At 42.4% G+C, this 139943-nt stretch overlaps 8 protein-coding genes and 1 long non-coding RNA gene across 17 annotated transcripts; 2 read left to right on the top strand and 7 right to left on the bottom strand.

Moving 5' to 3' along the window:
• Positions 1-9696: 9696 nt before the first annotated feature.
• TMEM14A (transmembrane protein 14A) lies at positions 9697-18486 on the top strand. 3 transcript variants are annotated; one of them, XM_068678414.1, is made up of 5 exons: positions 9697-9909; positions 11789-11874; positions 13354-13455; positions 16795-16882; positions 17869-18486. In XM_068678414.1, exons 2-5 carry the CDS (start codon positions 11799-11801, stop codon positions 17906-17908), a joined length of 306 nt encoding a protein of 101 aa, XP_068534515.1. In that variant the 5' UTR covers positions 9697-9909; positions 11789-11798; the 3' UTR covers positions 17909-18486. The 3 variants fall into 3 exon arrangements, with proteins under 3 accessions (XP_068534515.1, XP_068534513.1, XP_068534514.1); XM_068678412.1 differs by lacking the exon at positions 9697-9909 and adding an exon at positions 10500-10533; XM_068678413.1 differs by lacking the exon at positions 9697-9909 and adding an exon at positions 11089-11158.
• A 1001-nt stretch (positions 18487-19487) lies between these two features.
• Positions 19488-30325, bottom strand: LOC137854669 (glutathione S-transferase). Its single transcript, XM_068678409.1, has 7 exons — positions 30185-30325; positions 27920-28025; positions 26990-27041; positions 26591-26723; positions 25048-25189; positions 22193-22324; positions 19488-21347 (listed from the first exon to the last, which is right to left on the bottom strand). The coding sequence occupies exons 2-7, from the start codon at positions 28004-28006 to the stop codon at positions 21225-21227; spliced, it is 669 nt and encodes a 222-aa protein (XP_068534510.1). The 5' UTR covers positions 28007-28025; positions 30185-30325; the 3' UTR covers positions 19488-21224.
• An 868-nt stretch (positions 30326-31193) lies between these two features.
• LOC137854670 (glutathione S-transferase-like) lies at positions 31194-38519 on the bottom strand. The gene is made up of 7 exons (XM_068678411.1): positions 38470-38519; positions 37279-37392; positions 36263-36314; positions 34639-34771; positions 33922-34063; positions 32934-33065; positions 31194-31563 (listed from the first exon to the last, which is right to left on the bottom strand). The coding sequence occupies exons 2-7, from the start codon at positions 37363-37365 to the stop codon at positions 31444-31446; spliced, it is 666 nt and encodes a 221-aa protein (XP_068534512.1). The 5' UTR covers positions 37366-37392; positions 38470-38519; the 3' UTR covers positions 31194-31443.
• Positions 38520-44580: 6061 nt separating this feature from the next.
• Positions 44581-56036, bottom strand: LOC137854668 (glutathione S-transferase-like). Of its 2 annotated transcripts, none has more exons than XM_068678407.1 (7): positions 55889-56036; positions 52748-52869; positions 52057-52108; positions 48596-48728; positions 48132-48273; positions 46956-47087; positions 44581-44863 (listed from the first exon to the last, which is right to left on the bottom strand). In XM_068678407.1, exons 2-7 carry the CDS (start codon positions 52832-52834, stop codon positions 44738-44740), a joined length of 672 nt encoding a protein of 223 aa, XP_068534508.1. In that variant the 5' UTR covers positions 52835-52869; positions 55889-56036; the 3' UTR covers positions 44581-44737. The 2 variants fall into 2 exon arrangements, with proteins under 2 accessions (XP_068534508.1, XP_068534509.1); XM_068678408.1 differs by having other exon boundaries at positions 52748-52854; positions 55889-55925.
• Positions 56037-59295: 3259 nt separating this feature from the next.
• On the bottom strand, positions 59296-66009 carry LOC137854667 (uncharacterized). The gene is made up of 3 exons (XR_011095327.1): positions 61421-66009; positions 61208-61334; positions 59296-60016 (listed from the first exon to the last, which is right to left on the bottom strand). It is a non-coding gene; the product is annotated as an uncharacterized lncRNA (long non-coding RNA).
• A 1963-nt stretch (positions 66010-67972) lies between these two features.
• Positions 67973-76362, bottom strand: LOC137854666 (glutathione S-transferase 3). 3 transcript variants are annotated; one of them, XM_068678405.1, is made up of 8 exons: positions 76151-76267; positions 75370-75423; positions 73990-74096; positions 72579-72630; positions 72106-72238; positions 70608-70749; positions 69498-69629; positions 67973-68763 (listed from the first exon to the last, which is right to left on the bottom strand). In XM_068678405.1, exons 3-8 carry the CDS (start codon positions 74074-74076, stop codon positions 68620-68622), a joined length of 690 nt encoding a protein of 229 aa, XP_068534506.1. In that variant the 5' UTR covers positions 74077-74096; positions 75370-75423; positions 76151-76267; the 3' UTR covers positions 67973-68619. The 3 variants fall into 3 exon arrangements, with proteins under 3 accessions (XP_068534506.1, XP_068534507.1, XP_068534505.1); XM_068678406.1 differs by lacking the exon at positions 75370-75423 and having other exon boundaries at positions 76235-76362; XM_068678404.1 differs by lacking the exon at positions 75370-75423 and having other exon boundaries at positions 76151-76303.
• A 4864-nt stretch (positions 76363-81226) lies between these two features.
• Positions 81227-104143, bottom strand: CILK1 (ciliogenesis associated kinase 1). Of its 4 annotated transcripts, XM_068678400.1 has the most exons (16): positions 103996-104143; positions 103726-103815; positions 102714-102813; positions 99356-99541; positions 97686-97740; positions 96800-96921; positions 94788-94867; positions 93379-93511; positions 92756-92927; positions 92103-92270; positions 89420-89716; positions 88205-88395; positions 87443-87594; positions 86835-86963; positions 85259-85372; positions 81227-84789 (listed from the first exon to the last, which is right to left on the bottom strand). In XM_068678400.1, the coding sequence occupies exons 4-16, from the start codon at positions 99454-99456 to the stop codon at positions 84635-84637; spliced, it is 1869 nt and encodes a 622-aa protein (XP_068534501.1). In that variant the 5' UTR covers positions 99457-99541; positions 102714-102813; positions 103726-103815; positions 103996-104143; the 3' UTR covers positions 81227-84634. The 4 variants fall into 4 exon arrangements, with proteins under 4 accessions (XP_068534501.1, XP_068534502.1, XP_068534499.1 ...); XM_068678401.1 differs by lacking the exon at positions 102714-102813 and having other exon boundaries at positions 103696-103815; XM_068678398.1 differs by lacking the exon at positions 102714-102813 and having other exon boundaries at positions 99356-99620.
• Positions 104144-104296: 153 nt separating this feature from the next.
• On the top strand, positions 104297-119953 carry FBXO9 (F-box protein 9). The gene is made up of 13 exons (XM_068678403.1): positions 104297-104552; positions 108140-108217; positions 109186-109344; positions 109970-110027; positions 111963-112062; positions 112581-112711; positions 114125-114239; positions 114929-115047; positions 115486-115576; positions 116516-116611; positions 117192-117285; positions 117783-117937; positions 118561-119953. The coding sequence occupies exons 1-13, from the start codon at positions 104550-104552 to the stop codon at positions 118667-118669; spliced, it is 1308 nt and encodes a 435-aa protein (XP_068534504.1). The 5' UTR covers positions 104297-104549; the 3' UTR covers positions 118670-119953.
• Positions 119954-130931: 10978 nt separating this feature from the next.
• On the bottom strand, positions 130932-139474 carry GCM1 (glial cells missing transcription factor 1). Its single transcript, XM_068675118.1, has 5 exons — positions 139310-139474; positions 137387-137639; positions 136265-136377; positions 135125-135253; positions 130932-132398 (listed from the first exon to the last, which is right to left on the bottom strand). The coding sequence occupies exons 1-5, from the start codon at positions 139409-139411 to the stop codon at positions 131838-131840; spliced, it is 1158 nt and encodes a 385-aa protein (XP_068531219.1). The 5' UTR covers positions 139412-139474; the 3' UTR covers positions 130932-131837.
• Positions 139475-139943: the final 469 nt, after the last annotated feature.

Below are 139943 nucleotides of genomic sequence, written 5' to 3'. Positions count from 1 at the left end.
GAATTAATTTTAATTAATATATACATATATAGATATATATATATTCTCTGTATCTTTCTGGAAGAAGCCAAACTTCCCCTGTTTGTGTGCGCACACACGTGTATGTAAGAGCTGGTTTCCTTCACGCTGACACACCCAGTAAATGTTTAAATGGGAACATGTGTGTGTAAAATTCAACTGTTCAATGTATAAGTAACAATTAAAAATCTCTTTTAATTTCTTAATGCAATTAAGAGTTTAACCCTAGAAATGGTGCACAGTATTATTTACTATTAACCATCTCCAGATTTACACATTCCTGAAATCTGAGGGCACAGTACCTTTACACATCTGTGCATCTCTTCTCTGGAACAGAGCTGGCCTTCACATTCACCAAATGATTTATACCATGATGATAAGAGAGCAAGGGAATACAACATTCATTGCCTTTTGCAAGGTAGAAACTAGATCTGAAGTCCATTATAGACCACACAAAATCCTAAGACTTTAGGGAAAGCTTCTCCTTGCATTTTAGCTCCAGCTGTAATAGTGGCCTGTAATTTACATAGCACGTCTTTTGAAAAATCTCCAATTTATAAAGATTTATGAGGGGTCATTTCAGCCAACAGTGAACTGCAAAGATGGGGGGAAGTAAGTCTGTGACATTCAGCTTGGAAACTGGGAGACATTTCTTCTCAGAAAGAGCAGTCAGGCATTGGAATGGGTAGTGTCACCGTCCCTGGGGGTGTTCAAGGAAAGGTTGGACGTGGTGCTTGGGGACATGGTTTAGTGGGTGACATTGGTGGTAGGGGGATGGTTGGACCAGGTGATCTTGGAGAGCTTTTCCAACCTTAATGACTCTGTGATTTTATAAAGGGATAGGACACAAAAATGAAAGACAAAAGACCAAGAACACTGTATTCCCTTGACAAAAATAGAGGAAAATAAACACAGAGGACTATACATTATGCCACTGGATTATCCTTCAGCTTGAAAAAAAAAAAGTCAAGAGATCCAAAACACCTACAGATGGTCAGTGCCTCCATTGTCAGCCACCTCTGACAGACGGCCCTTCCCTGGTGCTGATGTGCCAAGAGCAGTGATGAGAGACTGACTAAGAGGCACGAGAGGTGCCGTGTTTCACAGCTGTATTTATGGTGTCACCCAGAATTTTCCTTGCATGTCTATCTGCAATTCAAATATGTACCCTGAAAACATGCTGAAACAATAGCAGCCACATAGCTCAATCCCACACTGTTCAGACCACCACAAATTGCACTGGGCTGTGAGAAAAGGCGATTCGTCAGCTAAATTAAGACCCCAGAACTTATCCTTTCTAGAGCTAATAGCTTTGTGTACGCTTAATACGTTACATTATCAATGCATCTCACTTCCATTCCCAAAAGCTGAGGACTCTGTTATAGATCAAATCATTAGTTACGCTGTTGGCCAGTCACCACAAAACCCAGGCCAATTGCTGACAAACCAAATCCATAACTGGCATCAATACTAAATTAATCATGTAACACGTGGCATTTGTTAGCGCTTCACTATGTTGTACACAGTCTGGTTATTTCCTGACTCCAGGTCCAGTTTCAATCTCAGCTCTTCATTTTATGTAAAACGTCCAAAAAATAAAGTGATCCAAATGTCTGTATTACCTCGGAAAATGTAAACTGTGGGAGCGTGAAATGTAAATTCTTCACCATCCAGTAAAGCACCGGGCCCAGATGGCTGCTCTACTGAGTTTTTCCAATGATCCAATTTGCTGCTTCTGTCTCATTGATGATCCCTTTATTGAGAATCGTATTAGGTGTTCAAATGACATTTAGTAAAGCAAACGTTAATTTTATTTTGGGATGCTGGAGCCTGAATGGGGTCTGGAAATAGATTTGCTTGTCCACTTATTACCTCCAGCCATGCGGGATGAATATCAAAGCCCTTTCTGGTTTGAGCAGCATCACTTGTGTGGCTGGAGCCAGCTGCTTGGCCTTGTCCCTTGCTGTACCTCCCGAGGATGGCTATGGACTTCGCTATGGACCCAGTAGGGATGCACAGTCCCCCTTTGCCAATAGCCAATGCAATGACAACTGTGACGATAAAGATGTGTCCAAAGTGTGTGGACTGCACACACCAAACTGCCTGGTCAGCATCTGCCCAAACTGATCATGTTACAGAAGATAACCATCAGCCAGATGAAACAGTCATCAGGGATTTACAGAGAGACTTGACACAAAGCTGGAGTCAGTCTGAAAGGAAGTATAAAAGTGTGAAAACTCTTAACAGGAGGGAAGGGGGGGCTTATGTTTTCTTCCAGAGCACTGATACCAAATAAATTCAGATAAAGAACAAATTCATGTTCAGTGATTCACCTCTAAGCACAGATGAGATCTCGTAAGATGAGATCTGCATGCAATATTTGCCTCAAAATAATTATTTTGAAGTCAGGCATTACACATCTGGTTATTTCTCACCTATTTCCCGTGTGTTTACACACTGATGCTACATGGTGAGCTTTCGTAATTCTTAAACATGTCATTACACTTCAGTCAGCACTCAGTGTTGCCACCTTGTTTTCCCTTTGAGCTATCTGTGAAAAGAATAAACCGGGCTGGACTTGGGGCTCAGTTACCACAATCTGACAGGGATGAGAGTCAGCTTTACTTAAGTCGTGCTGAAAAATTGAAAAATCAGAACCTAGCAGTGTGAGTGGTTTTTCCATGTTGCAGAGTTTCTGTAATCATATAACGTTTTTTCTTTTTTTTTTTTTCTTTTTTTTTTCTTTTTTTTCTTTTTTACATAATTCAGAACTTCCTTTTTTTCTGTAGGACGACAAATCTTTTCAGTTGTACCCATTTAATTGGCCTGGCCAATTCTCCTTCCTTCCATAGCTGTAATAACATACCCCAGTATTCCCCAAAGCCTGTTTTGCTGTGCATGCCTGGATATGCTAGTCAGTACTAATTTGCTATAACCCTGCTGTCCTGATTTTCCCAGACTGCGCCAATGCAAGCACAGACAGTTTGGTCCACAGTGTGGATGGCCCCGAATATAGCACAGCATGGAAGCACCAGCAGCGACAGCAAAACCTCTGTGCATCCTTGCAGTATGGATGTTGCCTAACCAGGAAGGCTCCAACTCTTATTGAACAACAAATTTTGAACAACTCGGTAAAGGAAACAACAACCCCCCAAAAAATCAATTTCTTGGCTGAGATTATAGCTGGGTATCCCAGCCAAAGATAATTGCATTTCACGAAATTACAAACCTCACATGAGGGTTTATAGTGGAAAAATACTGACAAGCCATTGTCTGCAACGTTATATTCACAATGCTGTAATTACAGCTTTGCCATAACGAGTGTAACTCTGTGGTCAGAAAGATGGCAGGAATACAATATTTGTCCATGGAATATTTCTTCCTTCATAGATGTCTGGCTTGAAATCTGGAGTTTAAGCCACAGTATTGTTGGCATAATTTTTCCCATATATCCATATTTTGGGGCTGATTTATACAAATGTCTTAACTTGGCTTCTCCTTTTAGGTGTACAAATGAAAATTACTTCATTTTTTCCATACTTGAACAATTGCTCATAAAAGCAGACATGTAAACCCCTTCTACTGTCTGATGTTTATAATCCTCCCTTTGCACCCACAATGGTGCTCCCTCGGGTATTAGCCCCACAAAGATGAAGACAGCTTTTTTCTCTTTTTCTCAAATTAGATTACCGCTTTTATAAGGCAAGATCCCCGAGGTCACCCTAAGCTGTGCTTCTCCAGGCCTGGCTTGGCAGGAGACGTATCCCAGCCCACGCTGCCTGATGAGAAGCACCATGAGATACCAGCCTTACGCCCACCAGGGACTCCTTCACCACATGGCTGAGGAAGGCTTCTGGCTCATCCGCACTGGAGGAGCAGCTAAAAAATCCTCAGCAGAGACCAAAGATCTGGCTCCGCACCCAATCAAGCATGAAATATAGGGCTGCCTAATAGACCCTGGTGTAGCTAAGTGTGGGACGAGCTTTGGGAGGAGGAGGAAAATGCTTGAACTGTTAAAAATATTACTCCTGATAGGTCTAGCAAACGGATTGGAAATTGTTCCTGGAGGCTGCTGAGCAGTGGGTGGTCCTCCTTCCTGGATGTCCCAGCTCTAATGATCTCTGAAGAGGAAACAGGGTCAGAATCTCACTGGGAAAGCAGAGGAACAAGAACATTGCTTTGAGGGCCCACGGCTGCTCACCACTTTTTCTCAGTAGTACTTGTGTAAGCAATACTCCCCATGCTAACGTGATTAGCTAAAGGCAGAAGAAATACTCATAAAAATAAAGGTTGGGATTCATGCCTAGAAATGTGTCTAATCTGGCACTCTCTCTCCTTCAGCTGCACTAGATCTTTTCCAGTAGAGGACTCCCAAATAATATATCCAAAACGCACGGGTATCCTAGGGGAAAATTCTTTGACAGCTTAAGACATCTTTCCTGGGGCAACTTCATCAAGTTCAGTGCAGACAGAGCAGGAGGATCCCAGGAGAGTAAGGCAACATCAGGAGGGCTACAGTTTAGTTCAAGGGGCCCTTTCTAAGTGCTAATAGCATGTGTGTTGTCCTACAACTACTTGTTCCTCAACAGGGTACAAGGCAGTGGTGGTGGTCTAAACATCAGGTTTCACCGAGGTAAGAGAACCCTGAGATATTACCTTTGAAAACAAAATGAAGTACTAAGTCTCCTACCAACATCACATTTTTTGCTCATATGCCTCTGAACACAATGTCAGGGCTCTGTACAGGACATGAGGGTTGCCCTGGTGGGTTAGACCAACGTCCAGCTATCACCAGTGTCATTCCTCCAGTTACAGGAGATGCTACTAAAAAAGACCATGCAAGCCTGCCCACTTTATGCATGTCCCTTGTTCTCCTCCAGCATCCACAACCACTGCATTAGTGATGCTAGAGAGCACATCCCTACTTGTACCTTGAGTATCTCTTTATGAACCTGTAGTCCATTTAATTCAGCTTCTTTTTCAGTCTGCTGACCTACCTGCTCCCAAAAACCTCTGCTAGCAGTAAATTCCTCAAGTTAACAACCTGCCACATAAAAAGTATTTCCTTCTGTCTTTTCTAAAGCAATCTGCTATTGGTTTCAATAAGTGCCCCCAATTCTAGTGCTGCAGAACTTGGAGAATAACAATGTGCATTCAACCTACCCACTGCCTTCATTTTGTAAATCCTGACCATAGCCACCCTCTCCAAATCAAAACCCCTGCTGCAGAGTGCCCCCCTCCTGTGTACCCCCTGAGAGCATGGCACGTGGGTTTGGGCAGGACAGTCCGTCAGCCTTTCACTCCCCTCTTCCATGCATGAGCAAGGATCCCAGGGACCATCGGCTCTCCACGACTGCAATGACAGAGCAGAAATGTCAGCAGTAAGCGATGCCCTTTTCCACTTTCCTGATGATTTATCATAATTACTTGGCACAGAGTTCACTGAGTGCCAAAGCTGGTTCATGGGAGGGACCGAGAATGTGGAAGCCAGCAACTGAAATAACCTCAGTTATTGTGAAATCACAGCTCAAGCCACTGTCTGTGCACCCCGTAAAGGCCAGGATCTCATAGAGCTCTTCCCCTTGGGAGAGATGTATTTTCCTTTCCTTTCTGTTTTGGTGTGAGAATGATCTGAAGGATGTCTATGATTTGGGTATACCTGTTCAAAAGACCACTAAATTGTCTATAGTGGACTTGAGCAAAGATAGAGCTCAAACAGTGTCCATCAACTGATGTCTAGGAAAGAGTAAGGACAGGGAATGCAGATATGAATTTTCATCCTAAAACTTTCCTACCTTCAGGCTATTTTGCAGCTCAAAGAAGCTGCCTTGAGGCATATACAGTTTTAAATATGCCTTGGTGCTCCTGCTAGAATTGGGAAGGGCGAGCGATCCTGTGCCTGTGGGCTCAGGCAAGCTGTTGTCTGGCAAATTTGTCTCTCAGTGTGTGAAGCTGCAAACAGCCCCTCCTGTACCAAGCACACAGTGCTGAGAGGCATCAGAGACCTGATTTCTACCACAGGACCACAAATACTGCCAGAGGGGTCTGAGAGCACACGCACGCACACATTTCCCTCCTCCCTCCCAAGAAACTTTCATCTTCACGAGTTGCTTTCAGCCAGCTACAAACAACACACAATGACAAACAAGCCGCTTCAAATGAGTCTGAAATCCCGTGGGGTTTCACTCCGACTTCCTGAACGACCCTTAAATCCACATATCTATTAAGAAAGATGGGAAATGTGGGACAGAAGCCCAGCACAGCTAGTGGTCCTAATCTGGGTTTATTTAAATCCAGGATTCCTGAGGCACTGAAGGGAAAAATCCCCATTTCTTCAGGAGACACATTCTATCAGCTTTTGAGAACTCAGTCGGGAAAAGCAAACCTCTGTGCCGATGAGAACCCAAGGCAGCTGGATCACTCACTCTTAACCCCTGCTACAGCCCTTTGACCATGCTTGGTGGGCAGAAACCATTTTTTTTACACATGCTCTGTCAAATCCCTGCATATCACAATCACATTCTTCCATTTTGTCCTCCTTAATCCCTCCGGTACTAAAGGCAGCAAGAACCCAATAATTCTGGAGCTGTCACCATAAAATCCTGCTGGATATTGTCAGCCTGCAGGGTCCACGTGGACATGTACCTTTATTGAACAAAATAAGGGACTGGAAAGGAGAATCAGAAACGAAGAGGCCCTTTTGGCAGTGAGCCTCTAAATTAGAGCACCAACTCCACTTGATCTCACTGTGTATGTCATTGATGAAGATATTAAACAGTACTGATCCCAGGACAGGCCCCTGACGGACACCACTCGCCACCAGCCTCCACCTGGACATGGAGCCATTGACCACCACTCTCTGGGCATGGCCTTCAAGCCAATTCCTTATCCACTGAATGGTCCACCCACCAAATCCATCCCTCTCCAATCTGGAGATCAGGATGTCATGTGGGTCTATGTTAAAGGCCTTATGGAAGTGCAGGTAGATGACATCGATCAGTCCTCCCTTGTCAACTGATTCAGTCACCCCATCACAGAAGGCCACCATATTTTTCAGGCATGATTTGCCCTTGGTGAAGCCATGCTGGCTGTCTAGGATCACCTCCTTGTCTCACTTGTGCCTTGACATTGCTTCCAGGAGGATCTTTTCCATGATCTTTCTGGGCACAGACGTGAGGCTTACCAGTCATTAGTTCCCCTGATCCTCTTTTCTACCCTTTCTAAAAATAGGAGTGATATTCCCCTTTTTTTCCAGTCACCAGGGACTTCACCTGACTGCCAGGACTTTTCAAATATGATGGAAAGAGGCTTGGTGACTACATCAGCCAGTTAGCATTAAACCTTACTTACAAACAGTCTTCAGTGTTAATATAGGAAGACCAGCAAAACCTATAAGCAGCTTATAGCAGGAGATGGGTCTTGTGTGTGATCCTTTCTGCCAGTACCCTAACAACAGGTAGCCGAGCAAAAACGTTCAAGGAGAAGGAGATGAGCTGTTACATTTCAGCCCAAGCCCTTCTACTCTTCTTGTTTTATGCAAAATACTTGTAAATCAAGACAGAAGTGCAGCCTTTCTCTGGAGAGAGTATATACATTTGGACGTGAATGCAGATGGGCCTAAAAAAGGCATCATATTATCAATACAGATGGAAACTTCTGGGCACTGCCTGTAAAATATTGAGAAGCTTCCTGTCAATATATTTATCCCTTTCTCTCTTCAGGTCTCATTTTCATGAAGATGAAAAGCATATCCCTGAAATTAAAGCAAAAAATAAAAGCTGCTTTTCCAAACCAGAGAGATGCTAGAAACTGTTCAATGAAACAGTTCTGTTTATAATGGACAAAAACGTGTATTCTCCCCTAAATTCATCCTTGTAGTTGGCTCAGCTCTTGTAAATGGAACTCTCCAAAAACAAAGCAAACAAATCATAACATAAAACAAAATAACCAAAACAAGCTAAAATAAAACAGCTGGAAGTAGACACCCAACAGGGGAAATTTCAGCTCAAACTGGCAGTTAGGAACAACTGAAAATGAGAATAGAAAGTGCTGAGCAACATTAACACTAGCTTTGCTGCAAGCTCTGTTATACCTCGCTGTTAGGACCGCGGGGTATGATTTGCCATGTTACCAACAAACTAATTGAATGAATTCTCCTCCCACTAAAAACCTCCCCCAGGAGAGGGAATGGTTTCACAACAGACAGTAGTTTAAGTAACAGCTTAGGGAAAACAATACCAAATACGTTTCATAATTGAAAGTGTAGGAGAACATAACAAGCAGAGTGTAATTATGAGAATTCAAATTTAGCCCAGACTTCTGGGCTATCCAGTCATCAGTGTGGAGTGTCATTGAATCAGTAACCACAACTGGTCATTATCCTGTAGGTGCCAAGAGACACTGCATTTGTTCCTCTTTGGAGCCACCTCAGACAGAACTATATGATTTTACTCAGTTTAATCCACTGTTTATTTTGCTGTGCTTTTCAAGAGCCGCAAGTCTCAGAATACATCATAAAGAAATCCAAGCTATCTGGACCTCAGCTTCACAAATCCTCTTTTGGTTTGCATTTTGGAGCCGTCCTGCCCTCAAGTGTCCTGTGCTTGTTTTCCAAAGTCGCTGTACCTTTCCTCTTCCTTCCCACAGACACTTGTGAGATAAGGAGAACGGTTCTGTTTTCCACTGAGCAGACAGACTTGGACAGCTCGCATGGAGTGGGTTTGTGTCCCAACAATTAAACGCTAACAGAAAAAACAAATGGAACGTTAGTAGTGGAAATTAAGTACGTTAACCCTAATGAGAGTACTGATTCACTTTCCAGCGAACTCTTTGGAGCGGAAAACTCCCACACCTTTAAGCAAAGACATCTAAAGGAAAAACAAGGTTTTGGCAGGGATTCTGAAATGACCCCTGAAGAAGGCAGGTATCCAAGTCCAATTACATGGCATTGTGCGTCTCTCCCTGTGGCCATGCTTACGTTCGGCCTGCTCGCAGGAACAATGGGAAGCGTGGGGAATGTCAGAGACAGGCACCCCTGAGCTGAAGGACACGTCCCGCACCGGTCGAGAACAGCTTGTTTGAGAGAAAGCTAAAGGAATATTGAGGGGGATGAGAAAAAAACGTACAAAAATAGCCCGTAGTGGAACAGCTCCAACAAACAAGGCCAGCAGATGAGGAGGGAATCCGCTAGAATAACCACGTCAAACGGCTTCATAAATGAGCTACATGTGTAGCATCAGAGTCTCGGGGTTTAGGTCTGCTGCTTTCCCTGGACAAACAAACAACATCAGCATCCTGCCTGCGTGTCTGCATGCAGACAGCCCTCCGCTTGTAAGGATGCGGGCCAGGGACCAGGGCTGGCTTGGGCAATTACCACAGGGAGGAACAGCCCTGTGTGAAGGGCTGCGGGAACAGCAGGGACCAGCCTCCGTGCTGGGTCGCAGGGTGGCTCTGAGGGGGGTTTCAGACTTAAAACCCCAAATTAAAGCCCAGATCCTTCTAGCTGCAGGTCGAGGACTTCCACCAAGCAGCAGACGACCCTCGCAGAGCCGTGGGCTGCCGCTGAGGGGCGCAGAGCCCCGCTGCCCTCCGTGCCACCCCAGTCTTGTCCCCACATTTCGTTTTTCCTCCCCGTTTCGGCCAAACTCCCCCAAACACCGCTCCCCCTTCATGGCCGCGCCATAGCGCAGCTGGGTCCCGCCGCCATGATGGCGGCAGGCGCCCTCCAGCCCCTTCGCTCCTCCTCGCTCCTCCTCGGCCCCGCCGAGGGGCACAAACCGGGGAAGGGGCAGCGAGGAGGGAGCCGGGGGCACCCCGCAGCGCCTCACGCCGCCCGCCGGCAGCGGGGAAGGCGGAGCGGAGCGGAGGGAGGGCGGAGGGCGGCGGGACGAGGTACGGGGAGAGCGGCCGGGGGGCGAGCGGGCGGCGAGGGGAGGCTCCGCTGCCTCCCTTCTGCGGCCGGGGGCTGCCCCGCAGGCGGCTCCTCGCTGCCCGCAGCGGCACCGGGGCTGCCGAGGGGGAGCCGCCGCCGCCAGCGGGAGCTCGGAGGTTGGGGCTGGGAAGGCCGAGGCCCGGCGCCGGGCAGGGCTGCAGCGGGGAGCCGGGCAGGGCCGGGGGCTGGGGGAACGGGGAGCGAGGGGGCAGCAAGGGGGTGGGCGGAAGCCAGGCTCTGGTCGGGTCCTGGTGCAGCCCTGCGTCTTCCTTCCCCGGGGGGTTATGGACAATATAGGGCTCGCTCTGAGTTGCTTGTTTTGATATTAAAAGCTTGGCATGAAGTGACGAGTGTGTGCGTTTTCCTGCTGCCGTCTTAACGCCAGACACGGTGCCGCGGGTGGAAGGAAGGGTGCACTGAGATTGCTGTGGGAGAAGGAAGGGAGCGGTGGGGCCTTCCCGTGGGTGCTGTGCGTGACACATCACGTTTGTCAGGCGTTCGAAGGTCGGTTTAAGTGCCACCTGTGAAAAAGGGTTATTTCTTAGAGCTACTGCAGGTCCTGTGAGGTGCTCCACACGACCAAGGTGGGATGGCTCCCTTCCACCAGGGCTCCTGCAGGGACCTGTCCCCGGGCTGGGGAGCAGGGCAGGGGCCGGGCAGCAGCACAGTGAGGGCTGTGGGGCTGCTTCAGCACCTGCCAGCCACTGCCCCTCGGGGCTTTAGTGCTGTGAGGAGCAGCTGAGGGAGCTGGGGTTGTTTAGTCTGGGGAAGAGGAGGCTGAGGGGAGACCTCATTGCTCTCTACAACTACCTGAGAGGAAGGTGTGGGGAGCTGGGGGTCTCCTCACAGGTAACCAGTGATAGGACTAGAGGGAATGGCCTCAAGTTGCAACAGGGGAGGTTTAGGTGGGAAATGAGGAGACATTTCTGCTCAGGAAGAGCAGGCAGGCACTGGGACGGGATGCCCAGGGAGGTGGTGGAGTAACTGTCACTGGGGGTGTTCAAGGAAAGGTTGGATGTGGTGCTTAGGGACATGGCTTAGTGGGTGACACTGGTCATAGGGGGATGGTTGGACCAGATGATCTTGGAGGTCTTTTCCAACCTTAATAATTCTTTGATTTAGGAACCAAAGGAGTCAGTGGTACAGGGACTTAAACGTGCTTCTGGAGAACAGAAGCCCAGCTTCAGACCAGGTGTCATAATCTAAAAGGTATAAAAAAAGACATAGATAGGATAATGCTTTCGTATATGTGTATGTATATATATTTATACATACATACGCATACATGCATGCACGCACACACACATATATATATATATAAAACATGCCCTAAACAGCCTGTGTGAACTGTCTGGAAACTTTGGGAAGGCTCCGAAAACTTCCCACTTCATGCTGGTGTTGTAGGGCCTGTGAGTACGCTTGGAGTACGCTACATACATCCTGGTTGAGAGAGCACTAAGCTGTATACTCAGCACATCTATGTCCAGATGCAGCACATGTGTAACAAATCTGACACTTGGGGTAGTGTCAAACTTATTGCTTTAATATGTTTTTTGTTTTGTTTTGTTTTGTTTTTGTCTGGGAACAGCCTGACAGAAATATGTTATACATAACTATATATGTTATACTGAGCGGTAAGGAAGAGCATCAGTTTGTGCAAAGATGATACAACAGCTAACAGACACACCTTCATCCTTTAAATGTTTTGACACAGTAGTAACACAATAATCAAACACAACGTACAAAAGTGTAGTGTTACTTAGAACATTTTAAATAATGATTATTTTACTAGGAGGAATGAACTTGTTTGTCTACAGTTTCAATATGTTTTTCCTCCAGGGTTGGGACCATGGCTATTGACTGGATTGGATTTGCATATGCTGCACTGCTGGCTGTTGGAGGTGTTGTAGGATATACTCGCAAAGGTAAATTCATATACTCGTAAAGGTAAATACTGGTACATTGAGATTTGTCTGTCTGAGTTTCTTCTCTGATACACTTTATGAAAAAGAAATGGTGAAAGGCATGAAACGTTTCCTGTAGTGAACACATCTGTATCTTAAATCCAGCCTGCACTGCTATAAATTAACTGAATCTCATGGAATTTACTTGGGTCAGCTTAAATGGTCACTTTTTTCTGTTTATCTAACTAATGAGTTTGTTTGCAGGGCAAAAAGCTGCTGTCATGTTATTTTTGACACTCGGTATATTTTGGGACTTTTCATTTCCTTTAATCATTTCTGTCTTAAACAGAGTAGATTATCGTTGATTAAAATTTGTTTTCTTCAGAGGAAAATCATCCTGGATTGATTTTGAGATTTCCAGATGCACACCAGGGAGAAAACCTTTTATTTGCTTATTCTGATCTGGTGGTTAATTATGTCTTGAATTTTTAACGATGTTAATTTTCATTCTAAGGTAAACATGTAGGCTTTAGATTATCATGTGCACATTTCCTGTGTTCAAGTCGTTTTTGTAGTGCTTTCTATGAACTGGTCCAGCTAGCGGCGTCCTTCCTGAGCTGAGCACAGCATCCCAGCAGAGGTCGCAGTGGTACTGAGGACAGGCAGCCTGAGCTCCAGGCTCGCTGCCTGTTAGCTGTCCCGCAAAGAGCATGCCCCAGCAGCACATCACTCTTGTTCACCATGGCATTGCACCAGGAGCTGGTACCCAGCTGGTGGTATCCGTCATGATTCTTGGGATTCGGGATCACTGTTTCCCTGCATAGTTTGTGCATGCTTTGGTCCTAGAGACATTGTTTTATATCTTGACTTTTTGAAAACACTTGTGTTTTTGTTTTGTTTTGTTTTGTATTTTCTTTTCCTTGCTCCCATCTGCACTCATTGAGTATCCCATTCACTTGTTCTCTTCTCTTTTTACTAGTTGGTCAGTCCTTGTGGCAAATATGATTTTTCTCTTGGTAATGATTTCTGTTTTCCTGTAGATTCTTAATTAATAACATTCAATATAACAGGACTGGGAGCTATATGACATCTGGGGTTCTAGATTCTTCCTTTATAATCATTTTGGGATCAGATTAACCCAGATATTGCCAGCTCTGCTGATTCTACACTTATCGTGTGGTATCACGTAAAATGCATATTCGGAAACCAAAGTATGTTACTGAAACTCTAAACTTTATGAACCAGTTTTATAATAGCACTGTAGGAAGATGTCAAGTTAATTTAAAAAGCTGTGTTTCTTCTTCATTGCTATGCAAGAGAATGAGTAAGAAGGGTTACATAAATATTGCCTCTCTATTTGCACAGGGTGAGTTGGCTGCACAGTGGCAGAAGCAGCTCTGTTTTTAAAATATTTGGATAATGCTGTGTCGAGAGTTACTGTGTACAGCCTGAGCTTCAAGACATTGTATGGAGAAATAACATTTGAATGTTTTCTTGCAGGTAGTAAAATCTCTTTAGCTGCTGGTCTTACCTTTGGCTCTGTGGCTGGTTATGGAGCTTACTGTGTGACACGTGATCCGAAAAATGTGAAGATATCATTGTGTAAGTGTTTTACTCCAGTAAAAAAAAAAAAAAAAAAAAAAAAAAAAAAAAAAAAAGGAGGTCACTGAAGTGCCTGTAATAGTCTCTTTGAGAGTTGTGACCATGTGTGAGTTTAAACGTTAATTTTTAAATAGAGTTAGACACTTTAGCTTAGCTTGCAGAATTCAAGAGCTCAAATGTGGAACTGTTTGCAAGATAAGGCAGGTCATTCGCACAAAACCAACAGGTCTGCGCTACCACCTGGCAGTGCCTCCTCTTATTAGGTGGTTACGTAACGCTGTACATATTGTGAAATCCAGCTGGGAAACATGGAAGAGATTTCTCATTAGAGATATCTGCGTTATTATCTCAGTATTATTATCTCACTAGAGATAGAGGTTAGAATTTGTTTTGAGAAGCAAAGGTGGTGCAGGATCTGGTCTTGCATAATGCAGCATTTCCTCGACTCTCAAAGAAAGAGTTGACACAGTGGTTTTCTTCCGCCAAGAAAGGCAGGGTACAAGCTATGCAGTAGTTGTCATCCTAGCAAGCTTGCCATGAAACCCACATGGAGGCAAGGAACTAGAGTCTCTAAGGGGTACAGTATTCACCTCACATAACCAATTTGCAATAGGAGTTCTTGGGAGCTCGTGTCACTCATGGGTTTAGTACTGATGGTGAAGCTGTGTTTTCCCATGCAAAAATACAGTTAAGATACATTTAAGCCAGATTGTGTGAGCCCACAATCACTTTTTCTGACTGTAGTCAGAACTTACAGTAGAGTGTTTCTGCTGGCTTTATGCTTTAAACCAACCATAGCTATAACAACTTTCATTTCAAAACAAAGTTGAATAGCATTACTAGCAAAGTGCTTTCACACCAACTGGGTTTTTAGCAAAGGTGGTCATAGCATATTTGATCTTCTCCTCAGTGTCCTAAAATTGGATATTCTAGTTTTGCAGTCGTGATCTTGCACATATTACTTGTCCCACAGTTAAAAAAAAATATGTAAATCTTTTTTGTAGTGAAGACACAACCTACATGAATTTGTAATCATTCATTGTGACATGCTTTTAAGCAGCATCCAGTATTGTACTTACATGGGTCAGTGAAACATGAATTTGGATACAGAATTAGCGGAAGAGAAAACAATTTTTACTAAATGTTGCTTGTTTCCCAGTCCCCTGATTTTAAAAGGACTAATATAAACTTTCTACTGATCTGCTTATGAACATCAGATCAATATTGTTAGTGGTGAGCTGTTCATGTAACCATAGGCATGGGAGGACTTTCTCTCCACTGGAGAAATATGTAGTACTAATTTAATAGGCATTATAGCAATGCAGATTAGATAAAGTTTGCTACATCTGCACTAGAAAGTTCTTAATATGTAGAGTAAAAAGAATAGAGTCTGTTAAAAGAAAAGCAGAGCGTTTTCACTTACACTTAACCTCCTGAAGTGCCCAAAGCAAGTAGAACACAAGTACAAGAGGGAAATTAAATGCATGGCAGAAATCGACCACTCTGAACACAGCAACCAGTAGGGTAAATTGAATTGCAGTGTAGAATGAAACTAGTACCCCAACCTGTAAAAGGTTTGGACATTCTAAAAAAAATCTCCCTTCAAAATTATAGTTATCCATAGTACCTTTCACCTACTCAAGAGTCTCATACAATAATGTAAGTAGTATTTTAGTATTTTAATTTCTTGTAAGTTGTCCTATCTGCAAAGAATATGTGGCATACAGACTGGAAGCAAATTTCTTCAGTTGCTTTATAAATATTTTTTTCAAGCATTTTTCCACTCCTGTGAAATGAAGTCTGTGCTTTCTTGAATACTTTAATGAAAGTTTATGTGATCGCAGTAGGTGTAGAAATTCAGTATGCAACAGTTAGTGCTATTGAGAATGCAACTTGTTGTATCTGACATACTGAATTTCTGGGTCTGATTTACTGAGCTTAATATCTATTGGATTTCTTTGATTTCAGCTGAAATAGTGAATGTCTTGCACTTTTGAAAATCAGGTTTAAAAGACGAACTTCTTAAAAAATCGCCAGCACATTTGCAAAGCCGAATATTAGTAACTGGAAGAAAGAACATTACAGGCTAGACATGCTTTATAGCTTCTAATTAACTGTAAATATACTCAGGGCTCTAGATGAGACACACGCCGTGGAACAGTCTGCTCTTCAGACATTCCTGAGAGGATCAAGACTATGGGACCAGAAAATAAGAGAAAGGGATAATGGAGCAGGGTGCCCTTAATGAGCGCACATGCTTAGCTGGTAGAGTTTTCTAAGATGTGTGTAGCTGGCAGAGCTTGTCGTATAATGTTAGAATGAGTTTAAAACTGATTCTTGGCTACTGTGAGCACAGCTCTGTTCACAGGAGATAGTGGAGCTGGAAGAGAGTTAGCAAGATGGTTTAACTGCTCCATAAAAATGGAGGAGATTTATGCAGCTGTCATTACTTCAGCTGCAAGAGTGATAAATCATAGCTGCCCGTGCTGCCTCTCTGCCCACTTCTAGGAAGCATTTCAGGTGACGGTTCTTTAATTTAGCTGGCTACCTTTGCAGTTTTATCTATTCTTATTAATCTTCTCATTTATTTATGTAGCACTCTGTAGTCATTAATTCAATTTGAAATCCCCATGCCTGGTTGCAGTTCATTGCTACCTCTGTTTTTAGGTAGAAGAGCTCCAGGAAGATAATTCCTTTCATGATGTTTGTTCTCTGCTGTTAACACTGCATCCGATGCCCTCTTGGGCTGTCCACCTCTTGTTACTGGGAAGGACAAGAGGAAGGCTTCCTTGTAGCAAAGGAGATGGCCATATTCTGTAGCAAAAATAAGTAGCAAAGCTTCAAGTCTAGTTTTTCAGGCTTAGCAAATAAGAGTGAGCATTCTAAAAAGAAATTAGATAAAGTTGAATGCTCTAGCTGCTGGAACTGCTAGTAAGAAAAACAGTTGCGTTGGTCTAGGGTGGTGGGATTTATGAGACATTGTACCTGTAACTCAGCATAAATGTTAGTGTTACAATGAGGATTCTTCATATACTTCATTTGTAGCCCCACGAATGTAGATACGGAGGGATACACTTCACTGTCTGACAGACTTGCTTAGTATCTTTAGCGGATTTAGCATTCTGCTGCACCTGGAAACACTATTTGCTGCTGAAGGAGGTCCAGCTAGAGAATTTTGGAAAAGCAGGAATGTTTTTATAGACTTTTTTCTCTGGTCTAATATTTTATTAAACTGCATCTCATATCAAAACATAGCAATGACCTTTGATAACTCTCCGTGTTCCTGAAAAGTCCACTGGGAAAAGTGAGAACATAAATATATTGATTTGCCTTTTACAGTTTCAGCTTTTCTTTTGACCCTTATCATGGGAATGAGGTTCAAGAGGTCCAAGAAATTAATGCCAGCTGGACTGGTAGCATGCCTGAGGTAAGCATCTATTGAGGATCTTAATGTAAAGATTTCACTGATTTTCAAATAGTTGTCACCCAACATCCAGTTCAGGCCAGTGTCAGTAGAGGTTACTGTTAACAGAAACTATGAAAACTAAGTGAAGTGAGTTTAGAGGTCTCGCTCCCATTTCCACTAAGCAGCTCTTTCATCTCACAAGGCAGATACATCAGAAACGGGCTTTCTCAGCAGAGAAATATTAATTAAATATTAATGCCTATCGATAAGGTTTTTCGAAGAACCTGAGGTAAGCCTCAGTGTTTCCAAACAGACATGCATAAAGCCAGACATCAAATGTCATACAACATCTTAACATCTTTTTAAAAAAAAAAAAAAAGGAAAGAAAAAAAAAAAAGAAAGAAAACCACTTTGACGTAGAAGTACTACATTCAAAAGTACTGGAAGCTCAGCACCTGCTAAAACTGAGATGTTTTTGAGCTGTCCTAATCACTTTGGTCAGTATTACTGCAAATTATATTACTAACCATCCTGATTTCTCTAATGCTGCTGTTTATTTTGATATTCTGAAAAACTTAATATTCTGTATTGGAGAAAGTTGAAACCTTTTTTTTTTCTCCCCCTATGAGTGAATAATGTATTTTTTTTTTTCAACTCTAAGTCAGAAACTGTTTTTTGAAGGAAGAATGACTGTCGCTTCTTTGTCACCAGACTTAATGTAACTCCATTAACTGATTTATTTGTAATGCATACAGGGAGGAAAAAATCAGATGCAAAAGTTTTGAATCAGGACTTAAACTGGAAAATATTATTTTCTGTTGTGGATCTCTTTTCAAGCCTAGGCAGACTGTTTCAATGGACACTGAGCTCTAGATTGAGACATTGTGAAAATTTGTTTACTACAGGCTCTAGTGTCAGATATTTGTAAATGTGCTCTTATTTTATGAAGACTTTCATTGTTTGTGCACAGCCATACTTATAGGCTTTGTTGTGCTTTGTTTTTACAGCCTTCTGATGATTTTGAGGCTTGTTTTTATGCTGATGTAGGAGAATTTAGCAACTTAAGAATCGAAGTATGACTGTCACACCCACCTAACAAAGAGGCAGGCTCTCCGTACTTGAAAGACAAGTTTGAACACAAGTCTTAATTTGCATTTATCTTTTCTGTAAAAAATCTGTACCTGTAATTTAATTGTTGGCACTTGCTGGTATTTTGCAAGTTTTTTAAAAAACTGAAACAAATGTTTTGTTGATGATGTGTTTTGATCTTCCATTTAAGCAATCTGTTAACTCAAGGGATCTATACCTGTAAGTTTGATAGCTTTCAGAGGTGCTGAGCACCCCAGGAAATTGCATTCGTCTTGCACTGTATCTCTGAGATAACATACACATAAATATCTCATTATGTTAAAAAGATAAATTGTTCTGAACCATAAATTTGTAACTTCTGTAATTAAGTAATCCATCCTAATCATATTGTCAGTTAGTAATCAATAAAGACGTGTGCCTGTACTGTCCAATACTGGAAAACCCACATTCCTTTCAAACACGTGCATCTTCTTCCACTAATTCTAAGTGTAAAAATTTTTATCAGTGTTCAAATAAAACAAAAAGTTCAAAGCTTCTCTCAGTTGTATGTACTGTACCACGTGCCACTGTGGCATTAAGGGACATGGTTTAGTGTCCCTGTTGTTATATATATATATACATATATATATATAGCATTACAAATATATATATACTTATATAAAAATAAGTATATATACTTTTATATAATTATGCTTATATAAAAATGAGTATATATTATAAACATTACTATAATATTATAAAGGCCACCTATCTCTAAGCACAGACATCACATCTTAATGCTGCACAAATCCATCGGAACACCAAGCTTGTTATTCTTGGCAGGAGCCTACATGTAGGTGGAGACAAGGTATGAGCAGCTCAAATTTCTAAGGAATATCTGACAAAAAATAAAAAATAAACAACAAAAAAACACGCCAATGTCAGCCCCCACCTCTGAATCTTTTGCTAACAAATGCTGGTACCAGTCACCTCTAGGTGTTGGCAGTCTTACAGGTGGTTGAGTTGGTGTATTATGGATTTCAGTTTGGGGCCTTGGTACGTGCAATGGCAGCCGGACAGGTAAGATGTGTTTTTTTTTTTTTTTAATCCTGAATTAGAACTTTAAGACAGGTCAGGGGAATTGGACTGTCATGTACCATAATTACAAGCGTAGGTGACCAATGCTGATTTGGATATTTGTACTGTAGATACAGAAGAGTCCCACCTTAGATTAAGTTCTACTAAAAAAGTTTTGGCAACCTAGTGCTGAAATGTGGACACCATCCTGCAGTTGCCTGCTAGTTCAGATCCTCAGTGTAATAAGATTTTATATTTTTCAGCACCTCCAGAGTTGAGCCATTCATGCATTCTCAGAATTACCTTGTGGGGACTGGGGCTGGACTCCAAGCCCAACTGTAATCCAAAAGCTTTTGCCTAAATTTCTGTGCAGCCCAAGCAAGCAGTGATCTCAGCAAGTGTCTGTATCCCTAGGGGATTTGTGTCCGTAGGGGATTGAACATTGCCGCAGGTAGAAATGATGTGCACTTCACTCAGAAAAGAGAAGTAGCAATATGGTTTATTGATATGATTTAACAGATGTCGAGGTACACCTGATTATAGCTGGATGATACACGTAGTTGCACACTATGTAAAAGACACTAAATGAAAGACATTGTACGCTACATAGAGACTATGTGAGGAACTGGGGTAGGCGACGTTACATCAAGGAGACCATCCCATTGAGTCTGGAGGTTCAGAGTGGACCCCCTTGCTTTCTAAACTCCATGAGCTGAAGAGGAAAGGAGCCTAGAGAGGTGTGGCTGAATCCACTCCCAGTCCCAGACTTGGTCAACAGCTTATGTCTAAAGGTTTATATGCATTACACAAACCCTTTATGCTACTTAGCCAGTGTAAAGTTTGATCATAAAGCACCATTACAGCACGTTAGCATGCTGTTACTTAGCTCTCGGATTGCTCACTGTTTATGAGATGAGATGATTGATTCTTGGTCATATTTGCATTCAGGTGTTAGTTTATTCCAAACTCAGCTTGAGTTGGACTTCCTTCTTAATTTGGCCAGCACTGTAGTTGGGAGGGGGATGTGTTGCTCAAATTAGCCCTTGACTATTTGTCTTCTGTCTCTCCTGAATCCAGAATACAGCCGTCACGACCAGACACCCATCAGGACTGCCACTGATGTTACCTGCTTAGGCCAGATGCTCTGCTTAAGCGGGTGGTTGGGAAGGGAACACCACCACAAGCACTCACAGCATGCAGAGGCAATGCCCTGTGTCAGACCCTGCAGGGGTTCAGTAACTATTGCATTGCTTTGGAACAGAGGTGCTGCAGCTCAAACTGCTGCTGCCAGCTAGCAGGTGATCTAAATATAAAAGTGCTAGGAGCTAATGTGGGTAGTGCCTAGGTGAGGGAGCTGTTCCAGTTTGTACTTGAGGTACAATATGTGGCTCCTAAACAAGTCAGAGAAAGAGGTAACTTTGCTGGGCTAACACTGTCTCTACACTGGCTTCTCTGCCTCATCAGTCTGAGTCCTACTGAGAAAGAAAAAAAAAAAGGAAGGAATTGTTTATGGCACTATTTGTGACAGTGATGGTTCCTGTGAAATTAGGGTAAAGAATCTGAAACAAGTTTTATCCCAACAGTGCTTAAAGCATTCATAAACTCTTACAGAAAAGGTGAGCAGCCTCACAGCTCTCTTGAGAGTTCTTACTTGAGAAGTAACTGGGGAAAATGAAATCTTACCGAAGTCAAGCAGCATTTTCCCTGCTGGGGCAATCCAGCCAAGCAACAAGAGGAGAAGCAAGGGTGTAAGTAGCACGGATGAAAACTACATGGAACTAATTAGACAAATGTACTTTGATCTTTCAGTGAAACAAAATCTCTTCTAAGAGATTCATGTGAGGATTAAAATAGTTTCTTGCTTTCACCCATAAATCACGAGTTCTAATTTATATTTGCTATTTATATAGCTTTTAAACTGTAGCTCTAAAAGTACAGACAGCAAATAAAAAGAGCAGGGGAACATTGAATTTTGGAAATATTGCAATTAAGTAAACATAGCATGTTTTATTTCATGTAACTTGTGGTAGTAAAAACTGGTGGTAATAAAATACTACCTTTTGAAATCAACAGGTCCTACAGCCTTTTATCCCAATCTAAACCGTCTTCTCTTTCAAAGATTAATACTACAGCCACAGAATACATCTACACAGTTTGCACTTATAAGGCACAGCTCAGGTAATATGCTATAGTTGTGTTATCTTCAGCAGCCACATGATTAGATATTGAATATTTTCCTCACGTTAGCAATATACTTGTCATCTGCTGGTGGCTTCCTCTGGCTGCCAGGCTGCAAGAATTTTTTGATTGTTGGAATGTTGCTTATTCTTCCTTTAAAAGCCTGTAACAAGAAGCAAGAAAGCCAGTGAGAGCAAGGATATTATAATCCTTTATAGCTTAAAAATCAGATGACTTGGATTTTTTACCTCTCAGCCATACCTATTTAGCAGAGAAGTTATTGGTACTTATAGCTGGCTCAACACTCTGCATTTTTAACTTTATATACATATATATATAAATTATATTAAACACCACAAAAGACAAGAAAAAAGGAACATAACAGATTCTGTAATTGTATATGATTTCTTCCAAATGTAACTTTGCTAGCCAAAGCAGAAGGATGGGAACTGCAGATGTAACAAGCTGTGGACCTCCCCTCCTGATGCTCACTGCTGTGCTTGAAGACATGGAAGCAGCAGTGACAGGCCTGAATGGGTAGAGTCGGTAGGATATTAGGTTGGATATTAGGAGGAGTTTCTTTACTGAAAGCATTGTGTGGTGCTAGAACAGGCTGTCCAGGGAAGCGATTGAGTCACCATCCCTGGAGGTTTTCAAGAGACATGTAGGTGCAGAACTTGGTAGCATGGTTTAGTGGTGCACTTGAGTACTAGGCTAAATGTTGGACTAGATGAACTTAGAGGTCTTTTCTACCTTAATAATTCTGTGATCTTATGGTAAGTGAATTCCTCCCAGCTGAGAACGACTGCGGGCTGCAGAGCTGGAGAAAGGTGAGCCCCCAGAGCTGCTGTGTTCAACACTGAGTGTGTTCAGCTTGTCAGTGGTAGATCAGAGAGCTACCAGTAACATAGCACAATGCTTCAAAAGATTTAAACATCAATTAGCTTTCAGACCTGGGCCGTGAAATTTGCTTGTTACATTCTGCATTGAGATGAGATGATCACTAACCTGTAGCTGAGGGAATGCAGACAGGATATCTGGCTTACATTCTTCTACCATTAGAATGGCTTCCAGCAGATGGATGTCTGCCCAGCTAAATTTGTTGCCAACGAGATAATCGTGACCGTGGTCTTTTAAGGCCTACAAAACATGAACAAATAATAATAATAATAATAAGGATGCAATCATTTTAGCTAGATGTTTTATTACAGACAGATTTCTACAGAAATACACAGCACAGCAAATCCATACGAGGACTTATGAAGATAGAAAGTAGGTATTCTCATGACAAAAAATATGGAACCAGAACTCATGTTTCAGTGTATGTGGGCTTATCACTCACTCTAACCTGTCACCCCAGGTTGCTGTCTCACAAGAAAGACTCAAATCACAGAAGAGAAGCAGGACTGGAGTAATGGAAGAGGTAGTTAAGACAGCTTAGCTGTAATGTACTTTGATAAAAATAAAATAAAAAAGAAGAAACAGCCCCTAAATTCCCAGATGGTTAAACTGTCCCCAAAGGAAGCAGCAGAATATTATTCAGCAATCAACCAGGGAAATCTCCAGAGTCTCAGATCTGGCAGCACAGCCTGAACTGCTGCTGCTACACCCTAACAATGAGCTATTTTCAAAACTATTGAATGCCCCAGTTCAAAATCTTAGAAAAAAACTATGAATGCCTGTGGAGTGGAGGAGTTGCTTGGTTGTTTTCAGCCAAATGTGAGACTTTGGGTTACAGTCTGAAGTAGGTCAGGAGCCAAGGAACGCAGCCTTTGCACCCTTCGTCCCGTACTGAAGGATTCTCTTGGCAGCCTGCTGATGCCAGAACCACAGCCCTGCAAAGCTACTAGCAGCTGTAACACACAATTTGCAGCGAATGTTGCTACACAGCAGTTCAAAGCAGTTACCAGCTCTCCAGCTTACCCTCCTCTTGAAGATTACCACCCTTGAAGCAGAAGAAAACACATCTGTGCCTACACTGCGCTGATGCTACACTCCACTAGGAAGTATGCGCTGAGACTAGGGCACCAGCCTCTGTCCCCAGAGCCAATTCCTTCATTACTTTTAGCTACAGAGGTTTTACTGTCAGGACAGTGTGATGTATGGACTGCAAAGCCTGCCAAATCAACGAATCAATGTACTACTTAAGCAGCCGGTACAGAAGGAAAGTTATTAATCATTCTGATGAAATTAGCTAGGTTAAAAATCATGCAAAGTTCAGCTGTGTCTAACACCAGTTAATAAGGACCATTTTAAAGACTTTCCCCCACTAGGCACACACACTAGATATACCATAACAATTGCCAGTGGCAAGTAGGCACAGGTTTGGAGAATAATGTTATTTTGCCTTTTTTTTTTTTTTTTTAGTAATTTTTCTTTATGTTATCAGACCTCAAATCTTTGAAAGATTGCTGTGTGCGATCAGTCTTTCCCAGCACAGTATTCCACAGGTATGGAAATGCAGCTGTGTGATTACAGGAGCGCTGGCTTACGTAGTTGATGTGCAGTATCACCACAGGGCAGCCTCTGTGGGTTTTGCGTGCACAACCTAAGGCTCTGATAAAGACGCACACAAAACTGCACCAAGTCCTGTTTTTCTGTTTGTTTGTTTTGAATGGTACATGAAGTAACAGACAATGTGGTTTGTTCCATGTGACACAAATTAGAAATTTCCCAAATAGATGCCAGATGTTTTCATGCAGGAGCAAAGACATTAGAAAAAGTGCATATTTCTGTGTCCCAGGAAGTTGTATAAATATCCCTCCAAAATAATTCTGATTTCCCAGAGCTAGCTCTTAGTAGCAGATCCCATGATGAATTTGCTCTTGAAACCCCCATCTATCCCTGATCTCCTCTATAGCCTCTCCCCATATTCCTCCTAGGAAATAAGGGATTGAGCCAGGCACCCACCCCAGCTCTGAACCAATGCAGCTGTGTACCCTTGGCACAGACTTGGAGGAAACCACTACACAGTGAGAAAGGGCTGTGAGAAAGTCTGCACAGCACTGTCGTGTAGGGTGCAAACAGGAGCAGGACAGTGAGACGGGAATCATCGCTAGCTGAATTCAAAAAGGTAAAATGTTAATAAACACACACACAAAAATAAGAGTTTCTAAAGGGAAAAACAAAACACAAAACAAACAGCAAGTTGGCAGGAAATGGCAACACCAAGGCTATGTTCCGGGGAGCAGCAGAGAATTCTTCCCCTCCTGACCAACTCTTGCATAGCCAAGAGGAGGTCTTCATGTGCTTCACGAGTGCAGTAAGCATACTAATGCTTTACCTCGTGGCTCATCAGAGGCCACCTCCTTAGTGCGTGCCAGCCAGTAGGTAATTGCTTTAATGCTTTTAAGCTAGATGCATCCTGTTTGCAGAACCTATTTGTTGCATGCCTAAGGATGCCCTAAAAGCAATTTAGAAAAGGACAATAATAATCTTTAGGTGAATTCTACGAAAGCAATGGGTTTGAGAAAGATCACAGAATTAGGTCACTAATTATAATGCACAGTTAGATTTAACTTTCAACAACAAGAGTGTGTACACTTTTAGAAAGCAAGTTCTGAAGGCTGGCACAGGTATTTAAATGGGACATTTGTGCAAAATGCTGTAAGCTACCAGTTACTAAGCTAGGTGTAAGTAATTGAAGTCCAGTCTTTCCTCATAACAAGTAGAATATGACCTCTGAGGAGTCTTAAGGACAGCAAAGATGCTCAGTATTGAGATCAGCCCAGTATTATTTCGTGGCCTTCTTTTCCCATTCCTGAATGCAATTTCCATCACACAGCCCCAGGTAATGTGTCACAACCTGCCTTTAGAGTATAGGGGGAGGCTGCTATGTGGACTCATGCTGATTCATCACTTACCTTTTCATAAACAGGAAAGTATCTGGTCTTAGATCGTTCAATGATTAAGGCAAGATTCTTTTCTCTCATCTCGGCTGACTGCAAAGGGAGCTGCATGATCATTCCCATCAGGTCTGTTGTTCCTTCCACATACATATCAATCCTGAAACATTTTAATTTAGCATTGATCATGTGAACATCCCATGTTGGTTATTTTTCTGAAATAACAATGCTGAATGGATCACTGAGTCTTATGCTTATTAGTGAATTCAGCGTAAGACACTGGTTCATTTTCTTGTTCTTCCATTTTGATTCCAGCTCAGGTTTCTTTCTTTCAAAGCACAGATCTTTATAAACAGACCCACAGTGTCTGCAACACAGTAAAAACTACAGTACAGATGATGCAAAGTAGAGTTCACATTGTTTTCCACTGATATTCTATTTATCTATGCTGTGGGAGAAAAGAACACATATGAAAACCACTCTACACGAAAAAATAGTTTTGAGATCTGATCAGAAAAGGATTCAGACATCAAATGGCTGCCAATTGCCAGTTTGAATCACAGAAGGGTTTGGGTTGAAAGGGCCTTAAAGACCACCCAGTTCCAACCCCCCTGCCATGGGCAGGGACACCTCCCACCAGACCAGGTTGCCCAAAGCCCCACCCAGCCTGGCCTTGAGCACCTCCAGGGATGGGGCATCCACAGCTTCTCTGGGCAGCCTGTGCCAGGGCCTCACCACCCTCATGGTGAACAGTTCTTTTCCTTATATCTAATCTAAACCTACCATCTTTTAGTTTAAAGCTATTACCCCTTATCCAGCCCTCTGATCATCCTCGTGGCCCTCCTCCAGACCACCTCGAATAGGTCCATGTCTTTCTTATGCTGGGGGCTCCAGAGCTGAACACAGTACTCCAGATGAGATATTACTGTCCATAATAACCATAATAACACTATCTCTGGAGCTGTCTCTCCATTTTTACCGAATAAACCTTTCACTGTCAGTGGCAGTCAATTAGGTTAAGGACTTCATTCTCCATGATTTATTTATTTAAGAGTGATGACTTTTAGTTTTTCATTAGTTCTTTTGACAATGAAAAGTATCCACAGTTTACACGGTAAAGGAATATTATGAAACAAATGGTTCAACTTTCAGGGACATTAAGTCACTGAGCATTTCTTTATTATTGTTTTTAAAGCACTTCAGTTTCTCCAGGCAGCTGTAGTTTTCCCTACTGTTTTCCATCTAAAAAAAATAAACCCACAGAAAAGCAACCTTAGCCATTACAATTGCCTTACGGTCCTCCAGTTGCCCAGCAACTTAAACCACTTCTGCTCTGTGAGTTCAAATGAGCCTGCAAGCAGGCATAACTTTCTAATTATATTGACGACAAACAATCATTTCTCAATCACAGTCTGCTTACCCAGCCCCTGGATCTGAAGGGACTAAGTGCTAGCAGATTATTTGCATGCCTACATGCAGACATTTCAAAGCAATACTTTTTTCTTGTATGTTAAAAAAAGTGGAAAAGTATGAGTGAAGATGGTGTGTACTGTTACCATACCAGGCTCTCTCCTTCAGGTCCTTCCCATAGAGGTTGTATTTCCCTGCTATGTAGCTGAGGATGGCTCTGGTCTGCACCATCTTCATCCCATCGATCTCCACCATGGGCACTTGCTGGAACAGCAGGTCTCCATCTGGAGAACAAAAGAAGCAAACTTCTCATGCAGCTGTAGTACTATGTTAATTCTGAGAAAGATTATCTGTAGCATACCAAGACATTTCTAATGCTGAGCGATCTAAAGCTTCTGCAATGCAACCAGGTCTCTCCAATCTCTATATAGGTCACATCGCACTGGAGATCTTACCAAAATCTCACCTCAGGCTAACAAAGTCAGAAGAAGTACTCCTTTTGTTATATTGATGTGAGCTTACGTTTAGGGGACTGTTTACAGAGACTCACCTTTGCGTAGTTTTTCTAGGTGTTCATTTTTTTCTATGAATTGTTCCTCAAACTGAAAAGCAAAGACAGAAAACAACATTGTGTAACTCCAAAGACAATGGGAAAGTGGCAGAGTCTGGTAGCTGGACTCTGAAATTTTTAACAAGTTATGCCTCTCATACACAGTATTTACCCCTCTCTTTCCCCCTGCTGTTGTATATATGTTTTTGTTGTTGTTGTTGGTGGTGGTTTGGTTTGGTTTTTACTTTTTAAATGAAGAGGACAATTCATTGAGGGCAAGATCTCTGTTTCCTCAGCACTCATGATCTTCAGCTTCTCTGTCAGCAACACTCACAATGAATAAGCACCATTAAAAAAGACATTCATTTCCAATGGAATATAGAACGTTTCTGAGAAAATAGTTTCAAACCACTACATTCAAACAAAAAAGTGAATGTAGAAATTAAGATGCCTTAGGACAGCTTTCAGCTGATGCAAATCTAAGATAGCCCTCCACTGGCTTCAGGGCAGCTTTGCTGATTTATCCGAGTCAGGTCCTGACCAACAAAAGAAAACCACTTTGTTCGGAGATTGCACTAAGTTCTTCATGTGGTATGCATGATCTTTCAGTGGAGACCAATCATAAGACATGGGGAAATCAGAATTTGAAAACCTTATAAACAGTATAAGCAGTGATTTAAGATCTTGTCGGCATAAAGTATGTTTCAAAAATGAATAAATTATTATTTTCATATATTAAAATCAAAGAATATCTTAAATAATACAAGAGTATGTCACCGAATCTAAGCATTCTGCATCACAATGTGATGTTGTGCATATCTCTAAGCAGAGATGTACATGAAAAATCTTTCCAAAACAGAATCCATATTTTAATCACAGATTAATCGGATCACTTTATTAAAATAATGAATGTTTATAAAAGGTACAAACCTCAACCCCAGCTGCTGCTAACAGCCATCGGATTGACTCCATTTTCCCCCTTCCACAGGTATAGTGCAGCTTAGGTTTCCCCGCCATGATTTCAGAGTTGTTCTTTCTGACAAATTCAAGAAGATGTATGAAATATATACAGGGATGTATATCCTGCTGGCTCTGAAAACTTAAAATTAAGGCTGAAACCAAACATATGAGACCACGATCTCCATTGGATAGATAAAGCCTGATCAATGCTCCCAGCAGCAAGGCCACCAGATAATGGCATGGGGATTAAACATTGTTCTTCCAAAGTCTCACTAACACCAGGTACACTCACATGCTGTAGTTTGAACCTGGCAGCCAAGGGGAGCTTGTCTGGTGAAGAAAACAAAGTTATCGCTGTACTCTTATCACCAGAAGATAAAAACAGATTTGGTAATAGGACAAACTCACAGACTGATTAGAAGAGTGTTTCATCATTAAACCAAGGTTTCATCTCTTTACAGGCATGTTCAATTACTCAAGTACAGACTTTACAGCACTCATCTGAGCCACAAAGTAGAAACCCTGGCCACAATACCAAAGCTGTCAATGAAGATGCACAAATGAACAGTATAACAGTGAGTGGGGAGACTGCATGTCAGGTCTTCTCCACTGAACTCCTTTGTGTTGGGTGGTACCTTCAACAGGCCCTGTAAGGAACAGCCATTGCTTTGCAGAACTGTGGCACCCCAGTCCAAAATATGCTCCTCAAAACCTCTGCTCAGCTTACACCCAGCCCTGGCAATACCTGTATTCACAGACACCTCAGTCTCTTCCAGAAAAGTTCTCCTTTAACATAAAAATGTACTTGATAATGAAGACTTGTTTATGTCTAATGTTTAGTTTTCATCAGTCTACAGCTGCCAGATACCTAACTAATACCTGAACAGGAACAGAGTGCATAGACAAGGCATTTAGAGAAGTGCCTTATTACAACCACCTTCCCTACATGCCCTACACTACATTTCTAGTTCCCATAAGCACATGAGTTACACTACACGGCATGAAAAGCTCTCAAACTTTGGTACTTCAAAAATACTTAATTCCTTCATGCTCAGGGAGTATCAACTCCACTCCATCTGAGAGGAGAGCTGCACTTGGGCCCTTCAAAGCCTGGACAAGCACTGGACAAGGACTCCCACCTCCAGCATTTGGAGTAAATGTGAGAAGTACACTGCAAGGACAGGCTTGCTTAAGCAGAAAGAACAAAGTTCCCTGAACCCAAAGCAGAGGGAGAGCTAGTAAAAAAAATCCATCTTGCTTGCCAGTGTCAGCTCAGTTCCCCACTCCAAAAAAATAAAAGAAAAGCTGAACAGCTGATGATATGTCAGCGAGAAAAAGTCCTAGTATCGACATAAGCTGTACTTGCCCATCACATTTCCTTTCCAGGGCTAGCCAAGGGCTGAGTCTTTTGTGCAGGTGAGGAAAAGCTTAGTGCTTCCAGCAATTGCACGGCTTTGGGGTTTAGGCTGAACACTTCCATGTGGTGGCAAAGTACTGCAGTGATTCTGTTACTGCACTGCAACAAGCATTCCTCTGAGAAGCAAATGAGTCACGAAACAGGAGCAAGGCTGGTAAATTATTTTTTGAATAATAATGGACTTGAAGAGAAATCCTTAACCTTCTAGATGTCCTAGTGCATGAGACCTTCCTCAGGCTTCAGCTAGGCAGGTGTCAGAGTGACAGCTACCGCTGCAGTCTGTTTTTGGTTTTTTTGTTTGTTTGCTTTTAAATAAAGTTATTTTGTCCCAAACAATTCAGGCACTGGCCTTCCAGTGTGAAGCAAATAAGCGAACTTTAGCATATGTTTGTAACCTGCCCGATCTTAAACTTTCTTCCTAGCTTGACGTGGCCCCCAGGCAGCTCCTCACAAGGCCTGGCTCCTTGCACACAGCTCCTGCACAGCTCGACCTCCTAACGCTGTGCCCGACTCGCTCTGCAGGCTGTCAGAAGACCATAATTGCTTACCAGTGTGGGGTTTCTACCGGGCTCCATGCCGAACGCTCGGCATGGAGAAGTATTCCTCCCACCTCCCAAGCTGGAAGAGACACTCGCAAGAGGCGAAAGGCAAATCACCCCTGGAGATTTTTAAACTTATCCATGAAGAGCAGCAGCTCTGTGCTCTCTGCCCACCCTAATGAGCAGCGGACCCCTCAACCCCACCATGGCCTCTGCGTCTGACCCCAAACCGGGCTCACGTCCCCCCACCCTGGCCCCCCAGCCCACTGCCACCCCTACCCTCTGCACCGAGCCTCCGCTGCACCGTCTGATCCCGATCCCTTTCCCGATCACTCTCCCAGTCCTGGGCCCGATCCTGAGCCCAATTCAGACCCCGCTGCTCCGCCCCTGCAGCCGAGGGGATGGGCTCCGGAGGAGGGTGGGACGCTTCTGCTGCAGGGGGGCAGAGGCTCTCCGTTATGCTTGTGCAGAAACCTGTGGTTTCAGGTGTCTGGTGTTTTACTTCGAAAGTCAGTAGGTGAGAGATAGCAGGAGTTTTATTGCCCGGAGGCTACTAATCTCAGGCTGGCAGTGCCAGAGCAATCGTTTTTTAGGGTGTTGGCAGCTGCATACCACAGGTTGATGTAGAGAATACCTGTTTATATATTCAGCTTTCTTGCTAGCCTGGATTTCAGTGATTGCAATGCACAGTTCATAACCGAGTTTAATATGAATTAACATCAGTCAAAACAGAATTCCAAATGCCAAAGTCCTGGTAGCATAGGGACATGGTTTAGTGGGTGATATTGGTGGTAGGGGAATGGTTGGACCAGATGATCTTGGAAGTCTTTTCTAGCCTGTATGATTTTATGATTCTGACACCAGCCAGAGCCCTCCTTCCTCTGTTGATAATAGTTTTTCAACTTCACAGCTGGCTACAAGCAATTATCTTTCCATGAAATGTGTGCAAAGTGCTCTTAGCTGCTACAGCAGGCTGTCTGTTAAAGGAGATGTTGGTGAAGCTACCATACAAGAGTTTGAAGAGCTAGTGACAAAACAGAAGTGCGGTAGGACCGCTGATCCCAACATACTCCAAGCCAAGGAATATTAAGTTCAGAAGAAAGCTGAATCCAAACATTTCATCTCCATCAAGCCTGAACCTGCAGGCTTCACTTGGCTTTTCCCAGGAAGGGCACATTGCCCACTGTGTGGGCTAAGCCACCTTCCTATTCCAGCAACACTAGGGTTGCCAGAAGGAACAAGGGATCCCTTCAGTATATAAGTAGCAGCAAGAAGTCATTGAACAGACTTTTAAAAATGTAAATAGTGAGACTTTATTTCAGGTAATCTCTTAAGTATTTTAGACAATTTATTTCATATGGTGTAGCCCCTAGTTCAGTTAATGATTTTATTTCCTGATGTGTTCTTGTAGATTCACTTTGAATGTGTCTGCAGTAGGCTGAAGAGTAATCGAAAAACTATTTTCGTTAATTTTGCTTTTCTATTATCAGCAAATACAGACAAAATGAAATAGGGTTTCTGTGGGTTTGGTTTGCTGCTCAATGGAAAATTTGCATCAGTCTTGGTATATCTTTTTCTTGGATGGGTTGTTTCCTCTGGCTGCCAGGCTGCAGGAATTTCTTTATGTTGGGGATATTGCTTGTTTTTGCTTTAAAACTCTACAAAACAAAAAGAAAACAGCACTATACTTAAGAATGATGGTAACTGTCAGACATTTAGATGCTACCCATGCCGTAAAAGTAACATCACAGGTTGATCCTGCAGATTATAGTAAAGGATTATAGTAAATGTGGTTACATGGGGCTGGTGGCCAATCACTAGTGGGGTTCCCCTGGGCTTCGTTTTAGGCCCATTTCTCTTCAACATTTTTATAAATCATCAGGACGCAGGACTCAAATGCATACTAACTAAGCAAATTTGCTAATGATAGCAAATTAGGGAGAGCTGTTGACTTCCTCAGTGGTGGACAGGCCTTGCGGAGAGATCTTGACAAATTAGAAAGCTGGGCAATTTCAACTGCATGAAGTTTAACAAGTGCAAGTACCAGATTGTGCACCTGGGAAGGGGCAACCCTGGCTGTATGTACAGATCAGGGGACAAGAGGCTGGAAAGCAGCCCCATGGAAAGGGATCTGAGGGTTCTGGTCAATGGCAAGCTAAGCATGAGCCAGCAGTGTGCCCTGCCAGCCAAAAGGGCCAACCATGTCCTGGGGTGCATCAAGCACAGCACTGCTAGCTGGTTGAGGGAAGGGATTGTCTCTGCTCTGCACTTGTGCAGTCTCACCTTGAGTACTGTGTGCTGTTTGAGGCACCACAGTATAAAAAGGACATAAAGCTATTAGAGAGTGTCCAAAGGAGGGCAACCAAGATGGCGTAGGGTCTAGAGGGGAAGATGTATGAGGGACAGCTGAGGTCCCTTGGTTTGTTCAGCCCAGAGCAGAGCAGGCTGAGGGGAGGCCTCATGGCGGCCTGCAGCTCCCTCACGAGGGGACCAGAGGGGCAGGCGCTGAGCTCTGCTCTCTGGGGACAGCGACAGGACCTGAGGGAATGGCATGGAGCTGGGACGGGGGAGTTTTAAGTTGGGTATCAGGAAAAACATCTTCACTGAGAGGGTGGTCGGGCACTAAGACAGGCTCCCCAGAGCAGTGATCATGGACCAAGCCTGCTGGAGCTCAAGAAGAATTTGGACAATGCTTCAGGCATATGGTCTGATTTTTGGATGTTCCTGTGTGGAGCCAGGAGTTGGATTCAATGGTCCTTGTGAGTCCCTTCCAACTCAGGAAGATATTCTATCATTCTATGACTATAAGAATACATGCTTCATCATATTATCCCTTTAAGTGCCCTGGTGGCTCTAGTGACAGAAGGCTGCAATAACTATCAGTATTTCTGGCTGGCTAAAATTGCTTGTTAAAAATAACATAAAAATCAAATAACCCTTCTTTGCTTACCCTCCCACTCCCCCATAATTCTCAGCCAGTTTAAATCAATGGTTATGCTTTGATTTATCATTAAAACTGTCTAATTACCTGCAAGAGAGGAAATTTGGCAAGTATATCAGGCTTGGACTCTTCTACCAATAAAATAATTTCAAGTAACTGCACATCTGCTCTGCTAAGCTTGTTGCCAACAAGAAAGTCTTGTCCGTGGCCTTTCAAAACCTAAAAACAAGGAACAATGACCAGAAACAGATGTAATTTGTAAGTGTGTGATTAAATATATCTTCATAGTAAGGTCCTACACTGCGTGGAGTTATCCTTGAAGCAAGGAAGCACAAAAAGAACATCCGTAGTACAAACAGATAATTTGACCTCAGTGTCATCCTAGGCATTATACATCAGTCCTTTCTCTTCTTCATTTTTTTTCTGACAGTTCAGGTCTACCCCTCTTGCCTTCACTTCTATAGCTCTTGTAATTAGAACTGCTGCATTGAAGGCTAAGCTTCATGGAAAACAACCATCACTGCACAGTATTTGCAAGTTGCTCGAATTCAGCACAGGGCACAGTAAGAGAATCTTGGACTTTTTCAAATTATGGGTAGCTTCCTTACTTCTCACCTGTTTCTGCTTTGATTTTGTGAATACTGCACTGGGGGTTACTGTGCCTCAGGTTCTCCAACACCCACCCAGCTTAGCCATCCTCCTTTTTTACTGAAGGACCTCTAATGCTTGTTCTGTATGTGTGATGCAGTGCTTCTCATGGTCAGAGGGTCTTGTACTTCAGAAGGAAATTTCATATAAAAGCCAATGCTATCAGGGCTTTTGTCTGCAACAACTGATATAGACAGCTGGGGATTTCACTGTGTCCTGGGCTGTTGCAGCTCTGCGTATCTCCCAGATTTGTAACATCTTCTGTCCCCTCTGTGGAGTCTTGTCCTACTCCCAGCAAAACCATGGAATTTATATTTAAGTGGTAATTTGTCCTTTCTGTTTTCCTGAATAAAAATTGTTTGTGTAGATCAGGGACAGAGTTTCAATAAAATAGTATTAATTATGCTGTTACATCTTTGCCATGTACCTTCTCATAGACCGGGAAGTATCTGTTTGCGGCCTTGTCCATAACAGTCGCGAGATGTTCTTCCTTTTTATCCGCTGGTTGGAAGAAATTGCTCGAGATTAACTCATTCAGATCTGCTAATCCTTCCACATACATATCAATTCTGGAAAGGAATAAATCCAGTTGGTCAATTCAAACACAGGAGAGGTCTGAGTAGCACAAAAGGAACTGACATAACTGCAAAACCATAGGGCTGCGCTTCTTAATTTTTCACCAGGGATGATACTTCACTACATTAACTTTTTTCAAACCACTCAATACAGAATTGGCATATGTGTTATCTAAACTCATGTTAAAAATCAAATCAGACATGTTCTTTTAAACAGCGAGTCTGTACAATTTCTAACAATTATCTTGTAATGTGTTTACCTGGGCTGATCAACTTGAAATATTTACAAATATTTGAGGTAAAAACATAGCTCCCCTATAGTCCTGACAGTTATTTTTCTGATGACTGCACTGACCTCTGTTCTTCACAAACTCCCTTGCACCATTCTGCCTATCTTATCTATATGGTTACTGCTACTGTAGTCATCACCAACAGTCACATTCAACACATGCTACATGAAAACCTGCTGAATCTCCCTGAGTCTAAATGTAACCGGGGATATTCTAGTGTTACACAGAGAGGTAGCATGGGCTGCAGTCTGACAAACAAAGGTAGTACTGGTACATTACAGTGCTCTCTCCTTCAGGTCTTTCCCGTAGAGATTGTATTTCCCTGCAATGTAGTTGAGGATGGCCCTGGTCTGCACCATCTTCATCCCATCGATCTCCACCATGGGCACTTGCTGGAACAGCAGGTCTCCATCTGGGGAAAAGGGGATGAGACAAGGAGATATTTAGTCTCTGAATGAGCACCATCATTCAGGAAAGGAATCAACCCATGTTATTTTTGATTTGTGGTACTCCTTCTCACTCTCATGGTGTGGAAGTAGCTTCCGATGAAGCCAAGAACCATTAGTGAAATGTTAATAACTGACTATTATAGCAGTCAGCTTCCTGAAGTCTATTCATCTCTGATGAAGGACCCAAATGCAGAATTTTCAGTAGCCAGTGAAAAAGGCAAGTCCCACACTGCATGGCCCTAACTCATATTTTTTATTTATTTATTTATTTATTTATTTTTGTGGTTAATACAGATAGGAAGAACTAAAGGATCTGACCCACAATGAGACAGTTTTTGTTATGTGCTATTAAGTATTTTGCAAACCTGGACTATTTAAGGGCTTGTCAAGGTATAACATTAATATACATACTAATGTTTATCTTTGTGACTACTATATTGACTTTATACAGAAACAAACACCTGTACAGGCCTGAAGCAGGGAATAATGAATGGAGTTTCATATGATTCCAACAAAAGCCAAATACTTCTTGGTGTGAGATTGTAGCTGTGTAAGTCCCTTACTAGTCGGCAGAAAGCCCTTTCTAGGAAGGAAGAAGTCAAAATACTGCCAGAAACTGCTCATAGCAGCATGTCAGAGTATTTGTTTCATGGAATCACATTTCCTGACTCAGCTAACTGACCAGCCGTGTCCTTCTTTGTATCCACTGCAAGGCAGGCATGCACAGAAACAGCTTGCTATTAAAGTTATCTTCTTTTATGCTCATGCCTCAAAATACTGCTGTGCTTTTTGAAAGCTAGCAGGTGGCAGAGGGGGGAATAAATTCATTGTTCCTGAAGGACCGTGGGGCTGCAACTGCCAACCCAAGCTCAGATTTCTTTGAAAAGCCAAGTGGACTGGATTGGATGAGCACAGACATGTCTTTTCCTTTGGAGGAAATATGAGAATCAGTCCCACAAAGATGGAAGCTAAAGATAGCAAGTTGAACAGTTGCCTCAGGAAACAGGAACAAGTACATGTTAAACTCAGAAATACGGAACTCTGGTTTCATACAGATTATAAAACAACAGCTTTGTAGGCAACCTAAAATGCTAACGAATTTCAAGATGATCTGATTACAAAAAATGTATTATCATATGGCAAGAGGCAGTGGGTACAAACTGAAACACAGGAGCACCCATCTGAATATCAGGAAGCACATCTTTACTGTGCAGGTGACTGAGCACTGGCACAGGCTGCCCAGAGAGGCTGTGGAGTCTCCTCCTTGGAGATCTTCAAAAGCCTCCTGGACATGGGCCAGGCTCCAGAGGAGATGCTCACTGCAGTGGGCGTCTGTGATACCACCTGTTCAATTCAGTCTACATTATCCTTTGAAGAGACATAAGTTTCCTTAGGTGTCCTAAGGCAAACAATTCTAATTATTATTATCTAATTAAAAAGTGAAGGAAACTTACTTGTCTGCAACTTTTTCAGGTCATCCTTTGTTTCCAGAAAGGCTTCTTCAAACTTCAGGGAATAAAGAAGAAAAGTTATGTTGTTACTGCATGTTTTAAGTTCTGCTTGTCAAGAGACAATGAGGGTTCAAAAAGCTGCGCTGTTGGGAATTTTCTTTAAAAAAAAAAAAAAAAAACTTTTTTTTTCTTAAAAAAAAAAAAGTATTTTTTCTTTAAAAAGTAAATCAGGTTTAAAAATATATGTTTTGCCTTTGCCTTACTCTCCTCATCCTTCTCCTCCACGTTTCATAGTTCTATGCATGCAAGATTTTGGCTAACCCTGGGGTGACCAGAAGTCACTGTCTTCTGAGCAAACCACCACCATGACTCTTCTGTTCTCGGTGCTGGCAAGAGATGTTGCAGGGAGGGGGACAGGTAAATTTGCGCTGCAACAGTAGAGCCATGTTAGAGTTTTTTTACCATAAGCTGACCAAAGGAGGGATGAAGAGACCATGTGCTCTATGCAGCTCATCACAGTGATGAAAAAAACACAGCTCTTAAAACTCACAGATCCCCACACTCCCTCTCCATTTTGATATCAGAAATCATTACAGATACAAATAATTAATGGGTGTTTTATAATACACAGTACTTCAGGGGCAAGCAACGTTGTAATAGTCATAATATATATGCTGTTTTGGACATGGGGATTTAACTAGAGGCCTTCAGAAGTCAAAGTGCTTGACTGATCAGTGCTTAGGAAACCAAGTTCTGCTGCTGTGGTTTTAAATGTTTTGTTTCAGTGGCTACATGGGAGATGCATTTATAGTGTTAAAAGCAGACTTGGCACAAGATGCCTGGAAGTGAAACAGCAACTTGTCCCCTGCTAAGGGTGTGCTAGTGGTCATTGTTTGCTTGGTCACTGCTGTGCACTAAGTGCAGAACTTGAAACTGCTGCTCAGTCCCATTTTTGATCATTAAAAATGCATATTTACCACATGCTTTTAGTATAAAAAGTATAAAAACTATAGACAAACCTCAACTCCGGCAGCTGCCAGTAGCCACCGTATGGGTTCCATTCTGCCACGTGCATTGACATAGTGCAGCCTTGGTTTCCCAGACATGTTTCCACCTGTCTGATTTCCTACTACCTACAATAAAGAAGTAAGAACTAAAATGAAGAAGGTTCAGAATGCTGTCCTTGAGTCTCTAACTGGTTCTCAAGCACTGGTCAAAATTGTTGTTAGAAACCAATGCTTGATGATCCAGGTCTGTCATCAAATCAGCAGAGGAGATAAAAGTTAGAATACACTGAGAGGTTGCACTGCATCATTTTGCCTTGAGATGTTTTTTATATGTTAGTGCATATGCAGGTTAGTGGAAAAGAACTGTGAACCAAGAGTGACCAGACCATGTCAGAGACCATGCAAGTCAAAGACCACATCCAGCCCAAAGTCTTTTGTTCTGACCAAAGAGCAGGGAGTGTGATATGCACTGCTCTATTTGTTTTGGCCTTAGTTCAGGATACAGTTTACTATTTAGTCAGGCAGACAATATCAGGTGAATGATTGCCATAGTTTCTCCAGTAGCCATTAGGCTCCCCTATAAAGTGACAAGAAGGCTTTTTCCCCCACATGTATGCATTCAGTTTCATTCACAACAGTCCCCACTCCTCTCATTTCTTCAGGCAAGTGCCTGAAGGCATGGAATTTAATTTTTAGTTTGGTAACATCAAACTGGCTGTCACTACAGACAGAGACAGAGTAAAATATCTGCTCAATTCAACCTCAGCTCTTGCAGGAGTTTAAAGCAACAACTGTCCCCAGACACACGGCATCTACCCCATTCAGAACCAGTGCACAGCAAATGCAGTGAACCTGCAGGCAGTGCCCAGTTCATACTCACATCGTGTTTATTAACACCATGTCAACAACAAAGCTGGAGCGTTAACAGCAGCAAAAAGCAAATGGGTACAACAAAACATATCCCCCTTGTAAGGAGTGTGCCATCTTCCCTAAAATAGGAAGCACTTCATTCACACATCTGAAATCTAAATTATTCTTTCTTAAGTCTGTATACCTAGAAAGCAGTTGATTAATAATTAAATATCTGATGCACATAACCAAGTTAGTAAAGCACATTCAGGACTTTAATCCACAAGATCAATTCACTGACTTTCGTGTCAAGTGCACTAATTCCCCATGCATGCCAAAATCCCAAAAGCTTACCTTGTACGGAGTATATCCCTCTCTAAGCTCTCAGTAGCTTTGCCGTGTGATTATAAAGGTTTTAGCCCCTCCTACCAAGAGAATTACAGACACTTCTCTGCTGTTGGGAAATTCCTATTTCTCAAGCTAATTAAAACAACTAAGTCTAATCACTTCTCATCTAAAGGAAATAAATTCCTGACTCACGCTGATGGTGCACTAATGTAAGACTCACGAGAGGTCATGATTGTTTGGGAGAATTATGGTGACAGAAATTGTGTGCTTCCTAATTTCATTGTTTGACAGTCTGCTAGCTAAAAATAATCAGAGCTGCCAATAAGCTTCCAAGATTTAAAAAGATGCTGTGATAGCAATCAAAATTTTATTTAAATTCTTTATGATTTTGTACATCTTTATGCATGTTGTATTGGGTAATTCTGCTTAAATCCTTCATAACTTTCCTTCCCTTCCTTTAGTGATGGGGGATATTTCTTCAGGACATTTTTTTTCTGATGAATTTCATGCCTGGACATAGAAGTGTTCTTTTTTCTGTTTCTGTCAAAGATATTTCTCTGGATTTGATCTAGTGAAAAAAGGACATAGCTGGTGACTGATGAGGCAGCAAACAGAGGTTGGCGTCAGAAGAGTAACCTGCTGTTTCTTTTTGAGAACTCTGTTGACTCCAAAGAGTCAACACAGCATGAACTCCTTTGCCCTGTCCTGCTGTCTAATCTATCTGGCTAATACTACTATAGGTATCACATGCAAGCTGTCGTGCTATGTGAAAATCTGCTGAATCACCCTGAGTCTGACTGCGAGCCCGGATATTCTTCTTGTGTTACACAGAGAGGGTTATAACTGTAGTCAAACAAAGAAAACCTGCTCTGGTGAGGCCAGATGCTGGCCCTGCAGGGTGTCCTGCAGCTCTGACCATGCCTCAGAGGGCCCCAGATGACAGCAGTGGAAGCCTACCACAAGTCACCCACATTTTGCTCGTAATTTGTTCCTGTTTTGTAATGAAACAGAACTCTGCATAAGAATATTTTGCTTGAGAAATTACCACTTTCCCTTCTAGGCTTCTGGAAGTGCTGACATTTGCTTTTAGCATTTATTTTTTTTTACATGCTAAGTGGTGTGTCTCCAGCATTGTTGGACAAATATGACTTATCACCCAGAACCTGGGATAATACAGGAGATTGAAGGTTTCTCTGCACAGACCTGTGCACTGAGGTGTGGCTGGTGAAGTCTGCACACATGCCAACTCAGTCTTAGGTAGAGTGCTGCCCATACTTTTGCAAACCTGGCTTTGACAAAGCCCAGAACTGTAGGAAATATCCCAGCAGGTCTAGTGACTACTCCTACATGGCTTTAAACCCACTGCATTAAAAGAATGCAAGGTAAGAAAACATGAATTTGAGCATCAAAGTTAATCACAGTGTAGACACCTGGGGTAAAACTCATCTCACCTAGCCTTGTACACACTTACATCTAGTCCATCTGTCTAGCCTCCTTTAAATTTTTCTGCATCTAGGTAGGAGGTGTCCCTCACCAAGCACTTGAGCCACAGCTGATATCCAAGCCAAAGCCAGCAGTATGCACTCAAAAGGTAGATGGATTTCTATCTTGCATGCCTGAAGGCATCTGATCTTCTGGGTTCAGATTGATGACCCAGGAGTTAAGGCTAGGGGAAACCTCAGATATACCCCGATGATTTAAGAGTCAACATTCACCACAGCTGCTGCTGCTGCTGGCCATCAGCAGCTCCCATTTGGTGTCTTCTTTTAAAATAATGAGGCATAAATAAATATATATAATATATATTTTTTTTAATTTATTTTTTTTTTCAGACATGATACTGATTTCACAGAATCACAGAATCACAGACTCGTCTATGTTGGAAGAGACATCTAAGGTCACCTAGTCCAACCTCTGACCTAACACTAACCAGTCCTCCACTAAACCATGTCGCTGAGCTCTACATCTAAACATCTTTTAACAACCTCCAGGGATGGTGACTCAGCCACTTCCCTGGGCAGCCCATTCCAACGCCTAACAACCCTTTCAGTAAAGAAGTTTTTCCTAATATCCAACCTAAAAATTTCCTGACAAAGCATAGAAATATTTTGTTATCAAGCTTTGTGGATTTTCTTCTCTACATAAAACATGTCAGAATTACATTAGTTTGAGTTGGAGCTATGTTTAAAATTACGAGCCAATATGTAAAATGTAAGGGAGATAGATGCACAAACAAACTGTTGTGTCTTACTGAATTAACAGGGGAAAGAGGGCTTGTAGAGAAGGGAGCCTCAGCCGGGACTAATAAGACCTGCAGAGATATGCCCAGCCCTGCCTTGCTGTGAATATAAAGGGCAGCTCTGGAGTTTCATATGATTTAAAACACTTGATTGTTGTTTTTCCAGACCAGTGCCACATGTGTTTGGCGCACTTCATCGTGTCCCATAAAACATTTCTCCACGCTGAGTTACGCACACTGAACCAGGCTATCTTATAAACCTAGGGACATGTTGTTTACAAAAGATAGCATTGCCATTATCTGCAAGATATCCCCGGGGTATTACCTGCTCACTGTTACTTTTATAGCTCTCTCTGCACGTTAACAGCATGCTAAGCTCCTGGGAAGCACTTCTGCTGCTTTGAGATTTTCTTCAAGTTCTCTCTAGCTTGCTCCCTTTCTCTCTCCTGCTTGGTTTGCAGCCTTTAGATTGTGTCTTCTTGGCAATTTCCAAGCTGTCCTCCTCATCTAGAATTTTTTCTTATTTTCCCCTTCACACTTCCAACCTCTGCACCTTTCTCCTCAGGGGATGTGGTTCTCCCCCCATGAAAAGAGAATTTTAAAAGAGAAAGTAGCATGTCATTAATAGCCAGGCAATTTTTGTATTTCCAGAATATTTAGTACCTGAAAACCCTCTCCTTAGCATCATCTTTTCTCGTATCTTCTCAGCTTTCCTCCAGACATCACAGAAGGGATCCTAATATTTATAGAAACTCAAGGCTTTCTCAGAACAGTGCTGGTAATGATGCTGAAATCAAGGGTGAGGAGATTAATTTCCTTTACAACTATTCCTCCAAGCAGTAACACAATACAAAACATCAGAGCTCTGCTCCCAGATCTCTCATGGCCGAAGGTGAACCATGTCACTGTGTGCCCTACAGGTCCCCACTATCCCAGAGGGAGAGATGTCACCTACCTAGCTGCTAGCTCTTCCCTCAGAAGTCAGGAGTATAACAGTAGAGAACTGATGGGAAATACCAGTTCTGTTTTGAAACCCAAAGTGGGCATGGAGAAAAAGACTTCTGCACCAGGTACAGCAACTCTGCATTTGTCCGCCTGCTCCTGACAGTGTCCCCAGCCCCCTGCTCTGTGGAGCCCATAATGTCCTTACGGCTCCTTGAACTGCTTATGCCCTCTGCCCCACACTACTTTAAACCAACTCATGTCCTGTACCAGCCAGCTCACCTCTGTGGAATATGTGATTTTATTTACAGGTGCACATCTCTTACAGAATTAAGCTGCAAATAAGGTGTATTAAGTTTTTCCTGCACAATTATTTTCAGGAAATTCACTCTCTTGCTTGATTTTAAATCCTTCTTACAATAGTCATAAAATTTTACAGGATGGCCCCACCTTACACACACACGTGAATAACTCACATAAGGGCATATTCTACTTGACTTCTCTTTATGCCTACAGGTGCACTTGAGTGCACAATTTGCTAGCACTGACTGAGATATAACTTTAATTAGGCACAGCCTTGGCCTCAGATGAAGAAGTACTGAAAAAAAAAACACAAGAGTTTTGGTGTTTGCAGGTCATAGCCCCAGGCTATAGAATTGTACTAGACATATCAGTAAAAGATAAGTTGCCTCTGACAAAATGCAGAGCATATTCTGTTAAAAACCCCACTTCATCTTGCTGCACCCTCACAGAAGCGATGGTCCTTCTGTTCTACTGCTAACGCGAAGAGGAGCTGATGGGGAGCAGCAGGTGAGTGGAAACAGATTTTTATTACTCCAGCAGCACAGAGAAGTGCATGCTTAATTCAACAACTGATTTTAGCTCTGATTCTGTTACCGCTGATGCTTGCAGGATACTACAATGCTTGCAGGAGACAAAAATGTTGAGTTGCCTGTCTCTGCTGAGGAAGAGACCACAGCTACACACAGCGGCACCACTCTGAAGGGAGCACGTAGTTTCTGCTAGCTGGGGGAGCATGGAGGGAACATAAACCATCTGCAAACAAAGTCTATTCTTGTTTTCTGTCATATCATTTTCCAAATATTTTGTAATTTTCTTTCTTTTTACACTTTTGTTGTGGTGGTATTAAACATCAGGTTTTGCTACTGAATATTTTATTCTATAATTTTCGTTTTCAATTTTTAATTTTCCATTTTAAGACTCATTTCTGAGAGTTGTTATATTAGTTCTGTGGGGCTGATAAGTTTGCTGGGGCTAAAAGTTGGCCAAGGCCATTGCATCGGAGACCGGCACGAGCTGCCACAGGGCTGCAGGCTGGGCACATCCACTGGAGATACCCTCAGTGGAGGTGCTGTTCTGCCACATCAGGCCCCACCTCACAGCAGTGTTTTTTTCAGTTGTGAATGTTTGTAAGTCCAAGTGCTTTTGTTTTAGGTTGGAGTTCACTGGGGAGTAGGTCTCTGGGCACAGGCCCAAGTGCAGTAGCTTTATTGTAGGGACAATAAAAGTCATTGGTTAGTGATGGGACTTGGTAGGTCACATTGATGTTGGACTTCATGATCTTGAAGGTCTTTTCCAACCTAGATGACTCTATGATTGTATGCCTGGTGGCGTGAAGTGGCAATGTGCACCACAGCACCTCAGCCACACAGGTGCACCCCTGGCATTACTAACTACTAACAATTTCAGGTACCTTCCCTGTAAAATCCAGCCCCCATAGGGTTAGGTAGTCACCACGAGGTAGGACTACCAGTATTTTTGGAGCCAGGTGTCAACGTTACCACTGTCAGGCCCTATAGCTCAGGATTTGGAAAAGCCATCCAGGGTGAAAGCCATGCATTTCTTCAGCCTGAGAACCCTAATAGCAGACCAGGGAATCTCTTGGGTGGGACATGGTCATGGTCTGAACTTGGGTAGACCTGTGCGGTGTCAAGAGTTGGACTTGATGATCCTTAAGGGTCCCTTCCAACTCAGGATATTCTATGATTCTATGATTCTATGACATTCTTCATTGCTCACATTGGACCAAAGTCACATTCCAAGAAACCTTAAACAGTTTCTGAGGATAGAGATAATGAGCACAACTCACTAAATGATTAGTGAAATTACCTGTGAGAGGGGAGATTAATAATAAGCAAAATTTAGGCAATGTTATTGCATTTTTAATGCACCTGAGTTGTCCTAGCCCTGAAACCTGCCTGCTCCCTGACCCCACTTCCCTCACTTCTTCCAGGCCTTGAATACTTGCTCATATATGCCTGCACTTATCTCTGAGGTGCTTACAAGACTTGGCGGCAGTTGAATGCAGGGATAGATTTTAGGGTTAGGGGCTAAAATTGTTCAAGCATGACATGAAAAGAGCAGTTTGCAATTTCTGAGAGCCAAGAAGGGACACTCAAAGCAAGGGAGGGTCAATCTGAACTGCACCAGAACAGGCAGGTGCAGCACAGCTTCTGGAAGAGGAGAAGAAATTTTGACTTTGTTTGTGACAGTAAGTGGGATGGTGACAGGGCACAGGAAGTACTTAAGGAGCATACCACAGAGATTTGGCTTTGTTAATAGTAGATGAAACTAGTATTAATCTATAAGTCTCATTTACACAATGCTGTAAAAATAATTCAACATAAGGAGTCACCCAAATTGCTGTTGAAGCTAGTCTGTTTTTTAAAGGATAAGTGATTCAGCAAATCTTCAGCTCTTTCTTCTTTTTAATAGTTCTTATTCTGAAGCCTATTTTCGTACTGAAAATATTTTATTTAACAAGTTACAGTCCATCAAACTAACACCATATCAGCCTTTTTTTCCAAAGGAATAGACTTCCCTACCCTGGCAAATGGTCTTTGCTTCCACAGTCCTTTGTTTTCATGTTTTGCCAAACATTAGATACCAATAAAGACAAATCTGCTGTCACACTGTCAGAGTAATAAGAATGTCAGGTTTTATTTATTTATTTTTACCATTGGTAGTAAGTACAATACTATTTTACTGAGCTTTCTATTTCCTTTAAGGGTTTCGGTTTTGTTGTTGTTACCTTCAGCGAGGCCCAAAATACCAGGAAAAGCAACAAGGCATTCAGCTTAGATTAAAAATCGACATCACAAGTGCCACATAATTCTCATCTGGTGGGGGCTTCCTTGCGCTGCCAGGCTGCAGGAACTTCTTAATTGTAGGCACGTTGCTCATTTTTGTTTTAAAGGCCTAAAAAACAAAAGCAAGAGAGATAAATCCCAACTAATCCAGCAGCAAAGAGTGCTCCTTGCACAGGACACAGGACAACTACTTCCCCCTGCTGATAGAAGAGATCCTAACAGTCATTTAGAGTGCAGATCTAAGCAGTCTCCTTTTGTCTAACAGGAGAAGGACCTGCAAAAAGCCTGCTTTTACCAGCAAAAGCAGTGTTGGAGCAGACAATATCTAAGAAACTCTGCTGCCTGAAAGAAACCGAAGGCAAAAACCTGGGGCATCAGGGATTAGTTTTAAAGGTCCATGTACTAACCAAGTTCATGTCCTTTTTCTTTTCATTGCTAGATATGATAACAACATGATTTCCACATTTACCACATTACAGAGGTATCTGAGCTCTGTTTACATCTAGCATGGCCACTGTTGTCACACTGTCCCAGCCCTTCTGGGATCACATGGGTGAAGGTGAAATAGCTGGAGGCATCCTTGGCTCATCTCATTTGTAGAGGCTTCTTGTACTACGTGTTGCACCTTAATGTAGACAAAACTATACATGGAGCTGTGACACAGGCCTTTGGGGAGACCTGTTCCCTGATGGGGTAGTGTCTGGAGGCTACAACAGTGATTAAGGCAGACTGGGGCATCTGAGGTGACCAGAGAGGCCTGTGTTAAGGCAAGCTTCCTGAGACCTCTTACTGTACAGACAGTCTGAGAAGACTGTCTGAAGGAGATTTTGGGTAGCTGGAGATCCCATCGTTAGCTGAGAAATCTTACATACACAAGAACCAACTCGAACAGTGGAGCTAAGGGAGAGGGGCTTCAGAGTAATAGCCATTTCTTGCTGGCAGATGTATGAACATAATTTCCTCTTCTTTGCAAGCACAGGAAAGATAAAGGGGAATGCAAGAAGCAAGAAAGTAAAACTTACTTTGTAAGTGAATATCAATTTTAGCAACTTTTCTCTACTGGTGGTGAAGGAATCCCTTACAACTAAGCCATGGCTTCAGCAGGACTGTGACCATGCCTGGTGGCTAAGATATTTTCCCAAAAGATGGGAGATAGAGGCCACAATTCCTGAAGCCCAAAAAACTACATACAGGTTGTAGTACGGCACATGTTGCTGCCCACTTTGTGGCTGAAGCACTTCATTCTGTCACACAAAATTCAGACTTAAACTATTAGGGTTGAGATTTGGGGAAAAAAATAAAATCAAATTCACCTTCTTTCCATTCCCCTCCTCCCTGTCCTGACACCTTTTCCTTATCAGTTCCAAGCAGAAAACCTAGCTGCTGTAGTCTGATGCTGCACTCTTTCTTTTGTTAAGGGGATTAAAGCCCAAGTCTTTGAGTGCATCCTTCAGGTTAACAGTTTCCAAGCACAAAGAAGAATGACCTCAACATCAGAATCATCAACCCATATTTGCATTGCCTGATTGCCTGCACTGCTTTATTTACCAAGATTACAGGCACAAGGGTGAACTACTGAACAGTATTTGATTTTTCCAATCTCAGACTATTTGGCTCCACTCTATCTCAACTCTTTATGATTCCCACAGGTTTGCCCATTCACTGAGTTCTACAGCATGCTGCATATCTGGCAGCTTCTCATTTCTGGTCAAATCTCACAGCAAAAGTGTCTTACTTCTGCTTGGTTTCATACTTTGTATATGGCACAAAGCAGAGAATTAATTCTTGATGATATCGAGTTGATTTTTGAAAGAAAATGCTGGGTAATGCCAGGGCTTGAGTTCCTAGTCATAGTGTAGAAGTCAGAAGTGGTGAGGTTAATAGGATCCCAAGTTTGCAATTCCAGCTAGTACAGAAAAATGACACGCTGCACTGTACTCTAACATGTCGATCTATATCGCAGCCTTAAGAGGTAACCCTTAACACGGTTAGGCAGGGGCACAGTGTCTTGCAATGAGTCAGCTAAATCTGCTGTGTTCCATATTAAACAAACATAGCCAGGGATAGCCTGTTGGAGAGCCCACAGAATTGATTTACATAGAATGGAGAGATGATCACTTCAGGATTGTCCCAAAATTAAAGTTTTGAGGTCTTTGTACTGCACGGTTCCTGAATTCAGGCATGTTCAGTGACAAGATTACCTGCAGCTGAGGAAACCCAGAAAGCACAGCAGGTACTTTCTCCTCCACTGCTAAAATGGCTTCCAATAGCTGAACATCTGCCCAGCTGAGTCGGTTCCCCACAAGAAAGTCTTGGCCGTGTTGTTTCAAAATCTGTAGAATACAAGAGAAGATGAGTTGCAGACGAGAACTGGAGATACGATGCCTGGCAGCTAAGTCTCATGGCACAGCTGTAGAGCTGAACAGCAACTGTAACTGAAATTTCAGTTTTTAGCTGGAAACCTGTGAGCCTAAGTCACTGCATCATTGCTGGAGAAAAATCTTGTAGTATACAAATTACAAACTTGGGTCACTTGGTAATGACAAATGACAAAAGGTGTGGGAAAAATGGACAAAACCACAGACTCAAGTAGGCTATTAAGAGTCATAGCATTAAAAATAGGGATAATGGAGGAATTAAAGAGTAACTCAGAAAACTTATAAAATGGCCATTTAGATATTTCATTTCAGTTATGTCCAACGTCCAGGAAGCAAACTTAAAAATGCAAAATTACAATAGCTAACCAAAGAGAATCTTTGCCTTTGGGAGCAAGTTATTATAGTCATAAGACCTTCTAAGATGTTCAGCCTTTATTATTGTTTTCCATCAAAGCTAGATGAATGCTACAGAAGTGAAAAATGTTGCCAGATGCCTGAGTCATATGGGTTTGGTTTGTTGTCTCTGAAAGTGGGATGTGCAGAAATCTAGGACTGTTTTTTTTTTTTTTTACTAAAGGAGTCCTAATATCATGGTGTTTTTGTCTCTCTGATTTATTTCCAAGGGATTTTTTCATTCTTCTAATGAAAGTGCTCCAAATAATATTAAGTACAACAGAGAGATGTGCTATGAAAAGATGTAAGAACAGAACTTTTATCTCAAGGAAAAAAAATCATACATGCTTGCTTTTACTTCAGTGAAAATATTTGCTGTGTAAGCTGCAAACATTTTGCTTTCTTTGCTTTGTAACTGTTCAAATACTACAGCCCTGATGACACAAGATAAACAGAAAATTCACTGTAGCATTTTCCCTTCTTTGTGAGAGCCAGGAAAGCCAAGGGATCAGATCTAACCTGCATTACAAGTGTGTTCTTATTTTTGGGGAACTTTTTGATAATTGCAAGTACAAGATTTATACACACATCCTCACCATCACTAACCTTTTCAAAGACTGGGAAGTATCTCTTTGTTGCCTTCTCTTCAATTGAGGCAAGATTTTTTGGCTTTGCCTCAGCTGGAGCGAAAGGAAACATCATAATCATTTGCATCAGATCTGTTATTCCTTCCACATACATGTCGATCCTATCGGAGGAAGACAAGAGCATAGGAGTTATTTCATCTGCTTTCCAATTAACTAAGGCAACTTACAGGAATTGTGTATCACCACCATAGTGCCAATTTTCACAGCCAGTACAAATACAAACTAAAAGGACTAAAACCCTATTTCTGTTCAACAGGATTTCAGAAGCTTTGGTTAAAACTTAACAAAGGCTAGAGACCCTGTTCTTTGTTGTGTTGGCTTTTCTCACGCCTTTCTACTGGATTTACAGGATTACATCTGTTGTATGTAATGCAGCTATCAAATAACAAATTGCTCATTAAGTGAAAGGAATTGTTACAGTACAGGGCTCTCTCCTTCAGGTCCTTCCCATAGAGGTTGTATTTCCCCGCTATGTAGCAGAGGATGGCTCTGGTCTGCACCATCTTCATCCCATCAATCTCCACCATGGGCACTTGCTGGAACAGCAGGTCTCCACCTAGGGCAGAAAGGTGAAGGAAACCTTGTTAGTTCCTCCTGGACTTCCAGCTTTACAGAAGAATGCATTTCCTCTGCAGTGTAAATCATTAATGCCTTGCCCTTACTCTAAAAAACCACGCAGTAATTAAACATTGTGGGAAAGATCAAGCGCTGCTAATAGGCATCAGAGCTGTGTAGCTGGGTCATGGCAGTACAGCTGGGCCCCTCGCTTTGCAGCTCTGCCAGAGCCTCGCTGGCTGATGGGAACTGGCAGCGCCTGCTCCTCTGCACTGCTGGACCCTGGCCCTGCTGGCAGGAAAAGACTCAGCCAGCAGTTGCAGCCCAAGGGATCAGAAGAGAATAAAGAGCTGTGTTAAATCTGAACTTAAAAAAAAAAAATAAAAATAAATAAAGAGTTCAATTATTTTGAATACAGATAAGTTTCCTGGCAGGACATAAAGACCTCCATCCCTCCTGCCCCTGCCCTGGTACTCCCCTTTTCTCCTGGTGCTGGAAGGAGTTTGGCTGGTCCTCCAGCGATAGCTCAGCTGCCATAAAGGTTCAGCACAGCAAAGCCAGTCTTTCCTGACCAGTTTTCTGCTGGACTAATTCCCTGTCTTTGGAGATACTCCCTGCTCCACTTACACGGTCAGGGCATCCAAAGAACAACCCTGCCTTGTTAAAATCAGATCAAAACTTCAAATTCGAGTAGGCAGCTGTCACTTTGTACTGCTGGAAGTTAATCATTGATTTTAATTGCTTGATCTTAATCTATTCATTACACATTTCTTTATAGTAAAAGAATTTACTTCCATAGGCACTTTTGCCTACTTTCTTCTCCACAGAGCTACTAAAATGCTTTGCTAACCACAAATAGATAAACTTTCTTCACTCATTCTATACTATTTGCAGTTTAAAGGTTCCCTCTATGGCAAGGAATAGCCTGCGTTTGTTTCTCAGAAACATTCACAAATGGATCATACGTTATTGTATCCAGAACACACTTCTACAGACCAAGGAAAAAAGGCCCCCATCTAGTGCAAGCACTATGGAATAGGAAAAACAGCAGCTAGGCAAGAGTACTTTTCAGCAGGAAGATGCATCAAGTGGATAATAAAATCTGACTTTCTGTCCTTTGACAAAAGGTGTGATGTAGCAAATGTGAGAAAAGTGAACACCCAGTTTGTTTGTTTTTTTGTTTTGTTTTATCTACAGAAAGGAAGATTTCTCTCTTATGACCAGCAGCAGACTGCTTCTCCTAACCTGGCAATGACGACCACTTCACATAAGCACAGCACAGAATATTTTTGCAGGACTTAAAGCAGTTTGCCAGTCATTTTCCTGATGGTATTGTGCTGTCTGTGAGCAACCAGAAAACAAACAAACAAACAATCAATCATCTAGACCAATCTGTCACAGAACAGCAGTGTTTCTTGACATCAGGGTAGCAACTTGGGCAACCTGAGGCCAAGCAGGTTGAGCCAAGCTAGTTGCTGTCAGGGCAGTGGGTATGGGTCTGGCCAGGAGGATGCTCCTGACCTCTCAGCCTCCAAGGCAGCTCGCTGGCTGCAGACTGCATGCTGGAAACAGCCTCTGAAATCTTCACAGTACTGGGAAACTGCTCAGACCATCAGCTGCCATGGGCCAAAGTTGCTCCTAGACCACTGTAACAGTGCGGTGGTGCCTGAGCACAGCATGCCCCAGGCAAAGGTGTATTGGCAGAAAAAGGCAAAAAAAAAGAGAGGGAGAGGCAGTGGAGGGTTATTCATGTTCAGACCTGCCTTGCACAGCTGGCAACATGCCAGCAGTCCTTTATCAGGTTGACTAATATTTGTCTTTCTCCAGCTCATTGTACCAAAGCCCGCCTTTTCCTTTGTGTTCTCAGGTTCTTAAGCTCAATATACATACATGTAGAGGCTCTCGATCTTCTTTATAGTATTTCCCTGTCCTTTTCATTGCCGCTTAATTCTCCTCTCTGGCTATGGATAGGCTTGCATACTATACACAGGATTATACCACCCCATCTGGATTAGGTATGCCTGAGAAGGAAATTCAGATTTGGGCTTTCACTACCTGAGATACCGTATTTAGACCTCTGTCTGTTGTCTGCACACTGCATGGCTCTCCCACATCACCAGATTCCCAGCCAGATGGACCTGCAGCTGTAATTCTGATCTTACTGACACCACTTTTGTTGGGTTGCTTTGTTCATTTTAGCTTTGCTCTCAGCTCTTCTTTAAACACAGCTTCCCCTTTCTGAGCAGGCAGCCAGAGCACAGCCAAGTCATTTTCCAGGTGTCTTAGTATGTCTGGGCAACTTCAGCCTGATGCCCCTCTGGCGTGCTGGGAGGTTTCTGTAAAATGTTTTGGGCAGCAGGAAAACCATGGGACAGGGGCACTCTGTAGTGCCCCTCACAGTCCCCACTCCTTCCCCACCCAGGCAGCAAGGTCTTCTCCTTCCAGGGTGGCTGCAGGGGGTTTTGCTGTTGGGTTTCATCTGACCAAGTCTGAAGGGCAGTGGCGGGGGCTATGTACTGGTGTTTGGGAACTGGTCTCCCTTCTGGCTTGCTGCTTTGACCACGTCAGATTTCCTGCAGGTCTTTCTTCTGGCTCCCTGTATCTTTTTATCTGGGGGAAGCTTCATGGCTCAAGTACATCCTGCTCAGCTGGCCTGATACCTTATTGCCATGTCAAGCCCCATCTTAGACATCCATGTTTCCTCCCTGTTGTTTGCACGAGGGTGTGCAATGTAAGGACTCTCACTGGTGTGTTCACACAGAATCTAGTACAAAAGAAAACTCTTCCCTAGGAATTTTGGTGCCATGCAAGCCTTTCACTCACTTTCCACCTCCCCAAGGTTCAGATCCTACACAGGGTGGCATCGTACACACTATTTTTACTAGTGAACTCTACAATACCGCAGGCCAGCTGGCGCAGAGCAGCCATACTCACTCAATTCAGCTCTCTCTGCCTACACAATACGCTGGTCACAGCTAAAGGACATCTTGGAGATGGGCCTGGCCAGGTCCCAGGAGCTGCCTCAGTACATGCTGTGTGCCCAGGACCCACGCTACATTCTAACAGAACAGATAACCAAGTTGTACATAGGAACATTTGCTGTCTGTGCTCAGTGTATTACTAAAAACACAGTCATAGAAGCTGGGACTTCTAGCTTATAGGAGTTTTTAAGCACTGCAAAGAGCAGATTACACAAAACTAGCATTTCAGTGCACTAGGTGTGCACCTAGAGTTTTGCATTGGCTTACATGATGCAATTTTAAACCACAGATTTAGCTAAATTGGAGCAGGTTTTTTGACAGACAAAGCCTCAGGTATCATATTCTTACCTTTGATTAACTTTTCTAACTGTTCTTTTGTTTCCACAAAGTTTTCTTCAAACTGGAAAAGAAGAGAGAAGAACATTACATGGCTGTACTTCAAAGTTTCTTCTGTGAGTGCACATAACCATGAGCAGCACAACCCAACCAAGCCAGGCACGATGAGCTGGGTCTTCAGCTGCACATGCCCTGAGGATTCCCCACCCATTCCCTCAGCCAGGAGAAGTGGAAGGGCCTGGCCACTTCTGCCTGAGTGCACTGGTGCAGAAATAATCAAAGCACATGTAGAAACAGAGCACAGGCATCTACAGGAGGAATACAGGTTGCAGCCAGTGCCAAGGGAAACACAGGGTAAACCAGCCAACACCACCCCCAGAGCATGCAAGCCAACAACACCTTTTTTTTTTTTGTTTATAATATACAAGTGGAAAACTCAGATTAATTAAGGGTCTTTAAAAAATTCCCCAATTTTACCTGTTATAATTACTTTGTCAGACTCTATAAAGCTGTAAGCTCTACGGAGTTTGCATCCCAAATACCAGCTACTGATCACAGTAGGTCCAAAACATGCAGTGCCACTGACCAAATAACTTTTGCCACCCTCCTGCGGTCACTTACACTCTGCGTGCATGTTAAATTGTTCCATGCAGTGTCCAGTTGGAAACATCAGCCTGGAACAAGGTGCCAAGTGCCAACTAACCTCCACGCCGGCTGCTGCCAGCAGCCATCGGATCGGCTCCATTCGTCCCCTTCCATTAATGTAGGTGAGCCTGGGCTTCCCTGACATGCTGCTGAGCTTCTGGATCCCTGGAAAATATTAAGCTGAAAACAAATATCTCATTGTCCTGGTTTCAGTTAGAACAGAATTAATTTTCTTCCTAGTATCTGGTGGAATGCTGTGCTTTGGCTTAGGATGAGAAGAGTGCTGATAACACCCCGATGTTTTAATTGTTGCAGAGCAGTGCTTATACCAAGCCAAGGACATCTCAGCCTTTTGCTCTGTCCTGCCAACAGGCAGGCTGGGGGTGCAGTAAGAGCTGGGATGGGATAGACTCAGGGCAGGTGACCCAAACTAGCCAAAGGGGTATTCCATACCATCTGACATCATGCTAAACAATATATAGGGGTGGCTAGCCGGGGGAGGGGGCCGGACTGCTCGGGGTTAGGCTGGGCATCGGTCAGCGGGTGGTGAGCAATTGCATTGTGCATCACTTGTTTGTACATATTATTAGTAGTAGTACCATTATCACCATTGTATTATTACTATTATTTTATTATTATTGTTATTATTATTTTCCTGTCTTATTAAACTGTCTTTATCTCAGCTCACAGGCTTCACTTTCCATTTCTCTCCCCCGTCCCAGAGAGGGAGGAGGAGGGTGAGTGAACGGCTGCGTGGTGTTTAGCTGCCGGCCGGGTTAAACCACGACACTCATAAAGCTAGTATAAGCACCATTATTTTAGAGGAAAAAGAAAAAAAAAAAAAAGCCTTTTATTTTCACTATGCCTGCTGGAATTGCCCATCCTCTAATTTAAAATAAAAAATGAAAGATGCACCAGGGATGTGACACAGCCTATGCTAGGAAATCAAAGATGAACAGACTGGTAAAGTCTTTCCCAGCGCTGCTAGGAAGGATTTTTTTTTTTTTTTTAAATGATGCAAACACAGACATGCTTAAACGAGTGCTATGGATCCTGAGCTACTGGGGAAAGCTTGCTTCATTACAAGACAGTTATACAACGTCACTGAAAATCCTGCCACATCCCCAGGGTAAGTTATTCAGTTACCCTCACTGCCATAGCTCCACTGAAAAGAAGCACAAGATGTTTTATTGCTAGGCTGGAATTTGTCTAGCTTTGTTTGCCAGATGTCAGAGAGCCTTACGAAGCTTCACCTGCCATCCACTTCTTTCTTGGTACAGGATCATTATGATCATAGTGATTAAATGAATCATTAATCTTCTCTTTATTCCATGAAACAGGCCGAACTTCCGTGGTGCTCCCCTTGAACGATCACAGCCTATTCCCTTATTGCTTACGGTCTCCGTCAAAACCAGACCTGGAGCCTGGCTGCAGGCTTCAGGTGCCTCCCAGGTATCCCCCAGGGCACCAGAGCATTGTGTGCCCCAGGGACTTGGGCCACTCTCTGAGAGAGGCTCACAGAAGCTCACATTTTCTTGCCCCAATTTCTCAAAAATGGGACTAGCATTCCCCTTCACAAACATGTTAGTATCATACACTAATGACTGGGAGAAAAAAAGCCTAAAAATGGGTAACTTAAGCATGTCCAAATGTCTCAGAAACCGAAGAGTAGAGTGCCCGATTTAAAAAAAAATAAAAAAAGTAGGCAAACAAACCAGCAAACAGAAGCTCTTACCAATGATCCCAGTCCTCCCAGAGCTACCAGCTGAAGCTGCAATACCTGGTCTGTGGCACTGTCATGATTGCGTCCACATAACGCGTCCCACTGCCCCCACATAACTTGTCCCCATGTCCCCAGTCAGGCTCAGTATGCTCTAGCAAAGTTCTCTTTTACACCTCTTTTTAAAGTGTTCTTAAAATAAAGTGTGTTTAGAACATACTTTGCCAAAACTTGATTTCAAAGAGCAATCAGACTGAGAGCTCTCCCTTGAGCATTCCTGTTAAGAATTAAGTTCTATCTCTACGAAAAACAAGGATAGTTTGGGTGACTTGGACATGACCCAAACAGACACAGAAGAGACATGATCACCTCCGGTTTCAGGATGCAAACAGCTGCTGCTTGCAGTGCTTTACCTGTAAAGCAGCAGCTGCATCATTTTCTGCACATGTTGTGTGAATTGCATTTACTACATGACAGTGCAACTTAGCTCTGCAGTTCAAGGCTGCTGACCTAGTGCCTCTTCATGACCACACTTATCAAAAACATCACACCCATATCATTTCTGCACACATTGCCCCAACCTGTGTTGTGCAGAAATTTACAGCAAATAGGACTTTTCCTTTAACTATCAAAGCCAAAGTTTCTGCAATACCAAGTATACAAAACATAATCAGCTTGGAAAATCATCTGATGTTTTCGTAACAAAAGCAGAGGGAGTGCAAAGCCTTAGGTAACGTTTCTATCATTTTACATGAACGAGAAATTCTATGTAACATATAGATTATGTGAAAAGAAAAACTACAAGTGGACAATAAAAACCTGTCATCAGCTTAAAATATTTTAAGAATAAATAACAACTATCATCCGTAAGTGGATATTAACTGTCTTAAACTTTTGACATAGAAAAAAATACTTGTTTTTCAGGTAGTCTTCTGAATCTTTAGATCCACTGAGTGTGTCTCCACTGACTAGAAAAGGAGGTGTACTGACATGTAGCTGACACATCTAGCTCACAAAGGCACCTACATTTCAGTGCCTGGATCTGGAGCTGAGTCTTGACCTGAGGGCTCAGTTCAGTTGAACTAATGCTGCTTGAGATGAGGAGGTAGCACTCTGGATTTGTCAGAGCTCCGTTTTTCTGAAAAGTCAGCCTGATGCTTGGCAAGAAACCGTAGGTTCAGTCAAGCTCACCTCAGTGGAAACCCACGAATCACTTCAGGTCCAAAAGCAAATGGATGTGTCTATGTACACGTTTGCTGCTTTTGTCTAAATTACATATTTACGTCCTACTCCCTCCCTCTGTGGTTTATATCCTGCTTTACTCAGCTCTGAACTACACCTCGGGGCTGCTTTCTCAGCCCTGCAGCTCCCAGCTTAATCTATATTACCTCAACAGTTGCTCTAAGATACCTGGAAGGAGCTTCACTAGAAATAGTACCTTAAGCACTTAAAGGAAATAGTTTCGCTGTTAGGACTTACCTTCTGAGCTTAGCCTCTGCTGAACGCAGGCGCCTTCCCTCCCTGGTTTATCTCTGGAGCTCCTCCTACCCCTGGGGAGTTTCCAGCCATACCCAATTGCAGACAAAATTCTCCCTATGCCGTAAAACTGGCTCCACAGAGCTTAAAGGGGTACGTGTCTGAAAACTGCCGTCCAAGGCAGAGAATCTCTTTCTTTTGCAGTTTGCTGGTTTGCCTATACCATGGGGTAGTTGCAGAGTTTCTTGTGGCCATTTACTCAGGCTCCTCTCTTGGATTTATTGGGGTGCTTTACCCCAATGCCTTACACGCAGGAGCAAAACACTTCAAAACATTGAGAGCAAAGATTTTTCTGGATCTTACTTAGGGTAACAGTAACTACTTAAAAGTAACCAGTAAAGTTTCTAGGCCTATCTCACTACTTAATAGTAACCTAGTATTTTATTTTCTGTGTTGTCTGGCCCAGAAAATATACACGAAGTATGGGATAACAATACCCAACTACTTCAAAATACAGTTTGCCAGTGCTTAGTGATAACTTGGTATAAAAAAATAGATAAGCAGCTTGTGTCAGAACTGAACCCATGTCGTAAGGCGATAGCATTATTTTGCAAGTTGAGTGTACGTGGCAAATGCCCAGTTAGAGATGAAATAAACTATGATTTTCTTGTGCTGTTTCAGTGAGACGTGACTGCCTCAGCTTTGCTATCTAGATGTCATATGAAATGACTAAAAGTGGATGTGAATAGATAAAAGGTGGTCTGGCAGATGGGAAACAGGATTCTGACACCAACTATCAGGTCCTTTAGTGTAGGCTCACATAGGATATTGAGCATTACTTTACATCTGCATTAGATATTAGTACAGATAATTTGAAGATCTGTTCATAAAACCCACACTGTTATCAAAACTCTATTTATCAGTCTAAAGCCACAACTGTACCAACACAGCACCTCAAGATGGGGAATCTCAGGACAAAAGTCTCTAGCTAGCTATCTGGAGGAAATCCCCCCAAAATTGCTATTTTATTTTTTCCTCACATTTATGGTTTTGTGATGGTTTGTGATGGTTTCCTTACCTGGAAGTTGCTGTCAGTCTCTTCCACAGGATGCAGTTTCACTACAGGCTTCTTGGAAATTATGCAGTCAGAGACTGATGGTGTATGCAAAATACAACTGTATGGCTCTTCCTCATGCCTAATTCTCTCTTTGAGGTTCATCATCTAGTGAATAAAGCACAGCCTTAAATGTCTGCTTCTGCATTGCTTCCATGTCAAACCCAGTTAGCTCCCTCCAGAAAATTCCCGAGTATAGGTCATAAGTACGTGTTCATACCTGTCTTCATTGGCAGCACTACATCAAGATTAATCTATTCCTGCTTTTGAGGTTTCTGGTACCAGCAAGTACCTGAGTGCAAGGGTTGGTTCAGGAACAGTGACCAAAGCATGCAAGTCTTCCTTGTCCTTTCTGCAGTCTCCAGTGCAAACGAGGGCAGCAAGAGGGCCTAATGTCCAGGAAGAGGGGGTCCATTGTTCTCTTTTTATTTTGCTTTCAGCACAGCCTTTCAGTGTAATTTCTAAAGCTCCTTTGACATCTATATCTGTTGCCTATGAGGTTGCTTTCATATGTAACCTGAATAGCTGTACTATGAACCTCTAGAGTAGAAAAGAAAACAAGTTTCTTTTATAAAACATTTGGTAAGCCACACCTGTGAGTATTGAAGCAGCTGGCATAGAGCCCAGGTACCACTTAAATGATCTTGGGTTGGGCATAGGCAGATTTTAAATAATACACATACCGTACCCCAACATGTCAAGTTCCCACTATGCTCTGTGGACACATTTCATTGTGATGTAGCTTGGAGAAGTCCAAAGACTTCTCTAAAGGAACTTGCCTGTGATCCTCACAAGCCACCCTGCAGCTGGCCAGGGGGACCATAGCTGCTTCCAGCAGCATCCTGCCAGAGGTGAAGACAGCATATACAGCTAAATGCCATGGGAGATTTAGGCAAGGGGGCTCACAGATTCTCCCTTTGCTTCTGATCAAGTTCTTAGAGTGAAGCACAATGCCTTGATAAAAACTTAGAGTCCATATGAGTACCTAGAACAATCCCTGTGTCACGCAAACCCAGACTTGCCAACTTTTCATAAAGTAACCTTCCAGTGACTGCTCTGGGTCTGTCCTGGAAGCTTTACCGAGCTCCCAAGTACAAAGTCAGCCAACCCCATGTTTGCCTTCCTGCGTATCTCTGCAAGCTGTTTGGCACCTGTCCAGGCCACCGGCACAGAAAAGTCTGAGAACAGAAATCCTAATCCCGAGTTACGCCCATGGCGCTGCTGGCAAGGAGAGCTTAAATGCAGAGCCAGAGACGAGATTTATGCTAGCAGACAAAGCGAGGCCAGCGCACAGACTCCAGCCAGCACTAGCACGTGCCTCTCCGTATAGCAAAAATTTCCTAAAACAGCATTGACCTGTGCCAACTAGTGCTATCCCACATGGCATTCAAGCACCATGGGTGGGGAAGCGTAGGCTTCATAGGTCATTTCCAATAACCAGTTCAGGTGCAGCCACCTGACTGAGATTGGTTGTAGGGACTTGAGCTCCACCATGCCAAGGGCTGCAAGGTCAGAGAACTCTCCTGGAGCAATGTGACCAACACGGACATTGACAAATAACACAGACTGATTGTTTGAGGGGGTCTGGACAGAACCTAGGGTGACATTTAGTGATGCACCCAGGAATGAGGACAGTGAGGACAACATGAGCGTAGGCTACAAGCTAGCGGGCAGGGAAAGATGCCTTACGTGGCTTACAACTCTGTGCAACATCAGGGGCCAACCTAAATACCAGTTATGCACATGCTCCAAAGGAGCATAATCTACAGAGATATCTAGCCATCAATTTGTAATACTTTAAAATAAGTTTAAGGCATGTCAGTTTATAGAATGTTACTATTTGGACTCTTTAGCACTTATTGACTACTGATCTAAGTACCTCAGCATGTGCAAAAGGCTTATTACGTAAGTATGAGATATGCAATACCAAGGCTTTAACGCCAACTGAAAAGTAACTCTAATCCATATTGTGAAATATTTATCTTAAATAAGTCAGGTATTATAACGACTTATTTCAACTTGTAACTTGTGTAAGTGTATGTGTCCTCTGTATGGTTTCTGGCATGTACTGGGAAGACTCCCAGTTTATGTGCATTGTTACAATTATCTATTTAGGAACAGGTAATAATCCAGTTTAGGTTTAAAGAATCTGTCTTCAGAACGGGATGTTGGGAAGTAAGTCAGAACTTTCAGTCCTGTTTTTATCTGATGTTGATCAAGCTGGACAAGAATATGTTTTCAATAAAAGATAAAAATGATTATTTGAAAATATTTAAAAGCAGCCCTTATCCCATGAGACTTTTTTTTTTTTTTTGCTTTGGTCATTGTCTTTATAAAACCAGATTTATTTATACAACTCATATAAGGAGAAACAGATTTCATTGACAACAAACACAATTTCTTCTCTTATAAAACAGCTTTGTTTTTATTGAAGTTAGTGTTTCCCTGGAGATCATCAGAATTTTCATAAGACCCAGCATTCTTTATACATATTTTAACCTTAGTTTCTCTTCAAAGCCAAATATTATCTCATTTCCTTAGACTCTTCTACACAGATCCATCAGCACAGAAAGATTCAATGACACATTATTTATACAATCTACAAGTGTCTGACTTATAAGGTAATCTTTATTTGGTGTTTTGTGTCATCTTCAAAATTGTAAGATATGTGTGTTTTAATGATATTTATGAGTAAACTTCTACCTCTGCATTTACCTGTCTTGCAGATACATTTAACAGTTTGAGAAATGTAAGCTCAATATGATATTGTTTTGCCCCTGTTGCATGTTCAACATCATACAAATCTAGGAAAAAAATATAAATAACAATAAAAAAATAAAAATAAAAGTTCAACTAGGAAAAGGGGCTGAAAAATGACCGCAGATGGAACTTGGCTTCATTTCCTATTGAAAATTCTGTGTATTAATGCTACAGCTTCTTCATCTTGTGGTGACCTTCTTGTCAGGTTGGAGGAAACTTTTAATTGTGGCAATGTTGCTTTCACTTGCTTTAAAAGCCTAAAATTGGAAACAATTCAACTTCTAAGAAGAAGGGTGGAAAAAGTTCTAATGACAAGCCAAGACTTGTGAAATAAGCCTCATCAAGTGGTGGTTCAAAACTGGGAGGGGGCAGTTTCCTAAAAGCAAATGATACAACCTCAGAGAAAAGTAGGTACAAGTCAGGTGGTACAAGTCATAGAATCACAGATTCATAGAACGGCTCGGGTTGGAAGAGACATGAAAGACCACCTAGTTCCAAGCCCCCTGCCATGGGCAGGGATGCCACCCACTAGATCAGGTTGCCCAAAGCCCCATCCAGCCTGGCCTTGAACACTTCCAGAGATGGGGCATCCACAACCTCTCTGGGCAATCTGTTCCAGTGCCTCACTACCCTGACAATGAAGAATTTCCTCCTAATGTCTATTCTAAATCTTTTAGTTTTTAGTTTAAGACCATCCCCCTTGTCCTATCATTATTTACCCAAGTAAAGGGTCCTCCTCTATCTTTTTTATAAGACTCCTTTAAGTACTGAAGGGCAGCAATGAGGTCTCCCCAGAGCCTTCTTTTGTCCAGGCTGAACATCCCCAGCTCTCTCAGCCTTTCTTCATAGGAGAGGTGCTCCAGCAAAGGAAGGTGTAAAGGAGTTATCAGTACTGGGATAGTCTGCCTTTCAGAATTTAATCTTTCAGAGCTAGAGAGCTGCTTAACACCTGAAAGTTCATGATTTCTTCCAAGATTCCACAGCACTAATTACTATATACTTGATATCACTTTTATCCTTTCAAGTTCCTGACCTCAATGATATCCTCTAACAATGATTTCTGTAGTCCTAGGGTGAAACTGTTGCCTTTTTTTCTGCTTGTATTTTGCTGCTTTTAATTTGAGTGTCTTATTCCGCTTATAAGACAGGGAATATGAAAACCACTCTCCCTCTCTTACTGGGACCACAAAGATAAAAAATAATTTATATAATAGTTTTGTTTGTTTCTTTTTAAACACATAGGACCATAATTCACTTCTCACATGTATTTCTCAGCTCTGCTTTTACTTACTATTATTTTATATTCTCTGTGCTTTACTTTATAGACTGTGTTCCCCAATCCTCTCTCTATTACTTCTGCATTCTGGCAAGGAGCTGCCAAAGCATTTTAACTTCTCTTCCACAAAGCTTGGAATGAATATGACTGTCTTATTATTTGATTTAATTACCTGCAGCAAAGAAAATTTGGAGATAATGTGGATGTTTTCACTTCTGCCATCAAGATTGTTTCATCAGTTGGATTTCTGCCCAGGTGAGCTGGTTTCCAAAAAGGAACTTCAAAGAATTCCAAGGAATCTACAGAAAGTGGGAGAAATTTTCATATATATCAGCATATTCCAGTCTCAGCTAAAAGATCATTAAAGTATTATACCTTTACCCACCTTGTAAAGTAGGTGTTGTATATAAACAGGAAAAACCTGATTATTTTGGCAATGGACAACATGAGCAAAATCCTTCTCTTTGACTTCAGACAGTGTACCTAGAGAATGTACCCAAAGCAGAATTAAGATTTGAAAAGTAAGGAGTGAGCACAAGGAAGTAGGAATGAGCACATTGCACTCACCTTTGGAATGGAAGATACCTTGCACTCAGGCTATTTACTGCCTGGGGCTGGGAAATTCCTACCTTCTTGTACAGCTAATGATGGGTCTCATTAACGAATTAATGAATGTGATTCAGGATCCACTTCTGCTCCTCTCCATTGACTGCAAAGAGGTTTTGGGTCTTGGTAGGTTTGATTCAGTCCCCAGTCTCTTAAATTCTGACAACACAGTAAAAACCCTGCTGTTTGCTATCAAACATGCAAACATACCAAAAGGAGGTATTTACAGTTGAAATACAGGTCATTGTTGGAAGCGCTCCATCCAGTAAGGCTTTTAGCTCGGACTATCATCTGGAAGGCTTACTCTTGTGTTTCAAAACAGGAGAATGGACATCCATCTCTTCTGTCTGTCCATTTTGTGATTATGGGGATGTGGTCTCTCACCTTCTGCCTGACCATTAAAGAGCTCACTTTTTAATGTAGATAACACTATAATTCAAGAAAGTGACCCATTTCTCAGTACTGATAGACATAAAAATTGTGACTAGCTTGATTCAAGAGGAAAATAATTTCTAAGAATTTAAAAACAAGTCATTAAATACAGAGTTGATGAAATATTCATGACCTAAACGTACATTTCAGTATTATTTCGGCATTCCTGGTCAGGAATATTGAAAAAAGGCTTTGGGGTACTTGAGAACCAGGGCGATGCTGTGTATAACCTTTATATACAAAGTGATAAATCTGTAGCAAGTAAAACAGTGTAAATACACTCATGTTATAGAAGTGGTTATGTTTCAATAGGTTATGTTTCAATGTGTCTTCCAAGGCTGGTACAAAGTTGGACTAGGTGATCTTTCAAGGTGCCTCCCAACTGAACTATTCTGTTCTATAGCAAACACGGGAATCCACTTTAGGATAGCATTTTTTATTACCAGGAATGTGTATTAGGAGAGTGTTTTTATTAACTTACCTCCAAACAGAATTTGGTCATGACAGCCAAGTACATAACCTTAACCAATAAAATTGTGCAACATTATACAAAAAGATGTATGAATCCTTCTGTAGGTTAAGCCTTTCCATAGGCTTACATAAATGATTTAATTACTGTCCAGACATTTCCATCCATGTGTTTCATATCTACAAGGTGTTTCCTGTGGACACCCTCAGCAATAAAATCAGCACTGGCTGCCCTAGTGTTGTAGCTGAATGCAGAGATTCCTAGTTTTCCTCATAGGAATGACCAGAAAAGACAGATCAGTCTTTGAGGTTTAAACATATACATTTGTCTTCAATAGGCTGTTTTGGAAAGGCGTGCCTCTTGCTTCAAGGACCAGGACACTATGCAACCTGTGACGTACTTTCCTAGTACAAAAACAATTTCTAGATCCAACAGAAGTACTTTCTCCAGCCTCAAGCCTGTACAGCTTCATATTTATATCTGTTATAATGAGCAAGAAGGTACCATGGCACTAGAAAAATAAACAATGTGCTTGTCTAATTAAGGTTAAGATACACACAGTAATGTTGCACCTTTTTTCTTTTTATGTTGTGTGGGCATGTGAGAACATAAACAATGGGATACCCTGCAACGTGTGAGAGCTACACCTTTCATTGCAAGGCTGTCTCCATGCAAGCCCTTCTTAGACAAACTTTATCAGAAACGATTGACCAAAAGGTCATCCCGAGAGTAAAGACTTCCTGCAGCAAATCTGCTGACTAATAGCAGAGTTCGATAAGGTAGTTACTTCCTTGACAAAGGGGGTGGATACACATTAGTTCATCTGTGCATGAACTAATGTGTATCTGAGTAGGGCTGGCACAGCTGGGATCGTGAGCTAAGCTTGGGAGCATCAGGCTGAAGGATAAGGTTAAGCTCCTTTTGCCTCTTGCCAGCAGGAAGGTAATATTTCCATTCCATCTACTCTCGGTTGACCTTTCCACGTGTGAGTTTGAAGGGTTCTGCTGCAGTGTAGAAATTGTTCTGAAATGGATAGTAGGGCAAGCAACAGAATTGGAAGCTACAGCATTTTTTATTCATTCTCAGTGTACGTACTGATTCAGGTCACCAAACCTCACATTTCCTCCCTCTTGTCACTTTTCTTCTGCAAACTTTGTTAATTTTTCTTTCAGTTCCATAAAATGACATAAATAAAATTTTACATAAAATGTCAGATTGGAAAGTGCCAAGGGTATAACTGTGTTGAACTATCTAACGTTTAGTTACAGAGAGGGCAGGAACAGCCTCTTCTCAGAAAAGCACACTGAAAGGATGGGAGACGACTGCAACAGAAGTTGCAGCATGAGAAATTTTAAACAGACAAAGCTGAAGAAAGTTTTGCAATGACTTGGTCAGAACCTGGAGAGGCTGCTGGAGGTGTGTATATGTCTGATTTCTGCTCTGTACTCTTAGGGGGCTTGCAGATGCTTCCAGTCATATCCTGGAAGAGGTTAACCATGCCTTACAGTTCAGTTAACTTGCCATCTGGAGATAACTATTTCTTTCCATTAACTACAAAAGTAGTCATCGTTCAAAATCAAGCACCTGGTGCTTTTAATTCTAGAGTTACTGTACCAGGCTTTGTCTCATTTAGGTCCTTCCCACAGAGGTTGTATTTTTCCTGCTGTGCTGCTGGGGGTGGTTCAGGGCCGCACCATCTTCATCCTACACCTCCACCATGGGCACTTGCTGAAAGAGCAGGGCTCCATCTAGGGACAGAGGAAAAGTAACATCAGGCTAATTCAATGCCTTTTGTGTTGTTGAAATTCGGCTAGTACTACAACCTAGTAGTTGCCTAGGGAAGAAATTTTCCCCCAGAGCAAACAGGATATAGAAGAGCCTTTGCTAGGAGCAGGATCTTAAGCACGATGTAAACAATAAAACATTGATTAGCATGGGAGAGATATTGTGGCTGATCAGTATCCTATGCTGTTGTCCTCTTCCCTCTTTAGGGAAGTGATATCCTCAAAAAACCCACGTCACACTCAGGATGTGTTTATGAACACTTTGCAAAGGTTAAGAGATTCTGTTTCAACTGCTACTAATCACACAAAAATGTTTTCTATGTTGCCATGAATATGCAGACACCTTGGACTTTACAATTCTTGAGTTACCATTTTAATAATAAACAAATAGGTTGCTCAACTCCTTATTTAAAAGATGCCTGGTGGCACCCACTAAACACTACTCTCCAGCTTCCCACCTTGCAGCAGCAGTAGCCTGCCAGCTGTCTTTGGCATCTTCCACAAAGATAAGCTTTTTGAATTGTATTGCTACAGGGGATTGACTTAATTCGTGCCAGATGTCCCTGCTGGGGCTGTGCATCAGAAATGAGAGAAATAAAGCCAAACAGCATGTTCCTGTCTCAGCTTTCCTACAACTCATTGCCAAGGGTGAGTGTAAGCCCCAGTGGTCCTCTGAGGGCTCCTCTGTGCCCATGCCCAAGCAGGAACATGCAGCTGATGCTCAGATCCTACCTAGCACCCCCAAAATATGAACCTACCCCCTCCTGAACCTCAAAGCAGTGGCCAATGCTGTTGCGAATCATGGCCGAAAGCACGACAGACACCAGTTGAGTCAGATCATGCTGCTCCATTTTATTGCCCGAATAGCCTAACTTTTATAGTGAACTTTACAGGGGCGGACAGTGTTTCACACACGATTATTGGTCAAGAGCACTCAGACAAACAGCTATAAGAAAACAACCCCCACCTGCAAGAAAAGAACCCCCCTTGTGATTAGCAGTCAGGAAAACAACCCCCTTTGTGATTAGCGGTCACGTAGACCCAGTCCTTGAGGCCAGCTGCTGGTAACAGTATTTTCTGAATTCCTTAATTGGGCAATGTGGGAGTCACTGCCCTGGGAGCTTCTCACAGTTACTCTGGCAGCTTGGTTTGCTCAGCTACAGCAGGCCCTGAGATTTCTAAGGCCTACCCCTGGTTGCTTAAAGCAAGCTCAGATCGAACAATTGTTCCACGGGCACATGTCCACGTCCTGTATGCCAATTCCCAACACAATGCACAGGAGCATTTGCTCCAAGGTACCCAGCAGGTCCCAGTAACCCACATGGCCTTTCCTCCTCTTCCTTTGCTCCTTCCTTCAGTGAGAATTTTCCTACTTCTTTCATTGGGAATGGACTTGTAATTCCACCGATGGCCAATGTTTTTAACCCAAACAGGTTGTGTAGGACCACAGTTCTTACTTCCACTAAGCACAGCTTCAGCCTGGCTATCAGAATGATGCTGCAAGCTGCTTTGTATATTTAAGTCTTGCCAGAGCAAGGGTTGAAAGCAAACCTAAGTCCTTGCAAAATGCATCAAAACTGTCAAACACTTAAGTGCTTTGGGGCGGTTCAGAGTGAAGTTATTCTTAGGATCACTGTGCATTGTGCAAGAGGTATTGGGCCAGCAGCACTGGGAAACAGGGGAGATGATAACAAGCATCCGTATATTTTCTTTGCTTGCTACTGTCCTGAAAGCTGGTAACAGAACTGAAGTACTCTGATGTGTCTTAAGAGCATTATCTACTAAAGACCTAAGTAATTACCACTAGTAATTACAAGTCCTGTACAAGGACTCAAGGATACTCAATAAGGAGGTATTTTACACTTCTCTGGCTATTAGGCAATTTCTGAAGATCGATGGCCTCTAAGACCCCTCTGCTTCTCATGAGGTTTACAAAAGACTTAGATCTAACTTATTTCCTCTCTAGTTTACCCAAAATTTGGAAGATCACAATAATAATCTATAGACCTGTCACTCTGTGGAGGCTAAAAACTTAAACTGACAAACCTATATGGAAATATCCAGATAAAAAACACACCATCCTTAGAATTACTGCCTATTCCTTCCAGCGAGGAACAGCTCAGAACAGACCCTTGCCCAGCACTACTAATTTTCTTGACAAAAAAATAGCAAGTAATATATGATTAAGTTCACCGTAAAGCATACAACCACTGGCCAGGGGGCTGCTTTTCCTCTGCTGCTTTTTAGTGTTTATCAACTGGGTTTGATTTGATTTTTCACGAGCACCTAGTGACACCTCGGATGTCCTGTGTCAGCTGTTCCAGAAGGCCACGAGCCTCCAATAGTGCCTGCGTCACACCATGCAGCCCTTTGATGACAGTGTAAGTGGAGGTTGTGTTACATGGAGGGGTACACAGTAGCTCATATATAAACACAAAAAGAATACGAGTTTTCATCAACCCTCTCTCACAGAATAAACTAAGACTTACTAAAATATCAGGAAATAACCCATCAGCTGGGCCAGATCAGGGTGTATCCACATTAGAGACCTAGAAGAGGAGAACGCTTTTAAAGTGCATTTCTTGACTGTACTTTGGTTCTCACTGTGTTGTGATCTTGGACTGCACAAAATGGATCTCTGCTGGGTGAAATTAAATTGAAAATTGTGCTTTCAGAGTGCAGTCTAAACAGCACTCAGTCACCGCAACCACTCAAGCTAGGCTGAAGCAACCCCACCCCCAAACCCACACAGCACGGATGCCAAGTTTGCAGTACTGACTGTCCTTCTGTTCAACCTCATTGTTACTGTGCCATGCTCTGCTGACGGACATGGCTACAGCCTGCCAGGCTTAGAGCTGACAAACAGACAGACAGACACCCATTTCTTCTGCATCCCCATGTGCGGAACATTCAGCATCACGTCACACCTTGCCTCAGATTCCAGAGAAAGAGTTCAGCAAAGGGATGGAGATCAACAACTATAGGGTTTTCCAAATTTCCTTATTAAACCAATCTGAGATTAAACTGTAATTGCTATTGACATTAGGAAAGCAGGTGACAGATAAATCCTGTATTCTTGCAATGAGAGGAAACCATTCACAGTGCTGAGAACTTCAGTCGCTTTGAAGCTGGGAGATTGACAAGCTCTCAAGTGGGCAATTAATTCATCAAACATTACTTAACAGCATTCACTGCATTACAAGGTCAAGAAACATCCTGTTTCTCAGTATATAGCCAGGACTTAAACAATGACAGTAGGGATGGAGAAGCCCCAAGCTAACACCCTATGAGCAGCTTTTCAAAGTGCATGTGCCATTTATTTATTTGATTAAAAACATTTGCCATTCCTCTGTAAGCTCATCTGCTGAAACAATGCACTGAAGAAACTAATAGAGAGAGGAAAAGAAATAACATTTTGAGTGTGGGAGTCATTAAAGCTTGGACAGGAGTTATACCAGCTCTGTGTGATGGTTTACTACCTTCCCTTTTTATCTCCTTTCCTTGGTTTAAAAATGCAAATGAAATGTTTTTTCATGGGCTACACAGGTTAACAAGTACCCCTTCAAATCAAGTCTTTGAGGATGCATTCGGCATATACGATAAAGTCTACCAACCTCAACTCTCACTCATGAGACAACACAACAGGAACGCATATGAATAACAAGTTTATTTGATTAGAACAGGCCCTCTAGATATATCAGTTATACATGTATGACAACCGGTAGTCATTTTATTTCTTAATTCAGTAATAGAAATGCAACTTAGCTATGAAGGCACAATGCTGGTATTACAGACAAATCACTAGTGTTCAACAGAACTGGCTAGAGAAACACCTCCCTCCTACTTTCTTTCAAAACCACTTCTTTCATTTTACTAAAGTGAAGTTAAAAACACCAAAGACCTGAATCGGGATCAATCATATAAAAATCTGATCTGGATTTCAGCAAAGTCCTTGGAGCCAGTATAACATGCTGGAGCTCTTAGTCAGCAACTCACATTTCCTTCTCTTTTGCTTTCCCCTCTTCCAGTGAGCTTCCAGGAAGACAGCAAGCCTGCTGCCATTTCAATTGCTTAAAATTACCAGAAAAATCTCAAGAAGAATGAAGGAAAGAGCACAGGTTATTAGTGAAGTGCAATTAAAAAAAAATTGCCTACTGTACTTTGTATGAGAGAACACACGATATTGTTCACTGAAACTCTTTTTAAATGTATCTTCACCTTCCCTGTGCAGTTTAATTGTATGCTCTCACAGCTTTTTTCCACCAAGCATAGATGTTGCTTTAGACAGGCACACTAATTCGCTTTTATATCATAATACATGCGGAGAACTTTCCTCACAGTCTCCACATATTTATCATCAGGAACAGGTTTTCTCTGGCTTCCAGGCTCTAGAAACTTCTTGATTGTGGGGATGCTGCTTATCCTTCTTTTAAATGCCTAAAAGGTAAACAGTAAGTACATGGTAGTTAAAAAAAAACAAAGTTAACACAAGAAAATAAAAACTGTTAAACTCATTTGTGGAAGCAGAGGATTTAACTGAAGAGGGCAATATTTACAGAAAGCATTAAGTGAATACTGTCTGCCACTGCTGGAGAAACTACAAACGATAAATGTCCAGAACTGTTTCATCAGCAAAGGAAATACTGGTGAGAGATGTGCCTGTATTCATCTCAGTCTTCCTAATGGAAGTCATTAACATCCTTTAAAAAGCAGCATGAGAAGGCAAGACAAGAAATACGGTTTTAGCCACAGATAGTTTTGCCCCCCTCACTCCAAACTCATTATTTTAAATAGTAAGACAGCCCTCCATCTTGTACTGATATAGGTTGAAGTGGAAACAGTTATCTGTGGTTTCAGATGTGAGCTTTATTCAAATCACAGCTTCTGGTCTAGAAAATATTTTCTGTTTCAGGCATCACAGAGCTGTTGAGAGGATACAAAAAAACCCACAAACAGAAGGTGGTTTTCTTCATGTCTGTATGAGAATTACTCCAGAAAATTATACATTCTGTAGATGAATCCTATTAGGAGTTTCTTCCTAAAGCAAGCAGAGCAAGACTACAATAAAAGAAGAGTGACAAACATTCCTGTCTTATGTAATTGTCCACACATAACATAAATATCTTTTATCATATTTCCATCCATGTAAGAGTACTGTTAATGTAAGTTACCTGCAACTGAGGAAAGCTCGAGAGAACGTCCGATTTCTTCTCTTCTACCATTAAAATGGCTTCAAGAAGATGAATGTCGGCCCAGCTAAAACTGTTGCCAACAAGGAAGTCCTGCCCATGGTCTTTCAGAACCTGGAAGCACCATAAATGAAAGTGTTCAGATGTGGATATGCAACTGTGGTTGATGTTTACAAAATACTCAGGCACACCTCCTCTGGCTGTATTTACAGCCTCCTTTTCACCTTTTTCTCCCCAGCCCCTAGGGATACTGTTAGTGCAGGAAATGTGAGCTCAGGGCCTACAATCACCCATCATTTATCCACAAGCAGTCCTCTCAGCAGTAATCTAGAATCTCACTGTTTCTCTTACCCATCCTTTTTTTCCATCCTATAGCCCCGGGTAACCCCATGTACTGGACTACAGGGTTAGATCCCTCCTTGGTTTTCTCCCCTTTCCAGCCTAATAAATCTTGATTTTTTTCTGCATTTGGTTACAGCTTCAGTGGGAAAATTGAGATCAGCCATAGAAAAAACAAGATGCCAGTACGGCTTATGTAGCAGGACGTTCAGAATAGAAGACTTCTGTGCCTCTTACATCTGCCTGAGGAAACTTAAAACACTGAGGCATCTCCAAAACTGGTTTATAAACTGTGGTAATAACTGCTTACTACTGTGGTTAAATAAATAAACAACATAAATATATAGTTGAGATGTTAAACAAAGTTGACAAGTAGCTATTTCAAAATTGCATCTCCTTTGCAATGTAGGTTACATAGTTTCAGTTCTCCTAAAAGCAGGAAGCTGCAATTTCAACTGTATATAACCATCGTTTACACATTCAGTGGATCAAAGGGGTACTTGGACCTTTCACTGTCAGTGGTGATGTTGCTCAAACCACAAGATCTCATCCAGAAATTTCAACATTTAGCACACCCCCAGTTCTCTTACACTGCTCTGACCTCCCTCTCCTCTGTCCAGCCTAGTGTCTGTATGATGTCCAGTTTACAATACTGGGCTGAAACCTTCCTATTTCCTCTGCTTCTTGTAAAATACCCAGTGTGCCTGCTGGTGCCCTTCCAGAACAGCAGAAGGAAGGGATCCTACGACGTACCTTTTCATATACTGGGAAGTACCTGCTGGTGGCCTTCTGAACTATAAAGGCACGTTGCTTCTCTTTATCCTCAGCCGATAAGAATGGGAACATCAAAATAAAGCCCATAAGGTCCTCAGTTCCTCCAACATACATATCAATCCTTAAAACAAACAAACAAACGAACGAACAAAAAAAACAAATGTAAATAAAAAGGCACCTCCATAACGACAGATCTGCACTGTAATTGTAAAAGTTGAATCCCCTCCTCCCCCATCATACAAATTATTTTTCTGGTTAAAAAGTAGAGGGATTTGGGGTTTATATGGCAAGGTTTTGGTAGCAGGGGGCTGCAGGGGTGGCTTCTGTGAGCAGAGCCCAGCAGCTGCCACATGTCAGATCAGAGCCAGCTCCAGCCAGTTCTGAAGGGACCCTCCACTGTTCAGAGCCAAGCCAGTAAGTGATGTTATTTGCACTATTAAATACAGTGAGACGCTATCAGATATTCCTGCAAGGTTTAACATGTACCAGCTTCACCTCTCTGGTTTTCCAAAACTGCATTTCTACATTACAGGAGACCAGTTACCCGAAGTACTTCAGCCTGGGCTAATCGCAGTAAACCCTTCTCATAGCACTGCCCTCAAGAACAAATCAACAAATACGTTTGAATTCTATCTTCTGATAAACAGAAAGAATAGGTCCCAGACTAAATATATAACTTGATGGAAGAGGATTCTGTCTGCAGGAAGACATATTCAAGGAATTAAAGCTGTAGGTGATGGCTCATTAACACCACAAAGAAGTTGGTAAACTATGACTGATGCTCCATGTTATTTTTCTTGTTACTTTCCTGAACCAGCTCCAGCCAATTCACTTAACTACTCACACTTCTGTGGTATTTTACCCATTGAAGTTGGATTCCTTACTAGTTAACCTTTAGTTTTCCTTTAATTGAAAAATAATAGGAAATGGGCATTTAAAGGCCACTGAGATATCCTAAACACATTTTTTTTCCTTCACAGACACAGCATTAAGATCTGGATTTAGTTTCACATGAAACCAGAAATCTTTCGATGGTTTTTAGCTGCACTTTCTCCAATTCCCGAAAACCTAAAAAGTAAACTTTTTATAATGCTGAGGAACACCATCTGAACGCAGGTAACATAACTTCCATGTCTTATTTTGCAAACAGAAAACCTAAAAAACAACCACTGCTTTCCAAAACGTTTTCAGTTTATAAAAGTAGCTCAATATTTACACCCCAACCAGTTCCTGAATACCTGTGGCAAGCTGTACTAATGTTTTACTAGAGCACAACGGACCCACACATCAAGCATTTTTTTTTGTAAAGATAATCTAATCAGAACAAATCAGTTGGGTTGCACTGAACTGCAGCTTGTCAGTCTCACTGCAAGTTGTGAGGCACTGAAGCACATCAGCAATTGTGTGTGCAACTACCCCGTTAATTCCACACATATCTAAGTTACTGTAATGCATCCAACAAGAACAGTCACAGTACAGGGCTCTCTCCTTCAGGTCCTTTCCGTAGAGGTTGTACTTTGCTGCAATGTAGTTGAGGATGGCTCTGGTCTGCACCATCTTCATCCCATCGATCTCCACCAGGGGAACTTGCTGGAACAGCAGGGATCCACCTGAAGAAAGGGAAAGCAATACATTACTTAAAAACACAGTTCAAGCAAATTTTAAATCCCAAAATTTCACCCTCATTACCACTATCTTAAGCTAAATCGGGACACTCAATGAAGTTTTAGGATAAGCTTTTGCAAATCATTGTGAAATTCCACAAGTTGGAAAGACATTCAGTTCTCAGTGTGGACAGATATCCACACACGGGGAAGAAAAGCAATTAAAAAAAAATCAGTCTGAAAAAATCTCTGCCGTGTGGGAAGTCAGTCCCACAGTCTTTAAACATCTTCTCTGAGACTACGTAAAGCCTGCTCACACTTCTCTTGAGGTTTTATATGCACTCACTTTGCAGGAGCTTCTCATACTGTTCTCGTGTTTCCAAAAACTCCTCTTCAAACTGAAAAAAACAAACAAGTGAATAAGGAAGAACAGGAAACGAATATCTTCTCACGTTTCTAGGACAGACAAATTTCAGTCCTGGATAGTGCTTATCATGGAAGAGAATACAAATCTTGGTCCCTACATTCCAGACATAACTCTAAGGGAGAAAATGCAAGGGGCAGAAGCACTGGCAAAACCTCTTGGTCTATCACACCTGACAAATGCTGCTAAAGGCAGCCCTAGTAGAAAAATTGGCATTAGGACCTGGAGCGAGGATGGTTTATTTGGTATTGAACAGGCAATTTAACTTGAGACAGTCAACAACATGGACTAGGCTGTCCTTAAAATGCTTCCTGACGTGGAAAAAAAGCTCAGCTGTGTGTTATTTTGATTTAGGAGCTACAAGGGAACAAATTATTAGAAAGTTAAAACAAAGCTTTTACAAAATAATGTTAAAGCATTATGCCAAGCAGGAAGATTAGTGCAGAAACATATTTAGGACACCTAAACATGAATTATTCACTAGATAAGAAACCAAAAGACATAGCATTGCCTGTGATCAGAGTGATGTAATTATATTCGGTATGGTTGAGGATGGCTGGTAATTACAGAGGATTTCAGTTCAAGATTAAGGCACCAAAGCTGGACATTTACATGTACGTGTGCCATACATGTCTAAGGTGCCATTATAGTCAATGTAATCCATAAAGACTAGAAAGTGATTGAGCTTACCAAGCACGAGAAGCCTCGACATGAACTCCCAAGGGTTCTTCCTCAGTCAGCCTCTCTACGAATGCGCATGACGTGTGTTAATAATTAAGATTTGCTACAGCAGGGAAAACCCAGAAAGTTAGGCACACAAATACAGCACGGATGTTCAACTAGAGTAAGTGGGATCACATAGGCTAAGATAAGCTGTTAAATCTATCCACATGAAGCAAGCAGGACAAAATACGTTTCATGCTGCAGCTCATTTTGAAGGATGCAGCAAGCTGAATGAAAAAATAAAAATCCCTGTACAAGCATCCAGCTGAAAACAGACAGACTGGAGAATGCAAATTTGTTGCTGTTTTACTTGGCACGGATTATACTCGTTATGCCAGGAACACATCTATTGTTCAGCTCAGTAGCACTGGGTGAGCAACAGAAGGCTTAATTAAGCATTCTTGCATTAAGCAAGAGCCTGGCTTGCAGTGTCTCAGAAGACACGTAACTTGAAGCCATTTTGTGCACCTGAAGTAATAGCACTTAATCGTGCTGAATAACCAATACTTATTTACTATTGCATTTTGGGATAGTTTTTCTCGTTTGGTTAATGACCAGTGTTCTGACGAGCTTAAAATACGCAGCTTAAGGTTAAAATGGTGAAACAAACCTCAACCCCGGCTGCAGCTAACAACCAGCGAATGGATTCCATTTTGCCTCTTCCATCAAAGTAGTAAAGTTTGGGTTTTCCAGCCATGACTTCAGACTTCCTGTTACCTAAAATATTTATAAAAAATATATCAATAATAATTCAAAATACTGATGGCTATTGAATAACGGTTCACAGGTCACTCACGGGACAACAATTTAAGTTAACTTCAGACTGGAAGCTTTACTGAAATTATTAAACTGATTTGGTTTCATTACAGCACAGTCAAGTCACAGTTATTTCATAGCTGTCTTCACCTCCCTCCCCCCCCAAAGTCAGAAAAAGTAAGCATCAAGTTGTTAATCAGGAGATAACCAGAGAGAAAAATAAAGTCACCACTGAAGAAATCACTAAAACTCTTAAAAAGTGAAAGTCTTAGCACTAGAGCTACTCAATCCATTGCCACTAAAAGCCATGTTTCAACCAGAGGGGACAAAAGGGAGCAGGTAAGGTTTTTAAGTCCTTAAGTATCTAAACATTCATTCTACACATGAAGCATGAAAACACGGTTTCAAAACCTCTCACTTGTCTTTCTAGCTGTGGTGATCCAGGGTATGTGATTTTATACAAGTAGTAACAAAATTAAACAGATAAATAGATAAAGACCAGCTTCTTCTGTAATAACCCAGACTGAAATACTTAGATTCAGACTGCTGTACTATTTACTTTTCTTCCGGTCTCATTTCTTTCTATTAATAAACCTTATTGATAAGTGTAACTTTTCAGTTTATCAGATACACCATGCTTTGCAAGCAGAACTTTAGTACTTCCATGCCTCCATAGAGGAGGCAATTACTTGTTACTTCTAGGATAGATGCATTTTGGTTGCAGAAGGAACTGGATTCCACTGCACAGCCATAAGCCAAGGGAGCATTGAATTTCATCATACTAGCACCGCATATGCACAGATCCGAAATAGTAACTCCTTGCTGCAGCTGAGGGCTGTTCTCCCTCTGCAGGGAGATGCCTTGTCACCTTAAGCAGCAGTTGAATCAGTCCTGGAAAGCAGCCTTTTGGCATGCGAGCACTGACCGCCAGTTCTCAACGTTGCAAGCACTCCTTCAGAAGCAAGAGGGGTGGAAAAAAAAGCAACCTCTAACAGATCTTGAGCACAGATGCAGCACCAGGTAAGAAGGTGAGAAAAAAAAAAAAAAAAAGGAAAAAAATGAAAAAAAAAAGAAGAGGGACACAAAATAAAGGCTGCTGCTGACAGGAATTCAAAAGAGCAAGGTTGTTTGGCCCTTCATGCCTCTGAGGGGCCTCCGCTTGGCATGGAGCTGTGCAGCAGAGCCTGTGGCACCATGTCACATGGAACAGCAGCAGGATGAGCCCAGCACTTACCCGAGCGTCAGGAGAGGAGGCTGATGACAACAAGCAACATGAGGTGCAGGCAGACTGCACCGAAATGGGCAAAGAAGGCAAAAAGGATGGTTTTCCACGAATGGAAATGGCTTGCAAGACAGTTAGACACACTAAAAGAAGGCAGCCAAGGTGATTATTATATGCTGAGATATTTAAAAAAATAAGAGAAATATTAGAGCATTTTGTTCAGAGTGCCCTTCCGAGACAAGCTTGAAGCAGGCCAACCTCACTGAACCAAAGAATCATTAAGGTTGGAGAAGACCTCCAAGATCATCTGGTCCAACCATCCCCCTACCACCCCCATCACCCACTAACCCATGTCCCTAAGCACCACATCCAGCCTTGTCTTGAACACCCCCAGGGTCGGTGACTCCATCACCTCCCTGGGCAACCCATCCCAGTGCCTGCCTGCTCTTTCTGAGCAGAAATGTCTCCTCATTTCCAACCTGAACCTCCCCTGGCGCAACTTGAGGCCACTCCCTCTGGTCCTGTCGCTGGTTACCTGTGAGGAGAGGAGACCCCCGGCTCCCCACACCTTCCTCTCAGGCAGTTGCAGAGAGCAATGAGGTCTCCCCTCAGCCTACCGTTCCCCAGACTGAACAACCCCAGCTCCCCCAGAGGACACCCGAGCGGCAGTGCCACCCCCAGAGGCGCACAGCGTGGGGGCTCCTCAAGCTGCGCCAGCCAGGTGAGGCAGGACGAGCACCTCCAGCTGAGGGAAACACGGAACCAGCGAACATCCCGAGCTGGCAGCACCCACCAGGACCACCGAGCTGTCTCCACAGAAGAGCTCCCAAAAACCAGGACTGGGGGAACGCGCTCCTGCCCCTCGCCCCCTGCTCACCGCAACGCCAGGACACAAAATGGCGACCGCCGCCTGCCTGAGGGGAGCTGAGCTGAACTGAGCTGAGCCGAGCCCAGCCCGCCCGCCAGGCGGTGCCGAGAGGGACAGCAGCCAATAGGACGGCGCTGATTTGCATAAAATTCTTTTGCGCAAAGGCCTGTGGGAGGAACGAAGATTGAGGGAAAACGTTAAAGTGCTTATAGACAGCCTGGAAAAGACGTGTTTAGGCAGAAGTAATGACGAGAGAATGTTTCTGCTGTCTGTATCATCGAATTTTCACCCTCAAATTTCCTCACCGTAGCCTAAGAAGAAAGGCTATAGGGAGCTTTATATAGAACTTGGGCCCCAATAGTACTCTGGATGTGAGGGCGATCTGGCTGCGACATCTGTCACCCCATTGATCGCCAGGGTTGATTCGGCTGATCTGGCTGGCTAGGCGGGTGTCCCCTTCCTCCCTCACCGCTCCATGTGCGTCCCTCCCGAAGCTGCGCGCTCGGTCGAAGAGGACGACCTTCCCCGATAGAGGCGTACCGTTCATCGGTCAAGGGTATACGGTAGCTGCGCTCCCCTGCTAGAACCTCCAAACAAGCTCAAGGTCCATTTGTAGGAGAACGTAGGGTAGTCAAGCTTCCAAGACTGCAGACACATCCAAGTGAGGCGCTGCACGGGGCAGTCTGCCATTGTTTTGCGACGGGACCCGCCAGCAATCCCCTCATACTTCTTCAATCCCACATCTACTTCTGCCCCCATACAGTTCAAGCCCACTCCAAGTCAGCAAAATAGTTGGATATCCAACTTAATGACCGAGGTATTTCTACGACCCTGAAAGGCAGCAGGAGAAGAGAGATCACAGAATCACAGAAACACAGAATTTCTAGATTGGAAGAGACCTCAAGATCATCGAGTCCAACCTCTGACCTAACACTAACCAGTCCTCCACTAAACCATATCCCTAAGCTCTACATCTAAACGTCTTTTAAAGACTTCCAGGGATGGTGACTCCACCACCTCCCTGGGCAGCCTGTTCCAGTGTCTAACAACCCTTTCAGTAAAGAAGTTCTTCCTAACATCTAACCTAAAACTCCCCTGGCGCAACTTTAGCCCATTCCCCCTCGTCCTGTCACCAGGCACGTGGGAGAACAGGCCAACCCCCACCTCTCTACAGCCTCCTTTAAGGTATCTGTAGAGAGCGATAAGGTCGCCCCTGAGCCTCCTCTTCTCCAGGCTGAACAAGCCCAGATCCCTCAGCCGCTCCTCGTAGGACTTGTTCTCCAGGCTCCTCACCAGCTTCGTCGCCCTTCTCTGGACCCGCTCAAGCACCTCGATGTCCTTCTTGTAGCGAGGGGCCCAAAACTGAACACAGTACTCGAGGTGCGGCCTCACCAGAGCCGAGTACAGGGGGACCATCACCTCCCTAGCCCTGCTGGTCACACTGTTTCTGATACAAGCCAGGATGCCGTTGGCCTTCTTGGCCACCTGAGCACACTGCTGGCTCATATTCAGCCGACTGTCCACCATCACTCCCAGGTCCTTCTCTGCCTGGCAGCTTTCCAACCACTCATCTCCCAGCCTGTAGCTCTGCTTGGGGTTATTGTGCCCCAGGTGGAGGACCTGGCACTTGGCCTTGTTAAACTTCATGCAGTTGACCTCAGCCCATCGGTGCAGCCTATCCAGATCCTCCTGCAGAGCCTTCCTACCCTTGAGCAGATCGACACACGCACCTAACTTGGTGTCATCTGCAAACTTACTGAGGGTGCACTCAATGCCCTTGTCCAGATCATTGATGAAGATGTTAAAGAGGACCGGCCCCAGCACCGAGCCCTGGGGGACGCCACTAGTGACTGGCCTCCAACTGGACTTGACTCCATTTACCACAACTCTTTGGGCCCGGCTATCCAGCCAGTTTCTAACCCAATGAAGCGTGCGCCAGTCCAAGCCAAGAGCAGCCAGTTTCTTGAGGAGAATGCTGTGGGAGACGGTGTCAAATGCCTTGCTGAAGTCAAGGTAGACCACATCCACAGCCTTTCCCTCATCCACCCAGCGCGTCACTTTGTCATAGAAGGAGATCAGGTTCGTCAAGCAGGATCTGCCTTCCATAAACCCATGCTGACTGGGCCTGATCGCCTGCTTGCCCTTCAAGTGCCGCATGATGACTCCCAAGAGGATCTGCTCCATGAGCTTCCCTGGTACTGAGGTCAAACTGACAGGCCTGTAGTTCCCCAGGTCAGCCCTCCAGCCCTTCTTGTAGATGGGCATCAGTAGATATCCTTCTTGTAGATGGACATTTGCTAGCCGCCAGTCAGCTGGGACCTCCCCTGATAGCCAGGACTGCTGATAAATGATAGATAGGGGCTTGGCCAGCTCCTCTGCCAGTTCTCTCAGTACCCTTGGGTGGATCCCATCCGGCCCCATCGACTTGTGCACATCCAAGTGCCGTAGCAGGTCACCAAGCAGTTCTTTGTGGATGGTGAGGGCCACATCCTGCTCCCCATCCCCTTCCACCAGCTCAGGGTACTGGGAATCCAGAGAACAACCGGTATTGCCGCTAAAGACTGAGACAAAGAAGGCATTGAGCACCTCCGCCTTTTCCTCATCTCTTGTAACTAAGTTTCCCCCCGCATCCACTAAAGGATGGAGATTCTCCTTAGTCCTCCTTTTTGTGTTGATGTATTTATAAAAGCGTTTTTTGTTATCTTTAACGGCAGTAGCCAGATTGAGCTCTAGATGAGCTTTGGCCTTCCTAATTTTGTCCCTGCACAGCCTCGCTACATCCTTATAGTCCTCCCTAGTGGCCTGCCCACTTTTCCAAAGATTATAAACCCTCTTTTTTCTCCTAAGCTCAAGCCACAGTTCTCTGTTGAGCCAGGCTGGTCTTCTTCCCCGCTGGCTCATCTTTGGGCACATGGGAACAGACCGCTCCTGCGCCATTAGGATTTGCCTCTTGAAGAGCGCCCAGACTTCCTGGACCCCTCTGCCCTTCATAACCGCCTCCCAGGGGATTCCACCAACTAGTGTCCTGAGCAGCCCAAAGTCAGCCCTCCGAAAGTCCAGTACAGTGGTTTTACTAGTTCCCTTCCTGGCCTCGCCAAGAATAGTAAACTCCACCATTTCGTGGTCACTCTCCCCAAGACAGCTCCCGACAATCACATCCTCCACCAGTCCTTCTCTGTTTGTGAAGAGAAGGTCTAGCGGGGCACCACCCCTGGTAGGTTCACTACTCAGCTGCGTCAGGAAGCTATCTTCCACGCTCTCCAGAAACCTCCTAGACTGCTTTCTCTGAGCTGTGTTGTGCTTCCAGGATATGTCAGGGAAGTTGAAGTCCCCCACGAGAACAAGCGCTGAAGATTTCGCAACTTCTGTCAGCTGCCTGTAGAACTCCTCATCCGTCTCCTCATCCTGGTTCGGCAGTCTATAGCAGACCCCGACCAGGACACTAGCCTTGTTGCCCCTGCCGATCCTAACCCAAAGGGACTCGATCTTGTCATTCCTAGCCTCGAGTTCTACAACATCGAAAGACTCTCTAATATAGAGAGCCACACCGCCACCCCTTCTGTGCTGCCTGTCCCTTCTGAAGAGCTTATAGCCAGGCATCGCAGCACTCCAGTCATGAGACTGGTCCCACCACGTTTCCGTGATGGCAACCAAGTCGTAGCCTGCCCGCTGCACGATGGCTTCCAGCTCCTCCTGTTTGTTACCCATGCTGCGTGCATTGGTGTAGATGCACTTCAGCTGGGCCATTGCCTTATGCCCTGGCCTTGCCATTGCTCCCCCTGGCACAGCCCCAACAATCCTTGCTTCAGCCCCATCCCCCTTCTTACCTAGTTTAAAGCCCTATCAATGAGCCCCGCCAGCTCCTGGCCAAGGATCCTTTTTCCCCTAAAGGATAGGGACCCGTCTACGGCCATCAGACCAGGTGCTGAGTAAACTGCCCCATGGTTGAAAAACCCAAGATTTCTGCGTTGGCACCAGCCCCGGAGCTGCGTGTTTAACAGGTGGGCTTTCCTTGTCCTCTCCGTACCCCTCCCTGCCAACGTAGGGATGGACGAAAACACTACCTGCATTCCCGCTCCGTCCACTAACCGTCCCAGCCCCCTAAAGTCTCTTTTGATTGTCTTCAGGCTTCTGTCTTCAATGTCGTCACTGCCCGCCTGGACTATCAGAAGAGGATAATAATCAGAGGGGCGTACCAGGTTGGGAAGCTTCCTGGCAACGTCCCTGACCCTGGCCCCAGGGAGGCAGCAGACTTCCCTACGGGTAGGGTCAGGCCGACAAATAGGGCCCTCTGTTCCCCTAAGGATAGAGTCTCCCACAACAATCACCCTTCTTTCTTTCTTGATGGAGGCAGTCCTGAGGCGTGGAGTTGACCTCCTCACCCTAGGCATCCTCCTGGGAACACTTTTTACCTCTTCCTCAGTTGCTGGTCTGTCAAGCTCCAGGGCCTCAAACCTGTTGTGTAAGGGCACCTGGGAAGGTGGGGCTGGAAGGGGAGGGCATCGCCTGCCATGTCGAGCAGGGACCTGTTTCCATTCCTCCTCAACTCCCAGATCCCCCTGGCCCCCCCACCCCTATATATTGCCATCCCTATCTATTGTTCAGCATGATGCCAGATGGTATGGAATACCCCTTTGGCCAGTTTGGGTCACCTGTCCTGGGTCTGTCTGTCTGTCTGTCCCCTCCCAGCTCCTGCTGCACCCCCAGCCTGCCCCTTGGCAGGACAGAGTGAGGAGCTGACAAGTCCTTGCCTTAGTGCAGCACTGCTCTGCAACAATTAAAACATCAGTGTGTTATCAACATTATTATCATCCTAATCTGAAACACAGCACCCTACCAGATACTAGGAGGAAAATTAACTCTGTTTTAGCCAAAACCGGGACACAGCTACAAAGAGGCAGTACCCATCTGAGAAGGCACCAAATGGAAGGCTTATTTAAAAAAAATAAAGTGCTGTTATTAAAAACTCAGTAGAAGATAAAAGACACTAGTCAGTCCGTATTTCTTCAATAGTAACTTTATTCTGGGCAGGAGACTTGACACAGAGGGAAAGAAAACGTTTGCAACAGTTTTGAACAAAAACACTGAAGGAACAAGAACCATTACTTCTTTAAGATCGTACTCACATCAACAATTCCACAATTCCTCTTCCACAGAAGCTCAGAAATGTTCTCCTCTCCTTCTGGAAGAACCTACTCACAACAACAGCCTTATTAGACATGGAAATACCATGGAATTGGTGAAGTTTTTTTTTGGCTAACATCATGGCACTCACACAAGACTTTTATCAAAACCTGGATTACAGAGACGAATGATCTACTGTCAGGCTCCTTTACTTCCAACAGCCATTACATGCTATGCATAAGGCAGAGAAAAAGTAGACAGCAGAATTCGAGCAACACTTTGCACAAAGATGCTGCTAAACATTAAGACACAAAGGAGTAGGCTACATATGATAAATTCTCAGATGTGCTGCTTGCCCAGATTTCAGTGTAACAAACAGACTAACATCTTTTCCACCTGTGCTGCATGGTGAGAGCACAGCATGATATACTGCTCAGCCAAGTCAGTCCTTACTCAGAAAGAACATTCTCCAACATCTGTAGGAATCTGCTTGAGTGAAGGTTACAAGAGTGCTGCCAATATACTAATACTTCACAATTTTCTCATCCAACTAAGTTAAAACTAGAAGTCATTCAGAAATGTCAAAGATTATTAGCTTTTTTTCCCCTCAAAAATAATGGCTTTTTTTCTTTCAGGAAAGGGGGAGTTGTGCCAAAAAAAAATTGTAATACTATTTTTCTAATATTTTTGCTGGGCTGACCAAAACCTGAATGCCATATTCCGGTTCACTGCTGCAGGGCTGTGCTGATAAAAGTTCAAAGATTACAGGCCAGGTCCAGATTCAACATGTACCATGTTAAGCATGCTGAGTAGTCCCCATTGTCAGCGGCGAGAGACCCAGGCATATCCAGGGAGCTATTAAGTTCTCAGGCAAGCTGAGTTTCTTGTGAGTGATTCTCACTTACCTCTGGTTTAGAGAATCAGCTCACGCTTAGGCACCAGTGGTTAGGTAGGATGAATCCAAGCCTCAGCAGCCCGTTCTTGTGACTTGTCTCCTGCTTCCATTAATAGGAATTATATGCATGAAACAGACTATAGAAATCGCCTACTTAGGTCTAAGGATATTTAGGACAGGTTTAGGGTATTTTCTCTTGAACTGATTATTCAGCGATAAAATAAATTAAATGATATCTAGACATAAATACAGGTATTTCTTTCCAACAAGAGAAACAACTATCTTTCCAGTTCTAACACAAATATACATATTTCCCTTTCCACTCAGCCAAGACAACATCAGCATGTGCTCCAGAGTTGGAATGGCTGCTTTAGGGCACTGCTACGCATTGGCATCACTGTACTTGTTTGTATCAAGTAATTAGAGTAGCTGGACATGTCCGTGGCACATATAAGTCTTATATGTATACCTCTATAATGCCTTCTGCTCCTTTTTTGCCTTGTACTGTCTCACTGTGGGCTGAGTTTGTTAAAGCAAACAGTGACCAGTGTCCCTCACGGTTCCCCCGTAGCACTGAGCCAGCAGCCTACTCTAGGGTCCTGTTTCCTGAGTCCCGTACGTTCTCCACGGAAAGAACTGAAGGTGCCAGGGCATGCCACCAGCCTCCAGTCCGCAGCGGGTGCCCCTTGTGGGTGCAGGCAGACCCCACAGGTAGGACTGCACTCACACACTAGCACTTCGCCTCCTTCAGATGGCCAGATGCCCAGAACCGTACCTGCTCTGAGGATCTTAGTCTCCCAAATTTAAGATCTGCCCGACCTGTTCATAAAATGAGTTCAGGTGAGGTTTCCCAGAGCTAAGCATTTCTGCACACTTCTGCAGGAAGATGTGTTTTCACAGCACACTTCAGCTTTGATGGTGCTTTTCCAAAGCACAGCTATAAAATATGTTCTCCCACAGCACTGTTTTATCCACAGGGCTAATCTTCTGTGGAAGGAGCTGCAGGAACACCCAAATGCTGACTGTGATCACAACGAACCTTTTGCTGCTGGCTGAACTCTGGCACTCCTTTCCAGTGCAGAAATAACCCAGGCTATGAGGCTATTCTCCTTTGTCTATAACCCGCTCATTTGTTCTCTCCTATAAACTGAGTTAAATGCTTTTAGTGAAATCAATCACAATTTTAGAATGTTTTTTAGTAGGATGAGGTAAGGTCCCAGTTTTTCCCAGGAGAGCCTGGGGGCCTAACTTACAGAACAGAGGACATACTCTTCACTTTGCAGTGAAGTCCTACTGAAAAGCAGAACTGAAACTTAAATTGATTCATTTGCTCCAGATTTATGTTTTTCCCAAAAGTGATTTAAAACAGTTATAAAATAGATAGAATAGATACTGTTTCCTTAAACTCTGCTGCTGCTGGTATCTCACTAATACTTTGTTACTGTGAAACTAGCTTTGTAATTGTCAATACTGTCTTAAATCTGTCTTTGCATCTTATATTCCCAACAATGACAAAAAAGCAGAATCTACTTTCTCTCCTTAGAAGTCATTAGGAAACATTTACATGAATTTAACAGAGGTAGGTCCACATTCTATTTCATAGTGAACAACACCAAGAGGTAACTTTGAAACAGGACAAACAAGCATCGGAAAACAAATCTACCGAATACCCTTTACTAAAGAAGACTACCAAGATTTGGTAAAAGCAAAAGAATGGGACTGGAAAGCTGGACAGCAGCTCACCAAAAACCTTGTAAAGGTAAAAATAAATACTACAACAACAACAAAGCTTCCCACTGACTTCCAGCAGTCTCTCAGTGAATGCAAAGGAGAGTTTAGACTGTTACTCATCCCTACTCATTGATGTCAATACAAAGCAAATGAGTGTACAACCACAACAGCATGGCATCAGGATGTGGCACTGCTGAAATTATAAAGCCTCATTTAGCACATCAATTTCCAACAATATTTAATGAATGCCCCTTCCTCACTACTTCTCTTCCACTGCAATATTGCACCACTTTGCTTCTTTTTTTTTAAAACCCACTTTTATAAAAAAGTTGAATCCAATAAAGGAAAAGTTAAATTTTAAAAAAGTTTTATATAAAAATTTATCATATAAAAATGCCAAGACCCCTCAACCATATATACAAAATGATTTTGTTATGAAAATAACTGGACCCAATTATATAACAAAACAATTTCATACAAAAGAAGTACAAGATTGCATCCAAATTAATACAAATAAAAGTTAAAAAAAATGCCTTCAAAAAGGTCTCAACCATAGAAGATCTTTTAAATTTACAGGTATACAAAACAATATAAAATTGTCTTGTGTTAGTCACCATTTCATGGGAAATATACACTGGTTCAGGAAGTTTTTCCGTGTGTCACCGGTTAGCACCATACTTTGCAGACCAGTCAACGCGGCCGTGGATCGGCTGAGCTGGTGGCGGGAGAGGCATTAACCTTGGTGTGCTTTTTGAAGGGGAGTTGAATGCGGGCCGTCCAGGATGGGGTCTTACCAACTTCGGAGAAGCATAATCTAAGGGGCAAAAGAAAACACCAGGAGATAAAGATTCGGTAAGTAGCTGTCCACATTGGAAAACAACTGGATCAGATCTAGAACATCATTTCTTGATGAAACAAGCATCAGCAAATTCTATTCAAAAAAATGATGTGAAACACCAGAGGATCCAATCCCTAAACCCTTATCATACAAGGAGTATCTATGTCTCGGATTTGAAAAGTGTGAATTCTGTGCCAGCTCTCGCACCAGACTCTAGAATCCACTGAAATATGCTTACTGGTTAACAGCTGTGGACAAAAACATGTAATTCATACACCAAAAAATAAACCTTCTCCATATGAAGTTCACGAAGATTATGAACTATTTGTTCCAGTCACTCAAATATTTACAAAGCAAAGCAAAGATATGTAACTCAGTGCTGCACGTATGCAGCACAATCAGAGTAATGAGCAAGGGACTGAGACAGTGTTGGCACTATACTTACTAGAAGATGGATCTGCAATTGGTGCTAACTGAACCCTCTGCCCAGCAGAGCCTACTTCCTTCTTCAGAAACGAAGGGATATAACCACTACTTAGACCACTTGATCCTATGGGACCTGAAAGAAATGGCAAGAAACGTTGGAGGTCAATACAATAGATCTCCTGTACCACCAGCAGATGATAGATGTGTGAACTGATGGGCCATATTTGAGATCAAGGCTGATCGTGGACTGATGGAAACAGCAACTTTGCTGAAGACAGAAATCCACACATCCTTTCCTCTGTTCAGAAAGCTTCTACTAAAGCCAGTAAGAGTGCCATTTAACAACCTGTGACAGATTTGTGTTCCAAATCTGGCAAGTCAGACACCAAAATTGTCCTTAATATGAGCAAGAACACATTTGACTGACCCCTTTAGATAACCTTTAAGAACTGGAACAATAGTTATAAATAAAACCCTCTAGTCTTATACCACAGCTGAACACTAAACACGTTAGCATGTACAGATCTATGGCACATATTCCTATAGTGTAATAGAGCAGTACAGCCACGGCACAGCATATTGTGGGAAATTATGGTAATAAGGAAAAAAGGGAAAAACCTAATGATATCCTATACAGCTACAAAAGAATCAAAACCTTGTAGAAGAGCCAGAAAGGAGCCATGTGCTACATATATACTGGTTCTCACATAGTTTATCTATTTACATCTCCCATCTTAAATTTAAAAAAAATCATCTTCTGATTAAATTACATCCAAATTTTTAAGGGTGTTTTTATTTTTATTTAAGAGCTTCTAAAGGCCCCAAATATTTTTTTGACCAAGAAACAACAGAAAATTTCTCAATCTAATGTTTTTGTAAGAACATATGCAAAACAAGTACCACACTGCAGAGCTGTAACGTCATGTGAAAACATGAAGCCAGGAGAGATTAGAGAGGGAATAAATAGGTATAATTTAGAAAGTCAACATGTTTAAGTATATCTGGTAAAATCTAACGTTAAAATCTACAAAATAATTACTTCAAATCCAGTAATAGAGATTAAGGGATTAAATACCTGAAATACCAGATGTCAAAAGATACTTGCAGACAAAAAACGGAAGTGGCTTTTTGTCTGATTTTTTTAAAGCTACAATTATTCCACTATTTTAAACAGCATCAATTAAAAGACACAAGGATAGAATTTTATTCACATAACAAGAGTGGTCTGTATGGCTATTTCAGTTTCTACCATTTTTCTTCTTTGTGACAGTCACTTAAGCAACAGTTTGGTTAAAATAACTCTGAAACCTGAAAATATGACTTACAAAAACTGGCAAAAGGAAATTAAAGGCTAGATGAAGTATTTCAGGTTGTACACACCTGAGCTGTCCATACTTCTATGCATGTGGTACTTCAACGCAGCCTTTCAGGGATTCATTAGAAGAAATGACTATGTTTTAGTTTCGTGTCATCTCCATGTAGTCTCATTACTGGACATAAGAACAGGCCTGGCAGCAAATATCCTTGGAGATGACAATGTACTACAAATGGTTGACCCCAACACACAGCTATTTGGAATTGCAGAGACATCTTACCTGAATTTATCCTGTTAATACTTCCTCCCAAACCTGAAGCTTTCCCAGGCAAACCAGAACTGGGCCAGGGATTAGACGGAATGGACTCTTTGCTCGAAGTGGAGACTAAGCTATTCCTTGTGTTTACTCCTATGACAAAAACACAACAATTACCACACTAAAAATCTCTGATTACGCAGGCCTGCATTCATTCCATCTCATACACAATCTTAGAGCAATTGTTCGGTTCCATGAATATTCATGAGACAAGTTAAGGGCATTTTCTCTTCCAGTCTAGAAGATCAGTCATATCCTTCTTAGGGAACCAGGGAACAGCCTGGCACATTAGCAGACATTTTCTACCACACTTAAAAGCATAAAAGAGCGTGTGATAGAAGGGAGAAATGTCAGCAATCCTATCCCCCTTCATGAAAGCAGGATTTATCTCAGTTGCTAGACTGCTAAAATGTAGTTGGCATTATTGGCCAACTATATTAGCAAGAAAGCTCTTCCTCTCCTCGTTTTCTTTAAGTAATAGCCCCCCCTTCCACAAATTCAAAGGATAAAGCCTAATGTATTTCGTACCATTGTTGGAATTACAGGATGAAAAAGAAGTATTTGATACTAACCAGGTAGATACCTAGAATGTCTCAGGTAGTGCTGCTTTGCTGCAGAAACTCGCAACGTGGGAGTGTCCTGCCGAGGGAAGGTAACGTGGGAAGGTGCACTGCTGCCAGAGCCAACAGCATCCGAAGGCTTCAGGTCCAAAATGCTTTCAAATCTATAACCCAAAAATTGCTACGCTTAGTCCAATACTTATAGCATATGCTTATCCACAGTTGGCCTTCTCTCCTCCATCCCATCTCCACGAATCACTTCCTCATATTGTGTTTGCTACAGCATAAACACACAGACAACAGGGAATATTTTCAGCCTGAAACCATACAAGTGCCCCTAAAATTCTGACCTACACTTCTAGCTCTCTAATAAATTGCTTTCTTGGTTTTTATATATCACCTAGTAAGTTTTTCTCTACTGTGTCTGATCCATGGAAAATGCAGGTTAGAGTCATGTGATACAGTTTGTATGTGGGAAATATGTTGAAATTTTTAATATGGAAAAAAGAAAATATACATTCAAAGATGAATTTGGGAAGACTTAAGTATTATTTTCAGTGGAGAAAAATGAGCAAGAAACTGTACAGAAAGATGGACTGTCCATGAAAGAAGATGTTTCAATTGAAAGGTCAGCATTCAACAAGAAGCCAGGACAAAGTAGGAGAGAAAAAAAAATGCACAGATATATGTTTCTAGATTCACAGAAAGCATAAAAACAATATTATGCAAAAAATAAGACCAAATAGCATACAAACATAATAAAAAACAACTTACCTACAAAGAGTTTCATCATTCTGCCTCTTTTTGTTTTTCAGGTCAACTCTTGTGACAGAAGAGCCAAAATCAAGGTCTTCCAAATCATCCCAGTCTTCAGAACTCTTCACTGTTCTAGCAAGATGCCCCCATCTCCGCCTAGCTTTTGGTTTAAGTTCACCGTTTATGTTCTCAGTTCCAGCAGATGTTTTCTGTTACAATAATTGAAAAGAAACAAACCCAGACAGTTACACTACAAACCAGGTGATAGGACCAAAGCAGCTTTTCTTCCTATCTGAAAGGGCAAGAGTGGTAGCAGAGCTGTAACAGAAAGCTAGTCCTTCTTTAAACATGCTAAGAACACAATCTGCAGCCTGTAGACCTTATTACTTGTCTTCCCCATTTCATCCCATATTAAAATATCTTACACTGACAGAAGAATAAATTTCTTGGGTCTCATTTCCAATTCCACCTGTCTTTCACTGTACAACTTCTGAACAACTAGCACATTTGTATTCCTTAACCCATCTTGGGAACACAAAACCATATGTACATTTATGTTTCCACTAGCCTGTACCTGCATATTTATAGAAAATATTCTCCTTGTGGGACAGCGCAGACACAAATTTGCCTCTCCTTAGTCATTTAAGTGTTATTTGTACATTTCAACCTTGAGTGAATCAGTACATTGCCAGTACAGATCCTGCTTAAGACCAATTGTTTATCAGAAGTGTTCACAGTGGTTTAGCCATCTATCTTATGCATCCATTCTCCTTGTATAATCAGCATAAATGGCAGGTTCTTACTCTGAAAGAATCCGTTGTCTTCCATGGCCTGTACAGAAACCCAAAGGGTTGTCTTAGTTATGTAAACTGGATGACTTAAATGGACTAAGCTAACAGACCCCCAACGTAATTCAATACCATTTAGCTTAATAGTTTTATCCCTGGCATCAATCACATTAATATGCACACCACTGTACATCATTTTACTCATGTAAAATCACCCTTTATAACAAAGGGAAGTGTAAAATGCCGTAAAATAAGAAATCAAGTTGCTTGTTTTATAGCAATTGGATTTAGATTTCAACAGACTAACTTCCAGTTTACACCAGAGAGTCATAGCTGTTCTTTATTCACATTACCTGTACTTTTAGTTCAGTACAAGAACCCCATGCAAGAGAGCAAGAAAAAATAAAACAGTTCAGGAAAATCCAAATGCTAGATGGACCTTTACCTGCTGAGGAACCTTATTGTGAATTGCAGGAAGAAGAAGCTGGTTAGACTTGTCTTCCTGCAAATAGTTACTGTGATCAGTCCCAGAGTTGTCTGTCTTATATGGATAGACCAAATGATGAGAAGCCTGGCTTTGCTGAAATGCTCGTGAAGAAATACGGGTGTGGGATTTTGAAGGAGGTTGTGGTGGCGGGACAGGCTTAATATGCAGAGATGATTTATCATGGAGTTCCTTCTGTTTTGCCAGGTCCTGAACACCCAAGGCATGCCCAACCTGGAAATATGGATATCGGAGTGCCTAAAACATAATGAAGAGGTTAGGATCCATCTTAGGAAACCAGTTTCTAACTTACCTAGCCCTATGGGACAGTACAAATTTTATTTACCCTTTTCTGAGGTAGAAAATAGTAGAAGGTGCATCTTTCAACACCAGACCCTAGTGAGCACAATCCACCTCAGAATATGCTGCAAAAGTAAAAAAATCTCAACAGATATCAAGTAATCAGATCACCTGTGAGTGTCCACAAAAGGGAAAGGTTCTGCAGAATGGTAAATAACTTCACCAGGAAATGTGTGATCTAGAGGCATGTTCCACTGTTCTCTGTCTTTGTGCATGCGAACATTCCTATGTGGAAAGGCATGAGCAACTGTCATCACAGATTCATCCATCAAGACTTGAATGACCCCAGAGACATTCTATCTCTTCCATTCTCCAGTGAAATAAACATATCCCTTATGAAAATTAGCATTTCTCTTTCTTGGAAGATATGTTGGTAAAATTGCCTTATCCTGCCTTACAAGTAATCAAGGAACTGTCAGTAAAGGCAATTCATCTCTGCTCACCTTGGTGTTTCAGGGATACTCATTTTCTCTCCCCAGAGACCTCTCACTGTAAAAAAAACTGCTAAAAGCTCAGGTTTCTCACCATATTTATACTTACTCCAAAACAGGTGCTAAGAATTATCGGTCAATGGCTCTTAATACCAAGTTATATTCAGTGTTTTTGCTTTTCATTACCTCTGTGATTTCTTGATCTATTTTACTTTTAAGATGGTTTAATTAACTTTAAAGCTTTTTATTAGAATTCGTACTGAAGGTCTGATATTGTAGAGGTTCACCTACAATCCTACTGAAGTCAAATCAGATTTGAACCCAGAATAACATCTGTTTTTCAGAAGGTGCCCTGCATATTTCATTAGTTGGGCGCTATCACTACAAGCACTGTTACCTAAAAACCACTGGCTACCACCGCCAACAGGACTGCTGTACATGCACTATTTGGACTATGTTTATATACAGCACGTTGGGACATATTTACAGTGCGATCAAGCCCACACTGTCCTTCAAATAGCGTTGATAAGGTAGCTTTGTCTAAGCAACAGTGGTCTGGATGGATTGGGTAACAGTGAGGTGAGCTGAAAGCTGGCTGAATGGCTAGGCCCAGAGGGTGGTGATCGGTGGAACAAAGTCTGGTTGGAAAGCAGTAACTGTCAGTGCACCCCAGGGGTCACTGATCTGGGAGGGGTGGCTGATACACCACAGTTGTCCTACAAGAGGGACCTTGACGTGTTGGAGAAGTGTTCTGACAGCAACCTCATGAATTTCAGCAAGAGGAACTGCCAAGAGCTGCACCTGGGGAGGAAGTGAGCCCAGGCACCAGTACATGTTGGGGGTCACCCAGCTGGAAAGGAGCTGGGGGTCCTGGTGGACACCAAGCTGAATGTGAGCCAGCAATGGGCTCCCACTGCAAAGGGGGCCAACAGTGTCTTGGGCTGCACTAGGACCGTTACCAGCAGGTCAAGGGAATGATCCTTCCCCTCTACTCAGCCCAGGTGAGGCCACACCTGGAGTGCTGGGTCTGGTTCTGAACTCCCCAGTACAAGAGAAAGACCAACAAAGGGCCACAAAGGTGATTAAGGGACTGGAGCATCACATATACTCAGAAAGGCTGAGACACCTGGGACTGCTCAGCCTGAAGAAAAGGCTCAGGGGGAATCTTATCAATGCCTACAAATACCTGAAAGGAGGATGAAATGAGGTTGGAGCCAGGCTCTCTTCAGTGGTGCCCAGTGACAGGACAATAGGCAATGGACGCAAACTAGAGCACAGGAGCTCCCATCTGAACATGGGAGAAACTTCTGTGCTGTGAGGGTGACCAAGCACTGGCACAGAGAGGCTGGATGAGTCTCCGTCCTTGGAGATACACAAAAGCTGTATGGACATGGTGCTGGGCACCCTGCTGTAGGTGACCCTGCTTGCGCAGGGAGATTGGACCAGATGCCCTCCAGAGGTCCCTGCTAACCTCAAGCACTCTGTGATTCTGTGACACATCTCAACAGCAATGAAAGAAAGCACAGCACCATACTATATGCTCCAGCATCCAGACATCCTACCTTCAATCCTCTGTAATTCACAGCAACTAGGTTATACTTAATTCAGGTGCACATACACTGCAGTCACACAGAAAACTGAGGACACAGCCCATGCAGTTAATGCTGCACACAACAGATTGATTACTCCCTTTTAATTACTCCCCTTTGTCTTGGAAATCGTTCTAGGCTTGTGCTCTTTTCCCTTCTGAGAACTGAATCCCTGAGCAACTGTTAAACGACTGCCTAAAAAAGTGACTTGTGATGGAAAGAAGAGTCATATGTGGAGATGAGAAAAAGAAAACAGAACCAAACCTGGCTAGCTGTTGGCCGCTTTTTGGGGTCCCACTGCAGCATGTCTCTCATAAGCTGCACTGCTTCGCTGCTAGCGTTAGGTATGAGGGTTTTCAGGTTGTTAGGTACACACTGAGGCCAGCGAAAATTCATGGAGGATGAAAGTTGGTAGCCTTCGGGCCAGTCATTCTGGAAGAATGAGATTTCCAAGCACAAAGTAAGTTCAAGTGTAAAATATCATAATGCCTAAATATACTAGCATATATTCTCCAGTCAGGAATAGACTACATCCAGCTATTCTAGAAGGTTTTAAGGATTTCACTAGAAATTTTCACCTCAGAACTCCAGTGGGAGGTCAGTCTTGCTTTATATCTGATCATGATAGAGGTATAAAGGTGACCATTTGCCATGATTCCAATTTTTATCCTCTTAAGGCATAGTTTTATACACAATAGGCAAAAGATAAGGAAACGTCAATGTCAAAATAAATCACAGTCTGATGACTGTTTGCTGTTCAGCACTCTATTTCTCCTCCTCTATACTTCATTTTTTCTAGTATAATACTTATATAAATATAATACTTATGTATAAAGCATAAAGTAAAGGTAAATTGATTATTATTAATTGTAGAATACCTTGACTATTATTGCAGTGTGGAATGTCACTGTACCCACCTTCTTTGGTGTCCCCAACACCTGGCAAATTTTGAATATGGTATCAATTTCACTGGCACCTGGGAAGAGAGGCCTCAGCGTGTAAACTTCTGCCATTATACAACCAACAGCCCAAATATCTATTGGAGAACTATAGCTGGTGGATCTCAGTAGGACTTCAGGAGCCCTGTACCTGTAACAGCGAGGGGAAAAATGTAGAGGAACAAATCCCAACAATAAAAAAAAAAAAGTCAAACACAGGCATACACAAAACCATTCTGCTATTCTTTTCTGTTAATAGAGAACATCCCTTAAAAGCTCCTATAAGATTTTTTTTTTCCTAGAACAAAGATTTAAAACCTACGTAAGCTCTTCTAAGTTCTCTTTTGCCTTCCTGACATGTAGCATTTCTAGCATGTACCACCTGTGTTAACAGGTCCCTCTCAGTTCTTGTTCTGGTGTCATCTGCAAACTGTCTTGCACTAATTGAAGCTTTTTGAATTACGCCAAACTTAAACAGAAGTTTGACAAAGAGGAGGAGTCAAAAGTGGCATTATATTCTGCACTAATTTTATACTACTTATCTAAAGGCTTGATTATAAGACCTGCAGATTCACGCAATATAAACTAGTACTTGCACTTACCATCTCGTGGATACGTAATCGGTGTAAGGAGGTCTAGATCGGATTTCTCGGGCTAAGCCAAAGTCTGCTATTTTCACAAGTTCTGGTCCCATGCACAGGAGGTTTTCAGGTTTCAAGTCTCTGTGAAAGAACCCTAAAATTCAAATGAAATATTGATGTGCATTGTGATGCCACACCCAGCTGTTCCTTTTATTTCCCACCTGGATTGTTTTGATTTAAGTCTTACAGCTGAAGCTTGAATAGCGGAACATGGAGTTCTGAGTCTGATATGGTCGGCAGAGCTAGTCTGTATAATGCTTGCTCACTCAGACTCTGAAGAACAGGATAAACGAATCAACTATTTTATAATAATTCAGACCATTTAGTTAGGTAGCTATCTTTCAAGTGTCACTTCCTTAAAATGAAAAACAAACAAACAACAAACTAACACCATTTAATATTAGTTTTATTCTAATTAGACTAGAAATCGTGCAATGAAACTAACAAAAACATTTACCAAAAAGATATTTTAAACAATAGAAATTAAAATATTAGGTGTTTTTTCTGTACTTTGAAGGCTTTTTTGTTTTGTTTTGTTTGGTAATCTGAGAACTTAACTCAGCAAGCACTGAACTACTCGTCGCCATATCATACAGCAGTTCTGAGTACTTTTTTTTTTTTTTTAGAGGGTTTTTTTTTGGTATTCTGGTAGGTTGTGATGCATTTGACAATCAGTAAAAATAATGGTGGTTTAGATGTTTTTTTAGGACTCTGAGAGCTGACCAACAACATTGTACATGACTGTATTTAGCAGGTCTAATTGCAGAGGGCAGTAAAACATGGTGATGAAGGTGTCTTAATCATTAAGATTTTTTTTTTGAGTGAGAATAAGATTTTTTATTATTATCAGTTAAGCAGGTCTTGTTACTACTAGCTAATACACCAGCTTTAGCTTTTACCGTCATTCTAAAAATTAAGTGCAAAGCCACGCAATGAAAGCTGTTTGTTACTCAGACTTTATTAAGACTATCTTACAGAGAACGTGCATTTTATACAGACACCTTTGTGTAACCTGGGAATAAAGCAGAGAATAACATTTATTTTATTCTCAACCTCAGAAGACCTCTGAGTCTATCAAGAATATGGCCATTAACATCAGGTAAGTTTTACAGGTAGCCAGTTGCCAGTTTGAGAATGTAGAAATCTACAGAAAAGAAATGAAGCAAACCTCCAAGTTGAAACATCAGGCAGCTATAAAACACAGATACCTGCTTTCTATTTTCAGTAACCTGAATTTCTAGTTTAGTGCCATTCTTTTGACCAATTCCTCTAATACAGTTATTACTATTCACTAAAACAAACAAACAAAAACCTTACACAGACACTATCTTGCTCTAATTCAAAATGTTTAGAGGTAAAACACAGCTTACCATGTTTATGGATAAATGCAAGTCCTTGCAGGATCTGATACATAATATTCCTAACTGTAGACTCAGGAAACAGTTTGTTTCTGTAGGATAAAAAAAAAAAAAAAGGAGGAAATAGACATTAATGATTAAGTTCACACATTAGCTTATGCTGTCTTTATGAATCAAAGGTAAAAGGTAACAATGACAATAAAACTACTAGCTATATTTTAAGCACTTTCAGGTAGTTTATTGCTCCAAGAAAACTTGCTCGGTATTTGTATTACAGCCATATGATTTTATGTTAAGACTATATGTGACAGTGAATTTAAAAAAAAATAAAATTGGCCAACCAAACCTTAACATGAACAGGTTATCAGGCACATTCCTCAAGACAACAAGAGTTCACGTTAATTCAGTAATTCTTCCAGCCTCTCCTCAAAGCATATTGAAATTATACTTTTCAATTTCCCTTGCTATTATCTAACAGCTGATGTGCTACTTCTTCTGCTATTTGAAAAAATAAGTCTAATCTCCTACCGGTGAAAACAAGAGGCACTTCTCATAATATTTAGACAAGATCAGCCATAGGAGGCTTTTTAATGATGGCCCCTTTTATCAAGAGAAGATTAAACAACCCTGGACCAGCTGCCTCTGCATATGCCAAAACATGGTTGAGATGGTTTGGGGGAAGGGGAGGTCCAAAAAAAATAATAATATTTAAACAGAAAGGACCTAATAGGGAATAAAGAAGGCGGCCTGGGCCTTATTCAATTCCTGAGCTTGCTTCCTCGAAAAAACGGATCACCACATATTTTGGAAGTGAAATCACCTATTACAGTCAGCTGTTCATAACTTCTTGTTTATTTTTTATATTACAGCAGAAAAAGAACCAAATTTCCTCTACAGTTCCTTCAAGCAAGGCTGGCAATTTTAACTAAGACTTAAGGAAATAAACCAAATTCTTAAAGGCCTGATTTATGCAATACCTAACCAGTCTGAGGCCTAGCTAAACTGGAGAGAATGTGTTGCATACCTTTATAGACATTTGCCCTTTTTGTTTTCATAAGGAGGTAGAATATATCAAGCATTTCTAAGAATTTTATCATAATTCCTAGAGATAATTGGTTTATGAGATACTAGAATTATTTTCTAGTTCATTATTCCATTTCATTAAAAAAAATCAGCATCTACATACACGTGCACAATTTAGTGACAGTTGTTTTATGCCTGTGCATGCATATTAAGTATTTCTACTCTTAAAAACGCATTTTATAAAGTATTTATGAAGCATTCACAGAGATATAACAATAATCTTATTTGGCTAAATGAAGTAAAATCACTGTCCTCCCACAGGCTTTCTACAGTCCATAGGAAGAAAATGACTTGTTCAGAATTTCAAAGTAGGGACCTATTTTACCCCAGCTTATGCTCTGGAGGATCCTATCGTGGCCAAAGGCTAAAATTAGGACTTTATTAATGCTTCAGCAAATATCAAAAAGAGGTAGATTTTCCTGAGAAGACTGACAGATAAAATTGGTATTCTCTGGACATGCCAGAACAAATTTCAAGAAAAACAAACAGGCAAAAAATTCCTAGAAGCAATTCCCAATTTGATCCCTCACAATTACTACACTTTTTGTTTATTTATTTGAGGAAGCCCATTGGAAGGGGTGGTAATACCTGCCTCTAATAGAAAAAGTGTTGCCAGCTGGAGTACTTCCCTAGAAATAAAAAGTTCTATATTTAATGTCTCCTCAGCCTGAGGGATGTTAAAAATTCACTGTTCCTAACTCTCAGAAGAGTGCCCTACTTATCTGTCTGGCTAATCTGAGAAGGGACACTAGGAACTCTCATTAAACTGTTTGGAATATGCTCAAAGGTGAAAGCCACAGCTCCTGCTGTAACAGCAGTTTAAGCCACAGTGATCGAAGCCTAAGCAAATGATCCAAAGTCCCTTGAAAAGTAACAGGGATGTTAAAAGTAAGCAGAACGAGCACATTACACAATTTGGAGTGGGTGATGCTGTTACATACCTTTCTTTCATTAACTGATAAAGATTTTCCTTCATGTATTCAAACACAAAGTACAGATGATCATTTTCCCTGATAACTTCTTTCAGCTTTACTACATTGGCATGGTTTAGTTTCTTCAAAGACTAGAAGGAGAAAATACAAACAGGATTTTAAAAGGGGCTTACTCTAACAGAAAGAAAAAGACTGGTTCACTGATGCAGAAAGACTTGGCTTCAAAACTTTAACATTTTAAACAATCAGATGGCTGTGAGAATAAAGACCAGATTTGCAAATATTGGCTGCTACATAAACCCTGGAAATTCTTGTTTTTCTTCATCCTTCCTTCTTTTTACATTTTCTACTCCGCATTCCTTCTTGTAGCAACACAGTTGTAGTGCAAGAAAAGTGACCTAGGTTTTCATTTGCAACAGTAACAGCAAAGCCTAGAAATTAAGGGAGAGCCTTAAAAGATCTCCTTAAAGCTTTGTTAATGTCTGAATTTCATGCTATGTCTCCAAACCAATTATCCAGAAAAAAACAACTGCATGTACAAAGGTTACTGCTGAGTGAAGGGCATGTGTTCTCAAGCTCTGCAAAACACACTGATCAGCTGCAGGTTTTGTGACATGAAAGCTGTCCCATTCACTCATTGACCACCCACTGAAAGGAAGCAGCAGCTCCATACAACCAAATTTTTTATTTTTATTTTTTTGTAAGACTACAGAATTTTGAAAAGACTACAGACACCCTGTTCAAATGCAAAGCCAGGAAAGAGGACTGTACGGACACATTCCACAGCAAATTTGGGGGAGACTTTTTGATGAAAGGGGTAGAAAGAATTTGGTGTTACTCAAAAATGTAACCGGGTTCTTTAATGTTTAAGTCAGCCATTGAATGAAGCAAGTACCTTAACCTCTCGAAGGTTCATGCATTCCTCCCAGGAATAAAACTTTCTCTTCATTCTACAATGGTACAGGGAAAAATAATTAATATGTGGTCAACATCAGCTACAATCTTAGATCCAGAAGTCTCATTACAGCTTAGCAACTCAGTTTCTTCATCTAAATATAAGGTGTTATTTCCTTTGTCAAAGAACTTTACATCACTAGACAAAGTAGGCTCTAGTAGAATTTTAAAACACCACTCTCACACAGGATTGCCTTATTTTGCATATGCATCTTTCTGCAAAGATGTTAGACCTTTCAACACATCAGGGCATGCTATTTTTCTTTTATGTATACAGTGTGTTGAAGCAGAGTCCAACTGTAAGAACAAGGGCAACAACAGTTACAACCAAGTCAGACTAAGTTTTGGAACAAATCTACTGAAAACCAAGTTAAATCACATCCCTGGGTCTCCAATTTCATCATATTCTACCTGCTCCTCTCCTTTATATTTTGATTTCTTTGTAATCTTTAAACATTTCCCCTACAAATTTTATTTCTTCATTTTACAATGTCCACTACTCCCTTGCTAGTTTCATCTATCAAGCCAATTGCTTTTCAAATTTGCCTTGCCTTTCAAGCTTTAACAGGAAGAAACTGTGGCAGATCCTTTGTATCCTAATCCAGAATATAACTGTACAAAGCAGATTTTAATAATAAATCACTACCTATTATTGTAATAATTTTCCAGTTTGAAATCAGTGCTTAAAAAATGTTAAGTATACTGACATGGTGTTCGTTTCTTGAAAGCTTTTACATTTTTTGTTTGCTTAAGCAGTGTTTCTGCAGTTACTGTCTTGTTCTTTCAGCCACCAGTCCACTTCTGTTCTTAATAGTGGGTTGGCAATAGCACGTAAGCAAACAGTTCCATCTTTTGGTTTGTTCTGAACCTCTTGAGTTTCCATCATGTTGCAAAATGAAAATCAGAAGTGTTTCTGATGAGGTTTGGTGCAGGAAAAACATCCCCAGCACAGAGAACTTGTGAAGTTGCTAAAGCCAGCTACTGACTATTCATACAAAGCAACATTGTAGTGAAAGCTCCTTTGACAAGTACATCTCTGGGTCATGGCTGGTATTTCAGAAAAGGATTTCATTGCAATGCAATGTCTCTCACCACAACCAGGACAAATAAGTCATTTACAAACTGAGGTCACTGCTGAAGTGGCAGACAAGGAAGACAAAAATCGAGTGGGCTTCTCAAGCAATTTTAAGAAAAACTTGAGCTGAAATGACCAGTACATAACAGAATATAAAGTTAAAGGCAATTACACTGCAGTATTAACATGAGATTGGAAATTAGACAGTGAAATATATGCTCCATGTAAGCAGCAGGGAAGGGGCTGCAGATCCCAAACAGCATTGCAGAATACTCTAACTAAAATACACAGCACATGCTTGACAGCATGGAGTAGCTGAGCACTATTATAGTACGCCTACGTGTCTCCTCCTCTCTCGTTTCTGCTGGGGCTTCGGAGGATACCAAGGACTGTTACTGAAGCAGCATGCAGGGCTCAAACAAGCACGCATGCTGTGGGGAACCTGAAGTGCTTAAACCAGCATGAGCAGGTGATGCAGATCGCAGAATGGAGAAATCCAGACCATGCACCATTAGGTAACACACAAACATACTTACTTTTTAATGGCTATTAGCTCCCCAGATTCAATGCTTCTCCCTAGGAGGACAGAGCCGTAGGTCCCATCACCAAGCTGTCTGATAGTTGTGTACCTATTCATGATGAGGATACTTTAACTGCAAGCGCATTTCAGTCCTTAGTGTCCTGAGTTCTTGTGTTGCTCCTCCGACTGTAACCAGTTCTTTCTGTGGCAGCATAAATACAGAGCACTCAGGACAGTGTCAACAGTTGCAGGAATCATGTTTTCAAGACTTAGCCTTTGGTCTGAAAGCACAGAACATAATCCACTTAATTTCTGCACCCTTCCGAGAGCGCTCGTTTGCAGACTCCATTCTCCTCAGAGAAACAGTCCCTGTAAGCTACAACCAAATACTTGTCTTGGTTTCCCTCCAGAAGCAGTCAGCCTTTACCTGGAGGTAACTGGGTGTGCTCCCCATGTACTCTCTCACGTACAGCTACAGGCACTTCACAGCGAGGTTGTAGCCAGCCCTAGTGACACATGCTATTACTGAAAGCAGAGGATGAAGTCTCATAGCTTATATTTTAAAATATTATACTCGTGTCAGGTAAGGCCAAACACACTTCTGCACAGTAGCCCTCAGCATCAATCAGTCTCTGGTAGTGGATACATCAGATTATCTATCAGACCGTTTGTCCTGACACTGCTCATATGAAATCCAGAATGATAGACATAAATCAAGAAAGTTCTTACTCCCTCATTTAATCTAATTGCTGCTGATATTTTCTAAAATTTATGTTACTTTAGAATAAATGGGATCTATTCTAAGTTAATCATACATTTGGTATAAAATAGAGTTCCCCTGCAATTAGGGTCTGGTCCCTGCTTTCTTTTTTGTCCAGCTCTCAGAGGACAGCAACATTCCTTGCTTGTGACTTTTGCCTTCTGTAACCTGCATTTCAGTGAGACTTGCACATTTTTTGTGGCTTCCTTAACTCTCTCCTCCATCTTGCCTTATTTCACAAACCAAACTATGATTTTAAAAGAACATTTATACAATATAGTCCCATTGCTGACATCAGTGCAAAGTCACAACTCTGTATATGCAAGATGTTGTGAAGATTCTTCGTTTTCATCTTCTACACCTATCAATCCCATTAATACTGGTACAAACAAACAAAAATTAAGAAATACAATGGCAATACACTTCTTGACAATCTTACACATCACGTATAAAAAAGAAACAGCCTGCCTCTGCCTTCCTCAGACATCAGGAAGCGTGTAAAACTGGCAAGAGGAACTGCCCTCTGGCAGTACCAGCATCTCCCCACACTCTACCTCAAGGAACCACGGCTGAGCAGTTTATGTTGGAGACCTAATCCCACTTTTGTACTGCTTGCTGAGGAACACAGAGCCTGCCTGAATGGCACTTTGGGGTACCAGTTTCTGTTTGTGCTTTTCCAGCACAGAATAAAGCTACATTTAGGCAACACTCAGCATTCAGGTTAAAAAGCTTTGGTTACTCCAGCTGGACAGTGTCTGGATGGTAACTCAGCTCCCAGGCATTTATTCAGATCCTTAGTGCAAATGTCAAACAGCAACAAAGCTTCCAGTGGTCTCCCAGTCTGAAAACGTAGTGCTGGTTAATATCCAAACAGATCATTTTATACAGTAACTTTGAACTAAAACAGATGAGACTCGTGGACTTTTCAGCACATATTCCCCTCACGAAAGGGTTCTGAAACTGTAATCGTAACAGATGCGATACCTTGCAATTTTGTGGACTGTAAAGCTCCCCTGACTCACCATCCACATGTCCCTTTCCTGGGGACTCTGACTACAGAGCATCTTTGCCTTATGTTTGACAACCACAGCTAACCAAAACTCACAGGACATTGCGAGCAATAACCTGCAATGGCTGCCATCAACGTCTACCGTTTGTTTGCTGCCTCTTAAATAGGCAAAGTGGTGAACATCACTGCCTTTTCCTCACTGGAGATACAGATTCAAGCCTCTCTGCTTTTAACAGCCACTGATCTTCACAGAACTTGAAAGAAACTATCTTTTGAATTCCAGCTCTACTGTTGAATGTGATCAAAAGCAGACAAATTAATGAAAATACTGCTGGAGCATATAAGGGAGGCAACAAACCCGTAGAGAGAAAACTGTCCAAAAGTCAAGATTTAAATGAGGTGTGCATGTTAAAATACATACTAGGATGCACTGAAGTTAGCACGACTCCTATGGAAACCCAAATCCACCTGTATGAAAATCCACTAGGCAAAAGCTTAATGATGTATTTTTTTTTGATTAATTGTATCAGTATTGTTTATTCTTGAGCTTATTAGTGAAACTCGTTTAAAAAAAAACTATTTTCCTTTGCAAGATTTACATTCTGTCCTTACCACCTTCTGCTCTCACCTTAAACTACTGGAATGAACTAAACATTAGCCTTAAAACTTCACAGAAATGGAATCCCACTGAAAAAAGCACACACGTCTTTGACAAACAGTTTGTGGAGCTCTAACACGTACAAACTATGTCGATGCACAAGCTCTGTATCCTAGTCTAGGTCTGCAGTCCAGACAGATGCACATTGTTTGAGGATGTAAATACAAACTGCAAAATCATCTTGGAGTGGAAGAGTTTCACTAATTTAATTTCAAGAAGCCCTTTCCCATCTGGATACAGCGGGGTTAGCTCTGAAGCTCCCCACTCTCTAGCTAACAGGTTTGAAGCACGGCAGCGCCGGGAACTGAAAGTGAAACTGGCTCCTTTTTCCTGCCCCAGCTGGGAGACACAAGAGCAAACAAGCAGCAAGTGGCTTTCCAGATTTGGTCTGCGTGCTGGCAACAATCTCGAGGCACTACTGGCAGCGCGTGTACAGAAAGGTGTGGTTTAAAGACCCAGGCTTAAATCCATGCAGCCCCTCTGACTACTGCTTTGTTAGCAAAGGTGATGAGGTTCCCCATTAAAGGCAAAACTACATGTAAGCGATGGGGAAGGCTCCATCAGTAACAAGGGGGCCCTCGAGGCTTTACAAAGCCGTCATGACACGAGTCACAGGCTCCCCTTGTGGGCAGGAGGAAGGGAGTGAGGGAGGGCAGGCAGGCAGCAGGGCTGCGGGCAGCCAAAGCCTCTCAGGCATCAGGAAGGTTCCTGGCTGCGCCCGAAAAAGGGAGGGCTCTGAGGGGGGACAAGGCAGTCTGCGAGCCCCAGCCAGCAGCCTGAGCAGGGATTAGGGCCCAGCTGGATTTTAGTATAATTACACGAAGATAATCCCCAGGGGACCGGCCTCGCTGCCATCTCTGAGATGAGTTTAAATCGCAAAACAGTGCGGCCACGCAGAACCACGGGACTGCTAACAACCAGCAGGAAGAGAGCTGCTTTCCTGTTACCGCTCAGGCATCCACAGCGCTTTCCCCGGCTGCAATCTTCCTGCTGCTGTGCAGAAGGCCTGATCCTGCCCTTCCTGAGCACCGCAGGCTCCTGCTGGCACTAGTGGGGTCACGGGAACAGGAGGAGGAGGCACACAAGGGAAACAAAGAACAAAAAAAAAACCTGGCCTCAAGCAACCTGACTGTCAGCCCCAACTGTAACAACAGCTCTGTCCTACCTGCTTTTCACCCTCCTTCATTTGGGTTTTAAAAGTACATCACTAAGTTATTTCCCCGGGGCTTGGGGTTTACAAAACAAAGCAAGCTGGGCTTGGAGCTGAGGAGCGTGGCACACGCAGCTCCTCCCCTGGGCAGTCTGTTGTGCCAGGGAATCCTGCAGTGAAGTGCACTCATTTAAGAGGAGGTTTGTTTAAAAAGCCTGAAAGGTCTGGATGCCCAGACCACGCAGCTACATAGAGGCTGATCTTCAGAGCAGTTACATTGCTTAAATTAAAGTAATATCTAAGAAGAATAGAAAGGAGTTAAATCTCCTTCTATAGGCATGCACGACGCTCAGTGAAGCCAGCTGGAGCTGGGTGTACTTACTCAAAAGAGATTTCTGCTTTAAGTCATCCCCGTTACATCGCATAAGCATAAATGTGTATTTGTGTCCAAGCCCGTGACAGAGCACCCTGCTTTGCTGTTGTTAGAGGCAGGCTTCCCTCACTCCCCGATGCACAGAGACACACCCAGCCAGGAGAAAAGCCTGACAGCTCTGCCTGCAGCCCCGAACTACAAGCCCCGTTACAGCCAGCCCGCTGTAGTGGTACCGAGGATCCCAAAACCTCAGCCAGTCCGCTCCAAAAGCGAGCACTGCCCCTGCTGCTCCAGAGCACCAACCCCACGGGCGTGCCTGCAGGCAGCCGGGGCACTTCTTGCTCTCTTCCCCACGATTTCAGCGGGTCTGAGCGCTGTGCCCCCCCCCATGGCGCCTCCCCGTTACCTGCCAGCAGCGCCCGGCCTGGGCTCTCACCTGCCTGCCCGCTCCACACGCGCATCCCTCACGGCTCCTCATGGGTGAGGGCTAACGGCTCCCGTGTAAGCGCACACCGGCGGTGTTTTCCTGAAGCAAACAAAGGCTGTTAGGCACATTTAAACCCCGATTCCCACCCGTTTTTGGAGCACCTCACCGAGCACGCCACGTACACCCCCCGCGCCAAACCTCCTCGCTGAGGCGGGGGCACCACCGCCTCCAGTCCCCTCCCCGCCCTCAGCCAGCCGCTAACGAGCCCGGCCCACTCACCCGCCGCCCGGGAAGAGCCTCCGGGCAGGGCAGGGCCCCCGCTGCCGGCCGGCAGCAGCAGCAGGCGCTGGGCCGCGGCGGCCTCGGGCGGGAGCCGGGCCCGGCCCCGGTCCCGGGCCGCTGGCCGAGAAAATGGCGCCGCCCAGCGGGGACGCGGCGCTGCCGCCGGACTACACTTCCCAGCGAGCTCCGCGCCGCAGCCCTCCGTGCGGGAGCAGGGCGGCGGAGCCGCGGTGCGCGCTGGGACTCGTAGTCCCCAGCGCGGCGGCGGCGCGGTCTCCTCAGAGCGGCCCGCGCGGCGGGCGGCGCTGTGGCGCTGTGGCGGTGCCGGTGTCGGTGTGGCCGCGTCTCCCCGCCGCCGCCGCCGCCGCTCCGCCGGCCCCTCACCGCCGGGCAAGATGGCTGCCGTCCGCAGGGCCCGCCGCGACTCCCGCTGCGTGGTGCGCTTCTCCGACCGAGAACTCTGCTAAGTGCCCCCCGCGGGGACCCGGCGGGACGAGGGGAAGGGGGCACGGAGCCCCGGCACGGGACGGAGCCGCCCGAGGGCCGGCAGCATGGTGAGAGGGGGCGGCGGGTGGCGGGGGGGGGGGGGGAGCGGGGGCTGCGCCCCGTCAGGCGGCGCCCCTGAGGGGATTTGGGGGCCGGCACCCCGCTCCTGGGGGGCTTGGGGTCTGAGGAGGCTGGGTCAGGGCGGCTCTGCCGGCAGCCCCGCCGGGGCAGTGCACACCCGAGCCCTTTATATCCCTCAGAACTCACCGCCCGGCCAAAACACCGATTTTCTGGCATAATGTCACTCCAAGCACATAGGCGTAACCGTGAGCTACTCCTCGGTTCCCTACAGTTCAGTAAGAGCCTTGGCCATCGGTCGCAGTTTTGCAGTGTCATCCCTGCTTGTTCGCCAATTCCCAGCCCTCTCCGGCCTCGAACTCTTTTTCCTACCTTCATTTTGCTACCCTGCAGTGCCGAGCCCCCTAGGAGGTGGCTGTTGTGCTCGGGGGAGAGCAGCACGCAATTGTTGATTGCAAAACAGTAAAAGCAGAACCACACACATAAGCTGGTGTTTGCATTTGGCAAATGTTTTCCGAAGCTTTGCGAACAGATCGGAACCAAATCGACTCAGCAGACTTCTTTCCGCAGGTCGCAGGCTGGCTCTGGTGCTTGCTGTCTCCCTGTTGACCTTTTGGGTGATTTGCTGCCACTTTTCTCACAGAAAAATCGCTCGAGCTGCTCAGCCTGCGCTGAGGATGGCTCACTTTGTAAGCAGGATAGAGTCGCTGGTAGGTAGGACGGCTGACTTGTAGCACCAGGAAGGCCAATAGCATAGAGACAAACAGCCCTGATTCCTTTAAACTCCTAAGCAGTAACAGTGCAGGATCCTGTGAACCTGAGAAGCTGTAATTGCAGCTGAAGTATGTTTCCAGAATGCAGGGAAGGAGCCAGTTTTTACAAGTCAAAACCTGCCCCGGGTACGATCTCAGGAGCTGCCTGCCAGTGGTGATGCCTACTCTACTGGTGTGTTTATGTGTTTGTACTAGCAAAACCATGGGGATTTCACCGATCAAATAAAGAGCAGAAAGGCTGCTAATAGAGAAAAAATTTCCAGTCCAGTTAGCTGTGCAGCAGCAATGTGAAAGAATTGCATTACAGATAAATTTGGAGGGTAGCTTATGCTGCCACTGCTGCCAGAAGACAAACCTGTCAGATGAGAGACTGCAGAACAGACGTGAACTCTGCACAGAAAAAGTAAAGATGCGAGCCAAACTTTGGTTATAAAGACTTCTGTAATGCTTTTTTTTTTTTGTACAGCTGCTGGGCTTTGGAGTAGGTCTCCGTAGTATGGTGTATTTTTATTTTTTAATTTGAAATTGAGAGCACATTGAAGTTTTAAGGAGCATTGAACAGTGTTTTGGAAGCATGTGGTCCAGAACCATGGCTGACTTTTGACTCGGAAATGAAGAGCAGGTAGGGCAGTTGAAACAAAGGCAAGGGGAAGAAAATGAAGACTCACGAGAAGTTACTGAAACCAAGTTTTTGAGCAGTAGGCAGAATCATAGAGTACCCTGAGTTGGAAGGGAGCAACAAGCTAGACTTGAGCCAACTTTAAAACCTAAATAATTCTGACTCTTATTGGCTTAAAATAACTTATTTGCAGACTTTGTAGTTTAAAGCTTTTAATGGGTGTGCCTTTATGTGCAGGGAGATAATGTGTTGATTTAGTTAGAAATAACTTTACTCGTCTCTGCATTTTGCAGATAAAACCAGGCTTCTTCTGCCCAGCCTGAGAGTTGCCTGGACAAAGCTCAGCTGCAGACCAGAAGCCTTGTGGCTCTGTGCAGGCAGAGGTGGGCCTTGTTTGTGCCAACATCGTGCTGTAAGAACACAGATACAAGACATCTGTGGCAGGGCTCGCTTGTTCCTGCCTGGCTCTGCCCGGCGTAGGTGTAGTCCCCATGTGCTGAAGTACTCTGCTGATAGGTCTGCTGCGACTTGCACAACGTTAACAGCCTGCAACCAAATTCTGGAGTGAAAAAAATGATGTTTCTGAGTTATTTACTCTTTGCTCAAATTTAAGGCTTTGGTATGTTCTGGCTTACCTACTTCCTCCTCTGAGAAATTTAAAATACACAACCTTCAGAATCCGTCTAGAAGCAGACACAGTGTCTATTTTAACCAAGCAATGCTGTTTGCATCATGAATTGTAAAAGATAAATCAACCAGTGTAGTAGTGAAAGCACGTCTACAGATGACAAGCCAGCCCAGTAAGTCTGTGGTAGTTCAGGGAACCAGGGACAAGTGCTACGAGCTGGACTCCAGGGATGTGCTTGTCACCAAGACAAGAGATTAAACTTTTGCCTGTCAGGTTTGCCAGCATTCTGCTTGATTGTGAGCTTCCAGATGCTATATAAATTCTATAAACTTTCTGAATGCAGAAATGCTTTGACATCTGCGCTGATACTGTGCAGGAGATAGGGATTTAATTATGAGAACTCCAAAGACTCTCACTAGTAAGTTTACAGGATGTAATTTTAAGTCTTTGAGGGCTATCTGCAGGAGGAAGGAGGGGGATGCAAAGCTTCTATAAGTGGTGCTGGTAATCTTAATGCCAGGTTTGCCTTCATAATCTCACTTAGTGTGACATACTTGCAGAGCTAGATGTGAATTTCAGCACAGAATCATAGAAAAACTGGGATGCCTCAGAAACAGCAAGAACTTTAAACAGATGTCTCAGTCTTTATTGATTTTTTTCTTTACTGGCATTTTGCTGCTGTTATTGTGGTGGCTTGTCAGTGATTTGGAATTTGTTTTATTTTAGCATAAATTCCATACAGTTGTAATGCATTTTAGCAATGAGAAATTTCCCTTTCTCAGGGAAAGCAGGATTGGGGAAGCTTTTCTTTCTTTTTTTTTTTTTTTTAAGGAGGGGTGTTTTTAAGCTCTGCTCTTAATCTAGCTGTCTAACTGGTATGTTGGGCCTTGTTAAGTTCAGTAAAAGCTTTGTCTTATTTGTTTAACTTATCTCTCAGCAGTATTGTAAATAAAACCAGCCATCAAGCTCTCATGCTAGCTTCTTAACTCCTTTTTCAGTAGGGCAGGTACTTCATATTTTAATATGTAAGTTTTTGAGATTGCCCTTCTTGTCCCATAGTTTCATAAAGTAGCTATTGTTACTCTAAGAACTTGTCTTTTCATGCTTTCCTAAGTATTAAACAAATCCAAACTATTGGTTATCTTTACAATGAGAAGATAGGGGAAATCAGAAGATAATCACTATGAATTACATCTCAGTTTAATGAAGTTTTGGGTCTGTGTTTTGATGTGGATACTGCGTGTTTTTATTTGGGTATCGCGGCAGTGTGCTGGTGTATGTGAGCCTTCAAGTGATACATACCTAGGCTGTGATGGATCGATAGCACTGAAGGGCAAGAAACATCCTCATTGGGTTAATAGGAAAGTGCAAACAATATTGGTTAATTTAAGATTAATTTTTCTTGTCAATTAAGATTGATCAGTGGGAATAGACAGGTAAGATGTGGGAAGAGTGTGGTTTGTTTTTTTTTTTAAATGTGTATCCATGATAATTGTGTGTTACAAAAGTTCTGTGGGGACCTGCACTCTGTAATCACATCTGACTACTCTCTACTAGGCAGAAGCTGAAGAAGATTGTCACTCTGACTTGGTAAGAACTGATGACAATGAAAGATCTGGTGAAGCAAATCTTCAGGTATGTTGTATATGCTAACGTTTTGTTTAATCACTGCTGTGATTTCAGCTGCACTGTTTATACTCATCTAGGTATCACATATTTGTTGCTATGACATGTGCTTAATGTCCCTGCCCCTCCAAAAGTGAAATCTTGCATTGTGTTCCGGATGTTAGTCAGCCATCAGGTATCTGTACAGATGGAAGTTTGTGGCAGATCTGGAATTTCTTTGAAAATCTGTAGAAATCAGACAGCAATTTCTGTATGGGTTAAGCTCAGGCATAATGTGACGCTTTCTGCTGGAGCAAAAGTTGATAAAAGCAGTCTGATAGAACACCATGTTTTCTTGCATTTGCTGTTTTTTTGTGTCAGTGCTCCCTAGCACTCTTGACAACTGCTAGAAACACTTAAAGTGTAACTTCAAAGATGTTGAAAAAAATGCATGGCAAGAGTAACTTGTCTTGTTTCACAAAGCATAATGCTTTCGTTCTTAAAACAGAAAGGAATGTAAGGCCTCAGATGTATTTTATCTAAATGACAGCCTTGATTGTCATAAAGCTTAGTATGCTTATGTACAAAAATGAGCTTTTCTACATTTTCATTTCAAGAATTAACTCATGCTCAAGATAGTTCTGCGTGAATAAGAATGCATGGTATCTCTCAAAAGCATATTTCCTGTGGAGTTTTAGGTCATAACCATGCTACTAAATGCACTTCTTGGAACATCCCAGTTTTTCTTCTGAGGCAGGCAGTCCAGATAAAGGCAATTGTGTTATTGAATGACGTTAAACAAATGCACGTGCACTTTTTAAAAAATTTACTATAAAACAATTGCTAATTCCATGCCTGAACCCACTGAAACCTTTTAAGACTTGGAAGTGCAACGCATAATTTGGAATTCTTTTGTGTGTTAGTACTGTATAATCTCTGCTTAGAAGACGTACTGTCTGAATATGTGATACTAAGTCAGAATTAATCGGATGTTTTAGGCAGAGCTCCAGATGTTCAGAGCTCAGTGGATGTTTGAGCTTGCCCCAGGTGTGAGTTCTAGTGGGTTGGAAACTCCGCCATGCAGAGCATCACCAAGAGGACCTGGAGTGAAGTCTGCAGATACCAGAGGGAAACAGGAGATAGCAAAAGAGGAAAAGGTACAAAAATAAATGTGTGATTCTGTTATTTTCTGTCCCAAGTATAGCATTGAATTTTCTCCTAAGTATTTCAATACTACTTCAATAATCGTGTCTTTTATTTCCTAAGATGGGGCTTAGGCTATTTTTTGGTTCTTTTCCATCTCGCCAGCTCCTTTTGGAATGGGTAGCTATCTGGTTTTGTAAAGCTACAAAGCTTTGCAAAGCATTGTCATAGCTGCAAGTCCAGCTGCTGTTCTAAAGGAGTCCAAGTACTGAAAAGAATTAATTTATATAACCCTGCATAAAGTGGGTCACGGTGAGAGGATTGTGATCCAGTCAGAATAGTTTTGTTAACTTTCTTCACTTCTTACACTTCCAGCACCATGCTGTGATCCAGATCCAGGCTGGTGGGACTTTTTTTTAAACTTGTTTAAATCTTTTTTTAAAGAACTTGGAGAGATTGTTGTTTGGGAATTTCAGTTCTGGCTTGTCGCTTATGAATATGCTCTATCATTTTAAGTATAGAGTTATTTTGTGTTCCTTTGTAGAGTATAGTAGCTAAGATGAAAACTAATTTTAAATCAAATGGCATTGCTCTTGTATTTACAACCAACTTAAGTGTTCTGTGTAATTTATTCTGCAGGCAAAAGAACTTTTCCTGAAGGCGGTAGAAGAAGAACAAAACGGGGCCCTTTATGAAGGTAATAGGAAGTCTGTAGTGAGTGTCTTTGCTGCAGAATAATTTAACCTACTAATTTATGAGTAAGAGTGCATGATGACAGTACAGTGAACTTAAACTGAAGGCTAACAGTAATTTGAGAATTATTTGGATAAGCAAACAACCTTGCTGTAAAAGGAACCGTTATATCACAGATCTAAGCTTGAAAGAATCGAGGAAATGATTTCTAGATTGTGGATAAAACATGAGAGTATTTTGAAATCTAAAAGTATTAGCATTAGCTTAAAGGGAAGAAAAAAAAAAGGCACGCAGAATCAAAAGGAGAAAACAATTATTCTCCACTTCCCACCAGCAAGTGATGCTCAGCCATATCATGAGAAGCAGGGCCTCGATACATGTAGCAGTTGTTTGGGAGGACTGTTCCTACACGTACATCCATATGAGACCTCAGAAGCAAGATCCTACACCAGACAGATAAATTACTGAGCATGTGTTGGGACAGCTGTTTTCAGACCACACTTTTTATCTGCTGACCTGGCCCAGTTCTCCAGAATCCAAGTGACATTTTAAGCCTGCTTCTGATGTCTGCTGATACCTGACGTTTGTGAGGCAGTTATGTGAGGCAGCTTCTTCATGCTCAAGTACAGTACAAGCCTAGCTTGGAGTCTAAATGCTAAAGTTAAGAATGATCTGTTCAGCTGAGGCTGCTGCTACTCCTTATCCTCCCCAGCCACAGGATACTAGCTGTCAGTCAGCAGCACTGACAAGTACTCAAGGGAACACGAACACTTACCCCAAACTCAGGCTTCTCAGACTCATTAGTGTAACAAGTTCTGAGCTCCAAACTCACCAATGGTTTGGTTTGGTTCTTTTTTAAAGGTCCAAACTGATGGAGAATGGCCATCTGGCCTTAGTATCATCACATGGGAGTAATCATGTGGGGATGTAAAGAGGCACATAAACACAGTCTGTTTTAATACTGGTGTTAAGATCACGTGTGCATGTACAATGAACACATTGCCTTCTGAAGGATCCACAGAGTTAACTCAGAAGAAAGCCATGCTGCAGCTTAAGTAACAGTTCTTTCACAGAGGGTGTTTTTCCTTTGCCTCTTTCTCTGCTCAGTGTGTGTAGCATCTTCAGAGTGTTAAAGGCAGAAGTACTTTCTCCTGAGTGCTGGATGAAGCCCCAGCTGTCAGTTCTCTCTCACATCCCATAGTCTTTTGTTTGCTTTTGGAAAAGGCTGCTTTTAAACCAGTCAGGTTCCTCATCCTCAGAGTTTTGAGTGGCTTGCTCCTGTGCCTTCTGTAGCTTCCATGGTAAAATGTATTTCTTTTGGGTCTCTTGCTGACGTTTTTTAAACATAAAACAATATTGTTTGAGATTTCACCTATATAATGTCATGTATGTCTGAATATTTGTCTGTACTACGTTGGGAATTTAAGGTATACCTACATCTTCTTTCAAATTAGGTTTTATGTTAAAATTTAGTTATGTTAAAATTTATTAGGTTTTATGATAAAATTTATGTTAAAATTTTTTTTTTTTTTTGGTTATTTATGACATCAATGCTTAAAAGCTTTATGGCTTGTTGGAAAAACTTTAAGTCCTATGCAACAAACTTAATGAGGACTTACAGCATGTACTGTCAAATTTTGTCCTCCATGACTGATTTTTTTTTTTAGTGGTTAAGGCAAATCTGTAAAGGCTGAAATGTGAGAAATTGTTATTATGGAAGAGTATATGAAGTTTTTAGTTTTGACAGTGTTTGATTTGTCTTTCTTCTGTAATGAATTTATACCTAATCAGTTTAGATTAAGCAGGATTTACTATGTGAAGACATTTTCCGCGTTTTTTAATACTTTTAGTCAAAGTCATCTCTCTGAAAAGAAATGTTTGCTTTGGTAAGCTAATATAGGCATCAGACACATTTAAATATTACACCTTTTGTTTTCAGCCATCAAGTTTTATCGTCTAGCCATGCAGCTTGTACCTGACATAGAGTTTAGGATCACCTATACACGGTCCCCAGATGGTGATGGAGTTGGAAAGAGGTGGTAAGTGTGAAAATTTACTAAGTGCATAGGAGTATTGAAACCTGAGTAAAACAATTTACAGTGTGTCCTGTAGGTACTGGGGCTTTCCATTGTAATCATCAAAATAAAGGAAGGTTTGTTGAGTATAACACCTTGCTATGGTTTTAGTCACGACAGGCCCAAACATAATTCTCCTCTCTATATGTTTTAAAACCCTTTGATAGGTCTGCTAGTTGCTGACTGGGCTCTTTATTCTCAGCTCATTCCATTAAGCTTGTCTGGAGTAGAATTAAATGATACTAAAAAGTGACTGGAAGATCTTTCAGCAACTCTGTATCCCTATACAGGAGAAGGAAAGTATTTTGTGATGAGATGAAGGAGAGTTGTGTGGTTTGTGGTTACTTTGTGCAAGCAAGCATGAGCCTGTTAAAGGATCGTATTGCAACATACAACTTAAATATGATCCAGCAAATTGGTGTAAAGATAAGGACACCTGTTGTTATGTCCAATATCAAAGTTTTGGCATTCTCTCTTTCTAGTGTTGAGGATAACGAAGAGGATGGCAAAATGGCTGATCTCCTGTCAGATTTCCAGCAACAGTTAACTCTTCAGGACTCTTCCGTCAAACTTTGTCAGCCTGAGCTTGATGTTAACCAGACCCATATCTCAGGTATGAGCTAAGGTGGACTTCAGGAGTTCAGAGGAAGAATTTTTATAGATCATGTGTTTCACTTGTCTTTATTAAAACATTTACCTTTTTCATTCTAAAGGTAATTTTAGAGAAAAGTATACAGTATCCCTTTATTTACTTTTATAGTTATATCTACTTTTTCATGGATGGTTTTGCCTTAAACCTACAACCTTTTTAATGTATTTATGTATTTCTAATGTATGTATGTTTTTAATATATTTTTATGGTTTGTGTTGTCTTTATTTTTTGTTTACACATATCTATTACAATTCTTCAGTAAGAGAGTTGTTGTTCTGTGAAGGGATCTGTATTTCTGTGTTTCCTGTTTTTTATCTGATTCTCTATCAGTTATCACTTGTGGGAGTGCAGCAACATTTTTTTTAAGAAGCTTGATTTTACACTAAAAGCCAAAAATCTAGTAAACTGCAATCTTTGCCATGGTATTTACAGGTAGTTACTGTTTAATGTGCCTTTTGTGCCTCAGCTATTTTCTCTTGAATTTCGCTCAAAGCTGTTAGCTGTTACACTGAGGAAAGTCCTTGAGTCTTATGTGGATGTGGTGCTACAGGTCAAGGCGTAGGTCCCAGAAAGCAGCACTTGTTGAAAATTAAATGAAATGCAATCCCTAACAATAGAAGATCAGTAAACAAGATTATTAACAACTGAAACAGAAAACACAGGGAGGCAGAAAGTTATAAGAAGGAAATGAAACCAAAATTCTCAGGACATTCTCACTGAATTTCTAATGCTAGGAAAACTCTCATATGATCTTGTGGAGCTTTGATGAGGATTCTGTCATTATCTACTAGTACATTAGAAGACATTTTTAAACAATGCTCTGTGAAAACGTTTTGTAACATATGATAACACTAACATTTTCCTAACATCACTGGACTTGTACCACGAAATACAGTGATATGACACCAATTTTGTGGTGGATACATTGTTCTTAGATTTTTTTTTTATCCAATATGGAACGTGATCTGATCTTGTCTTGCCAAAGCAGTATGCTTTGAGGTAATGTTACACTTTAGATCAGTTGGAATAAAAAAGCAGCTTTATAGACACTGAATGTAGAATGTAGATGTGGAATTTGGTACCTTACAAGTACTCATATTTGTAGTCTAACACTACATCCTGTTGTTTTAACATAATGCAATTGAGTCTTAACTTTTGATTTTTTTTTTCCATTTTGTTACTTTTTTCTAATATATATTTTAACTTCCTTATTAAAGGAGACTGTTCTTGGTAGCCTCCCTGATATCTGGAAGCAGTGTGGAAAAACAGATTTATTTTTTTTTTTGTGGAAAGTCAGAATGTCTGTAACTGAAATGCAGACAAACTATTGATTTACACATTACACTCTAACAAGAAACTGTTTTCTATTTGCAGCATTGCCTTTGGAAGTACTAATGTACATCTTCCGATGGGTGGTTTCGAGTGACTTGGACCTAAGATCATTAGAGCAATTATCTCTTGTTTGCCGAGGATTTTACATTTGTGCCAGGTATTGTAGATAATTTATCTAGAGTAAAGCTTCTCTCTGCTCTAAGGAAGAAAAAAGGTGTTTTATGCGCAAGCATATATAAACAGTATGTAGAGGTGGATGACAAATTCATAGAACAAAATTGTCAATATTGAAGGGGTCAGGTTTTTTGTTTTCTTTCATTGGTTTGTTTTTCACGCCGGCCCCTAAATCTTACATGTAGGACCATGTCCTTCATTTTCTTCCCATGGCAAGTACTGTGTTATGCTCCTCACAGTTAATCAGCTTTTGAGTATGCCACTGGTTGGTGTGTTAGATGAATAAATTGTAATAAAAGTTGCTGAAAGCATTATTTCTTCTGCCTTGTTTGAAAGTCAGAGTTGCAGGGTCTCCAGAATGTATATTTTGTCATTATCCTCGTGGCCACAGAGAGGAGTGCCAGACTGCTGAAGTGCTCTTCTGTACTTGGCTGAAAATTACATTGTGTTCTTGGGTTTCTTGAGGAAAAGGAAACGGTTTTCAAATGCTCCAGAATTAAGGGAATGAACGATGTTAAATTATGGTACTCTATGAGCCACAGTAACTCAAGAAAGTTTATTTCAGTTGCATTCAAACCAAATTAAAGGCATTTGTTGCTCTGATACATAAAAGATAAATTTTGCAGGAAAGTTTTGAGTTAAAAGTTTTACTTTTTTTCTTATTTTTACTAGAGATCCGGAAATCTGGCACCAAGTCTGTTTGAAAGTGTGGGGCAGGAGTTGCAATAAGCTTGTTCCATATTCTTCTTGGAGGGAAATGTTTTTGGAAAGGCCTCGCGTTCGATTTGATGGTGAGGTGTACTTTGGGAAACAGATTCTTGTTACTGCATGTAACTGTGACAGGAACAATTGGATGGGGTTTATGTTTGACATTCTTAGACCTGATCTTAATTTGTTGGGACCGCCTGGACATGGTCCTGGGCAACCAGCTCCGGGTGGTTCTGCTTGAGCAGAGGGTTTGGAGCAGGTGCCTTCCAGAGCTCCCTTCCAACCTCGACCATTCTGTGATTCTGTGGGCCAAGGATCTGTACGAATATGTACGAAATCCCACTGAAATCTTATGAATCTGTAGAATATCTGTAAAAATAAGGGGAGGGTGTACAGGACAAACAAAAAACTTCCATGTATTTAAGTAACAAAAACTCAAAAGTTTTGGGTTACCATTTTTAATCTTAAGTATTTTATGCATTTCATTTTTGTTCCTATACTTATTTCCTTCATTCCTGTAGGTGTGTACATCAGCAAGACAACGTACATACGCCAAGGAGAACAATCTCTTGATGGTTTCTATAGAGCATGGCACCAAGTGGAATATTACAGGTAGAACTGTAGTACAATGAGTGAGTGAAATGTTTCTCTCTCTTAAGTTCTTTAGATCCAGCCCTTGGTATCTCAAACATTCATCACCCTGTAAAACCCAGTGGAGCTCTTAGTGTGTGCAAGGCTATATATATTTTTTTGAGAACAGGTGTTAAGAAATAGTGCCTGTTACAATAATTAGAGGCGAGCTTAGAAACACATTTCATGTTCAGTTATGTTGTTTCATGTGGATAGAAGTTCAACAGTAATAACACTAATACACAAATTTCATTCCCCAAATCACTTCTGTTTTACATTTCTGATATAATAATAGCTTTTAGCAAAGGGAGAACAAGTGATTATTTGAGAGCTGTTTTTTTTAACTCATTTGTAACCAGTTTTATGTAATTAGGAGGCTGAGCTTTCTCAACTTACCGTAAATACCTTGCTATTGGTTTCTTCGGGCTATTTTACTTTTGTCCTTCATTCTGCTGTTCACTAAGTTTGTTCCACTCCACTGTCTCTTCCGAGGCTGGAAACTTAATAGAAATTGTTGAATCTCATGGCTATTAATAGAGTCTCAAACATCAAGATGGTATCTGGGTAGTGTAAAAATTAATCAGATCCCAGATCCTGAAAAAGACCATATGACATTGTCCATTCCATACTAACACTGTAATTAAGATTTTATTGCATTTCTATCAATGGGTGCTGGGAATGGAGAAAACTTTCTTGAGGTCAGTTTTGACTCCAGGATAGCCTCCTTGCTTTAATGAGAGCTGGTGAAGCTCCCAAATTGCTGTCCTTCTGCATAACTCCTCATAACTTGGTCTTTTAATCTTCAAAACTGCCTTTTGGGTTTTGATCTTTTTTTCTGCTATCTCCTTCTGTGAAACATTCAGTAATTTAAAAAATAAATAAATAATCTAGATTTATATTGTGTAATCTATATTTTTGCAGGTATTTGAGATTCTTTCCAGATGGTCAAGTTATGATGCTAACAACTCCTGAAGATCCTCAATCCATCGTTCCTCGCTTACGGACTAAAAATACAAGGTTAGTGAAAGAAAATATTTAGCTGTAAAATTTCTCTATTGCTTCTCCATGGCAATTTCTACTTAGTTTTGTGTCCAATTCCATATCTGGGCTTAGCAAAATGAGGGTAAAAATGTAATGTTGTTGTACAAAAACTACTGAGAACAACTGCTTTCTCCCCTTTCCTCGACTGTGTTTGTGAAGGACAGTGAAGTTTTTGGTGGGACTTGTATAAATTATTGCCTGATTTCTTTTTGATATTTGTAGGAACTTACTAAAAATACAGAAAATCATTTGGGACTTCACAACAGGCTTAAGCTGTCCACCAGAAACCTGAAAATACTTAGCAGTAGGCTGGACAGGACAGTAACGATAATAAGTTAATCGGTTAATAAGTTAATCGGTAAAATTAAAGCAGCCTTACAAAAATGATTTCTTGATTTCATACTATAAATGAGCCTGGTATTTACCAAATGGAAGTAAAAATAGGTCTCCTGGATTATGATACATAGTTATCTTTTAGTTACTGACATTTGTAGAAAACTCTTTTGGGACAACGAACTTCTTTGCCCTTGACAATATACTTCTCTTAACCTTCCAGAACGGATGCAATCTTACTTGGCCATTATCGTCTTTCCCAGGAAACAGACAATCAAACCAAAGTATTTGCTGTAATAATGAAGAAAAAGGAAGAGGTCGGTAGAACACACAAAATAGAGAAAAGTAATTTAAGGAGAGGGCTTTTTAATAAGTCTCAGACTGAATATTTTAAGGCTCACGAAGATTTGTATTACACCAGAGGATTGAAAAATGAATGTTGAAAAATGTTTAACATAAATACATAAATGTGATGAATTGTCTTTTTTCCTGGAATCTGTAGTAATCCTGATTAAGACATAAATATTTGGTTCACAGTTGAGCAATGGTTCTCCCCTTTAGGCTGAATTGCCATGTGAGGTGCTGTTAGGTAGTTTGTAACAAACAGGAGGGAAGGGTGGAAAGAGGTCATTTTGAGATCAGTTTTTGACCATGCACATAGATGTTGCACAGCATCAAATGAAAAGAAATGAGTTAGTAGTGTTACCTTACTCTACAGCGAGTTTATGTAGTTTGGGTGGTGTCTTCCATTCGTATTTTCCTGTGAAAACTTCTATAATCAACATCTAAATTCAAAACTATTTTCTTTGCACAGAAACCAATTGACTACCACAAATACAGGTACTTCCGTCGTGTTCCTGTACAAGAAACAGATCACAGTTTTCATGTAGGGCTGCAGTTGTGCTCCAGTGGGCGCCAGAGGTTCAACAAACTGGTTTGGATACATCATTCTTGTCACATAACTTACAAGTAAGTAAATGCAGAGTGAGATCAAAGAAGGATACTTAATTGTAGAAACACATGTGACGTGAATTTATCCAGAACTTAGGTTCAGAAAATGTGTAGGCTCTGAGACTGATGAGGCTCTAACAAAATGTCCTGGAAACAGTAGCTGGTCCTGATTTGATGTATTGTAGTGAACTTTAAGAAATCCCAAGATCTGAATAACTTTTTTTAGTGGTATGGTAAGTGCTGAGTAGCTGAGTTGCAGCATTGTAGCCATTTAAAGGATCCATACACAGTGTTCAAATGACTTCAGTGTGATGCCAGTAAAAGTGTGTGGAAAGCCTATATTCATTAAGGTCTATCTCTGTTGTCCTGTGACCGTGCAAGCTGTAAACACCACTATGTGAGGGTCCCTGCACCCACTGTGTGGGCACTCTGGTGCTTGCAGACCACAGAATGCAGCCACGCAAAGTGTTCTGCATGGTGTGACCTAGCCAACATTCACGTGCTTTCAGAACGAGGCGGTGTGAAAGATACATGCATTCCAGCTGTAGTTTGCACGTGTCGTACTGTGGAACTTGAGTGCATAATTGAGGGAGTTAAACGGCAACTTGTGTCTGATTTAACTTCTCTAATGCTCTTTGCAGATCGACTGGTGAGACAGCAGTTACTACTTTTGACATTGACAAGATGTACACCCCTCTGTTCTTTGCACGAGTGAAGAGTTTTACTGCATTCTCAGAAAAGCCGCTCTAAGAAACACCTTTTCCTCTCACAACTCTTGCATGAATAAAAGGTTGTAGCTAATGAGCACTTAAGTTATAAATGTGTATATATTTGGAGCATTTTAAAATTCTGGGGTTGGTAGTTTTTTCTGTTTCTTTTTTCTGAAGGCAGTATGTTCCATTTGATTATGGCTGGGGATTCGTTTTGAGATCAAGCTTAAACACCTTTATGTTGTGACAAGAATTTGATAACAAAGTTTTTATTTTTTTTAAACAGATTTTATAAATCAGTCTGCTTAAAATGTGAGTCTTCATCTGCCCGGACACTGGTTTGTCCAAAAGGAATTGTTATAGGAAAATCTCATTGTCCACAGGACAGTGCTTGTGGTCTCTGGTGAAGGCTTGACATGTGAAGGGGAGAAAGCTGTTTTATATTTGTTAAGCTGTGTGACTTAAAAGAACTTCAAATAAATGTTTTCTTTAAATTAAATTTATTTTGTTTGCCTTCAAGATCTGGCATTATGTTGACATCAACCTTAAGGAAAAAACAATCCAGGGCAAGCAGTCACGAATATAATGTTTAAATGCAGAGGTACATCCCCACCAATGCAGTGATTCCAGCTGGTCTTAAACGTAACTTGAGCTTTACACAAGTTCAGTGGAGCCTGCCTTCTCAACAGGATGGACGTAAAAGGGAGGAGGACGTGGGCAGCGAGCTGTCCTCTTGTACTGTAGGCCGAGCTGGCAGGGTGCGCGGCTCTGCTTGGGAGGTGTCACAGTGCAGTGGTGAAACGCTTGTGTGTGTACTGCTTCTGCGTCGGCAAGGTCTGACTGCACGGGTAAGCAGGCCTCACTTAAACGTGTTTGTAACGTGCTATAACCCTTCATCTAACCTCGCTACAGATGCTGTAAATCCTTTGAGCATTTGTTGTACTAAGATAAATTGTGAGGCTGCTGTAGATGTTCAGGTGCTGTGTACTGCTAATCATGAAGTGTACCTTGAGATTGGTGCAGCTACCGTATGCTGCTTCTCCTGCATATATTGCTTGGGGGTGTAGTGCAGACACTGTAATACAGCTTACCATATGTATCTCGGGTTCTGAAAGAGCTGCAGCTTTTTAGTGTAGTTTTTTAAAGCCATTTTGCATAATTTGCCTTTGAACATCTCATTTCGAAATACGGACCTGGACTTGAGAACTGAAGTCTGAAAGAGCTGCGGAAAGAACTATTCTTGTTCCATAATTTATAAAGTGTATCTTTGCAAGAAGCTACACGATTAAAAATACATCAATAAATCATGATTTTGAACACACAATCCCTTGCAATTTCTTATTTTGCCAAGAAAACATTATTTTCATACAATAAAAGATGATTACTTAGGAGTTACCATGGATGAACTGCGTGTTAGGCAAGACTGACAGAATTAATCTCTTAATGACTTCTTATTATGCCACTTTCAGGTTCTCAGAAAAGCAGAGGAGCTTTCAGGTACATGAGTTCTGGGTAAGGAGCTAGTCTTTTGTAGCTGACTGATGAGACTTCGCCTACAACCCTTTGGCCGATGCCCTTAGGCCCCAGGGCTGCACTTGCACTCTTACTTCATACAACAGAACAAGTGTATTGTACTCTTGTAATTGTTGAAGGGAAACACAATTGCTTAGAACATTGGCTTCATGCTTTGAAGATGAGTAACAAAATATTGCCAAATTTGTAATTGAGAAAAGATGTTAGTTACCTACACTTCTGTTGATGGTGGTATGGATCTGGTTCTGCCTTCATGAGAAACACAGAAAGCTTTTATGACAAGAATCAGAAGGTGGTTCTGATTACTAGTTTTGTCCAGTAACTAAATTCCATGGCGTAGGGCTCCCTTTCAATTCAAAGCCCTTTTCAGACCAAGATTTCTGCTGTTTCTGAGCTTTCTCTTTTCCTGCCTTTGTTGTATGTTTGAAATACACTCTGGGCACAGAGGAGAAACTAGCTAGGGTCCTGTTATAAACTGAGATCTTGGTTCAGCAAAAGTCTTGGCAATTATTTAAGGTATATATTAATTGCTCCTTCACCAAGAAAGTTACATGAGCCTCCTGTGAGATGGAGCTATGACTAATATGTCTGTTCCTCTACGTTTAGCAGTAAGAGAATCGAGCTAGTTTGTCTTTCAAAATGCTTTGCTGTCTGGTCATGTGTGACTATTAAGATTGTAGTTCTTTCAACAAAAAAGGGCAAGTGGTTGTTCTTCCTCTGTTCTATGTAGGAATTTTTAATAGTCCAAGGCTTTAATAGCCAGAGGCTCTATGTTCGTACAATTTAGTTTTATTGTCCTTTTAATTACCATATAAAGACACTAGTTGGTGTAACTAGTTTACTGCTGGCAAATTGTCCTTGGCTAATTACATTAGTACCTCTAATGAAAGAATCAGGGATACACACTTGTGCAGTCCTTTTTCCCTAGACTTTTTTTTGGGGGTGAGACAAGTCCTCTTATAAATGGAAGGAGGGCTACAAAAGGGGACAGAATCATAATTTTCAGATTAAAAATAGCTTATGGCACTGCCAGAGCACTCTGACCACACCCCCACTGTACAGTTAAACAGTCAAAGTGCTAAGCAAATTTTGTGGGGAGAAGGTGCTCAGATGACCAAATGCCGTGCTAATTTGGCTTGGTCTAATCAAAGCCAATTAAACCTTTGTGTGTAATGCTGGTCTGTAGAGGTGGGGAGAAGGAGGGAGAGTGATTCAGGGCTCTAAGCAAGCGATCACCTGCAGACACTTTCCAGTCGCTGAGCTCGGCTCCCCTCTCAGAAAGCTGGAGCTAAACCAGTCTGAACTTCAAAAACACACATTTATACAAGGTTTTTAAAGAAAGAATACAATGGAATATATATTTTTTAATTTTTATTTTTTTTAAACCCAAGAAATTTCCACTGGAATGTATGCCAGTATATTTGAAAACTTTTGTCAACATTGAAATGGTAAATGTAGCCCATTTGAAGGGGTCCAGGTGTACCCATGCTGCCGTGTGCTCTTCATTCAAGGCCGTAAGAGATGGTAAAATGACACTGTAGTCTTGTGTGTTTTTTTAATAGAACACACATCCTGAATAGAAAAAAGAAAAAAAAAAAGAAGTGCTTCTAAAGGTAATATTCTTACATATTTCAGGACTGGCAACCTTCCTACCTCAGCAGCTGCAGGTATTCCGGCATCTTTTGAATAGTTCTGGGGCATGCTTAATAATTTAACCTCAGAATGCTCTGTGATGAATAGCTGGGTAAGATGCAGAGCTAAGAAAAGTGAGATGAGTAAATCCTGGCAAATTATTCTTCAGTGTGGAGAGACAAGATGAGTAGACACCTTTTCACACATTTTTGTTTCTGAATTAATGGATCTTCCCCTGAGAAGGTAAGTAGAAATGCTTAACCCTGTGTGTTTCCAGGCTAAATTTACACCCCAAATAAATTTATTTTCATTAATTCTACTTCCATTACAGTAACAGAAAAATAGCTAGGATCCTACAGTAGTAAATAATGTAAAAATTGCTTGTCACAACTTTCTTTTATAAAAGAAACCTTGTCTACAAGCTGATAGGAAGTCTGGTCATATATAATGCAAAGAGTAAATCAGAATGAAAATACTGAACATTTGCTTTTAGTAAGACTGTTGACAGCATATGCATAATTTTATGATGCATTAAACAACAAAATTGTAGAGAGCTACATGGAATTGCTTTTCCATAAACATTCAACCAGTGGAGAAAGGTGATAAGACAGGCCACAAGTACACTGTGGAAATGATGGTAAATAAATTATATTAACTAGTATAATCCACAAATAAAGAATGAAACAGCATAGCAAGTAGGTCTGTTTAACAACCAACCATATATGTATTTATATATAGCTTTTCTGTTAGCAAAAGTTGCTAAAACAGAAATTCTGCCTGATTTAATTTAATTTTATATGTTTTTGCAAAGGAATGTGCTTGTTTGATTCCCCACCTCCACCCCAGCAGTGGTACCCCTCCGTGCAGGTGGTTTGTAAGGAAGAGGAGCTTTGGGATGTGCGGTGTGTCCTTACTGCTCTCAGCACACAGTTTGGCCATTAGGTGGCACGCTGCAGTTGGAAGTGTTCTTGGGTACTTAATATTTATTTTTTCCTTACAACTGGAGAACATTCCAGAAAAAGAGAAAATGCAACAAGCTGTAGGTTTAGCCTGCCGGGCGTTCAGCTCCTTGCCTTTCTGCACTGTGAGATGTCTGTGATAAGGGAGCTGAATGGGGATAAAGAGGTAAGCCAGCTCCTCAAAGGGATTTTCAGTATCTGAATCTGAGTGGAGTTTTCAGTCCTGAATTTGCTTCCCAAACTCCAGAACAGCTTCTAAATGGGAAGTAAAGCAGAAGATGTGCTAAATGGCAGCATCCTTAAACAATGACAGATGGTAAGCTGTACAGAAGTGCAATTTCAACACTGCCACTTGGAGAGCACAGAACTTAAGGTTTGGCTCCAATACTTCACGCTTCAGTGTTTATTAACCTGGGTTGGACAATTGGTTACAGAGAAGTTAACCTTCATCAGCCAGCAGTTGCACATTTGAAAGAAAGACAAAAAATTTGATCATTTTCTTCTCTTTTCCCTAAAACCTGGCATCCTTGTCTTCTGACTGGATCTGTGGTCCCACAAACAGGTGACTTTGCTATCAGGAGACATCTTTACTGTAGTTCTTCCACCTCAGCATTGTTGGGAAGGGGATACCCAAGGCAAAGATAGCTGAAACCTTCCAGAAGACCTCTGAAGTTCATTGTACTTCCCACAACCTCTCTATGCTGGTTTCAGCAAAAATCGATGAAAAGGTCTTTAATTTGTTTTAGATGATGTGACATCTGCCTGAAATGACAAACACAAATGTAGTGGGTTGGTTCTGTACTGCCTGGAAATTTAATCACATGGAGAAGAAAATATTGAATACCCTTAAACTCACCTTGAGTATATATATTAGTAATTGACAGTGTCTAGACAGATGGTGATCTGGAAAGTAAAGTCTGGGAAAAATAAACTTACAGATATTAAAGTCAGCAACATTTCCCAGTAGTAATAAAGAGGAAAGAGGCTGGGGGGTGGAGGTGGAGCATTAACTTTTGTAGCAGCCGACAAAACTGTTGCCAGCAGTCTCCTTTGGAACCTGCTCCCTTTTTAAGGAGTGTGATTTTTTAAAACTTTCGGAAGGAAGGAAGGAAGGAAGGAAGGAAGGAAGGAAGGAAGGAAGGAAGGAAGGACAGAAAAAGAAAAAAAAAGTTTGTAGAACCTGAAAAACTACAGCAAAAACTAAGCTGATGATAAGATGAATATTTGTCTGGGTATGTGCAAAGCTGTGAATCAAGTTTTTCTTCTTTCCTTTCAAGGGACTCTAATTTAGAAACATTTTTATGAGACCCAAATCATACAGCAGATAGTATGTGATTACTGTCCCTCACTGAGACAAAGAAATCACGATGGGGCTTCCTGATGATCAGCTGGTGATCTCTGAGCTTCCACACAGCAGCATTTCTGATTGTCTTATGCTAAAATCACACCTATTTGCAGAGGTTTTAAAGTGATAAAAGACTGAAAAAAGTGAGCAAAAGTAGGAGTCTTAAGTTTTTCAGGAGCCCTTGTGCTGCAGACGTATTCAGAGTATGCCTGCTGATTTGGGCTTTGTCCATATAGTGACGTGGAGGGTAGGTTGAAGCACAATGATGCAAACCCCACATCTCTGCATGCTCCCATGGCCTGGGGACAGAGCAGCCCTGGAGCTGTGGGGACAGCCCATGGGGATGGGTCCCGCTCTGTGTCTTGCTGTGCAAGGCGCTGGGCTGTTCTCTGGGGCGCTCTGGCTGACTGGTCACCCTGGCACTGGCTGTATGCCTTTGTCATGAGGCGTTTTGGGGTTAATGATGGAGAACCTGGCTGATAATCCCAACTGCAGCTATGCCCAGACTACCCACTTTGCAGGTAGAAGTGATCTAGAAGTGATCTTGGCCTGCACTGAGATGTGTGTGAATGAAGCTTGCTCTCGTTCTGCTCAAGAGCTTTCCCGAAACCCAGGCCTCAAGCAGGCTTGAGTGCTTGAATGACCAAGAGCCGGACACAGAGAATAACTTATTTACAAAACTGAAGGAGCATTAAGCTGTGGTTATACAGCTACCATCAATTGCATGCAGGGACTGTGAGCTCCTTGGAGGTGGTTTCAAACTCCCCCAGCTCTGCTCCTACTAAATAAGAGCAAACAGCCTGCGTGGCTAGGATGAGGTAAATCAGGACATTCTGGGTCACCGGCAATTAGAAATTACATTTTCTTCCTTAATAGTTTTCCAGAGGGAGTCTGTCTCAACTACCTGTCATTCCTAATGCCACTTTGCCATTTGCAGGGCCGTGACTAGCATTTTTTGGAAAGAAAAAGGAGATCTGAGCAAGGATCTTAGTGAGAGGGTTTTTTGCTCCCTTTTCTGCACTTAGCTAGCAACAGTACTAAGAAGGGATAACAGCTGGTAACGTTATGGTCATCATGGAGGTGAGGTGGGTATTTTGATGGAGAAAAAGCCCGTGTTATATAGCTTGTCTGCACAATTACAACTTCTTGCAGCAGCAGCAATATCTGCTGCACTCACTCTTCAGTGAACTGGTATTGACGTGTGCTTGGATTCCAAGCCCTGTGAGTGCAGATCAATTTTTTAGCCAGCTCTTCCCCTCCTTCTCAAAAGTAAATAAATAAATAAATAAAAATAAGTATTACCCAGTCATGCTGTCAGTATGACTGTTTCCATCAATAACTTTTGAACCTGCTGACCAGGTAATGAATAAATGTGACCAAGGATTCAATTATACTGGGTTCAGACAGGTTCGATGCACGTACTCACTGGGGGTGTTTTAAAGTATCTATTTAGAAAAACTTGAAGCTCGGTGCTGCATAATGAGGTTTTCATCTCTTACGGGAACAGGGCTTCCGAGAGACCAACCATTTACAAATACCGAAGCGCTCCCTTGGCACCCGGGAGGGACCTTTTCGAGAAAGCGTTGGTTTTACAGGAATGTTCAAGTTTTACAGGAAAGAGCAAATTGCGTGCTTTATCAAGGAGTTGGGCAAGAGCAGGGGAAGCAGAGGGACAAGCTTGAGGAGGGCTGAGCGCTGTCTGCCTGCAGCAGGATGCCTCATCTCAGCCCTGCCAAGAGGCTGCAGCCTCACCAAGCAGAGGAGGGCTTGCAGACATGTTTTTGAGAGGGCTTCTCCTGCAAATCATGGGTATGGACATTTACTTCTTTTGGCTGAAGATAAGCCTTGCTTTCTTACATTTGTCAGTACAGCTGTGTGTAAAGTTTAACTGCAAGTTTAGCAAACAGCCTTCCACAACGCCTAGTGTTTACAGTATCCACAGTTTGGTCACAGCTGTGTACGTGGTAGCCTTTCCTCACTGCAGTCAGGGCCTGCGTGCTGCCTAAGCACTGTCCAGGTAAGGTTGGGATGCCAGCACCTCACCCTGCCACCCCTGGTCCCACAGGAGCCAGGGTTGGGGCTGCAGATGTGCTGAGAGCAGCACGTGGTCGCCCCTCCACTCCCCACCTGGTGTTTGGGGCAGGTGAAGGCCCCACCAGCTGGTCCCCACCATGTCCTGGTAGGGACAGGGGGTGAGGGACCTGATCCTGCTTCAGGCATTTGCTATCTCCTCTAGAAGCAAAAAGGAGCTGGATGCGCAGTTGCCCTGTGGCTCTGGCCTTTGCCTGACAGTTTCTGTCAAGCACAGAAAGCAACAAGCAAAAGGGGATACTGCTCGTGCTGTGGTTTGTATTATTTATGACTGTCTTTAGAAGAGCAAACAGATTGGGCAATGCTTGGTAACAGAAGACTTGAGTCACGTCACTGATGATACAGCTGCCAGACAACGCGAGGAATTGCAGTGTGAATCTTGGCATAACTGGTTCTGAGAAATGAGGAACACTCGCGTCTGAGGCTAGCCCTCCAAGGCAGTTTTGCGTCTTCATTTACTAGCTTGTAACAGAAGGAATAAACTGAGTGTGAAAAGCTGGTCAGAGACATTCCTGGCTTGCTCTGTCCTCTGAAGGGACTGATCGTCATCCAGAAGATCATCTTGTGTTGCTCATAGAAATCAAGGAATCCAAGAAGAAGAGCAAAGGATGATTATGGCGTTCAGACTAGGTGACCCTAGTAAGTCAGGCTGCTGGATGGCTTTTCAGATGTGCCACATGGTACACGGCTAATTCAGGCAGAAGCATCTGGAGACTGCAACTGGCTTGGTAAGGGCTCCATCTGATAGAGTAATTGTTCCCTGACTCACAGAGTGGCTGAGGTGGGAAGGGACCTCTGGAGCCCATCAGGCCCAACCCCTGCTCAAGCATGGACACCCAGAGGGGCATGGGCACCACTTGATAACACTGCCTGAGAAGGCTCTTAGCCTTTTTTGCCACACAGATGCATTTCTGGCTCATGGTCAGCTTTGTGTTCACCAGAACCTCAGTCTTTCTCAGCAATTTTCCAGTCATATGGCTCCCAGCCCCCGCTCTGTACAGTTCCTCAGACCTTCCTTCCTGTCCTTCTTGAAGGTAGGAGTGATATTTGCTTTTTCCAGTCTTCAGGACATTGCTTGCACAAGAGTCAGGTTCAAATTGTTAGGGTTTTAAGATGTGCAGCATTAACATCCTACTTATGTTCTGCCTTGATTACTGATTGCATCCATTTTTAATCTCACACCATCTTTCTTCATTTTTTTTCTCTTAAATATACAGCATCACCTCCCCATCCTCCCCTGCCTCTCCTGGGCCCCCGCCCTGCAGTTGCTACCTTGGCACAGACAGGCTGCCCCCCAGCCGAGACACACCGTAGGGACTATATTTTGTGTGCAATAAAATAAAAGATTAGATAGTCCCGTTCTAACTCCTTGGCCATAAGAACTTAAAAAGCCCTAAGTGACTATACTGAGGTGAAACAGAAAAAAATTTCCATGAGTACCAGACACACTGGCTAGTAAACCTCACAAAGGCAAAGAGGAAAGAAAATCTTTGATAAAATTACTTTGAGTGTATCTATCTCCTAAACCTTACTCCGCTGGAGTGCTTTCTATCACCAGCATTTTGACGTACTTATTTTGTTTAGAAATACAGAGAATGCATTTAGGAGCACATTTTAGAAAGCAGCCCATAATCTTGCACATAGAAACAGTTTATAGCCTCATTCTGCCAAAGGCAGGGGATTTTGTGTCAGTGGTTGAAAATGAAAACATCTGATTGTATTCAGTCTGATTTGCAATTCTTTTCACACAGAAAGTTAGAGGAAAGCCAGAAGAAACTGGGCAATGTCTGTGCCCAAGGCCTGGGACATGTGGGTCAAATCCATGTTCTGCATTTCCATCACCCTGTCAGCATGACTGATACAGAAGCCTTTCCCTTTCTTACAATGATATTCTGAGGATAACAAAAAATGAAAAAAATGAAGCATCCAACTGCATTTTATTGCAATACAACAATAACAATAAAGTAGTTCCCTCTGATTACATGTCTAGAGTTCATCTTTAAATGTTGCATTTAGAGGGACCAGCACTATTTAACATCTTTGCCAATAACATGGTCAGTGAAATTGAGTGCACCCTCTGCAAGTTTGTCAATGACTCCAAGCTGTGTGGTGTGGTCAACACACTGGAAAGAAGGGATGCCATCCGGAGGGACCTGGACAGGCTGCAGAGGTGGGCCCACGTAAACCTCGTGAGGCTGAACAAGGCCAGGTGCAAGGTCCTGCAGCTGGGCTGGGGCAATCCCAAGCACAAATACAGGCTGGGGGGAAAACGGATTGGGAGCAGCCCTGAGGAGAAGGACCCAGGGGTTTTGGTTGACAAACAGCTCAACATGAGCCAGCAATGTGCGCTTGCAGTCCAGAAAGCCAACCGTGTCCTGGGCTGCATCAAATGATGTGTGGCCAGCAGGGAGGAGGAGATTGTCCCCCTCTGCTCTGCTCTTGTGAGACTCCACCAGGAGTGCTGCGTTCAGCTCTGGGGCCCCCAGCACAAGGAGGACATGGATGTATTAGACTGAGTCCAGAGGAAGGCCACAAGGATGATCAAGGGGCTCTCCTCTGAAGACAGGTTGAGGAGCTGGGGATGTATAGCCTGGAGAAGAGAAGGCTCTGGAGAGGCCTTACAGCAGCCTTCCAGTACCTAAAGGGAGCCTACAGGAAAGCTGGGAAGGGATTCCTTTGTCAGGGGGTGTAGTGATAGGACAAGGAGGAATGTCTTTAAACTAAAAGAGGGTAGGTTTAGATTAGAGATTGGGAAGAAATTCTTCCCTCAGAGGGTGGTGAGGCCCTGGCACAGGCTGCCCAGAGAAGCTGTGGATGCCCCATCCCTGGAGGTGTTCAAGGCCAGGCTGGATGGGGCTTTGGGCAACCTGGTCTGCTGGGAGGTGTCCCTGCCCATGACAGGGGGGTTGGAACTAGGTGGTCTTTGAGGTCCCTTCCCACCCAAACCATTCTGTGATTCTGTGAGTCAGACAAAGAAACAAGTGAACAAAATTCAGAAATACTATGTTCCTGTGAAATACAATCTGGCTCTGCGTGTCATTCTGAGTAACTGCTGTGGTGTCTCTGATGGCCTAGAAGAGCCCTTATACATCAAAATACTTGCTTTGAAGCAAGCACTGGGACTACTCCCAAAGAATTACCCTTTAGACATTGAGGCCAGAGTTTTTGAAGCTAAGAGCTTGGGAAAGCAGTGAGTGTAGACTATCCATGCCATGCAGGGATGTTTACATAAGCTTTGGCAGTAGTTACAGCTGGCTGAAACTCCTGTAAGCTGGAACAAAGCCCTTCATCTATGTAATCATTCGCATCCTGATCTCGTAGCTTCTCTGATACCTTCCTAATATTTTGCTGCAGCTGCACCTTGCAGAAAAAACATTTTCTTCAGCAGAGAATATGGTTGCAGTATTACCTGTGGGTATATCCTTGCGTATAGATCAGTGTGTCTTCATAGACCTAACCCAAACGACCTCAGTATTCAGGATATTTTCTTCAAATTGCAGGGTAAAATGCATCTGATGCCATATTTCACCTCTGATTCCCATCACTGCCCACAAACAAGCACAATACCTTAGAAGTGGTTAGGAGAGGCTTAAAGCAGAGAGGTACATACATTTCTTTTCACATATCCCAAACGTTGCAAAAAGTCATTCTTGCAAAATTCACAGCTGGGATTAGTGTCCTCATATTCTGAGCCAAATGGTTATAAATCTGGCACCGAAATGATCCAATGTACAGATTGTACCAAAAAATGGGGTTACTGCCAACACAGAAGTCAGTGCAATAAGGTCAGACTGACCCTGGCAGTGTGCAGATCTGGAAACCTTCTTTGTGCTTTACCTGAGAAAAATCCTGTTGTCACCCTGTGTGCTAGTTTTTTTCCTTTTCAGAAGGGAATAGTCCCATATCCCTGAGCCTCAAAGGTGTTTAACTTGGAAGCATGCTTGGTGCAATGAGCGCTGTGTGAATGGGGGCTGTGGGTCCCCCCCAAAATGGGGGTCAGTTCTGGGGCCTGGGTGCACAGGATTATAAGCAGGAGATTATAAGCAGGATGTGAGGAATTTGGAGGAAAGGCGAGGCAAAGCAGAACAAGATGTCTGTGGGCAGGGTCAATGCTGGTGTGGCCGGTTGGGCAGCCACAGAGGAATCTCAGCTATGGGACACGCAGCCTGGTGGGATCTGTCTGTCCCTCCTGCATCTCACCTCTCAGAGCAACAGTGCTTATGGCTCTTACTGAATTTCCTTTTGCTGTCTTAGAGGTGCAGGTTGTTATTGCCCTTGATATTTCTTCCTAAGATACTGAGCCACAGTAAAACACAAACCATAATAAAACCAAATAGAGTTTGGTATTAGCAGAGTTTGATAGTAGCATGGGAGTAAATCAAAGATTGGTGAACTGACCCTCAACTACAACAGCAGGCTGTTACGTTGTGATCTACATTTAGATTTTTTTTTTCCACATTAAAAAAAATAATAAATCACTACTCATCCTTTGTTTCACAAATTTCAATAAACATTTTGAAACACTCTATTAATATAATTTGTGCGTGTCTCATAAATGTCTTTAAATCCACCACCCTTCATAATTAGAGCCATTTCCCTAATAGCTAATGTATTCCCAAGTACTTAAAAAAAAAAAAAAAAAAAAAAGACTGAAAGGTTGAAAACAAGAAGAAAAAAAAAGACATATGAGAAGACCGAACCTGTTTTGATGGACACCAGATATGCTGCAGTTTGAGGTCCTGTGAAGTTTTTATTGCCACTTGTTTTGTAATACTGTCCTCCCAAACTCATCCCAATAAAAAAGTTAGTTTGCTCAGGCATGGCTTGCTCCACAGGTAGGGCAGGGGCTGGTCGGGACTGCCAATGCTGTATTGGACTCCAGAGGCTGAGCAGCGCATGGAGCCATGGATGTTGAAGGAACAAACAGTGAAATGTGGCTCCAGACTTGATGTCCTTCATCTCTTCCTTGCAGAGTTGGCAGTGGGGACGTGTTGGTGCCTCCCTCTGCATGGTGTGGGCTGGTGGCCATCTGAGACATGGTACAGAGAGCAAAAGAGGTTGGGAAAGTCAGATATGAATTATGGGAAAAAGGTAAAGAAACTTCTGCCAAATATCTCAAAGATAGATCACTAAATTCAGGCAAAAAGTAATAATTTTTGGCACTCTATGTTTTTTAAACAGATGTTAGGGAATGGATAGCTCCTGATGAAATACAGCTTACAGAAGTGGTCAGGAAATAGGGTGATGTGTAGGAAAGGATGCTGAAAGATTTGTTACAGATTGCAATGAAAGACCTGAAAAGTGGATGGTAAAAGCAGTGAGGCGCATTCAAACTATATATGCCTGAAACTGGGTCAGGCTGTACAGTTGTAGGACTGGTGGCATGAAATGCTACCAAAATGCTATGGCAGCGAGGTAGTTTGTAGGAAGTGATGATGCTTTTTATTAGATCAATGAAATAGTGGGAGATTCTTTTTTTATTATTTTATAATTATTTTTAGGAAAAGAAGAGCAGAGATGGGTCTGCAGGCACAAAAACCCTTCCTCAGGTGTAAAAGAGAAGATAAAGAGGGAATCAGCATGGTGGCAGAGATGGAGAATTAGCCCCGTTGCCAGAAGTGGATGACAGAGAGGAAATATTAACCCAGTCACCGTAATGGGTACAGGTTAAAAAACATGTCGTTGTTGCAGTAGCTGGGGTTTGTACAGTGCTTTGCTTCTTCCTCATCTCGTTGGCTTCCCTTGAGGAGCGCTGGGAGGTGATGATGGTGGTGGTGGTGATGGTGGTGGTGGTGTGACCCCACCAGGCAGGGCCCTTGCTGAGGTGGGGGGTATGGTGGAGGAGGGAAGATATGGCAGCCGCTGCTGTAGGCCAGAGGGCCTTTTCTCTTGCAGATTTCCTCCCCTGAAGGACCAGCACTGGGTCTGAGGGGGTTATGGCCACCCTTTGACACTGGTGGCACGCAGGGGACATGCTGGGTGCTGCTCCAGGCCTGTGTGCGTGAGCTGCCATGGGCACGCTGTGTCCGGCCCTCCTCATCCTCCCCAGCTGCCCTCAGGTACGGCGGCTGCCCAAAGCAGCTGCTCGGTGTCTGCTCAGGACAGCTTTTGCTTAAATGTCCCCCAAAACTGGCAGGTAGCACGTAACCATCCGGCTTGGAAAGCAGCAAAGGCAAAGCCTGCTGGGTGGGCATCTCACCTGTCAGAGACTTGGAAAGGAAGGTGTGGTTTAGTGAAACGCAGTCCAGTTTAGCAACATAAAACAACAGCAGGTCAATGCGTTCAAAAAGGCTTTCAATTAATGTGGGTAATGAAGCAGGCACAGCAGCAGGGCCTCCTTTCAGAGTAGTGCCCGGGGGCTTTGGGACAAACCAAACAGGGGCTCTGAGATCACATCTGTGGGCTTGGTTCATCAGTTTTTGCCCAAATCTCTTTTTAATATTAAATAACCTGTAGATCTTACATTCACAACTGCCAGGATACTGAAGAAGCATGTGAAAATAAAATTATTCTAATATTAATTCTAATTTGCTTCCACAGAATTTAAACTATTTCTAGAGTTTGGAAAAACTGGAAAAGATCGTTTTGAAGTGACCTTTCCGATCCAATATTATGCTCCATTTTTTTTTAAGAATCTTTACTTCTATTTTCAAATGATTTCTTTTTCTTTTTTTTTGGTGCCACAAACAGATATTTCATTCAAGGAGGGAACAGTACACTGGAATTATTCTTCTGAGTCATTTTTTTTCCTGGATAATTTTCAACTTCTTTAAATGCCCTAATTATTGGATTACAATTTTACACACTTTAATTCCTTTCACAACACTCACTCTGGGCTATCATTTCTGATTAGTACTTACAGGTCTCATTTCTTTGTAATCCTGCTTTTGCATACATTTAATTATAGTGATTTTCTGACTTGTTGACTGCCAGAGTAGCAAATCTCCTTTAAGCTGCTCACTCCTTACCAGGAGAAGAAATTCCAATGACCTGATGTAAGGCCAGCCCATCTTCAGTTAAAAAACAGGTGATGCCATAAAGCAAACATCCTACATATCACTTTTTCTATTTTGGACTCATGTGTTTTCTACAGTTCTGTCTCATATCTTGTGAGTACATCAAAATTGAGTTTTCTAAGGAGAAAATTCAGCAACACAAACTCTGCATGTGAAATCAGACTGCTGAGTATGTTGTATCACATCTGGTCATGGCAAAAACAGGAATACAACAGGTCATTTCCAAGACGAACCTGCCTGAGAGGAATGAACTGAAAAGCCAGATGAGGGTAAATGGAATCACCCTGACTGCATGGAGTCAGAGCAGCTGAAGAGTGACCTGTTAGATATTTATGAGATAGTTAGATATTTATTAGGGATAAGTAGGAGTAGTTCCTACTCCTACACAATATGAAGTTAAAAAAAAAAAAAAAGGAAGATGTTGTAGAAAGAGAAAGACAAAGAGCTGTAGACATCTAGACATGTAAACTTCGGAATAAAAGCAAAAAATGCCATGTGGCTCAGTAAGTGAGAATTAATTAATTAATTCAGTGTGATCGTAAGAACATGATTAAACCAACAGTATGAAAATCATTGTTTCAGTACGTGTAACATAATAACATGGAATTTCATCTCTTTGTGTTCCCATGCACTTGTATCAAGATGTTACTGTCTGTCCATCACATATTGTCCAACTGTCTGATCCCAAGTCAGAGTGTCTTCATCAGCGTCACTCCTTATCTCTGTTTTTTAGTGTCCTTTTTAATATTTCCAGCAGAAATTGGCTCAGCTTTTAAATTCATATTCCATTCAAATGGATTTGACTTCCTCTGCTCACTCTTTATCTATTTGTTGGACTCCTGGATTCCCCAGCTTCCCCACGTCATTTAAGAAGGCTTTCCTCACCTGGTCCTATTATCCCTTTCCTCTGTGGACAAAGGGGCTGTAAATACTATCCTTTACTCCAGGCTGGGGAGGATACACCATCTCCAGCACATCAAAAAACAAACTGCATGGGAAGACTGGTGGTGTGCAGGTGAGTGTAACGCAACCTTTGCAAGGAATGTCACTAGAGGCAGCCTCACCCTCACTGCTCTATGTGGTTCCCTCCATCAGGCACACAATGATCTATGGGATTTGTGTAGATGCTCTCTTCCACAAGTGCTTCCACACCCATACTCAGTATAAAATTGACATACAATATAGGTGATATTGTATATTGTATTCAGTTGTAAAATAGTATGCAGTGTGTTTATGTATGTGTACACACACACACACAAATCTTCCTCCTGAGCCCAGTTATTGCCATTACCCAGTTTTTGAGTGTTCAGTTGCTACAATTTTCTCATGAGGTGCTGTAATCAATAGTATAGTTAACTCCAATTAAAACCTACTAATATTCTCCTTAAGTGTCAATACTGGTTAGACCAAATATCCAATTACTTTCTTCCCAGATTTATTTATAAATAATTTAATTTCCAGGGCAGTGCTAACACAGCACTCGTAGGAAAATTTTCTAAAGACAACTCTTGCATTTTAAAACAGGAAAGAGCTAGAAATCTAAAGCTACGTCCACACCACTAAATAAGATGAGGCTAAAGACTGTCTACAACCATGAGTTCACACTGGCCAAAAACATGCCAAGGGCCACGTGAATAGTGAATTGATAGTCCTCCACCTGTGCTTTGTTTATCAGTATAGATTTAATCTCCTGCTGCCACCAGATTAGAAGGGGCTCTGGCTGGGGGATGCTGGCAATTGACAGCAGTGCTGAGCTGAGCAGGATGCTCAGGACACCTCTACTTCTTCTTCACCTGGAGGTATGCAGAGACATAAAGCCTGCTCCCACCAAAACCAAAGCCTAGCTAACCTCCTCAGTAAAGTGTGTTGGACGTTGGTTCCCTCACCCTGCAATTTCATTTATTGATAATAAAAGTTACCTTGATCTCCTGGAGTCTTTTTAACCTTGGAGAAGGTGGAGAAAAAGTTGTCTGTGCTTTTTGGACTGACCTCCGTGCTTCGGCTTCTAGTTTTGTTTCTGGACGTGGGTGGTCATGTGCCCCTTTGGACTTTAGAAAGTAATTGTGATATGTTAAAGTGAGCAACAGCCTTGTTATTGAACTTAAGGGAGCAGGATTTTTTTTTCTGCACTGGCCAAAAACACACACATGGCCTCATTTAATGCTTTGTATTTAATAAGACTTATTTAATGTGAGCTCAGGTAACAAAGAGATCTCAAAGGAAGTGTGATGAGGCAGAAATTCCCTTAAAGGAATAAAATCCCAATAAACCAGTACACCACATTTATATGCAGAAGAGACACCCCACACTGGAGACCCAATTGAAGGCACAATGTCAGCTGAAGCCTGGCTACAATGCCCCTACAGGCATTTTCAGTCTTAGACGTCAGACATGTTTATCAGGGCATTAATTTCCATTACTTTCAACTGAGAATTAATCATTTTTTTAAACCTGCATGTAAGCAAAAGACAACTAAAAAGACCCAGAAGACTGGAAAACAGGAGACAACTCAGTGTTTGTGGAACTAAACTGGGAGTATGACTTCCCCCCAAAAAATGCCCATTAAATAAAAATTTGCAAGCATTGTTTTCCAGGTATATGTTGCATATAATGCATAGATGGCATTTTCCATGGACAATCCTGTGAGATAGCCTCATACTGAGGTTATTCATGGTATCTCAGAGAGGTTGATATAACATGGCAGTCCTGATTCCTTGAGCATTTGTTTGTTCCTATGTACCTGAGGCAAAGTGCTTCAAAATCAACAGGTTTTGGTGAGAGCCCAAATGAAAAATGTAATGTGCTGTAAAATGATAGAAGTATAGAGTAATTTAGGTTGGAGACCTTTGGAGATCTAAGTCAACCTCCAGCAGGGGTACCTTCAGAGTTAGGTGAGGTTGCTCTGGACCTTTCACACTCATTGTGAAAAATTTTTGTCCTTACAACCATTTGACCTTGTCATATTCAATGGCCCTTATTAGTTGGAACAAACTATGTCCTTAATATAAAAAATAGTATTTAAAATGAACCTGCATAATATAAGGTAATCTTATACCAACCTGAAAAAATATGAACTGGCCTTCATGCCTCCAGAAGTTGGTAACGGGGTAACCACCGTGGCCTCGGCAGGAGAGGAGCCGCAGGGGTCCATTGCAGTTTGGACAGCATTTCCCTGGAGCAAAAACAGTGGGAGATAGTTCCTATGAAACACCAGACAGGTGAATCCCATCCAATACAAGGGTTCATTGGTGGTAGATTGCCACTTCTAGTCTGGAGCTTAGAAATTACACTAGGAAAAAACTACGTAAAAAACTTTCAAACAAATAAAACTTAACATAAGCAAACAAATTACCTTCATTCTGTTTCATTATTAAATATAACAGGCAAAGATTATTTCTGTTATAATTTTATTCTAATTTAGTGTGGTCAATTATGTCTAAAGAAAGGGCTTTTACCTTCAGAGTTTCATGTTTTTTTCTTTTTTCTTTCAGTTCTTTTAACTTGGAAGTGGAATGTCAAATATGTTCTTGTCTGATTATTCTAGAGGACATCACTGACCTCAGTGAGTGCCTGAGTAAAACCTTTGTTTAGCTGAAATGTTCGTCAGTTTCAGAAATCAGTATGTGCTAGCTCCAGTGAGCAACCAGGAAGTGTTTGGAATAGTTTAATTAAGAAAGTGTGTCCAGCTCATTTTCTGTGTTTGCACTGTCTTGTCTCTGGTGACGTGGGTACGAGGCCTATTTTCCAGTCATCATAGTTTACGAGCATCTTCTTTTCTGCAAGACTCTCCTGAGTCACTATTGGGCCCATGAAATAATGAAGCCACCACTCAGGTCACCAGGAACAGCACAGCAGGAAGGTGCCTACGCTGCACAGCCTTCTCAGGAGCCTCTCTCATGGGCCTGAGAAATCAGCCTCTAGCCAGTTTCCATCAGAAATACAGATTAAGAAATAAAGGAAAAAAAAAAAAAAACTAAAACTAAAAGACACAAGCAAACAACATCCCTGTCCCCAGCAGTATGAAATGTAAAACACATTCTTCCAAAATCAAGAGTTGCATTTGAACGTAAGGGGTGGCACAGGGGAGGTTGGACAATCCAAAGGGTTTCCTCTGCTTTGCTTTGGTTTATGTTGCGTTTACTCATCGACTGCCATTTAAGAGCAGCCATCCTCATACTCACTCTGTTGTTTCTGCCTAGCTTTATCGCATATGGCTGGCCTGAGGTAGATTTTCCTTCCATCCAGGGTCGAGCAGTCGTTGCCGCAGACCACCACCCCAAGGCAGGACTTCTTCAGGATGCGCGAGTTGTGGTTGTTGGTGTTTCTCATTGCCCAGCTACTGTGGTGCCTCTGAGCGTTTTTATCCTCTGAGCTATAGATGTGTTTCACATAGGAATCCGGCCATTCCTGAAACCAGTCTGTCTGTCTCACATCCTGCAAAGACACCAGAGCTGGTGTTAGGCCGGGGAAGAGCTCATGGAGGAGCCAGCAGACTTGACCTTCTGCCTGTCTCCTCTAGTCTGGGTGACTCTGGCACCACAGCAGCAGTTTTGGCTGGCAGCTCAGCTCCCAGGAGAAAGTGGCAGAGGGAAGAAAGACAAAAATTGAGCTCCCCAGGGCTCCTTGCAAGCCCAAAAGCATCAGGAAAGCCTGGCCAGCAGGCTGCTCTCACCCACCTGTGGGTCCAGCTCAGCGCAGGACTGCCCCAGGAGGGGAAGGAAGGTGGGGCACCTGACGTAAAGTAGCACATACTTTCCTATTTTGCCATCCAGGCCATTAACAGCAGCGTTACGCTGAGTCACTTGGCTTGATTTGGCTCGACTTGCTGGAAAAAGGGCAAATACAGGATCAGACCAAGGCTATTCCCACATCTGTAGGTCTTTTAGTCTGGATTTTGGTTCTGTTTGGCCTAAGTGCCATGAAAAACTTCCCAGCAATTTTTTTTGAATTCCAGCACAAGGAACAACTTGGTCAGGTTTTATTTTCCCTACTGTGGACTAAGCAAAAAAAAACAAAACAAATGTAGTAAGCTGTAAAGCACGAAACATGCCCTCTAATGTTTTCGGAGGTAAAAGGCTGATCCTAGCAGGGGTACAAAAACTTAATAGGGCTTTCTTTAAAAATGCTGATCCCAGCCACTGAGAGCCATTACAGAAGTAAGAATATGAACTGAGAAGAAAACAAAAAACAACCTGTGTTCTTCCAGGAGCCACTGGAGAGCACTGGGAAGGGTGTGGAAGAAGCCTGCAGGCTGAAACGCAGGTGAAGGTGACCTTGGGGTGGGGGACAGCGAAGGAGGTAGCCTGGAACATGGAGGCTTTGGGCAAAAAACAGTGAGAGAGTAGGGAGGAGACTGGTTATCAGGTAAGAAGACAGGGTTGAAAGGTGAAGCTGGATGGTGAAGGAGCCCAGCAGGAGGAATCTGGCACAAATGTACTAAGGCGAGAGACAGGGAGATGACACTGGGGTTGCAGGGTACTGTGGGTTTTCAGTGGAGAGCATGGGTGAGATTTTGGGGTAGGTGAACAAGAAAAGGACTGAGGGAAGGAAAGGGAAGGAAAGACCACCATGCTGCCTCTCAGCACATCTCTGCAAAACAGACTTCCAGGTCTCAGGAGGCAAGATCTTCCTGGGTGCCCAAAAAGAGCGTTGCCCCATGCCAAAAGCCAGCCTGGTCTGCAGCAAGGCTGAGCACCCAGAGCTGCAAGGCAGTTGTGGGTGCTGTGCTCTTCTCCTAAAACACTTCCCACAGCAAAAATCAAGTCCCAGGTGTCTCCAGTTGAGCATGCAAAGCAAGAGATTTTTTTTTCCCACCTTCTCTGCATCTGATCCAGCAATGGACTAGAAGAATGATGTATCTGCAGCATCATTATATTTACTGCATCAACAGCTTTTTCAATAATATATTAAAGGGAACATGCATGGAAACTTTGTTATTTTACTGGCTGTTTTCTAGCCCTTCAGCCAAACAGTGTCCCATAACTTATGGTCATGAAAAGCATAAAGACAACAAGGTGCAGAGGAAAGAGAGAGAGTTTGAGGTTATTTTTGAAGTGGAGAAGACTCATCAAAACTGGATAAATTTCTAAGACACAGACACGTACCTGGGGAAGTTTGATGTCATTGATATCCCAACTCGTCATTTCTCCATTTCGGGAAGCAGAGCCCTCCTGCTCCATAACAACATTGTCTGCAGCCCTCAGCATTTTTGAGTTCCTTCCCAAACTTTTCAAGAAAGTCTCTACTGGCTGCTTTTGAAGTTGACTGGCTGTCAGCTCTCTCAAGCAGTTTACAACCAGGAAGCTGTTTCCTGAAGCTAAATGATAGAGAGGCTGCTCATTAAAGATAAAAATCAGTGTTCTTCTGCCAGAAAAACTTGTTCCATTAAAAGTTTTGCAAGCCTGCAATGCAGTGGAAAATATAGCTTAGAGATAGACTGTGATGTTACAGAGGCACAGTTAATAGCAAGCAAATTGTGCTGTTGTCTCCTTTATTTTGTTGGGTCCCACCAGATTTACAGTCTTGTAACTCCTCTGACAGACTCTTTGACATGTGGTCTAACTCTGGATGAATATTTCCAGAGATAAACTGATTGAAGAGCTCAGTGGCTGCTAAGGGTGCTTTGAGTTGCTGCTTATTCAGTAGACATTTCATGTACTGCACGTGGTGGAGGTGAGCAACAAGAGGGGACTGCTGCATCATGCCAAATGAGATGGCTCTCAGCCACTTCAAAAACTG

This window comes from Anas acuta, chromosome 3 (assembly GCF_963932015.1).
Source record: "Anas acuta chromosome 3, bAnaAcu1.1, whole genome shotgun sequence".
Classification (NCBI taxonomy): Eukaryota; Metazoa; Chordata; class Aves; order Anseriformes; family Anatidae; genus Anas; species Anas acuta.
Note: the sequence above shows the minus strand (reverse complement) of the source record. Positions and strands in the feature narration are given on the sequence as shown.

What these genes read in the sequence shown, in the direction of transcription:
- CILK1 (XM_068678401.1), bottom strand. Translation starts at nt 99,456, where the DNA reads ATGAATAGGTACACAACTATCAGACAGCTTGGTGATGGGACCTACGGC. An exon ending in AGCGGCCAACAGCTAGCCAG is followed by an intron (nt 89,717 to 92,102) that starts GTTTGGTTCTGT and finishes ATTATGTTTTAG; the next exon opens with GCACTCCGATATCCATATTT. An exon ending in AATGATGAAACTCTTTGTAG is followed by an intron (nt 87,595 to 88,204) that starts GTAAGTTGTTTT and finishes TTTGGGTTATAG; the next exon opens with ATTTGAAAGCATTTTGGACC.
- LOC137854669 (XM_068678409.1), bottom strand. Translation starts at nt 28,006, where the DNA reads ATGGCGGGGAAACCTAAGCTGCACTATACCTGTGGAAGGGGGAAAATG. An exon ending in TAGCAGCAGCTGGGGTTGAG is followed by an intron (nt 27,042 to 27,919) that starts GTTTGTACCTTT and finishes TTTGCTTTTCAG; the next exon opens with TTTGAGGAACAATTCATAGA. An exon ending in GACCTGAAGGAGAGAGCCTG is followed by an intron (nt 25,190 to 26,590) that starts GTATGGTAACAG and finishes AAAATGTTTCAG; the next exon opens with GATTGATATGTATGTGGAAG.
- LOC137854668 (XM_068678407.1), bottom strand. Translation starts at nt 52,834, where the DNA reads ATGTCAGGGAAGCCCAGGCTCACCTACATTAATGGAAGGGGACGAATG. An exon ending in TGGCAGCAGCCGGCGTGGAG is followed by an intron (nt 52,109 to 52,747) that starts GTTAGTTGGCAC and finishes CTTCTTTTCCAG; the next exon opens with TTTGAAGAAAACTTTGTGGA. An exon ending in GACCTGAAGGAGAGAGCCCT is followed by an intron (nt 48,274 to 48,595) that starts GTACTGTAACAA and finishes TTCCTCCGATAG; the next exon opens with GATCGACATGTATGTGGAAG.
- TMEM14A (XM_068678414.1), top strand. Translation starts at nt 11,799, where the DNA reads ATGGCTATTGACTGGATTGGATTTGCATATGCTGCACTGCTGGCTGTT. An exon ending in TGTAGGATATACTCGCAAAG is followed by an intron (nt 11,875 to 13,353) that starts GTAAATTCATAT and finishes GTTTTCTTGCAG; the next exon opens with GTAGTAAAATCTCTTTAGCT. An exon ending in AAATGTGAAGATATCATTGT is followed by an intron (nt 13,456 to 16,794) that starts GTAAGTGTTTTA and finishes TGCCTTTTACAG; the next exon opens with TTTCAGCTTTTCTTTTGACC.
- GCM1 (XM_068675118.1), bottom strand. Translation starts at nt 139,411, where the DNA reads ATGCTGAGGGCTGCAGACAATGTTGTTATGGAGCAGGAGGGCTCTGCT. An exon ending in AGCTAGGCAGAAACAACAGA is followed by an intron (nt 136,378 to 137,386) that starts GTGAGTATGAGG and finishes TTTTTGCTCCAG; the next exon opens with GGAAATGCTGTCCAAACTGC. An exon ending in AAAGACTCCAGGAGATCAAG is followed by an intron (nt 132,399 to 135,124) that starts GTAACTTTTATT and finishes TTCCTTTCCAAG; the next exon opens with TCTCTGACAGGTGAGATGCC.
- FBXO9 (XM_068678403.1), top strand. An exon ending in GATGGAGTTGGAAAGAGGTG is followed by an intron (nt 112,063 to 112,580) that starts GTAAGTGTGAAA and finishes CTCTCTTTCTAG; the next exon opens with TGTTGAGGATAACGAAGAGG. An exon ending in TAATGAAGAAAAAGGAAGAG is followed by an intron (nt 117,286 to 117,782) that starts GTCGGTAGAACA and finishes TTCTTTGCACAG; the next exon opens with AAACCAATTGACTACCACAA.
- LOC137854670 (XM_068678411.1), bottom strand. Translation starts at nt 37,365, where the DNA reads ATGTCTGGGAAACCAAGGCTGCACTATGTCAATGCACGTGGCAGAATG. An exon ending in GACCTGAAGGAGAGAGCACT is followed by an intron (nt 34,064 to 34,638) that starts GTAATGTACCAG and finishes ATTCCTTTCCAG; the next exon opens with AATTGATATGTATGTGGAAG. An exon ending in ACTTCCCGGTCTATGAGAAG is followed by an intron (nt 33,066 to 33,921) that starts GTACATGGCAAA and finishes CCTTGTTTTTAG; the next exon opens with GTTTTGAAAGGCCACGGACA.
- LOC137854666 (XM_068678406.1), bottom strand. Translation starts at nt 74,076, where the DNA reads ATGGCTGGAAAACCCAAACTTTACTACTTTGATGGAAGAGGCAAAATG. An exon ending in ACTTCCCAGTATATGAAAAG is followed by an intron (nt 69,630 to 70,607) that starts GTACGTCGTAGG and finishes TGGTGCTTCCAG; the next exon opens with GTTCTGAAAGACCATGGGCA. An exon ending in CGAGCTTTCCTCAGTTGCAG is followed by an intron (nt 68,764 to 69,497) that starts GTAACTTACATT and finishes TTTACCTTTTAG; the next exon opens with GCATTTAAAAGAAGGATAAG.